General features: G+C 40.8%; 5 protein-coding genes across 10 annotated transcripts; 3 read left to right on the top strand and 2 right to left on the bottom strand.

Annotated features, from left to right (window-relative positions):
• Nucleotides 1-5,068: 5,068 nt before the first annotated feature.
• On the top strand, nucleotides 5,069-17,549 carry C4H16orf87 (chromosome 4 C16orf87 homolog). Its single transcript, XM_074583052.1, has 4 exons — nucleotides 5,069-5,195; nucleotides 9,402-9,498; nucleotides 10,841-11,023; nucleotides 16,993-17,549. The coding sequence occupies exons 1-4, from the start codon at nucleotides 5,130-5,132 to the stop codon at nucleotides 17,109-17,111; spliced, it is 465 nt and encodes a 154-aa protein (XP_074439153.1). The 5' UTR covers nucleotides 5,069-5,129; the 3' UTR covers nucleotides 17,112-17,549.
• Nucleotides 5,070-66,686, top strand: MYLK3 (myosin light chain kinase 3). Of its 5 annotated transcripts, XM_074583043.1 has the most exons (16): nucleotides 5,070-5,195; nucleotides 9,402-9,498; nucleotides 10,841-11,023; nucleotides 29,216-29,339; nucleotides 47,371-47,461; nucleotides 48,756-49,194; nucleotides 52,096-52,667; nucleotides 54,478-54,583; nucleotides 55,720-55,813; nucleotides 56,134-56,243; nucleotides 56,804-56,945; nucleotides 58,016-58,086; nucleotides 59,974-60,102; nucleotides 61,157-61,309; nucleotides 63,145-63,277; nucleotides 64,319-66,686. In XM_074583043.1, exons 4-16 carry the CDS (start codon nucleotides 29,331-29,333, stop codon nucleotides 64,388-64,390), a joined length of 2,121 nt encoding a protein of 706 aa, XP_074439144.1. In that variant the 5' UTR covers nucleotides 5,070-5,195; nucleotides 9,402-9,498; nucleotides 10,841-11,023; nucleotides 29,216-29,330; the 3' UTR covers nucleotides 64,391-66,686. The 5 variants fall into 5 exon arrangements, with proteins under 5 accessions (XP_074439144.1, XP_074439145.1, XP_074439143.1 ...); XM_074583044.1 differs by lacking the exons at nucleotides 5,070-5,195; nucleotides 9,402-9,498; nucleotides 10,841-11,023 and adding an exon at nucleotides 26,567-26,857; XM_074583042.1 differs by lacking the exons at nucleotides 5,070-5,195; nucleotides 9,402-9,498; nucleotides 10,841-11,023 and adding an exon at nucleotides 46,312-46,377 and having other exon boundaries at nucleotides 29,316-29,339.
• Nucleotides 66,687-66,814: 128 nt separating this feature from the next.
• Nucleotides 66,815-73,028, bottom strand: ORC6 (origin recognition complex subunit 6). The gene is made up of 7 exons (XM_074583051.1): nucleotides 72,916-73,028; nucleotides 72,445-72,574; nucleotides 71,381-71,544; nucleotides 70,467-70,556; nucleotides 69,240-69,352; nucleotides 67,888-67,962; nucleotides 66,815-67,485 (listed from the first exon to the last, which is right to left on the bottom strand). Exons 1-7 carry the CDS (start codon nucleotides 72,978-72,980, stop codon nucleotides 67,316-67,318), a joined length of 807 nt encoding a protein of 268 aa, XP_074439152.1. The 5' UTR covers nucleotides 72,981-73,028; the 3' UTR covers nucleotides 66,815-67,315.
• Nucleotides 73,029-73,143: 115 nt separating this feature from the next.
• Nucleotides 73,144-98,181, top strand: VPS35 (VPS35 retromer complex component). The gene is made up of 17 exons (XM_074583037.1): nucleotides 73,144-73,235; nucleotides 79,795-79,893; nucleotides 80,621-80,717; nucleotides 81,050-81,173; nucleotides 82,556-82,738; nucleotides 83,060-83,273; nucleotides 84,041-84,124; nucleotides 84,558-84,667; nucleotides 87,705-87,801; nucleotides 87,905-88,053; nucleotides 88,579-88,786; nucleotides 89,297-89,452; nucleotides 92,145-92,267; nucleotides 93,219-93,398; nucleotides 94,890-95,129; nucleotides 95,836-95,979; nucleotides 97,286-98,181. Exons 1-17 carry the CDS (start codon nucleotides 73,233-73,235, stop codon nucleotides 97,463-97,465), a joined length of 2,391 nt encoding a protein of 796 aa, XP_074439138.1. The 5' UTR covers nucleotides 73,144-73,232; the 3' UTR covers nucleotides 97,466-98,181.
• A 1,032-nt stretch (nucleotides 98,182-99,213) lies between these two features.
• Nucleotides 99,214-104,484, bottom strand: LOC141741891 (histamine H3 receptor-like). Of its 2 annotated transcripts, XM_074583038.1 has the most exons (3): nucleotides 104,154-104,484; nucleotides 103,908-104,074; nucleotides 99,214-101,557 (listed from the first exon to the last, which is right to left on the bottom strand). In XM_074583038.1, exons 1-3 carry the CDS (start codon nucleotides 104,407-104,409, stop codon nucleotides 100,673-100,675), a joined length of 1,308 nt encoding a protein of 435 aa, XP_074439139.1. In that variant the 5' UTR covers nucleotides 104,410-104,484; the 3' UTR covers nucleotides 99,214-100,672. The 2 variants fall into 2 exon arrangements, with proteins under 2 accessions (XP_074439139.1, XP_074439140.1); XM_074583039.1 differs by lacking the exon at nucleotides 103,908-104,074 and having other exon boundaries at nucleotides 104,158-104,484.
• Between the last annotated feature and the right edge of the window lie 14,492 nt (nucleotides 104,485-118,976).

Below are 118,976 nucleotides of genomic sequence, written 5' to 3'. Positions count from 1 at the left end.
ATTAAAATGTTTCTTTCTGATTACAAAAAGAAGCACAGTAAAGGTATTGAAAAGATGCAACTTCTTTAAAAAAATGTAAAATGTTTACTGAAGTGGGCTTGGCTTTGATCAGACTCTGTCACCACACATTGTGGTGGACAAGTGATGCTGACTTTCAGTTGGAGAGATGGGAAAGTGATGCAGGGACTGTAAGCAAGAGTGGGCCTTGACTACCTGGGAAGCTTGGTGATGCAGTGACGCTTTGAGCAGGCTCATGACTATGTCATAGTTGTCTGAAATAGCAGCTACATTGTGTTGGTAGAACCTGGCGCTGGTGGCATGGTCGTCTTTTTTTCAGGCAAGCTCTAATGTGCAAAACCTAAACTTGAGACAGGATGTCAACCTGAACGTGGGCCTCATGAAACCAAAAGACATCAATGTGTTACAAAATGCTTAGTAATTGGGAAATGCTCAATATTTAGCTGTACTTGGAGAACAAAGCCAACATTTATACCACTTAAATGTTGTTCATGCCCAAGTTCAGAGTTATGGGTTCTCAAAGGACTTGTTAGGCACAACTTTGATTTCTTATGAAAGGACTCAGAGGATACTCAGATTACAGCTACCCTGAAATGTGCTGATGAGAAGCATAGTAACAGTATTAAGTATTGCAAACTGTTGTGATTACCAAAATTGCCAAAACTGGAATTATAGAAAGTAGCATTAATGCTTGTCTGTATGATGAATGGGTTTTTATATAGTACATTTCTCTTACCAGTTATATACTGTAACATTATAGCTTCAATTAATCCATGGTAACATTGCAAATATTATCATCTAGCTGTTCTTATTATTTGTAATTTTCCTTTGATACATTCTGTTCTTGGTATGAATGCCAATGTGTTTTAGATATAACTTAATAATTCTCTAGATAGTACTTAATCTGTGGAAAGAATAAAAGCCCCATTGAATATAGCTGACTAATTAGGAGTTCGTTACTTAATCAGGATGCATTTTATAACTTTTCTGACACAAGGTTGCACAGCACTTTAGGAATTTTTCAATTTGCTACGTGTTGTCAGCTCGTAGGCAAGTCTGAGGCTGTCAGCCCTCACAGGAGAGCTCACAGGGAGCTCTGCTGCAGGAGAGTAGAATGCTTCCAAATTGTCCCTGGTGGGGAGCAGAAATGAAACTTATGTAGTGCTTCACTCTCCAAATCTGATGTGGATTAGATATGTGAATTGGACCTACTTTGGGATTCTTTTCTTGTAAAATTATAGTTGCATGCCAAAATAGTGTAGTGTGCAAGAAGCTGGTGTGGCCGGCATAAACACGGCATTCCAGTGAAGCGGGGAAGGGCCCCAAGATCTCAGACCATTCAGATCAGCTGGACTATGTTGTAACAACAGCAAAGAAAAGAAGCCATCAGGACCAGACAATTAAAAATTCATGTGTAGCTTTTCATAGAGAAATGGCATAACTTTCTTATTTTCTATTTTAAATTAGTGTAAAACCTATTTTAAATGAGGCTTGGACTTGACAAGTGCCACTCATTACTGACTCTCAGAGAGGAGGTACCTGTAGCCTTAAAAGGTAATTTGCTTTTTTTTTTTGTCAATGCTGGATTAAACCTCTGAAATAATGCAAAAGAAATAGTCTTGGACTTTCAGAGCTCAAAACTAATGTGTCAATAAATAAGAATAACAAGAAAAATATCTGTCTGGTAAATCTTAACAATCAATTGTTTAGGTACAAATACTCTCTTGTTTGCATTCAATAAGGAAAATATTTGTGTTTGTATTAGAATAATTGAACATCTGTCACTGACTAGTTTATTTGCTCTGTACAGAAAGGCAGGGTATTGTAATAGATCTGTTAGTTCTCTTGTATATTCATTAACTTCTTTACTAGATACTGTTACTATACACAGCAAAGCCCCCTGCTGTTACAAAGCCCCTCTGAAATACTGAAAGAGTCTGTGTTTTGCTGTGTCTGGACCTTCTCATTTAAGACAAATAAAAAGTAATCCAAAAGTAGTCTCAAGGTCCTGGTTGCATGGCTTTGGTCTTGATTCAGGAATGAAATCTGGATGTCCTGCCTACATAGAACACATTTGTGCTTTTGGCAACAGTCATGGTTTATATAAAAAATAAACCTGTTTTGTCTTTGTCTCTGGAGAGAGGCCTCTGCTGGTAATGGATTGCTACAGGCTGAAAACAACATGCAGAGGGAGAAGGGAAACAAAACCCACCCTCTGAGACATAACTTAAATACTAAGAAGAAAAGGAAAAGGACAAATCAGCCAATTCAGTAGCTCTGTGCTCACGCAGAAACCACAACACACACCTGGGGGAGCCCAAGGTGCTCACAAGTACGCTGTTCTCATGCCCTTTCGTGGGAACTGGGCTGAAGACAGAGACTCACGGAGGGGGAAGGATAGAAAAAAATCAGTAGGTTGTACTGTCACAGGAAAGGATATTGCAAACGATAAGATGTTTGATTCTTTATTCATCATATAGTATCGGTAGTAAGGATGGAGAGGGATGGCATGACAAACTGGGAAACTGAGGGATACTTTCTAGGGCATAAGTGTAATTTTCCTCTTAGAAATTCAGGCCCTGCTGAGATAGCAGAGGTCTAGTGCTTTTCCTGTTGCTTTGGTCCTGGCAGCGGTATGGTGGTAGCACACTGCTCTCTGACAACACTGACTGCCATCTTCAGGAAGAGAAATTTGTGTATGAGACTGCAGTAAGGGTGGTTTTATACTTGAGGAATTGGACATAGAATCAGGAAAACCAGATCAAACAAAACGGCGTACCTGTATCTTAAATGTATCTATATGAGATAAAGTTACTACTTACATAGGCTCATTGTAACTTACAGCATCTAGATACCCACAGCATCTAGGACCGCCCCCCCCCCCCCCCCCCCGAGTATATTTGTGTGGAGAGATGATAGCCAGAGTTCAGTGATGTTCCCTCACTATCAGTATTCAGGATTTAAAACACTTACAATTATATTCAGACCATATGTACTTTATGAGTTTACTTTTGTTTGCCTACAATTCCTATATCCATTCTAGCATTGCTTTCATTTTGTGATAGCGTGCATGAAGCAAGCGTTGCACTTAAAGTCTAACTACTATGTGTTCCGGTGGTGGAAGGTTTTAGTTGTAGAATAGTTTAATAAACATCCATACTCTTTTGCTTTATGTGAGTAATTTAGGATCAAAATTTTGAGGTTATTTTATTGTCTTTACTTTTTTACCTTAGTGAAAATATAAAGGTATCTGGAGCACTAATCTCTATCAGCATTTGTTTTATCACCTGAAATCGAAATCCTTTGCATTGCAATAGCATGAAATCTTCCACTGCAGTCAGTTGTGACACGTAGAACTTCCAGTAGAAAATGGGTAGAAAAAACATTTACCAAACAGATCCTTCTGGTCATTTAAATCTCACAACAGTTTTACATTAAATCAGTTCATTTAAGAAGAGTGCAAAACAACAACCAAGAAACAGTACAGCTTGTCTATTACCGGAATAGATTTTCCAGTATCTTTAATTAACTTGTGTATATTAGTGAATACACAAAGATATAAATATTTACATTAAAGACTTGTGAAATCAAGTACAGCGAGATGTACAGTATTTTGTACAAATATGGATCATAATCTTCTTCATGGAGTCTCTGTCCATTACAAGGTATGCCCCTCTTGGCTAGGATGCTTTGAGATGGCTCCTCCCTCTTCAGGGTGACTGCTAAGGGAAGGGTGGGAAGATGTTCTCTTGGGCCAGGTTTAGGCCAGCAGAGCCTAAACAGATTAGAAGTGATTAAACCCCTTTTGCATTTCCTCAGTTTGCATCTGAAAAATAGCACAGTCCAGAGTTCTGTTATTCTGTTTTATTCAGGAGCTCTCATTGGAGATCTGCCCCTGATAGTCACAGAGATAAGTTGTCAACAAGAGAAGATAGTAGATGACTTGGGGTGATCATCCTTGGAGCCAGAACTGCAGCCTCCCACTTCAAATGGTAAGTGTGAGAAATCTGCTCTGAGATGATCACGGTTAGTTCCAGTGCAGTTCTTTAATATTTGTTAGCAGCTGTACTTCAGGCTATTTTAAACGCTACTCTTCAAAAAGAATTTTCTTTTGAGACTTTGCTGCATTTTTCTCCTGTAGACATTTAGTAGTACAAGAAAAAAACAAAATCATCCAAACTCCTATTAATAGCAGTGTTGTCATTATAGCTTTCCTCTTTTTTTAACTCCAGAGGTAAACGATTCTGATATAAACTTTTTGTAGGAATACAAAATATGTAGCAATACAAATGTGCTGATGTGAATTTTCAGCCCAAGAGCTGTATCTTCGAGGAGTTTTGGAGTTGAAATGAATATTTCTAGCTGCTATATTTCTTTAAAAATGTATTTTACAAGAAACATAAAAGCATAGTTAGTTTACATTACATTATTCATATCTTTAGGTGGGAGTGATGGGAAAAAAACCATACTAAAACATCAAATTTGCAAGCATAACAACTTTTAAAGGCATGACAGAACCCCCTGACTGCTGAACCACCAGACTTTCACATATAAAGGGAGAGCAGGCAATAACCCTCCCGCTCAGCTTTAGTCTTTTTCTGAATTGAGACGAAGACCAGAAAAAAACCCCAGCGTTTAACGCTTCCTGAACGCCCCAGCGTCACTTCGTCCTGCCGGTGCGGCTGGGGAGGGAGGCGACAAAGGCGCTGCCCCGTCACTCTTCACCTCGCATTCAGCCGCCGACCGCGGGCCCCGGCCGCCGCTCTCCCCGCTTCCCCTCAGCCCGGGGCCGCGCGAGCGGCCGTTACCCGCCCGCCACAGCCCTCCCCGCGCGCGCAGCCAATCCGGCGGCGGCTTCGGCGGCTCCTCGCGCCGCGCCCCGCCCCGCCCCAGCTCTGCCGTCGCCGAGGTGGGCGGGGCTTCTCCTCCTCCGGCGGCGGCGGGGCCAGGGAGCGGCTCCTTTGTCGGAGGGGCCGCGCCGGCAGCGGGCGGGGTCCGCGGAGGCTGCGCCGGCTCCCCTGCCCCTCTCCCCCGCTCCTCCCGCCCTCCCCGGGGCGGGGCGGGACGGTCCGGTCGGCGCTCCGGCGGCGGTGGTACCAGCAGCAGCGAGCATGTCCTCGAGCAGGGCCAAGAAAGTGAAGATGGCCACCAAGTCCTGCCCGGAGTGCGACCAGCAGGTGAGGTGTCTGCCGGGCCCGCGCCCCCGATCGGATTAGTGGCCACGGGGCTGAAACGTCCCCCCGCCATTGAGTGGGAGGGGCACTGGCCCCGCTGCCTCCGCCCGTCCCGCGGCGGCCCGCTGTCGGGGCTGGTTGCCCTCGCAGGCCGGGGGCGCCCCGCGGCGGTGCGGGGACGTGGTGCTGCCGTCGGGGCTCTGGCCCGAGGGAGGGGTAGGAGCCGTGGGCGGAACAGGGGCAGGTGGGCTTCAGCCCCGCCAGCGGCTGTTGGGGGGGTCCGAGGGCCGGGGCTGCGGGACCCGCTCCCTCAGCGCGGCCCCGGCGCTCGCCGCCCTCAGCAGCAGCCTTTCGGGGACCAGCGGCGCGGCCGGCTCAGCTCCGGCCTGCCCGCCTTACGGTGCGCGCTGTCCCGCACTGACCTTTCGCTGGGCCGGGCGGGGTTGGGAGGCCGCTGGCAGCCGTGGCCCGGCCGGCGAGCGGCTCCCGGCGGCGGCGGGCGCGACCCCGCTTCCTGCGCTCTCTACTCCGCCCCGTCGTACGCAGCGCTGCCGGCTGCGCCTTTGCAACAGCGGTGCAAGAAGCCGTCGCCCGAGCTGTTTGGTTTAGAGGGAGGAGAAAAAATTAAGTGTGTCTCCGTGCCGCTGTGAAGCAATGTTTATGTGAAGTAAATAAGTTGCCTTTGCGGTCTCTTGCTTGGAACGTGCATTAAATATCGTGTTCCTCTTGCAGGGCAATGTAACAGCTATGTTGTGCTGAAGCGACATGCAGAACTGTTTGGTTATGTACTAGTCTTGTTTAGTAACTATGTAATGTATTAAAAATATAATGAACTTGGTAACTTATACAATGTAGTTTGTCCTTTGGATGACTAATATGCTTAAGGCTTGTTGGAAGAGCGTTCAGTTGTGTTGTTTTCTCATGGAGCAGTTTAGAAACAGCAAAATTGAGACCTTTGCTGCAATTTCTGTCGTGTAGTCCAAATGTGTGTCTGAGCTGTTGTTTATGTCTCACTGCAGTTTTGTTATGTGTACAAAATGGAGTTGGTTACACTTAAACGTTAACAACAGCTGATTTGAATTGTTACTATATATATCACAAGCTTGTTTTAATTTATGCTTTTTACTGGTAATGATGTTACTATTAAAAATAGGCCAGTTTTGTTTCAGCAGCACTCCTCTGCTGGAACAATAACACAGCGCTGCAGAAGGCTGCTGTGGGGCTCAGGGTAGGAGGAGAGGCTTTTATATGTAATCATGGGAAACACACTTCTCTTATTTGTTCCTGAAACTTGGCTGGTATAGGCTATTTTAGCTATGCTTAAAAAAATAATCTCATGCCATTTTTCTTTGCTTGTAAAGATTTTTTAAAAAGTCGTCTTATTTGTTCTGACTTGTGTAGTTTTTATAGTGTTCCTGCTCATCCTGGAACAGTTTGGAATGTTAAGCTGTGTGTGAGGCATTTCATGTTTTGAGCAACAGATAAACCATTGCAAATGCTCACATGTTAAGCATGTCACTGAAGTACTATTTCTGAGAAGAAATTTTGTGCCAAGTTCTGGCTATTCAGTTGGTGAAATAAATTAAAATGAGTGAGAAGTTGAATATGAGAGTGGTAGTGGGTTTTTTTCCGTGTTTTTTTTTTTTTTAAATAACTGTAGTGAACATCAAACCACCAATGACAGGAAAAGCAAGTAAGCAAACATTATAGGCTTTTAAAGCTGATACTGAAACTTTCATTTTGTTTTGTGCTTTAAAACTAAAACACATGATGCATATGTCAGTGTACATTTTCTGTTAGCAACTCTTCTGTGGCTAACGTAATTAATGTGCATATGTGTCCTGCCCCGGCACAAACGTTGCTCATAGGACCTTGTTTTCCAGTGCCAAATGTTTGAGAGAGGAGAAGAAACTAAAACCTTCTGTACAAGTCAGCCCTTTACAGAGTGTGGGGAAGCTCTTGTGTGACTCTTGTGTCATGTACTAGTGTTTGTTAAATTCTTCCATAAACAAGGGATTTGTATTTGTTTCTGATTTCTTTACTAGAAGTGGCATGCATGCAAATACTTAGGCAGCCGCAAATGTTGGAGTACAATATTGAGTAACATTCTTAGGTTTTTAAACTTTTTCTGTTGTAATTGCCACTTAGACTTTTTTTTAAATAAAAAAAAGAAGGTTTTTGATGTCATTTTACAACCAAAGCACAGCCCCATTAAAATAGGGAACGTGAAGTACTTGCAGTTAATAATAAGAAATAATTATCACTTCTTAATTTAGCTTCAGGTGAACTTTCTTGTATGGTAAACTCAATTTCTTTTTGGTTAGGAAGAAGTTAAACAGAGTAAAATAGTGTTTGTAGGACTATATTGCCATAATAATTATATTACAGGGTGTTATCAGTGCAGGCCTTCAAAGCATAACTGGTATCTTTCAGTGAATAAACCCCTTCCCACCTAATCCCCCTCTAAATGACACACACACCTTTATGTCAAACCTGTAATATGTGAACAATATTGTTCTGTTAAACACAGTTAAGTTTATTGAAAAATATTGGGTCTGCTCCAGTCCTTGGGTCAGCTCCAATCCCCTTGGGTAGTTTTCCCCACATTTTTTTTCTTTTTTAGACTGTGCCTGGAAATATAATTATTGGAGAGACCGAGGTGTTCAAAAATAGGCTTAAATGGAACTCCTGTATTACCTTACCTATTACCTTAACAATACAAACTATCTGCTAGTTAGTGTTTTTTAGTACTCTCATACTGACTTATGGACAAGAAGATAAGTGTGCACACAGGTCTGCAAAATTCTGAGCTTTAAGATTCAATAAACCTTGATTAGAACTGGTTTTATGTCAGCGTCCCCATAAAGGGAATTAAAGTCTCTAATTATATAAAACCTGTATCAAAAGTCTATCTGTAAGCTGTTTGTAGTGGGAAGTTACAGGAGTTAGGATGTGCTACAGAAGGCAAAATAATTTGTTTATTCTGAGTAGCAGTTAAGTTCCCCTTTACAAATTCATGTACTAATTTCACAGATCCTTTTTTTTTTTTTTTCCTGTCCGGTAGAACATTGGAACTTGGTTCTTCTGCATGTCTGGTAAAATTGAGCAGGCAATTGTGGTTCTGTACTGTTTGTTTCAGTGGACACAGACAAACTTGTAGAGACCTGTTTTAAAGAATTACGTTTGAGAAATTACCTCCTGCTTTTTTTCCCTGCTGTCGTGCTTCAACATGAGTTGACTTTAATGTGTGTTAATCTCTTCCAGATCTCTGTTTAAACTTGCTTTGATTTGTGTTTTCAGTCTTCAACCTAATCAAAGCAATACGGTGCATTCCTTACTACTTTAAAAGATCTCGAAAGATCTTGGCTTTAAGTGAAGGTAATGAGGCTTGTAATTTATCAGCATCAATTTTTTTAATTGTTCGGAGTAAGACTTTTGTCACTTTTCATGCAAGTGTGGCATTTCCAGATTTTCTCATCTTGTAATGTACTGCTCCTGATTGCTTAGTTGATCAGAAGCGCTGTGGTGTCTCAAAGTCTTCAGCCTGCAGTCAGCTTTTGACTAGCTGTGGTAGGTTATTTGCATTTTGAATTAACTAGATCCTTCTGTAACCACCCGGCCTTGTCTACAGTCGTGTTGTAGAGCGTGGTACAAGTGCATCTGTTTTGCTTCAGGCTCTATTATGCCTCCTGTTTAAAGCTGCTCTTGCTCTCTAAAGGAATTGCTTCCAAATACTTCTGAAAGTGAATGTATTCAGAATATACTGACAGTTTTAACTCATACTTTAATACTTTTTTTTAAGCAAGTGAAGGAAGCAAAACTGAGAATGTGTGACTGATTTGACTGTGAGGATATTTGAGAACACTGAAGAGGAATTATATTTCTATTCTAATTCTCCCTTGCTTTAGTTCTCTTCACTTTCCCCCACTCCCTTTTGACAGTTTGAGGAAAAGGGTTTGTAGAACAAAGTGGTCACAACAGCTGTACATTTCAAGCTTGATTTCTAACAACTGCATAAAGAAAAGACTTGGTGGGCAATTTACAGCAGAACCTGGTTTTACTATGTTTAAATACAATTGTATAATAGTACGGACCATAGTTTGCAGTATAGACTGCAAAAAGTGTGAGTTACTAGGTTTTTTTCTTCTTTGGACAGGAATTTTGTCATAATTTGAAATGATCCAAAATATTTGCCTTTTGTTTTTGCAGGTTCCTGTTGCATGTAAATCATGTCCCTGTGGATATATATTTATTAGTCGAAAACTCTTGCATGCTAAACGTGCTGAGAGATCACCACCCATCACAGGTAATACTTACAGAGATGGGAAGAAGGGGGCACTGGTTCTTTCCCTTTGTTTCTTGGAGGCAAAGGATAGAGTATTTTACTTCTCTGTGTAAATTGACTGTTGTTAATTCACTTTCCCTTGAATTTGTGCATGGTAGACTTTTAATATGTTAATTTTGCTTGAATTTTGAGGGGGGGGAAAGTGGGTGTTTTCAGTGTTGCTTCCTTTGTTCTAGTGATGTTGGCATTTATTCTGTGTATATTCTAGCTGTGCATATTGGTTAGCTTGTGCATAAGGTTACGGAAAGCCTTCTGTTAATCCTATTTTGAAGCTAAATGTCCAGAGGTGCCAAAGGGATCAGATTTCACAGTACATACTGATTGAAGCTGGGTTTTCTGAAAGTAAAAATCCTCTTTTTTTGAAGAAGTTATGCTGAGTTGTACTTACTTATGCACACCTGAATTGTACTTTGTGTAAAATTTGTTGTATGTTTAATCTAAACCCAGCTGTGTCTTGCATCTCTCTGCATGCTTAAATTAAAAAATAGTGTATTTTTTGTGCCTAACTTGTGTATCTTTTGTTGTTGATGGGCACAGTAAGAAGTCAGTTGAGTATTGAATATGCATTCTGGCATGATTAACATTCTCCTTGTGTTCCTTTTTATCACTTCCTCCAGTCCCAGTAGGAATTAGTCAGAACAAGCACCTGTCAGGGAAGATGTTTTAAAAAAACCAAAAACAAACCAAACAAAAAAACCCAACAAACCAACTATCTGATTTATAATGTCTACTTTTTAAAATTACCTACCAGGCCTACAAAATGGAGACTAAGTAATTGATATTTTGTATCATTATTTTGAAGGATACTTATAGTTTACTAGCTTGTAGGAATTACATGACATTATGCTAGATAACTGAATTTTCAAGGTGGTGGAGGTTAAGCAATGTCTGTGGTGCTGTTTGGAAGTATTCGTCAATTTTCTTTCCCTCTCCCCGATTGTTTAGTTGAAAGTTGATAAAGTAGTTACCAAATGAAGCTGAAAGCCATAATCTTATTTCCCATCTTATTGTGGGAAGCTGAACTTTTTGTATACTAGCAAATGTCTCATGTTGCAAAATGCATTTGGAGTAATAAAAGGCTTGATCCTTATAATCGAGAAGTGAGGTGTCATTCTGGATCTGACACCTTAATTTCTGCATGGATATGATGCAGATGTAATTGTTCTGTAAAGGTATAGATATCTAACCACTTTTGCTAAGAGATTTAAAGAAAAAAATGTCAATGGGTGGGGCAAGCACTAAGAGTAAATTAAGAACAAAGATGAAAACAATCTTAGATCATACCATCTCTTATTTTGCACAGAAAACAAGAGTGAGGCCAAAAGAAGACGGACAGAGAGAGTTAAGCGAGAGAAGATAAATTCTGCAGTAAATAAAGACTTAGAAAACCGGAAAAGATCCAGGTCTAACAGCCATTCAGATCACAGCAGACGAGGAAGAGGAAGACCTAAGAGTGCCTCAGCCAAAAAACACGAGGAGGAAAGAGGTATGAGAACTGGAGAAATATGTTCATTGTGTTTTCTTTATGCAGGATTTTTTTTGTCAATAAACCTTTATACCATTCAAACCATTTAAGTAACTAGACTAGTTCAGCCAATACCCAATATCTTAATATGGGGAAGGGACATATCTGTAGAGACCTATGGTTTTATGTTCCAGTGTCTAATTGGAACTAAGTCTGTATTTTTAGTCACCAGTTGAAAGCCACTGGACTATAGTGCTTAGTAGGTTGTTTGGTTTGGTTTTGGTTGTTTTTTTTTTCTTTTTTGAGGTACTGCTGCTCTATATCACAATTACAAACAATATACTGATGCCTGTTATCAGAGTGTGATTAGGATGATTGGATTGCTTGAAAAGTTCCTTGAAACCTTTTGGAGGGCTGAAGTAAAAAGGGCATCTTGAGTCATGACTATGACCTGAATTTTTGTCCCATGTTTCTGCAGAATAATACTCTAGAGGAAAGAATACCTCCTTGCTTATTGAAGTTCCTTGGTGACCTGTTATTCTCAATCTTCATACAATAAAGAGACTGTTAGACACAATAGAGTAAAGTTGGAGCCCTTCAAATATGTGACTGTCACTTAGGATTCCTGTTTTTTTAAGAGATTATTAACACTGCATTTGCTGTGTGTGGTTTTGGAGATACTAATTTTAGTCCGGAATAATTAATCCAAAACAGCATAGACTTAAAAAGGCTGGAAGGCAGTTAGGAGGGGAAGAACAAGACTTCATAAAAATACTCAGAAGATCTTGTTCTTAAAACTACTCAAACCATCAAACATACCTTGTGGCGTAACTCAGAAATGCAATTGTTTTTTTCCCCTGCCACTGTATTTGTCAACAAAATGGATGTTAATCAGTGTTGCACTAACAGATTTTGTTGTCTTTGCTGTTCAGTGTAAATCTGTTTTTCTTTTTTTTAAAGCTTCTTTCCTATAAAAACAAAGTATAAATTGGGATTTTGTTGTTTTAGTGCTTTGGCTGTGAAAAGAGGAGATAGAATTTGATTTCTCTATGTTTTCTGGATGGCAATTACTTTACTGTAATAGAGTACACTTATCTAATCTCTTCGCTGTTGCATATGGTTTATTGATGTATGTAGCTTCACAGAATACAGAGCTTCCCTATTTGTTATTGATCCAAGCTAGACTTTGTCTAGCACCTGTAGAATAATTTCTAGGCATTTTATTGCCAGTCTAGTTCACATACAGCTTTGGTTTGAGCTTGTTGTGTTGCCCTAGAAAACTAAATCTTCTTTCCTGTCCCCTGAAAAAGAGGAAAGTTATCCAAGCAATCAAAAGAAAATATCCATTCTTTTAATGCACATCTTATAGCCTCTGAAAAGCAGGAATTTGAAAGCATGAGAGATACTTAGAGAACATGTTTTCCTGTCCAAAACTAGCCTGAATGTTTTTAACCTCTTGCTGCATACTTCGAAGTGTGACAATATGGCAGTGCTCTGAGGTAGAAAACTAGAAATACGGATGGAGTGACATCTTTGTGTAAGAGTGCATGTGTGATGTGTTGTTTTCTTGGTGTTTGGTACTGTGTTTTGTTTTTTTTTTTAGTTGAATCTTACTTGAGAAGATTGCTTTAATCTTCTTGTCCTACCATCCCCTTTACTTGGTACTGTGATGACTACTACTATTTCTTCTTCAGCCTTTTCTGCAGAGCTGGTATGGAGCTTGGGTTCACACCCATTTGTAATTATCTTTGCTCCTCACCAGTACAGCACACCTTATTGGTTAGGAATAAGTGGGTTTAGGATATTTTCTTACTTCTGACTTATTTTTGGTTATGTCAGACTGTAATCTCTGTAGACCACTGTGGTGATTATTGGGCAGTTTTAAAAAAACAGACAAAAAGTTGATACATATGGCTGTCATGGGTATAAAAATAAATTAATCAGAGAACCCATCATTTTGTAAGTAATTGCTGTAAAACAAGCTAACATTGACTTCTCCCTTTTCAAGTGGCCTAACTACTACTTGTGGAGTAATTAGTGTGGAATTTTAGAATTTACCAAACCTGCTGCTTGATAGTGTTGTTTGTGTAAAAGCATATTAAGCAACTTTAGTTTCTCTACTCTGATTAAAGTGATTTTTGTATGACTCATCGCTAGTCCTTCTATCAGTCTGCATAGTGTCAAAAGTCAGCTCTGGAGTGCAAGACATTAGTGTTAGACTTAAATTATATTATTTCCTTGCCTATTGCATATTTCTAGGATATTTTGGGTACACATTACTGGCCACTAGAGATCGTGCTATTCTTTGCCCCAAAAGACTTGAAAGAGAGGCCACTGTTTGCAAGGCTGTTAAATATTTGGTGCCTTTTAGGCTTCTGCAATGCCTAATGCATTTGTAGATGAAAAACAGGAAGACAGAGAATGTCTGAACTATAATAGCATGCAAGAGCAGATAATCTGTCCATTTGAAGACAACCCAGCTGGGAAAATTTTCTTCCCAATGACACCCGTGACATCTGTAGCTTTGCTTCCTTGCTTGTGTCGTGCTCTTTTCATGCATAGCGTGCTTGTTCCCAGTTATGTCTCTGCCTTTGACTAGTTCTTTTGTGTCCTTCATGACTGGCTCACATTAGAGCAAAGAGCTGCAGGATTCAACAGCAATTAAGAAGAATAGGAGAAGCAAAAGGCCTTTTTACAATAAGCTATTTTTTCTGCAGATTTAGTTAAGAAGGAATGGAGGGGGAGGAAAGAGGAAGCTGATATAGATTGAGGGGATATGGCAGAGTGCTGGGAGCTAGAGAATATTCCTGTCACGTGTTTCAGACCCATGTGATGACCCTGGAAAACAGGAACTTCTCACTGCAGGCTTGGCTTGTCAAAATTGTCACTTAATTTGTCAGAAATGCTACAATATATTTTGAAAATTGAAAGTTCATAATAATCTGATTCTGATTTTTGTTGTGGTGGTATGGGGGTTTTTGTTTGTTGTTTGGGCGGTGGTAGTTTTTTTTTTTTTTTTTACTGTGTGGGACTGTGATTCACAGCTGGACAGGTTCCCAGCCTGCCTTGTTATCTAGGTAACAACCTTGATTATATTAAAGCAAACAAAAAACACCCTTGTGTGCTGGAGGAAGTGGTATTGGTTATTCCGCTCCTGAAAGAGGTTACCATCAAGTGGGACTCAGTAAGAGTGGCCTGGAGTCTATTACTAAAGCATACTTGATACTTAACAAAGGGTGAATCTTTTTATAAAGATATGTATATATATGTATTTCAGTATCCTGATAAAACTTAAGCTGAATTAAGTTTCTTCATCCAAGTTTTCCTTTTCTAGTAATCTCCAACTGTATTACTTGTACATTTGCTTGCCCAATGTGCATGTTTGAAGTAGTTTAATATCTTGGATAGTGAATGTCAGAACTTTGAATTTTGAATCCATACAAAGTTTGTGAGGGTGGAGGGTCCATATTTGATTTCCACATAGATCACAATTTTAAGGGCTGTGGATCTAGTGGGTTGCAGGAGATCTGGGGATGAGAGTCATGCTCCAGAAAGACTGAATATTTTCACCTAAATAGCCTATCAGTTGCATATTAAAAGACTTAACATTTTTGGAGGATGTTAAAAATACTATTGTGATTCTGTAAGATAGTCTTTTGCTAATAATAGAGAAGTGAGTCAAAAGTACTTTCAGATAAGACTGTGAAGCGGAAAGTTTTAATAGTGTCTGTAGAAACCATGGTTTCCTATGAGTAGCATATAGTAAAATGTCAGGCAGGTGCAAGCTTTTCACTAGTTACCGATGAGAACTGGAAATGTCTTAATAATGCATAAAGCTTGCAGACCTGTTAGTCCCTCATACCGTTTGATATCAAGATTTCAATTTTTAAAGCTGAAGTTTCTCAGAACAAGCCAGTACTTTAGGAGGACAGGGGAGAAGGGAAACTTGAGAAAGTTGGTGTGTTGGGTTTTTTTGTTGTTTGTTTCTTTGTTTTTCTAAGAAGTCCACAAGCTGTTAACAGTAGCGGGGGGGGAAGTATTTCTGATTCTGCTGGGTGCTGACATATTTGGGTGGTGTCTGGATTTGTTTGGATCAGGAAGTATGAAAAAAGGGGAAGGGATTAGATATGAAAATAGAAGGGGTTAATGTGGAATAACCAGTGTGCATAGTGTCTGTGCTCAGAACAACTCCCAGCATTGTTAATTTGTAAATGGTGTGAAGGAGGAAGTGGAGCAACCCAGACTGAGTGTACATATGGAAACTGATTTGTCTTAAACTACAGGGTAGGACTTGCAGTGAAACTGTTTCCCAGCTTTCATTTCCAACTTGATACACTAGAGAATATTGTCTTGTGTAGCCAGGGAACAAGCAGAAATAATTTACATTCTAAATAGGCTTTGATTTGTTTCACTTTGTTAAGGCAAGTTTCTTGTTTTCAGACTAAAAACTGATGCATCTTTGTGTGTCCGGGCTTCTCACTAAGGAATTTTACTTGCAGGGAAAGGTGAACTTATGTGTGATTTAGGTTGTCTAGAAATCTTTAAGTAGAGGATTTTGTTGCTGTGTGTTTCTCTCAGTATTAAATCAGAACACAGTGGTAAAGGATTTTTCAGTTTCTCTTGCTTAGTTGCTTACCACAAGCACTTGACTTCACAGGGATGGTAGTCTGTTGGAACAGTGTCCATAGCTGTAACACAGACAATCAGATGTGAAGCCAAACCTAAAAAAGTTGTTATGAATACGAACGCATTGAAGGAACAACCATGAGAGTAGATGGAGATATGAGATGCTGGGATCTTTTTTTCACATGGTACTTTCCATTATTTTCCAATGCTGCTCTGTCTTTCACCTGCCCATTGCTGATTTAGGTGTCTTTGTGGAGCAGTCTGCCAGTGTGCTGTGGTCAAAAAGAGCGTGCACATGTGTGTCTGTGCGTTAATGAGACAGAGGGGCCTGTCAGCTGAGCATCGTGTTGTGATTGTAAATTAATCCAGGCCACCATGGAACTTGAATTAGAGATAGGAGTCCCACAGCTAGACACCAGCCTTAAAGCTCTATATGTATTCCTTTTCTCTGTTTCTGCAAGCTTGGTCTTCTGCTGACAAAGCTGCTGCTTGTTGTGGCTTTTGGCTTGTTGTTTTTTGGTTTTTGTTTTTTTTCCTTTTTTCTGAATGAGTTTTGTCAGCTACCCATGGCTAGCCAAACTGAGATATAAATAGCCAAGAACTGAAGTAAGTGGTATTTATGAAAGCACTATGTTACTAGTTTTGTCATATGCTGTAGTGTAACTTAGTGTACTTGAGCACTGCAGTATGGAAACTTCTTGATGGCTTGCTGTTGTGTATCTGTAGCCTTGAAAGAAGCCAACATCAGCAGAGGAAATTCAGAGGCTTTCCCTTGCTTGCTGAGGTGTTACTATTTTTCTATACCTGGGATAAGATTGAAAGTCTGCAGTGTTGAAATTACAAAAGTGATCATGCTGACAAATGGCGAACCTGACTTCTGCCATCTATCTGCTCTTTGGTCTTGAGCACTGTAATGAAACTCCTGGGTTTCTGTCACTTAGATGTAAATTAGAGGGGCAAATGTATTTAATGAGGATATCATGAAATATCTGTCTTTTCTTGGATGGGAGGTGTTTATGTAAAAGCAAGAAAAAAACCAAACCACAATCCAAAACTGGAAGAACACTTGAATACTCTTTTGTGCCAGGAATCAATATAATGTTAGTGACTCATTCTTTCTTTGTCATTAAAGAACAGAAATTCAGTCATGCTTTTGGATGACTAATTCTGTGACTCTTCTAGCACCTTTGTGTGCCTCCATTCCTTCTTCCTCTCTCTCAATCCCTCCCTGCATAGGAGTTGATTGTCTAACTTCTTTTCAATTCCACTACTCCATTCCACATCATTTATTATCTACTGTGTAACTTGCATTAACTTCGGATAATGGAAAAAGCTTCTAATAGTGACTTTTTTTTCTTCTACAGAGAAACAAGAAAAAGAAGTTGACATGTATGCTAACCTTTCAGATGAAAAGGCCTTCGTATTTTCAGTGGCCTTGGCGGAAATAAACAGAAAAATTATCAATCAAAGACTTATTCTGTAACTTGTAAGCACAATCTGATGCATTCATACACAGAATGGCTAGTGTATTTCCAAGGTGTCGTGGACTCTCGGAAAGCGTTGTCTGCACCATCAAGGACCATACTATTGCCTGTTAAAATTCTGCTGCTGTTCTTGGAAGTTGAATTCTGTCTCTACAAGTCAGAAAGAAAATGTTCACAAGATTGTGCTGTGAAAAATCAGAAAGCAGATATGGTTTACACCTTGAAGACAAATGCTAGACAAATGCACAGAGAGACTGCACCCATTCCAGAGCACTTCTTTTAAATTTGCTGCCAGAAATGCAATATTTTAAATATTTTCAGAAATAAATGATTTTCCTTTAAAATTATATATTTCAGATTTTTCAGCTATATTGCAGTTTCCGTATGTACAGTTCACATAACTTTTTAATAAATTGATATTCCAATATTTTATTGAACTGGGAATTAAGTACATTTGTGATCCTTAGGGTGTATTGGTTTTAATCCTCTTAGAAATCTGGTATTCATCCTAGGGATGACTTTAGATTTGCATTTTTTTATATGTGTGATATTCCGATAGGAAGAAAATTAAAGTGGTTTAATTTGGGGGGATTATTCTGCTTGACAACTTCGTATTGTTTATGAATTCTCTCTAGAAAATGATTCCCTGTTACATAGAGTTGTTTTTTAAAAAAATCACATATACTTTTTGTGGTCAGAGTCCTGCAGTTTGAGAGCAAAGTGCTTGTTTTGTCACCACCGTTTACTGTGTGTCTGCCTTGTCCAGATGGTAAGTACTTCTCCCATGCTCTTTCTTGGCCCATCATTTACTGGAGAGAGGGAGAAGCAGGCATCAGAGACGTAGATCTGCAGCTAGAATCTTCTTACCGGTATTTCCAAATGATGAAGTTATGCTAGTTCCTTTTACTCTCATCAGCTTTTTTTGTCTGCCTTTTAGAAGTATAATTCTCTTCAGTATTATCTTGTTGACTGTAAATGCCAAAGCAAAAGTCTACTTAAGTGTGCAAAAATGAGCTGTTCTGGTAGAATTAGGTTTGGGGAAAACATTCCACAAATTTGTCTTTTTAAAAAGTGGTATAGTGTAATTTGAGCCAAAATTCTTACATTAGTAAATATATGGGGTTTTGTCTTACCAAGAAAAAAAAAAGCTCAAGCGCTGCAAAATCCTGAGGGAGGAAGCTTAGGAGGCAATTGCATTCATAAAATCTGACATACTAGCTTTTTGTCATCTTTCATTCACTCTTTTCTAAGAAGGGGAATGCAACTAAATGTCTTAGGTTTGGTTTTTTTTTTTCCAGTATTACTCATGCTTTTCAGTATCACATTACTTTAATAGTGAGAACCCCTAATGGGGTTCTGCTAGAGAACTGATCTCTGGGTGGAAGCAGAGATTTTTATTAATAAAGCTAGACTATCAAATAATGATTGTTTATTAGTTATTGGTTAAAGGAAGGAGCTATGATAGTTTTAAGTTAAGCCACAAGGGACTGATCAGATGCAAACTTTGTAAGCAGAAGCAGGAAACAGGGAAAGTGATTTTTAATTTTTAACTCCTAAGCAGTAACTGGGGTCCCTCTTAACACTGGATGAGAGGGATGGATGTGGAAATGCACTTAAACCGCTAATCTACATTTGTCTTTATTCCAGTAAATGAGGAATTGCGAACACAAGGCCTACTTCCCTACATCACGTAGACTTCTGCTTTCCAGAACTGTAGCCTGTCACACATACCAGTAGTAAGGACAGATGAGTAACTCTTAAGGATAGAGTATATGTTTGCATGGTAAGCTATTGAAGTCAGAATGACAAAAGGGAAGTTCTAATTTTGAGAACTTAAGATGTGATCAGGCTTGTGTTGCTTCTGCTGCTAGAATGAGATCTACTGTGTTAAGAAGGGACAAAGGGTACTACTGATGCAGTCTCTTTGGTGTTCTAACCTGCGTTCCTACAGGTATCTATTTCTTTCTGCTCCTGTACGTGGAACTAAAGTTATTTTCAGGGTACCAAAGTTAATGTTGTTAGATGTGACAAAATTTAACTTATGACTTTTACATTTAGATTGCTGCCTTCACTGATAAGCACTGCAAAATACATTCATATCTTTCAGAAGTGCAAGGCTGTTTTTTCTCCTCCGTTGGTGGAGGCTCTCTTGAAACAGTGGTTTGAGTTCTGTTTCTGTACTTCTTCCCTCTGTCTTCCCCAGGTCTCCGCTGTCAGCTATTTCCCACTTGTGGTCGTGCTATTTTTCTTCCCCTGCTATTCTTCCAGTTTGTTCAAGAAAGCTGTGATGGAAGCAGGTGGCCTTGAAAATATCCCAGGGAGAGTGCTGCTTTGCCAGTGGATCTTGCAAAGCAACAGTCTTGACTTACTTTCCCCACCAACCAGAAACAAACCATTCTTTCCTATGTAGGCAGGACACTTCAGCATCTTCCAAAAGCCCTGGTAACTCTGTGGCTGTGGTATGCTAAGACATAGATTTATTGGAATGTATTCAGTGACTGAACTGGAAAGCATCTGTATTATATGAAATAAGTATCAACACGATGGCGTCTCAGGAGCTCTTTCTTTGTCTGTTAGAGATGATCAATGGATGAACACTGAGCCAAATCATCGTATATCATAGTTGTAAAATGTATTGGATCATGGTCTACAAAACTAAAATAAAGCCACTGACAGCTAAATGATGAGAGATAATGTACTGCAGCTCCAACTTACTTGGGAACTGCATAGTTTCCAAGAAGCAAAAATAAATATGTAACACTTCAGGAAGCTGTTTGTGCAACACATTTTTTTAATTTTGTGACTCTCTAGTTCCAGTATAGGATTTTAGGCCCTGCCTTTGTATGTCTTTGTGGTTCAGGCTAACTTAATTTGTTTCACTGCATTTTGTAGCATGAGACCTCACACGGAAAAATAATCTTCTTTCTGAAAAAGTGAATTAGGCTGCAGGTTTTTTTTAATTAACTCAAAAGAAGACCAAGTATATCACCACCACAAAATCACCACTCCACCTCCATACAACCTCTACATGTTGACTTATCTGACCAGATAACCTTCATGTTATGAACTGAATAGTTTAGGATTGTACTGGAGAACTGCCTGTTTATAAACTACCATCTAGCAAGCTCTGGTTTCTGCCTCTTCTTTTCCCTCTTTTTTTGAAGAAAGGTGCTTCTCGTGTTTATATCTCTGTGTAATAGGATGTCAGACCATCAAGCAGATTCACAGTTCTCATTCTGGTCTGAGATTTCTCTGCATTTGCTCTATTCTGCTACTAGATGGCAGCCTTATTCTAAAGACAGTTACTGTCTCTTCAGGCGTTCTTACTGTTGCTACTAGGAAGTTTCGGTGAAAGTACACTGAAAGAGTATTTTTCTTTAGAACATCACTCACTCATATCTAACTTGGGAGCTTAAAATCCTGCTAATGGGTGGTTTCTTACTGGCCATCTGCACTGAAAGTAGATGGCTTCATTGGTTGTGTGGGATGTTAGCTCTTGAGCTGTGAAAGTTGGTAGAGATGAATAATTTGTCAAGACCAAAGAACTCCGAACTTTCAATTGGTTTAAATGGTTTAAAAATGGTTTAAAGAAAATCTTTTTCCCCTCCCCTGGAAATCCTATGTATCTAAATTTTCTTTGGTCAAACTTTACAAACATCTCTAATTTTCCTGTTATTTTCACTCTAATACTGTTATGATTGATGAAGAAAAGTTGAAAATGGGGCAAGGTACTGGGGAATACTTTGCAGACTGTCATCACCCTGTGTCTGGGCAGCAGGATTTACAGAGAGGGGTACTAGAATTGAGATATTTTCTTCAAATATTGGGTCCTAAAAAAGGTCTTTGGGTTGGTTTTACTTAGTGTTTTTAAATTTTTTGAGGTTTTTCTAGGCTTTTTTTTTTTGAGTGAAACAGTGATTCATGTAGGCTAATAGCAGCACAGTGTCTTCCTTGTATCTTGGACTGTACTGTCATGGCTGCTTGTCATGCTCATTGCCTCACAGGAGATGGTGCTTGACTTTTGTTCTTTAAGATACCGATAACCTTTAAGGTATTGATAACCTGTGATTAAACAGTGTAACCAGAAAGCTGTCTTAAACCACTGTTTAGTTTAAAGCCTTTCTGAGTTGCTGTTCTCCAGAAAAAGATTCCTCTGCATGCATGAACACATGCAGGTATTGCCAGTGTCCTATTTTGTATCTCTAGGCGCATCTATGTTTTTTGTTTGGATTAGGAGTCAGTGTTTGAAGCAAATCTCATGCTAGTCTCTACTTCCAGGGCTTAAGTTTGCATCACAGAATGGTCTTGGGGAGCAGGAAGTAGGTTCCTTTTACAAAAGACTGACCTTGAAGATGTCCTTCAACTGTTAGTGAGTGCTTGGTCTGCAGAACCAGGTCTGCCTGTAGCAGGTGTTGGGCTCTCCGTACCAACTGTTTCACTCTACAGATTTACTGTTGTCTCTCACATCTTGCTTATTATGAAAATAGAGCAGAGCATATGTTAACAAGTTTAACCAACGTTTTCAAGTGAGTTGTTATCCTTCAAAGTATTAGCAATGTCATCAGTGTTTTGTAGCAGGCTTCCTACTTTTTTATTTCACTGTAGATTCTGACAAATATCCTCTAGCAAATCTAACTGTAGCATTTCAAGATGTTGCTTTCACCAGTTGTTTGCCTAACCTTTTTGGAGGTTGTCACTTAGGTAGGATGGTAGGACAGCTATTGTAAGTAGTAGAATAATTTTTCTTCTTTCCTTTAGGCTGTCAGTTTCAAAACTCACTAGTAGTTACAGAAAATCTGACTGCCCTAAAGTTATATCTGATTAAACAGTTTTTCTGTTGAGATGATCAATTTTACTGCCTTGTCATTGATCACACACTACAGAAATACACTGCACGATTCCAGTAGATATTGTGAGTTCATAATGGACTGAAAGCGTCTGTAAATTAATGTACTAGAGTGGGATTTTTTCTGCTCTTACTTTAAAAAGGGCTGCTCATAGCTGCTGGCTATTGAATAGGATGTGCAATCTAAGTAAAAAGCAAGAAATTGATTAGGCAGAAGGCAGTGGAAATGGATAAATCTGTGTATTTCTCTTTTTCTCCAGAAGAAAACTTAAAACTGCTTTCACTGAAGTTTAATTTGAAGCTCAAAACATGATTCTCATGAATCATTTGGTGTCGTCATGCAGCGCATCCCCCAGGAAAAAGTCAGGTACCCCTCCCTCATCTTCCTCCCAGCCCCACAAACTGCTTTTCTTGGTGCTACTTAGCTTTGTACATAGAACCTCCATCTGATAAAAGTTATACTGCCTTTGGACTCTTACTGTGCATCATTTCTCTCAATCATAACTAAGTCTTTAATTTTGTCATAAGGGTTAAGGAATAAATACTATTTTTAATCCTGGACAGCGTTGAAGACCATAAAGTGCTGTTAAGAACAGTGAGTGTTCCAGACATCAGGAGTACAAACATTAATAGCCTGGCAATTTTCCAAGTCTCAGTGGTTTTTGTTTTGTCTTGGAATAAACAACTCTTGAATATTTCATTGAAAATACGTTGCTAATAAAGACAAATCTTCAGATTGGGATCTGAGTTGCTTTATTTGGAGATGTTGTGGAGCAGAGCGTGTGTGTTTGTGTACATGCACATGTGTCATGATGAGATGGGTGTTTGGAGTCTGCTATGCAGGTGGTCTGGGCCCCAGGTCCTGATCCTCAACAACAGCAAAGCAGCATTTCATCTAAGGTGACTGAACTAGCTCGAGCAACAGGTGAACCAGGAGTTCTGGTTTTCAGTAAAATGAATAAACCGTACTGAGTCCTAACGCTGATTTTTACTGGCACTGCACAGTAGTTTGTAATGTATTTGAAAGTAGCTTTTATCAATGGAATTTACTACTTTGGTGATTAAAATAATTCTGATGTATTAAAGGACATTTTTATTTAAAGGGATACAGTTTATTAACAGCATAGTTCATGAGTCTTTGGATCTAGTGTTGTCGTAATGCATAAAAGGTGCACTAGATACTAAATCTGTCTTGTGACAGGTTTTGTCTTGAACACAAGACAGAAGTCAGAGAAAAGGCATAAGTGTAAGAAACTCTTGAAAAGAATAGCTGTTAATTTTGCATGAGACTGTCAGCTGGAGGGCTTTATTAAAATAAACCATAAAATGTTGATGTATAACCTCGAATGAAGTTAGAAATGCAAGGCTCAATTATTTAAAAATTCACTAAGGAAACTATGTTACTGTAGAATAAGGGTTAAGGCATAATTGCTTTTTACTTTAGCTTTCTGAAACAGTGAAGCATAATGATTACTTCCTGTCATCTTGAAAAAGGTTTTCAAGAAGGTACTTTTAAAACAAACTGTTTAATTAACTGAATGTTTAAAATGATGGAATGTCTTTCTAACACATAGAGGAGTGTTTTGAAAACAGTACCTCAAAGCAGTGAATAATGGGCTGAATGGAAACTGAGAAAGAAGCCTAATTTTAGGTAAATACTAATAGCTACATTCTGAAGAATAGCCTAACTGTTCTGATAGGGAGGTGTCCCACAGCATGTAGGATTGCTGATGAGTCTAGTAACTTCTCAATGTATTTTTCTTTCATTGTTGCTCATGCCTGTTTTAAAAAGATCAGAGAGTCTTACCCAAAATATTTAGTTTACATTTCTTGGCGCTGGCCAAATTACAAACTTGGCAACTTGTATGATGTTGCTTACAACATTCACAGTGCTATCTACTGGCACACAGTTACTTAGCAACAGTGAAGCTCACGTTTACGTACAGCTCATGTGTATGCATCTAAATGTAGTTCTGGAAAAAAAAAGGTTAAAGGAGTACAGAGTTTGGAAGAGGAAACAGATACTTTAACAATTTGTACTGTTCAGCAATTTTGATTTTGAGACTGATGGCAACAGTACGTAGGAAAGTATATTGTTTTGTCTTTTAAAATCTTTATTAGCTTGTTAATGTATTACAAGAACTTGAAAACAAAATGAACAGAACCCTACTCCTACCAACTATAGAAAGATCAAAAATAAAAACACAGCAAATGGAAAAGAGCAGGGGACACGTTCTATTTTGAATGCCTGTGTTACTGATGCATTTCTGGGAAACAAGAATGTTAATTATTTGAACATGGGGAATCTGAGAAAGTCTCAAAAATGATATATAGATTTTTTTTTTTGTGAGACTAACAGATGGGTTGAGATTATAGTAGATTAATTATTTCCGAGATTGCTGTTTGCTGCTTGTAAATTAACTACTGTTTCTTTTCTGATGAAGCAAAGGGGGTTTTGATAGCTTGCGCTCTTTATGACTGCAATAATACTCAAAAGCACAATGACTTAAAAGGTCAGTGGCAGACTGTTACTGTATGGTGATTGCATTGATCTCAGTTTCTGGGATTTCAGGCATGCGGTTCTCATTATTAGCAAGTATTATTGTTGCAGTGGAGTTTCCTTATATAGCAAAGGGAGGAGGGTAACTGTGGCTCACTCCAGACCTGGGAAGAGGCAGGGACCAGAGTGACTGAGCTAGGAATGGTGGGGGTAGAAAAAAGGAAAGCTAGACTTAGCTAGCGAATGGAGAAGGGTGGAATGATGAGAATTAAAGATGGGTGTGTTAAGGCTGTTGGGAGAGAGACATGGACACCTTCTGTAGGATATCATGGTGAAGAAAGCAATGCATGTGTTTCAGGTATCTGGAGATGTGAAGAAGAGCAGGGCAATTTGGAGAACGAGGGAGAGGTGCTGCATCTGTAGGAGGAGTAAGAATACTGCTAGTCAAGCTGTTCTCAGACTTGAGCAGTTTCTTTTTACCTAAAAATAAGGCGGTTTGAGAAATGAATTCTCCAGAGGCTATATTTTTTTTTTCTTTTTGTGTTGTTTGGGCTTCCCCATCTGTATTCTTAGTTGTGAGTTTACTGGGCTTTTCTTGTGGGTAACAGATGCAGACATAATGTGTAAGATGAACAAGATCCCCTGCCACCACTGGGAGTGGAATTGAGAGTGTTAATCCTTGTTTTTCAGAGCTGATTCAAAATGAGGAAGCATTTTGTAAAGAAGGTTTTTGAGGATCTTGAACCTTGTTTAGTGGACACTGATTTAAAGAAAGAAAGAAAGAAGTCAGTAATCCAGACTGGCAAAGTTAAAATACACCTTAAATAGTTACCTCTGAATTTCAAACTCAAATGTAAAGGATCCTATAAATCTGATTTCTACACATATGTTCATTGGATGTATAATTTTGGTGCTGCATGTGTACTTTATGGGACTTACTGACAAAAATGATGTCTTTTCTAGTTAATGGACCATTGAAATGAGAGGTTGTAATTACCAACTGTGCTTTGTGGCTGCCTCAGGGTGGGCAAGAGGGTAAGAGAGGGTTGTGTCAATTGAGTTAATTGTTTATCAAAAGTACAGAATAGTGTTTGTGCAAAGTAGGAGCTTGATAAAATCTACTATTCAAGTGACAGCCTACTCATCCCATCTTACTTCTGGGAAACATGCTTGATCTGTGCTTCTCACTATTACAAGGTTGGGATTTTTGAAGGCAAGTGGAGGAATGATGTGAAATTCTTTTGATTTCAGGATTTTACAAAAGGTTGCTTCTCCACATTAAAAACTAGCAGGCTTTTGGACAGTAAATCTGCGTTACAACAAATGCTTTGCAAAGGAGAATAAAGTAAAACTAGAACAATTCATCTTATTTTTTCCTTTTGCTGCTCATTCCTTTGTTAGAGGAGACTAGAAGGGTGCAGGCGCTGTCTGCCTCAGTATCCCAAACTTGTTTCTTGCTGCTGGAAGGGTTGACCTGTGTAACAAGGCTCTGTGCTATATGGAGTAAAAGATAACTACCCAAAAATTGTCCCCCATCCTTACAGAGAAGGCTTCATTCTATTCTCTTTTGGACCCTTTTTATGACCATCAAAGACAGGTTTGCTATGTAAGATGGTGTGCTTTGAATGCAATATCATCCACACATGCTTGCCGGGAGACAAAGTAGGTACTGAGTCACTTTGTCTCTTTTAACTTATTTTTATGGTGATTGTAGTTATTTTTGAACGGTTCGCTAGGTAAGTTGCCTTTCATGAGTTTATTCAGCTGCAGATGTTATACCCACCCCCTTTTGGCAGCTGGAACAAAAGCAGAATAATGAAAGAATGAAAATCTGCTGACAGTTGTACTTGTGTTTGTGCTTTGCAGGCAGGATTCCTTGTAGTGCAAATCTTTGTGGGCTAATGAAGTTAAAGCAGGGCTTTAGATCCTATTCTTTTAAACAAAAGCGGCCTGCCTAAAGCTGTCTCTGCAAGTGTTTTCCTTCTGAAACAATGAACGTGAATACTGCAGGTTTAAAAATGGAATATAATTCATGAGGCTCCTAGCCTTAGGAATGAGTCCTTGTGTGAATGGGTTTTAAAATATAAAATTAATATTAATGAGGTGGGGAGGCTTTCAGACCTGGCCTTTAATACTAATCCATTGTGAGTGGAGCAGCTCTAGAAATGTGCTGATACTGGCACAGAGACAACCAGGAATTGACTGCTCTTAGAAAATGCCTCATCAGTCCAAGTCTTCACAGACTCCTGAATGCTTGTCCTGATCAGATACAGAAGGGGACCTGAACATTTCTGGTGTCAATACTCTGCCTGCTGATTCTGCCTGCATTTCCTTGGGAACACTCCTGGATGCTGGCATTCAGTTCTAGCTTCTTGCATGGATGGAAGCGTAATGAAAGGGTAAGCTATTGGTAGAGTTTGGAAATCCCTTTTGGAAGAGAACTGTGAACCTTCAGTTAGATGTTTGGGGAAAGTCACAATGAGGTAAACTGGGTGGCATCAGTGTTAGTAGCTCCCTGCCCCTGATTATTAATGACAAAAAGGCTCTAAAATACTTCAGTAATTTAGTAACTCTTGAAATGTGTGTGAAAGAAATGTCCAATGGACTAAAGCTTCTCCTTATTTATTTTCAGGAAGGAAGATACTCTGTATTAACTGCCATGTTAACCGTTTCAGCTAAGGAATGTTGTTTAGATTATAAATTCCCTGAAAATGGCATGTGTTTGTGGAGCAGTGCACCTCCTCCTAATTCACGGAGGCTGATGCTGGGAGATGAGAGGTCACCTCAAAAATGCTGAGCCCCTTCATTTAACTCTAGTTAGGGCAGGAATTCGTGTATCTGTCAGCAGCTGGCTGGGGAAGCTAGTAATAATTAATAGTCTCTTAATGTTACCTTTTTCCTTTTCTTGGTCTTCACTCTGGATGCACTGATCTCAGTGTCAAACACCTCTTTTGTTTTGAAATGGAGTTTTGGAGTCTAAGTATAGCAGAGTCAAAGAGTTGCTCTAAAAGCTGAAGTACTAACCTTGATCTTGATTTCATTTGTCAGGTGTTACTTGCATTATTTTTGGAAAAGCTTTGCATCTCTTCTATAAGTAAATGATGTCTCATGACCTCTATGAAGCCTATACTGGAATGCCTATATGCAAAATGACCACTTTCCTTGTCTCTAGCTCTTCGTGCTTTAGGGCAAGACATGAAACTCTGTTTTTCCTTGTATATAAAATCCACTAGACTTTTCCCTAGTACTAAAGAAAATGTAGTCCTGTGTTCCATTGCCTGTTTTCTGTCTGCAGCAATACATTCAATTTTGTGAGAAGTAGACTACTTCCTTGTTGTGGATTGGATGTTATGTAGTTGCTACTGATTTGTTGCTTTTAATACTTTTCTGAAAACAGAGTCCAGAATCGTCATTGTAAGATCCAAAACGAAAATGGGGGAAAGAAAAGCTCCAAACTTATTTTTTTTCAGAAGCTAAAATGGAGAAAAAGCAAAGTCAGTGAAGCTCCTCACCGTAATAATTATATCCTTAATATTAATTAATGAAAATACTGCAGGAAGGTGTTGTTTTACACTACAGTTCTGTATTTAGATCTGCTAATGGAAGGTTGCAGGCTGAGCATTGCTTGTTCTGGACTGCTTGCCAAATTTCCTAAAGGATTCTCTTTGTCATGCAAGCTTTCCCCTGTGGCATGGCGCTTACATGCTGTACATGCCTCTGCTGCCACATTAAGTAATAGCATCTCTTTATTAAATCTGGAGTAACAACATGATTATTTGTGCTATTGGAATAAGTCACAAATGTATTAAAAATTCTTTTTTTCCTCCCCCGTGTCTAAGGATCTCCTGATTCATCTATTAAGCACTATACCTTTTGAATAGCTGTAGTATTTGTTGTTTTCTTAGGATATGGACTAGGGGTCTTTAATTCATACCATCAGTTACATGTTAATAAAAAACCCTTAAGGCTGTGTTTAAGAGCTTGATGCCCATGTGGATAGGCTCCTCTCCCGTTGAGAGTGGCTGGATAGTGTTTCCTCTGCAAATGCCAGGAATACGGCTCGAGGTGCTGCCACAAAGTCTGCAGCAGTCTCACCCTAGCCAGGCAAAAGGGCTCAGCAGCAGGCTCCCTGCCTACTGCGCAGAAGACACCACTTTTCCCTCTACCACCATATGGAGCTAGCGGATGCATCTAAAAAATTCTGGGACAGTTTTGACCTAGGAGTTATGGGTTGGTTTTGCCTTTTACGAAGGGGAATAGTAATAATAGATTCTAAAGCTCTGAAAATATTTTGTGAGTTAGGCAGAGTTTAACAGGTGGAAAAGCCAAAGCACAGAGATCGAGTTAGAACTATGCAGGAGTCTGACAGTTGAGACAGACCTTATGTTTCTGGAGGTCCGAGTTCAGTGTCTCGGGCAGCCTCAGGATGTTTTGCCAGGATGTTAGAACCTTTGCCAGGATGGCAAACCTGTTAGAACCTTTGCCAGGATGTTAGACTACTGACCTCTTGGTAGAACTATCTCACCTCTATGAGCTGTGGTCAAATCCTCCTGTACCCCAGGTAACCCCTGGCCTTTTCACTTGTTCGTTGAATGGCCTGAAAAACATTCCCTGCCAGGCAGTGAAAAATAGTTGCGGCACAGCAAGCATTGCCGTCTCCTCTCTGGCTTTTGCCCTGTGAGAGTTCCTCATTCACCTTAATTCACTGATTTTGTCTGTACTCATGTTGGTTTTCTTTTCTTTTTTTTTTTTAACAGTGTATTGGTTATCTTGCTGTACAAACCCAAGTGGAAACGAGGCACTTGTGTTTCCTGTGAAAGGGGTAGCCAGATCTATACCCACACTTCTGGACCTGACATCTCTTAGATCGTAATGATAAAGGTACGGTATCTTATCTCCATTGCTTGCTTGATTATTTTAGTGGGGAGCGCACGTGCACTCATCCTGTGGTAAAGGACACTTCTATTTTCATTTAAGCAGTGAAGACATGACCCATGGTAAGCCCAGGTGCCGCTGAGATGCTTGTCCATCTGCTCAAAGGCTGCTGGTCCATAGTGGGTGGCTGTCATTTTGTCTACCCATGCTTGATGAGGTTCAGGTTAATGTTAGATCACTTGTAGCTAGTAATCAAACAGAGCTAATTCTACTGTAACTTGTTGGCAGAGTGGGAAAGGAAGGCACAGCACAGATGAAAATTGAAAGTGGATTTGCATCTACTTCTCCAGAACTTACTTTCCTTCTTAGGTCATACAGCATCTTGGTGTCTGTTGTCTATGTGTATTTGTACTCCACTGGCACAATCTTATAGGTAAGAACTTAATTTTAAAAAAGCATGTTTAACACAAGGCAAAATTAAAAGGAATTCATTAGTTGAGAGCCAAATGTGCGAGAAAGAACATTTGTCTGCATTCTGGCTGCTCATTCATCTAACTGTGTAGGCAGAAAAAATGTGAAGAGATTCTGAATCTAGAGGTTCACAAATATGCGTACATGGACTTCAGGGCAATATAGATTTGTGCGAGTACTTTTGTTTGGCTGTAAGGTTTTTTACAGACTGGAGTGAATGGCTGTATGTCATAGCATCAGACTGTAGAAACAGTGCTTGAAGACATAAATAGGTATGGAGAATGAATTCTGATGAAGGGTGAATATTTGTCGTTTTTTGTCCATTCTTTTGTCCCTCTCTTCCTATGTTACTGCTTAAGAAATTGGAATCAAAACCCTATATATAATAATCATATTATTTTAAAGCAAATATCCTGCAGCAGTGATCAGCGTCACTGAAAAAAAGAACAGCAGTCAGATAAATGACAGTCTTGTCACTGCTTGGCAAACATGCCGTCCTTAAGTTACAGCTAAAGCAAAGTTAAATTGGGCAAAAATAAGCCAAGAAACAGAGAAATGCGAAGAAGGGACTCTAGTGACTCAAGAGATTTGGCTGTCGTCTTCTGTTGTTTCCGTGCCTTACAGTAGCTGTTATCAGTAATTCAGGAAGTGAGTTGCTGGGATACGGATAGAACTTAGTACTGCTGATAAGGAAGTGAAATGATTGAAATGCCTGGTGTAGTGTTAGATAAGATGAAATGCCTAGTTTATCTCACGAGCAGAATTCTAGCAAGATCCAGGGAGGCTGTGCAGCTTTATTCAGTAAAAAGCTGCAGGCTACCTGGGTGACCGCCATACAAGCCAAACAGGATGGGAACTTTATATCAAGAATCTTCCCTGCACAGATCCCTTCGTTTGAGCATGGGAGGATTTTGTGTTTCTGATTACATAGAGAGATTTACGGTAAGGGACTTCTTGGTGTTCTATTGCGAGCCGAGTTTGAAAGTACACTTTCTAGATGGCACAGTATTGGTTCCTGTGCCTTTTGTAAAAGGCTGTGTGTGTTTGACATTCTTGGCCAGGATGTGCGGCCTGTTGGCTTGCAAAACACCTGCCGATGTCAAGGAGGTGTTTCTGAAATGATGAGTGCAGGCTTTGCCTTCGTAAATAAATTTATTTTTCGTGAGAGCTTTGCACATTAAAACTCTTATTCCAAGCAGTATGTTTGTAGCATAGGATGCCAGACTGCCATTCCAATTATGTGGAGGTTGGTTGTTACAGCTTTTTGCTTTGGTTGTCATATGTCTGAGTTTTAAGGCAATGAATCTGTCCGCAGGCTCACACTGAGACAATTTAATGAGGAGCCAAATTCTGCATTGACCTATGGTAAAAGCAGTGCAATCAACTTGAATGCCAGGTGCTCAATACCTCAAATCTGTGCTCTTAGAAGTTGTGAGATCAGAACCCCATTGCGAAAGGGTCTGAGGAAACAAAGCGAAAGACAAAAGACGTTCACTCTGTGAAAGCTTAACCCCCGGTTGACAGGCTGCAAACCCGGCAAGAGGAGAGAGATGTAGAGGTGTTACTGGTGGAAGAGAGAATAGGAATCTGCTTTTCTACCATTATAACATATTCATCGAACCATGCCGTGTTTTAGTGCTATCTGTGGAGTTAAGTTTTGGTTGCTACAGTGGTAGGAAGTCTAGGGAAACACTGTTTCTGGGTTTTTTCAGTTTGTTTGCATTTTCCTACTTTTTGAGTTGCTGAAGAGATGATTACCATCCAGACAGAAGCAGAAAATGGATTTAAGCAACCTTGAAAAGGATGCCATGTACATATAATATAGTTCAAGTAATTAAAAAAAAAAAGTTCTGGGAGTTGCATTTTAAATGAGGATGGGTCAGATTGTAGTGGGGGTTTTTTAGGGTTGTCTTCTTTCAAAATTTTGAAGGAAGAATTTCCTCATGTATTTTGCTCAATGATAGCTCTAATGGGCTTTCGTAAAGAGTTTATATTTGTAATCGTTTAGTTCTTTAAAAAGCCAATGGAGTAAATGAACTAAATCAAGTGATAAACCAAATTCTGGCCCAGTTGAAGAAAATAACAAAATTGCTACTAATTTCAACAAGTAGGATCTTGTTCCAAAGCCTCAAATTAATCTAATGTAATATTACATGTAGTGGATTTAATATAGCCAACAGTACAATATGATTTTCTGGATATCATTTATTACATAAGAAACAAAATGACTCAGAAGAGTAGATACGTTTCATGCCCCTCTGGCCACATGCTTTACTGTCCATTTATGGCAACATAGCAGAAAAACAAATTTGGTCTATTAATTTAATTGAATGTACTATTCAAGTGTTCTTCATGATGAAAAGATAATGATGTGTTTAAATTGTCGATGTTCAACTTTTTGTTAGAGAAGGGTATCGAACACCCTGAAATACACGCGGTTTTCTTTAGCTTGTTGCCAGAGGACTGCATGAAAGATATTTCAGGAAGGACTGCAGAAGGTGGCTTTAGAACCGTTAAAGCAAATGATCAGGGTTTTTTGGACTAGTCGTGTCTTGGGGAAAAAAAATCAGTACTGCAGTTCTCTGTCTACATGGCATTCTGTGGCTTGGCTCTGCGCAGAGCAGAGTTAGTATTTCACAATAATATTAAGGCTATAGTGAGATTCAGAATATCTTGTTTCTCTGTAATTGATCTGTTAGGTGACTAATTCTTTCATATTCGTTGCTTCAGTTTCCCTTTCTGTAAAATTAGTGATAATGATACTTCTCCTCTGAAAACACACTAAGGTCCACAGGTAAAAGCTATCTTTAGATTTAGTTTGATTTATTGGTTTTCCTAGTCCTCAGTGAGCTAGGAATCAAAAATAACTATGGTTTGGATGTCTTGCATTGGATTACATCACTCCAGCCAGTTTACCAAACTCGTGTTTATCGCTTGGAAAATCATTCTTTGTTTTATTCACAAAGCTTGCACTCAAATTCATTCTTGGAGTATGTCACCAGCAGAGAAGCATATAGGGATAAATACTGTCTTGGACCGTGCATACAGTTCCTACTAAAGTTGGTGAGAACTGCTCTAATCTGTAAGTTTAATATTAACACTAGTGAGACCTCTATTCTCCCATGTAGAATGGCAGTCTATAAGTTGGGTTCGAGCCTGTTCCAGCAGGGTCTGATGAGTGTATGTACACTTCTGATTTCCATGGTTGCAGTGTGGAACCTGTTTGTTTGCCTGTTTGTTGACTGTAGTCTCTTTTTGGCGTAGTACTTGATGATCTGCCTCTTGTACTGAAGTAAGTGGCTGGCTCAGCTGATCCTGGTGTTATGGAAGAACTCATAACGCTAGGCAGCTCTGTAAACAGTGGCCTGACTTGTGTTTACAGACTGCTTGGAAATTTGTGTTATTGCTCAGCTGTACAGGAGGGCGTGGTTCATGCTCAAGCAGTAAGATGAGGCGTTTTGTGTTTCCAAAATTAATCAGACTCTTCATTAGTAGAGGCGGTGATAGAAGTGTCCTAACATGTGCCTGAAGACCAAGTTGCCTATATTTCCATCAGGCTTTTCCTTCCCATGAGCTGAACAACTTCGATGTTCAGGTGCATCAGTCCTTTAACTGCCCTCTTTCTTCTGCTGATTTGCTGGAGCTGACTCTTATTTTAGGACACGGTCACTTAATGAGATTACCTGAAGTCACCTAGTCCTACACATAAGCTAATCTTGTTGCTCCTCTCCTACTTCTTGTTCGTGATAGAGGGTGTGCACTCCACTATCATTTTTTTGGATAATATCTTGCTTGTTTTGCTGTTCAGACTCTGCTATTTCTTCTGGGAGTCCTGTGTAGGGTTATTTGGAACTTCTCAGGTACTCTTGGTTCACATCTTGACTATTGTGTATTTGTTTTTGAATGTCTTGCACTGCACAACAATTACCTTTGTTTTAGTCTTGCTTTGAAGAGTTGTCTCCCGTTTTGTGTAGTTATTTGATGCTTGGATTACAGAGCTGCCTGATAGGCCTGATGGAGACCAGTCCTTGGCACCTGCAGTTCAGGCTCCTGTTTACCTGTGGAGTCATTCCTTTACTCAGCAGACTACATCTGGGATCCCAGGCTCTGGGGCAGTCTGTGTGCTGCAGAGGTCTCAATTACCACCCTTGGGTCCAGCATCCTGGTAGGCTGTGTGCAGACTGCTATGGAGATCTGGTAGAAAGGTGGGCAGACTGGAAAAAATAATTTTAAAAATCAATGGAAGCAGTAAGCCATTCTGAAGGATTGGGATTTTTAGAAAAATACACGGTTGGAAAATTTCTGAGCATTTTAATCGTTAACACTGTCTTCCCAGGCTTTGTGGGAACGCAAGAGAAAGGTGTCATATGCTCCAATTTAACTTTTGCACCAGTGTATAGTGGTTTGCAGTCTAAATATATGCTATTGAGTATCCTTTCAGACAGTTCATATCCCAGAAACTAGAGTAGTAAACTATATATAGTCTCTGACATTGCAAACCAGGTTTGTTTTCACCTTCTCCCATGGCTGAATTGAGATAGCAGGGGCTAGCAGGTCCTCCTGCTGTTGTCTTCTATATTTGTGTCTCACCTTTTACGCTCTCATTTGTGTCCTCGTTTTGGTGTTCAGGCTTGAGCAGTACATGTGCTTTCTGGCTCATCCAGCTTATTTACGCATGCCTCTGACTTCAGGTATGTGCTGTCCCAAATGCTTCTTTTCAGAGACCTGATTCCTTCCAGCACTGCCACTGCATGCTCACTGGTATTGTATGGGGCTGGGTACAATCAAATAGAAATGCCCTTTTCCCATAAATAGCTCTGTTCTGGATATTTTCTTGGTGGGTTCCTGTCCCTAGTTTCAGCTGAAGTCCCCCAGAAGCCCAGTGTGGGGAGCTTCAGCTTCAGGGTCCTGGTTAATTCTCAGCACCTCTTTAGGAATTGGCACAGCTTGAATTGCATCTTCCTTGACCTCTCTTTCTATAAAGAGAAAATAGTTTGCTACAAATTTGAATAATGACCTTCTTGTTTCTTCTGAGTTTGCTTTATACAGAATTTTCAGTCTTAGGGCCAGAAAACACTGGCACAAGTTATCAAACGGCTGACTGGGTCATCCGGCCCTGTGCAGCAGTTCTCACCATGGCTGTCAGTGATCATTTGTCTTGGTAAGTCAGGTAGAAGGCTGCCAGTCCTTGCTGTGGGGCATTGAGCTTGTTTCAGTGCCCTTTCCACTGGTTATGGTCAATGCGGAATTTCCTAAGATCCATTCTTCATTAGATTGTTTAGAGAAACTGTTGCAGAATTTTCCTGTCCCTTGTTTTGTGGCTGAACAAGAGCCAGGGAGCTCTGTATTCCATCACTTTCATGGACTATGTAGAGACTCTTGCTAGGTGTAACTTGCTGACCTCTCTGCAGAATATTACTGCAGTCTTTTCCAGCATCCAGCCCAGTGTTTTAACTACTCTCCTAATTTCTCACACTAAGATCTTGATGTAGTGTTACTAGATGTGTGGCTGGCACTGCCCTACTGTCCTTTAGTGACAAACACTGCTGATACCAACTAATATGAAATCCAAAGCATTTATATCCTGGATCTTCTATCCACAGTGTTACTTGCTTGCTTTCCCCTGAGTGATTTTGCTTTATGGTGCCAGGACTCAGTGCTGTTTTTTTAGTCTAACACTGATTATCAGTGTATCTGGGTTTACACTACAGCTGTCTCTGTAATGCGTCTGGAGATTAATTTGTCACTGATCTAATAGCAGAATTGCAAAATTGATGGTTTAGTAGTTTTAATTCAGGAGCTTCTTGTGAGTGCAGAGAACGATCTATGTGCTTGCTTAAAATGAATATTCTGGAGTCTGTTGCCTGTCGATTTAAGGTAGCAAGGTGGTTCAGAAGCAAAACTTCCTGAGTTCTGATAGAAGCCTTGCAGAGAAGCACTGGGGGTACTTACTGTTCCGGGGGTGGAAATGGCCGCACCAAACGTGCGCTGGATTTCTGGTTTTACTAGATATTTGTGGTGAGGTACAGATGGAGAAATGGATCACTGTGTTTAGTCGTGTGTTTAGCCCTAACTCAAGGCTTCTAATTCACACCCAACTGTTCTTAAACTATCTGCTTTGGAGAGATAAACTTAAAAAATTGCCTTCACTTTTCTTGCTCTGGAAAGCTTGATGTCTGTTAGCTGCTTTCTGCAGTTCCACTGGCATGCACTGTAATTTTCTTTTAGACGAGCTTTTCTGTAGACAAGATTCTTTTGTTTGTTTCCTGTATCTTTCTTCCAACTTGATGAAAGACATTATAAATTTAGCTGGAGATCTTTTGCACATCTGAAATTGAGGCAGCAGTGTTTTTTGCCAGACGTTTAAGCATTCACCTAAAGGAATGCAAGTGGCTTCTCTGTGAGTATTTGATTACTGAGAACAGTTCGCAAAACCACCAGCTTTTGTGCCCAAAGTCTCTTGCTCCGAATCCTTTTCAAAGCAGAGTTTGTGTTGAGACTAAGCCTGAACTGATGAAGTTATTCCTGTGTTCGTGAATGACGTCAAAGCAAAATGTCAGAGATATCTAGATCAGCAGGTGAATATAGCACATAACAGGCTTCATTGTAGGACAGATGACTGCTTACGTGATTTAGAATTTCCTTAATATGGTGTTCTGGTTATTAGTGGGGAATAGCAATATCAAGGAGAGTTCTTAAAAAAACAAATTTTTCCCCCATTGTTAGGTTCCTGTAAGGACCATTATTAGCAAGGAATGCTGAGCACAGTACTTGGCGTTTGTTGTACCACAGTGGCAACTGTCAGATGGAAATGTGAGAGAGAAAAAAATCAGTAACTGAGACTCCAGCTTGCACAAAGCCTGAAACGATGGCACTAACTGCTTTTGCAAATGCTTCGGAAAAGTTTCCAAAGGCGCGTGTCATTAGCCAAAGCACCCTCAAGTCCAGTCAAATGGTTTGTGAGTGGCTGGAGGCTGCCCCTCCTGTGGCCATCCATGAACACTTCATTCACTTAATTCCAGCGCAGTGCGACGTGATTTGAGATGCCTGTGTGTTTTACCTTTCAAATACTGAAACAATGCAATGCAAAATTGTGCTGGAGGTGATCGTACTTTAGTCAGCAGCTATGAAGGGCAGAAGGGTAGTTGGGGGAACAGTATTACTGCCTTTTAACTTTGGAAATATGTGTGGAGGAGCCAAGGGAATAATTGGATATATTCTTACAGCAGTTGTCAGTCATGGTGCTGAGAAAGGTGAAGTTGGAAATGATGGTTACAAATTGGCAAGTTAGTACAGCTCTATGTGTGCATTTTGTGGTAATTTTTCAAACTTGAAGCTGAGAAGATCTTCTGAAGCAGGAAGGGAACAGAAGACAACACAAAGCACAGTGCAATCTGGTGATTTTCATCTTCTCCAACAAAAGCATGTTGCTGGCAAACCAGAGACTTTTCTGAGGGATTTGATTTGAAGCCAGTCAAACTTCAAGTCAGCGAGAACAATTGTGATGGTTTCAGTGTGTTTTGGAGCAAACTCTGGATTATGTAAGGTTTTTTTTTTTCCCCAAAAAAGAGTGCTGTCTAGAAATAACCCTTTCTTATGCAACAGGTCTTTTCCATGTATATATTTATACTGAGTGGCCTATTGCATCACTTCAGTGACAAGAATTTGCTTTTACTGGTTTTATTCCTGTTGGCATTACTGCACAGCCAAGGCTACTCTCCTACATTATGGTGGATCCCTACTGACTTACAATTACTTGTACCTGAGCGAGCTGCCATAGACACAAGAGCTTTTGGCAGATATAAAAGGTGCCCTAGGGTTCTCTGCTGAGCTCCTAGTAGTGGTGAGAAAGCATCTTGCAAATGAGAGGCTTCTTGAATCCAAGGGTAACTTTTGTGGCTGACCTTTAGAAGCAGCAGGCTTTACGAGGAACTGGCTGCATTACATATAAAATCACTGAAATTCAAGGAAAGCAGAATGAGTAACATGACTTTTCTGTTCAATTTTCAGAGAAGAGCTCTTTGTTGAAGGGTGTGGAGGAGTGGGAGGATGAATCCTTACCACCATACCAGGGAAACATTGCTAATTACCACTCTTCTGGTCCAAGTGCGTAAAGTAGTTTAGTAGTAGCTTGTTGTTTAAAAAAAAAAAAAAGAGGGGGGGAAAAAAAAGGAGAGAAAAACTTTTGAAAGAATGAAAATTAGAAGTACTGAGACAGCTTCTTAAAGTAGTTTCTGAGAGTAACAGACCTGATGGTGAGAATAAGCTCTGGGGTCAAGTGAGTGAATGTGGATGGGCAACAGGTGCTCTCTTGGCCTCCTGAGAGGCAAAGTAACCTGCAGGAAGGACTTAAAGGTTCTTGTTAAGCCATGTGGGCAAATAGTAAACACTGTTATCTAGAAAGCTCATCACTTTGATGTAAATGAAATGTCATAATTGATCTGTTCAGCTCTCTGCTGTCAGCTGCTTGACAGAGATGCATTACAATACTACATGTGATCGCAGATTCATTAACCGATCCTTAGCTGTGCCACCGCCTTGGGAGCATTATACTTAGACTCAGTTATCTGAAAAAGAATAAAATAGAAGGAGGGGAAGAAGTCAGGACTTGCAAGAGAGTGTTTCATTACCGACTGGAAAAAAAAGTTTATATAGTGATTGTTAAGATTTAGTTGATTTGTGCTGCAGTAGCATTGTACTTTTGAGAGCTAGGCAATACTGAAATGTATCATGCCAGGGTCACTTGGGGAGACTGATAGTGCTTTATAGACTCTTCTACTGTGCAGGTGGATTTCAACCAACGGCCGACGTGAGTAATGTGTTAAATGTCAGGTTCTTGGCCTTCTAAAGCAGGCGTGGGCCAGTTCCTAGTACAGCACCAAATATGGCGGATGGACATCTTTTGTCTGATTTCAGCAGGAAACCCAGCTATGGGACTAGATAGGCTTACCCAGACTGCATGGCATATCTTGCCCTCGGAAGTTATTCCTCTAAATGAGAGCCAATGGCCCTTTCAGTGCTTGCCGTTTGTCATGAGAACTGGTCTCTTGCTGCACCATTACTCTGTGGACATGATTCATTACCTTTCATGTGTCTAGGAAACATGCTGTTTGTGTGAGATTACTCACTGGCTTAATTTTTCAAAAGTTTAGATACCCTAAAAAATTTAGTTACCCTTTCATTTGCTGGGGGTGGGGAGGAGGGGAAACTAAGAAGTGTATATTAATGAGCTGCAGCAAGTAGATGTAGATTAAGTAGATTTTCAGTGTAACTTGAAAAAGTTGACAACTGGTTTCTAAATATGTAAAGGATATTTATTAGTATTTTTTTTGCCTCATTAGTGTTAGCAGATGTAGCCAGATTGTTTTGAACTTATCTGCTGTTTGGTTTATTTCTTTTTCTAAGCTCCTGATGTATGTTTTACCACATTGAGTTCTTTATCTCCCTAGAACTCTGTTGCATTGCAACCATTGCAAACCTCTCCCAATGCCCTCAAGTTCTCTATAAAACTTTGACTTTGTTTTGGCCTTTTAAAAGGTTATTTTTTCATTTACCTTCATATTTTCAGCCATCTCCAGTTTACTATGTTGTTGGAAGCAGTGCAATAATCTAATGAGATGATCTGTTTGAGCAGCTGGTTTTAACCTCTGTGACATTTCTTGTTTGGGATATAAGCCTCTGCTGTCACTTTACTACATGCTGTAGATGATTATTTTTTTTACTTTTTTTTCTCTTCACCCCATCTTTGTGTCTTTTCCTTCCCTTGGATCAGAGGAGGGATCATAACTGAACTGCCATATCTATCATTCTTTGTGTTGAATGTGAATTTTTCTCTTTGTTTTCTGACATCTCTCTTTCACAACTTGGGAGGGTGTGTGGGGGATTGAAGCCAAACAGGAATAAACTCTCATTTGCCCCTTGAGAATAGAAGTGTCTTTGGCATCATCAATTCAAGGTCATTTGCAGTTCTGGTTCTCCAGCATTTGTATTCCTTCTCTTTGGCACTCCTGAGAAACTTGATAGCTTGGAGGTATTTTAAAGGTATCCAAGAAGTTCATTTCAGTTCAGCTCTTAATGGAATGGAGGCAGTTGCCTACACACTCCAGATCACAGTGCTCATTTTTTGTTACCTGGTAGAAACAAGCAGAAATCCACAGGAGACCGGTTACCACCAGAAACTTTAATCAAGTTACATCCAGGCTGTGATGGGGTCTTGTGTCTCATCAGTTTGTTTTGCCGGTGACATCATGGGGTGACTGAGCATAGCTCTGCACTCTACAGAGGTCCTGCAAGATTCACTGGTGTTCGTTGCTCATACAACACTTCTTTAGATGTAATTTGGGGAGTACTGAAGATGAAGCAACATGCGTTGCAACATGTAAGTGCAAAATGTCATTATAAGCAATAGCTCCTCACAAAGAAAAAGTGAGTTTAATAGGCTATTACATTTGTTACAATAACTGCACTTTTTTGTGATGTTTAAGGAGGGGTACACTGTGATCTGCAATATGCAATCAGGCAATTTAGGGGTTTTTTTCTTATTTTTTTGGGTAAGTATTGAAAGGCTTGAGACTGTTACTGGAACTGAATGCTCTCTTCAGGCTGCTCAAATAAGATGCAAACATTGGGCACTAAATCAATGTTCTGAACAAAAATTGCCTTCTATTGCAATTCAAAGCAAAAGGAAGACAAGACTTTTTGCCAGAACTTGAGCATATTATCATTCAGAAGACAAAATAATCAGTTAGATTCATTGGAGCCATTTTTATTTTTTGTGTGTTTACCAGAAGTTTAAAAGGCAAGAAAGGGGAGAAGGAAATCAAAATGAAAAAGAAAAGCTGACCTTAATAACTTTGTGGTAGATGTTTAAAACTTCTTATTATGGGCCAAATGATGTTTCCTTCTTCTCTGTCCTTCATTCCACCCATAACTTTGCAGTTGCTTATGGATGCACTGTGTGATATAAGTAGTGTTATAAGCTGAACAGCTGTATCTGAGTTGGAGGCAGCTTTGCCTGTATCTTCCCTGTATGTACCTCAGACAACACTAGCAAGGAATATTTGCTGCATGTAGCAAGAATTCTCCATAGCACGGTATCTTACACATCTCAGTGCACAGTGTGAGTAGGTAGGTGGTGAAATCTGTTCCATATAGCTGGAATATATAGTGTGTGTGGCTGAATCAGGAGAAGGAAGAGATGATTTGTGCCCCTCGAGCTGCAGTCAGGCAAGTCTGCTTGTGTAAAGTAATATAAATTCAGAGATTTCCTTTCTGTTTTTTTTTTAATCTTTTTTGTTTTACACAGCGTTTACCATTAGAGTCCATTGTATGTGAGGCGGATTAAATAATCAGAATTATGTGAATAACACCACTAGTAAATAACAGTGGGGCAGCATTAATGCTTTTGGCTCTCAGTTGCTAAATAATTTAGAAGGTTCAAGATTTCAAAAGACTCCCATTTGCCCACAAGCACACACAGAGGCCAGTGCACTTTTATTGTACTTGCATTGTTTCACGACTGTGCGTGCTGTGCCCGTAATAGCACACTGCTGGTGGGAACTTAAGTTCTAAGCATGCAACTGTAGCTGACTCTATGGCTAGGTTTCCTTATTGAAATATTTGCTGCAAGTAGTCCAACTTTAAATATAACAATTGAATGACTCTACCTTTTTCTTTTTGTCCCTAAGAGGACAACATTCAGCTGGTACTCTTGATTTAGTAAAAATGTTGGCTGTTTTGATTATTTATTATCAAGAATGTTTGTAGGCTTGAAAGAATTAATTACTTAAAGGCATTTGTCTGAAAATTCTGATTCTTTAAATGCAGTAGTGGAGTTTTATTGCCACTGTCCTATACTTTCAAGGTAGTTATATGTTTTACTGCATTGTATGCTTGGTTATCAAAATAAGATTATATAAGGTATCATAAAACTTATGCCATACTATCCCAGACCACTGTGAAAATACCAATGACTTTAAATATTTTTTTTTTTGATCAGGAGAAACGACATTGCATGAAATGCCAACTCCCATCAGCTTTCACAGGCCAAATTTTCTTCTAGAGTCATTGCTTGGTATTCAAACCCTCCCTTGAAGGTGATGAACAGTCCAAGTATTAAACCTTTTGGTATCTTTTGTAAAGCCGGTTATTGGCCTCTAAATGTCACAGAACCATCAGGCTGGCTATAATATCTGGTGGCTTTGGTAGACATAACAGTTTTATTTTTTATAGTAAAAAAGCCTTGTCTTACAGAAGTGGAAAGGACTTACCATCTTGTCAAGAGGGTAATTTTAGTGCCACTACTGCTCTGCAGTGTGTAGGGGAAGGATTTTAATTTCTAGAATGTCCTATCTCGTACAGCAAATTCACTTTTTCCAAAAAAGGAGGAAGGGACTGGAGGCAAAGGAATGCTCGGCATCCCAAAGCCCGTGGCTTTGGTGTGGTTCCGTTGTTCTGTTGCACCAAGACTCCTGTGGCAGCAGCATTTCCCCACTGCTTTCTACCCCTGCTCTACACACATACAGCAGTGAAAAGGGACCTGGGAGAACTAGACGCAGTCGTTTGACACAACATGATGTCTGGCATCTCCTGATGCCGCAGCTCATCCTCTGTGGGAGAGGACTGACTCTGGGTCAGTGCTGCGTTGTAAAGACACATTCATTAATGTTTCTAAAGCATTCAGAACTGTGGCAGTATAAAGTGACTACTGGTCTGTTCTCTAGTGACTGACTGTAACTTTTGTAGTAGACATGCTGTGATTCAGAAGTGAAAGCAAGTCAGTAACAAAGCCTTTAAATAAGATTTATGATTTAATAATTTTGTTGCTAATAGTTGGACTAATTCTGCTGTGCCTTTGTGAAGATTTTTTTTTTTACTTGGTTCACTTTCATAGCCTGGGAGAAAGATTTAATTTTAGAAGTTTCAGTTGACAAAGACATGCTGGTGCTAGATACGTGTTTCAGATCCTTGTCATTATACTCTATTTTTAAATTCAAGTGCCAGCCAACCTAAAGAGCACGCCCTGGGTCTATGCCGGGTGCTCTGCATCCATGCTACAAAGCTGAATTCTTCTGAGCATTAGCACAAGGCCACCAAATTTACTTTTATATTTTTCCTATTTAATGAAGAGAAATGCTCTAGCAAGTTCTTTTCATTATCACAGAACTAAAACTGGTCATAAAAACAATCCTTCTCCCGCCAGAGGTCTGCTCAGGCATTGGCAATTGTTAAGATGCTTGCCTATCAACAGCCACTCAAGAAAGAATTTTAAATGGTTTTGTGACGTCAAGGAGGCCCAAGAAAATATAGTCTGGTGCCAGATTACCTCCATCATTGAAAGCATGCAGTAAGAAATAGATAACACAGAAATAAATCTTTTGTGCAGTAGCTATCTCATGATATGCTCTAGCGACTCCAATAAGTGAGGTTGTCTGGTGTAGGAATAGCTAAAGAAGATGAACTTTCAGACACTCGTTTTCTAATTTATGATTAATGAAAAGCTGACCTAATCTATCTGACATCCTGCTGTCTGGACAGAATGTCTGCGGGTGGCTTGGACCTTGCAGAGGGAAATGCCCTGACCAAGTTACAGCCTACAAAAGTGAACAATTTAAGTATGGTGGACAAAAAACTCTATCTCTTGAATGAAAAGATGGACAAACTGTTGCATTTCCAAGAAGATCTGACAGGCAAACTGCAGCGAGTTAACAAAGGCATTGATGATGTAGAAAAAGGCATTAACAAGCTAACAGTATCCCGAGCAGCTCCTGATGAGACAGATGCAATGAAAAAAGGCCTAAAGGTATCGGACGGTACTCACCAGGCTGATATCCAGAGCATATGCTCAGAAGTGTTGAAATTGATGAAAGCTGCCCAGCTAGATGCCTCAAAGCATAAGGAGAGGCTGGCAAAGATAGAGAAAAGGGTTGATACACTGGATAAAGTTATTACATTTGTGGGAGAAGTATTAAAAAATTCTAAAGTAGTGGATTTCATTCTCAAAGGCATTGTGCCCTGGAAGAAGGGGAGTCTGCTGGAAATCCTTGTTGAGGTTGGTTTTGTTTTACTATTCTTCATATTTTTCTTTATTATGCGGCAGGGCCTTAGGCTCTCCTGCTGATTTCTTGCATAAGGTATAATTCAGGTTTTCCTTTCAGTATTGCTGTTACAGGTTACTGCTGTGGCCTTTGAATTGCAAGCCCCTTAAGGCAGAGACCAAGGCTCAAAACATGCCTTGAGGTCTTATGTCCCAGGTTCCCAAAGCGTGCCAGACAATCCTGTAACAAGCATGAGGAGTAGATTACTACTGTAAAGGAAAATTCAGCTTCTACCAGTGCCTGAGTATCAGTAATGTCATTCACATTAGTGACTGAATTGAGGCCCCAGTGAAAAGTATGAGTAACATATTGGAAGCATTTTTTGTTGGAAGCTTCTGTTTCCTTGATTGATATCAATTCTGAATGCAATGCCAGTTGCTAAAACCTGTCCTGACTTACGGCCATATTACTGAGCTTATTGATATGTCCATAGACATCTAAGTTGTCTTTAGCAACATCTTTATGATGAACCTGTGACTTTATCAACTCCGTCAACGTTGTTTACTCTTCAGATCAAATAGCTCTTGTGTTTGCAAGTTCCTAGATATCAATTCCTATGCATTTCTTAATTATTGAGGACAGTGAGGGAGGAACAGGCAAGACCGGTACAGAGTTGATACGGTGTTTTGGAATAGATTAACCTTGGTTTTAGAAGTTACAGGCATCTGGAATTAGTTTTAGCTGACGGGAGTTTTCTGTTTTCACTATGACTTCTACCCTGCAGCGGGGAAGAAGCGGGGGGAAACTGCAAGAGTTGGAATAGGTTTGTTCATTCCAAGAATCTTCTTGTATGTAGAGGTATGATTACAGTAAGGAGACCTTAGATTCAAATTTAAATGTCCATTTGTATCTTACTCCAAATATTTTTTCACCAAAACTGTAAAATGTTTTGGGGGAGGGTACACCTAAACTTTTACAAGAACAGGGCAATGCTAGATGCTAATGTACCTTTTTGGGCTTTGCGAATGCTCTCCTGGACTCCTGTTTCAAATGCCAGAGGCTGACAAGTGAGCTAGACTGTTAGGAGACAGAAGAATCTATTAAGAGTTTCCATTAGGGTTGAGAACAATAAATCATACGTTGTCAGGTATCAAACATCATAACAGGTATCAATCTTAATTCTGGATAGAGGTGAAGCTTGTACTTGCTTGCAGTTCCAGTTTCGGTTCTACAGATTTTTGGAGAAATGGAAAAGTTTGATACATTTTGGTTAAAGCTGCACTGGTATAAGTTACTGCCTGCGGTCACTGCAAAACGCTTGGAGGCAGAGACAGTCCTTCGGAGGCTTTACACCTTGGGCTGAACCGGCAGCACACAGTGTATCAGTGGCCAGGTGAAGATGAGTATAAAGAGGATAAACTAATTTTGTTTCCAGACTGTCAGTTTCGAAGTGAAAACAGCAGTAAGGAGGGATGTAAATAAAGTGAGGTGATGTGAGGGATACTGGAGGAATGTTTCACATGGACTTCTAGCATACTGTTGGGATTAGTTGTCAACTAGCCACTATGCACTGCCTCCTCATCGGTGTTTGCAAAAGAGGAGACTGAAGGAGGTCAGAACTTCATCCAAATGTTATGGATAGGCGGATAGAGACTGAGAGGTGAAATGACCTGCTGGTGGTGACCTGATGGACTGGGATGGGGCAGAGGTCTCTGTCCCAGGCTCTAACCACTGCCTTGGTCGTAGAACAGGCAATGTGTATTTCGCAAGTGGGGAGTTTTATTACTAACTCCCGTTTTGCAATGTGACCATCATTGTTCTCCTTTTTTGTTTCTGCTCGTGAACAGTTTTGAAATCAGAGCATAAGGTCAGTTATAAGACCTTAAGATGTGTCTATACTTTGATCACCGGCTGTTGAGTGATATTTGAACTAGGCTTGAATTAGTGAGGTAGCGTACGTGCGTGACCTAGCTGGGGCAACGTGGAGCAAAGCACGGGTGAATTCAAAAACAAATTAGCTTATGCTGAGCTGTGTGCTAACTTTGGTCTAGTTTTTGCAGCTTGTTTTGTGATCACGGTATAGACTTGTCCAAAGAACTCCACAGCTGCACGGGGGTTGCTCACAAAAGGAATTTGCTACTTGCTTGTTTCTGTTTTCCAGCCTTTGCTGTTTTGTAACAGTGTGCTGCTTATCAGGGAGCTGGCTCGGTGCAAGGGTACTCAGTGTGGGGAGGGGAGTGGGGAGGTCATGTTTTCATTTCTGTGTGAAGCTGTTTGATGGTACGACAGCATTCCAGGAATGCCATGGGAACTTATGGAAGCCGTTTTGCAGGGTTGGAGTCAAATCAATAAAAGACTGTGAATTGAGCTTCATAGGATCCAAACCTCTAACTTCTTATTTAGAAAACAAACAGACAGAAAAACCCACCAGCATTAAACTGTCACTTATCCAAGGCTTTCTTTGCACATAGGATTTTGCAAGAATAATGTTCCCCCTGGTCATTGTTGCAGGTTTGCTTAGAGCTGTAATAAAAATGGTAATGATTTTTTACTACTTTTACTCTTGGAGTGATTTGTTTTTTGGAAGGGGGGTGGGGAGGGCTTTGTTGTGGCATCTATGTGGTTGGAGCATGAAATCCTTAACCGCTTGTAATACTAACAGATGAAGGGGCTGATTCGCAGCAATCTTGTAATCAGAGTTATCTGCAGAAATATTTCATATTTGCTTGTTTGCTTGTACAAATAAGGATAGGAGGCTGCTCATCACTAGATTTTAACTGTATGTCAACCAAGAAATAAGTTGTGCCTTATTTTTGTGTAATGCTTTTTGCTAAATATTAGTTATTTAGTTTTAATTTGATTTCAAATGTATTGTTTTGTGAAGTGTTAAGTGGTGCTATTACAAAATATCCCTTCTTCTTTCTTAATTGGAGTAAGAAATGTGCTTAAAAATAAAAAAATCTGCTTCTAGAAGAGAGAAGGTCTGTTTTTAACCATGCCAAAGGTGACACATATAATGTCAAGTACATCTACAAGAGTCACCATAAGGCTTTTTTTTTTTTTTTTGTATCGTCTCTACCATAGCTCAAATCATGAATCGTTCAATGCCTTGAGACAAATATATCAACAATATCTTCGGAGACATTGCTTATCTTTCAGTCACCAGCCAAAAAGCAACAGAAATACAGTACCATTTATTTTTCTAATCTCTCTGTTATGTTTCACATGTCATGGTTTTTAATCAATATCAGTAAAGATGAAAGGAGGCAAAGTCTTTCGTGGTCAGAATTTTGGAAGGCAGTGAGCTAATGTATTATTCTGTGCCATCTTGTTTTAGAAGTATGCCTGCCTGCAAAAGCAGGGAGAGATTGGAAGAAGGGAGTAAACACAGCAGTAACTAAAAAGTCAGAAGATCAGAGGTGTCAGCGCCTGTTTACAGAATCTGAATACCCACATAGTTGGAGGAACCTAGTGGGAAATAAACACTCTTGGCCATAACTGTTATTTTTGTGTTCCCCTGTCATTTTTAGGCCAAAGATAAGCCTGAGGAGAGCGGTGCAAAACCTAAGCATGTGCTTAGTAACAGAGGAACCCAAACTGAAAGCAAGAAGCCTCTGGAAGGTATGTATCACTCCAGGCATGCTACAAGCTTCGACTCTAGAATGTGCAGCAGACAAACTGGAAATTAATAGCCTGCTATTTCTCACTACCTGAATTACTCAAATGTAACCGAGTAACTTTGTCCACCGGTACTGGGAAAATAATTGTTCTTACCTCCTCCCCAAGATGATCTGTCCCCCGGATCAAACCCCACAAAACGCTAGAAGATCAAGAAACTAAAAGAAGCACCTTTATTTGGCTGCACAGGTTTTTTGCTTTGGAATTATAGTGAGATGAAGTAAGAGAGCAGTACTTGTTCAGAGACACCATGAAGGTAGTGGCAGTATCGCATAGCGAACCTAATAAATTCTTTCCCCTTAACATATCTGAAGCCCTCCCCCCTCCCCTCTCTGAAAAAGGAACATGTTGACATTGGGAATATCTTTTTTTTCATCAACAAGTTTCATTGCCATGTCAGGGCTAGATTCCTATTTAGGACCCATCTGTCAGGGCATTGCCCTGTTGCATCCATTATTTATGCCCGAGGAGTTGCAACAGGGGTGAACGTGATGTTGAGCGGGCCCTGTCGTGCTGTCGTCTTCACAAATTGTTAGTGAATTGTCTATGGGAGATCCCCTTTTTAGCTTCATCATTTAGGAAGTGACAAAAATAAAGCAGATGGTCACAATTCTGACTCAAAACCTATGCAAGGTTGTGAGCTAACCTTGATTGCCAGCTCCCTGTGTATGCTGAATCCTGAAAGAAATTACCCTAGAAATTTCCACTGTTGATATTCACAATCATTGTCATGAGAAGGTGCTGAAGAACCTTCTTGTGCTTGGTGGAAAATGCAAAAGGCTCTGTCTCAAGCCCCAGCGTCCCTTGGAGTCTTGCTCAGTGCGCCTCTGCCCTTCTGATCGGGTAGAGGGAGTTTTGGGTTCAGGAGGGTCCTGGGTAGGTCTGTGGTTACACTGAACTACCTGTTACACTTGCTCGCAGAGCGATTTCAGATTTTAGATGCACTGAGCTTGAGCCTTGCCGGTCATTTTGTTTGCTTTATGGAAATCCAAGTTCAATCTGTAACACTGCTGTAAAGCCAGCAGAGCTGTTAAACCTCTGATTAACCCATGAGTATTAATAATGGTTGTCTCAAGGCTGCTGGTGTAAGGATTTCAAACCTTTTAGGGGGTTTCTTGCTACCTTTTCAGATGTATGTAACTGCATAGGTTGTTTTGAATGGTGTGTTCCTTTATTCCCTCTATGTTTTGCTGTCACTTTTGTCAAGGATATATTATTAATGGCTTATTTTATTCAGAGACAAAAAGTGGGAAAAAGCTGGATGAAAACAAGGGAGCACGTGAGAAGGTGAACACTTCTAGTGCTGTAGCCCACAAAGCTGACTCCAAGCCCCAAGTTAAAGAGAGGACAGCGCAGCAGCAAGCAGTAGAAGGTGCTGGCAAAACACACAGCTCTAAGAGCTGTCAACAGCCAAAGGACGTTGGTGTCAAAACTCTGAATCAACACAACGGTCTTCCCTTCGTAAATCAAGATCATGTAGGCAACCAAAATGTTCCCGCTAAAGCACACGATATGGACAGAGCCCCGCGCCTGGATGAGTGCCACGGGCAGCTTGCTCACCAGAAACTCAGAGAGAATGAAAACAAACCTCCATTGTCGAGTGCGGCATCCCGGGAAGCTGTACCCTCCACATCCCGGGCTATATCTGACACAGGGTGTGAGGTGACACGTACCAGGTAATGGCCTTGTTGGTAGCTTTCTGTGTGATCTGAAACCATTTCATGTGTTAGAAGTAAAAAAAGGAAAGCCAGGTCATTAAAGGAGGCAGCTCGTGCTGAGGCATGATCCAGGGGAAAAACAGCCATGCTCGGTTTTTTTTATCCATGGTAGGTTAGGAGTGGTGAGACCTTACAAACGGTTAAGGCAAAAACCTCAAAGCAGCAAGGGCCCTGTGTAAATGTGTGTGAAGCCAAGGAGTCAGAGAGCTAGATCTAGGGGAGACTTTTTTTATGTGTTTGGGGCTCCTGTGTATTAGAGTTAAAAGGTGACCACCTTAGCTCAAGTAGGACATTCATAAACCACTCACTCCTTTCCAATTCTTCTCTTTCTATAACTGTGGGGATGAAAGGAATTTGAGATATTTACTAGTATATGACAAAATCAAATAATTTGGTTTGTTTGCTGTTCTCAGTGGGTTTGTCGTTTGGTTTTTTTATGCCTTGGTTACCTAAAGAAAGATATAATCAGATTGTTCCTTTATAAATCTCTATTAGCCTAATCTTTTCCTCATATCAGTGTTTTGTAATATGTCTTTCATAATCCATTTCTTTTTGAATTATTTATTTAGGATTTGATTTTAATTCCATTTATTTAAATTAAAAAAAAAAATGCACACAACAAAAACCTACAACCAAAAAGCCCCAACCAACCAAACCTCAACAGAGGGAAATTCTGTGGCAGATTTTAACTGCTGTGCCTTCTTTGTCTGGGCTAGTGGATATAAAGTTGTTTATGTGTGTATGTATGGGTGATAGACAGCCTCACGTATACATACACACATATATGTGTGTGTGTTACTTGGTGTGTGGAATTCCCCCACTGTTTGTGTGTACAAATTGGTGTCTGAAGCCCAGACAAGAACATGACACTACTGTTGTGTATGTGGACTTTCATTTGAAAACTTGTGTATATTGTGAATGTACGGTGGATGCTTTAATCTTCCTGTGCAATGGGTAAGTGCCTACTGGGATTACAGAACTCTTTAAAAAAAAATAATAAAAAAAAGTGAATGAAGAATAAATTACCAAAATGAATGAAAGTTGTCGTGATGTCAGCACATAGGCTTCACGAGGGAAAGGGCTCATTGTGAAGACTAGCACTCTGGGATATTTTTCTCCTAAGAGGCTGAGTGTAAGGATGTGGCAGGAGAAAGTAGAAGCTTTCACTACTGTGACCTCTTTTCAAATGTTCAGGAACAACTTTGTGTACAGCTTATAGACCTTGCTACCTCCAAACTAGTTGCTGTAACAACACTAAAACCAGAGGGGCCTCCCTGTGTTTTCCCTGTGGGTTTTAGGCTCTGGCTGGTGAGCAGCCATAGGCTCTGTGCTTCAACAGCCAGAGCAGGTCCGGCCCTGCTGCCCACCGGAGCACTGCCTCTGCCTGTGCTGTCCTTTGAGGGTGGCTCAAGGTTTTCGTGAAGCCATGGAGGAACAGTTGCCGTTACCCCTTGGCGGTCAGTGCTGGTTGATTGTGATGTGCCAGGCGGTGAACTCGGAGATAAACATCAGGTTCTGAAGCAGCTGATTGGTTTGGACAGGGGGGTGTCTGAGGCCCAAAGACTTTGGTTTGGGGAGGAGGGAGGCTGACGGATAACTGGAAGGCAGAACCTGGAGTGAACCCTGGGGGGAAGCTGCAGCCTTCCTGCACTGGGTACCCGGTATGCTTTTGTGTGTGAAGTCGCGTGAGGGTGGTAAATGCCTCTCTAAAATGAACACAATTTTTAATGAAGTCTGTAAGCCCATGCAGAAGTGTCAAAAGAACATTGTGTTCCTCTGCTTGGAGAAATGCCCAAGAGTCCTGCCGAGTTCAGGCTTGTCTAGATAGCAGTGGAAGTGTTTGCTCAGAGCTGTGTTCAGCTGCTCTGATAGCTCGCTCCGGTGCAGCTTTGATTCATAGCACAACGCGAGGGTGCTAAAGGTGCTGAAAATGTGAAACTTCAGACTCTTGTTATGCAAAAGCAGAAACATTTCCTTTTGTAATAAGGCCGATCCACTGAAAGAGGCAATAAATTCTGCGAAAACGAGGTACGTTCTCTCCTAGACATCAGAAATTTTCTTTACTTGCTGTTGTATAAAATCTACTTTACAACTTGACAAGTTTGAATTCAGCCTCACTGAAATCAGGCTGTGTGCTCATCACAGTTGGAGCAGTAACAGTAGACTCAAAAATTGTCACACGAATGTCTTTGATGGATTTTAGGAGCATAGAGAATTGGGTTTAACCCGTATTCTTTTTAGGCAACATAAGAGGAAAAAAAAAATTGTTAAACTTTTCCAGTAGCTAGAATGCCAAGAATATAGCATTGATGGAGTGAGAGAGTTTAGGAAAGTTACATTTTTAACAGAAAGGTGTGGGAAGAATGCTGTCCCATCAGAAGACACAAACACAGATGTTTGAGTATGCAAGTCAGCCAGCTGGAAGAGGACTGGGATGGATGGAAACCTTTGGATTTGTAGAGCTGTATGAGCAGTCAGTCATTTAGATAATCGGTCTCTAATTTGTGAAGGCAGTCAGTACCCCCCCTCTGCCCAGGTGATGGTATGTTGTTAGACCAACCGTAATAGTTGCAAAAAGTAAGTTAGTCTTCAAATGTGGGATTAACATTTTGCAGTGAACACTTTGTGTTCAGCAGAAGGCAGGCATATACAGAGATGAGGATACAGAAAAAACATCAGCACGCTTTTTGGTGCTCTTCCGTTAGGGTTGTGAGTATTTCCTGAGGGGATTGATGTGGTTAGATTTCTTCAATACTGTAGAAAGCTGTGATTTCAGAAGCTTATAGATTTTTCTTCCCCCCCAAAGTTACAAAAGCAAGGCTAGTTGTCTGCATAAAATGTCAACTGTTTGCTCTGCAGGATATCCATCAATGTACATATGACTGAAATGAAAGAAAAGATTGAGATGACCAAGGAAGGAAACTTAAATGATCGCAGAGGTAAAAGTTCCAAAGTAAAATCCCCATCCTCCACAGCAGCAGAAGCAGAAGGAGTCGAACAGCCGCCTGACAAATTAAAACTTCAACAGAGTCCTAAAAACATCAGCACTGAGCCAAATCAAGAAGTGAAACGGGACAATAAGCAAAATGAACTTGCACCTCAAACAGGGAAGCAACAGCCATTACTGAGCAAACCCAAGTCAGGCAAAAAAGCTGAAGAGAAATCAGAATTAAAATGCAAGCCCATAACCTCACAGAATACCTCTACAAAGGAGCCTACGAAAGATCTGGGAGTAGAAGTGAAAATCCATCAAGAAACTGCAAAAGCAGAAGAATCCCTGACGGATACCAGTTCTGAGAGGAGAGAATCTGAGTCTGCGTCTTCAGGGGGAAGTGAAAAAGGTGCCCGTCAGTGTACAGGAATGGCACCAGAGGAGAATAAGTCATTGGAAGCTAGCAAAGAGCTTCCCACACAGGATGAAATGATCATTGGTAAGTTGCTCACAGTTACTCTTGGAAACTTCTACATTGAGATTTTTGTGCTACCTGTGTGTGTTATATACAATATACACAATATATGTACAATATATGCAATAGTAATTGGACCAGTGCTCAGTCTTACAGTTCAAGAGCATTTGCCTAAATGCCATGGGTACCTTTGACTATGTAAATAACAAGTCAATTAACATTTGTACAAATTATTTTAATAGTAATTTTCCTTTTAAAGTGTGTTTTGGGGAAAAAAGTTCCTTTAAAATACAATTGGGTGAAGTAAATGTGTGATCAGAAGTATGAGTAATTTTGAAAAAATTAGTTTTTTTTTTTTTAGATTAAGCATTTATTCTTTAAGAGAGTATGCAAACTAGGTATGCTTTAGCAGCTATGGACTGGAGGTTCAGAGAGCAGCAAAATCTTGCAGGAAGAGTATCTTGCTGTGGTCTTTGTGTTATTTGCCATCGATCTCTTCTTGGTTACTGTGTTGAATGGTTGATCACATTGTTTCAGGGAGTCATCTCTCCTGTCAGCACAGGTGTGTGTATGTCCCAGAACATACATACATGGGTAGATGTCCTGACCTGGATCTGGCTTTCTCAGCAGTGGCTGGAGATGGGTTGAATACATGCTAAATTGCAGCCTAAGATATCTGGAGATTCATTGTAAAATTGCTTTGAATGGGGGACACCAAAAGTGGGTTTATGGAAGCTTTATCCCAGAAAAACTTGGATGTTAAGTGTATCATGGTTAACTGATTTAGCTTCCCAGGAACTGATTAAACTTGCTACTTGTAATGTTAATGTTTGCAGCTTTAACTTGGACATTGTCTGCAAAAGTCTCACTGCTAGGAGAAACTTCCTGATCTTACCAATAGCTGTCACCGTTTATCAGTGCTGTGTATTTGAGGTGGTCTTTCCAGCTGCCATATAATGATTAAAAGAGGATCAAGTGTAACCTTTTTAAACTTGCAGATGATTTTTTTTTTTTAAGGTGACCTCTTCTGTTAATGCATAAACTAAGATGTTGATCTTCTAAAGGTGTCCAGTGGGTTTACTGTGTTAAAAAAACGGGGCTGAGATTCAGGAGGTGGGATCCTGTTCTCCATTCTGGGCATTTATTCCTCATCTGTAAAATGGTGTTAGCAGTAAAAGTCCCTCACTTGAAGTAACAGAGATTTTGGATATTTTCAGCACCTCCCTTCTTACGGCTAGCTGCAAATGCAGTGGTTATTTTACTTGCATGCCACTCTAAAAATAGCGAAGGAATTGCATGCTTAATGTTATCCAGATACTTCAGTGCTTGTCTGAATTCCAGTAGAAGGAAAAATGATGGTGTGGTAGAGGAACGCGAAGCAAAGAGAAAAGACGGGAGAGAGGGCAGTGCACTTCATACTACAGTTCTGGTTTGGGTGTTTGCATGAGCAGCTTGTGGGCAGCAGCGGGATGTGGCTTGTGGGGGTGTTTGTGTTGTCCCCAGTGTTTCTCCCCTAGTGCCCCACCACCAGAGGGGCACTGAGGGCTGCGGTGAGGCAGGAGCTGTGTGTGTGCGCGTTTGTGGTCCCCACTGCCTCAGCAATGCCTGTCTGAGGAACTGGTTTCATCCCTTGAGGAACAGCAATGCTGAAGCTGGGGAGAGCTCAAGAGTATGATTTTGTGGATACTGGGAGCATGGAAGGCAGCTGAGACTTCTCGTTACACTTAGCAAACACAACCAGGTGATGTGCATGTCCCATGGACTGAAATCAGTATTGTGAGGGAGGTGAAATGTGTGCAGGAGCATCTCAATGACCGGCTTGTCTCCTGTTTAGATGACAGCCCTTCTCCTCCGGCTCCTTTCGAACACCGCATAGTGAGTGTCAAGCAAACCGAGGTGACAACGTGCTACTCGGTGTGTCATCACGAAGTACTGGGGGGGTAAGTATTCCCTGTCCCTAGTGCCGTACTGCTGGTGGTGGCTAAGGCACGGAGAAATGCAGTTAGCTGGAGAGCTAGAGCTATCTTCTTCAGACAGCCCCAAGGTGTCTGTGGGTGAGGCACATACAAGCCCACTGCAGCCAGAGTCAGCAGGTTCATCTCTGAGGCCTTTTGGGCTATCACTGTTGCCTGGGCTCTTTGTATGAACTTTCTGTTGATTTTTGGGGTGTGTGGCAGGGATGTCCCTTAGGTGACTGGTTTCTGCCACAGTTCCATTTTCAGATGCTGGACTGTGATCTTGGATGACTGTGTTTTGCATTTGTTATAATAATCCTGGCCATAGCTGGTCTTATGAGGAAAACCTGTAACCTTCAGGCAGACAGATCCAGAGCATCTGAAGTCAGCAAAACCCATTAGGTCAGGCAGTTTGCAAAATCTCTTTTCTGTGCTGACCTGCACGTTAAAGAAAACCAAGGGAGAAGTTATAATTATTTTGACCTTACGTTTAGTTTTCACTCATAGGAAGTCTGCAGCTGCTTCAGCCTTTGTATTCTCATATCCTTACTTATCTGACAAGAAGGTTTGATTTACGGGTTGATCCAAGTACAAATATGGCTTAATAAGTATAAGCCTGATGATGCAATAGCAGAGAAGATGGTGTTTAGAAATCATCCCAAGGGGCATTAACGTATCTGGGTGACATGGGGGAGAATTTACAACATCCAAGAAATGCAGTCTGTGGAGTGGCTACAATTACTGGTCTTATAGTCATTTAAAAAGTTATGAGATCAGGACAGAAATATCCTTGTTAATATACCCACTAACGCATCACTGAAGGACAGCAAGCGGGTACAGTTACAGAACCAAAAAAGAATATCATCAGGTCATCATACCGCAGTGAAATGTAGTAATATGACGGGGGCATAATATTTTAATGTAAGCATTGAACAACTGGCTGGAAAGATAAAACTAATCCTTCGTAAGCCGAGAGAAAGAGGAGATTCATGCTGCTGGGCACCTCATTCTGTTCACTTTGTACTGTGCTATTTTTAATCAATGATAAGAATAGTTGTATGAAAAGTTTCTGCAGTGAGCTGTGTTAGGTCGGTTTCCCATCTTTTGTTTGGTATCAACAGGGGACGTTTTGGGCAAGTTCACAAGTGCACGGAAATATCCACTGGTCTCAACCTGGCAGCCAAAATCATAAAAGTGAAAGGAGCAAAAGAGAGGGTAAGTATGTTTCTGTGAACCCAAGTGAGCACACTCTAAACCTGGCCTCATTGCAAGCACCTTAACACGGCTTCCCAGAATCAGGCCCTAAGAGGCAACTTGTCATTGCGTAGTATCAAATACTGTAAAATCTGTCTCAGTAACTAACAGCTTGGACTTGATATGACTGTTTGTCATCTCATGTCTTTGTGATTAAACCTTCTGTCCACATGAGACCTGGGGTGTAGCTGTTATTGGGTTTTGCAAATAATTGTATTTGAATATATTGGAATTTAAGGAGTGTATTTTGCTCATTTTTTGTTAATTTGTTATTTTTTCAGGAGGAAGTAAAAAATGAAATTAACATCATGAACCAATTAAATCATGTGAATCTGATCCAGCTTTATGATGCTTTTGAAGCCAAAAATAATATCACTTTGGTCATGGAATAGTAAGTTTAAATGGTCTCAGGAATTGTCAGATGTTTGGGTTTTCTCAGGTCACTAAATGAAATAGGAAATGAGAATTCTAAGGTGTGAAGAAGACTTGAGTGGTTTCCCAGCCTGAAAGACTTGTGCAGAATTAAATTTAGTTGTCAGCTCATGTAAAATAGCTTTCAGTTTGAGAAGTTTCATTTGGTAGACTTTATAGGTTGAGGACTTACTTTCTCTAGACTAATAAGATGCGCGAATAATAGATACTTTGGTGCTCCCTGCAGGTTCTCCAGGTCCCCGTTGAATCACCAGGGGGTGTGTGTGTTTGTGTGGGTTGGGTTTGGCACATATCCCCCCCAAATGTTAGTGACAACTTTTCCAGTTTTGAATTTAGATTGATACTTAATTTCACACTCAGAAATGTCTCTAGAAGTCATTGAGACTACTGGTATGCTTTTTATTGGATGTGTTGTTAGGATCCTTGCTACGTTAGAGACTGCAAGTTCCCGACCTGGAAATACATTGGGCTGATGAGGAATTTTAGGGTTTTTAACACTTTTCTATATCAAAATTTTAGTCTTGATGGTGGTGAATTATTTGACCGGATCACAGATGAAAACTACAATTTAACTGAGTTGGATGCAATCCTGTTTACCAAACAGATTTGTGAAGGAGTTCACTACTTGCACCAGCATTATATTCTCCATTTAGATCTGAAGGTCAGTAGCTCATACTCTCCGCTCTTTAGCGATCCTGTGGTTTGGACCACCACAGAGTCTCTAATTACAAGAGTCATTTCTCATTTAATGGATTTATGTCATAAAGGAATAGACTTAATTCAATAGCCACAATGAATGGAGCTCTAGAGATTCATTACTTTTTGGTCAATGTCGATTTGGTAGCTTGCTTAGAATTGTGAAATGAACAGGGTTCTGTGCTTTTGCTTCTCTTAAATCAGAAGCTTTTCATTCTGTGTGGAATTTAACAATGCCCTTTTGTCATTAATAAAAAACCACACCCAAACCCCTCTTTGGCTAGAAATGCCTGCAGTCTTTCCTCCACAACCCCCTACCCTCCTCGTAACTGTGTTCAAATACCTATTCAGTCTTCTTATTGTTTGTACTTTTTTCTGCCTGGAACTGAACTGCAGTGAAATGACCATGCTTTCCTAATGGCCCCTTAGTAATGGATCTTTTTCAACAGAAAAAGCAACTGATATTTTTTTCTACTTGTTTATACGATGTCTTACACAAATGATGTTAGACCTGGTTGGCCTGTTCTACAGGCCAACAGTTCTACATTTATAACCAATTTGGACACCATCGTCCCCCCTGTCCCCACCTTGAAAAAACTCTCATTGAAAAACAAATTTTTGCCTTCATGGGCAAACCAAAGGATGCATTTGATATGTTTCTTGTGGCTTTTTCTGGAGTTACTTTTATACTTATGGAGTAAATCCAGTGGGTAGGCCTCAACCATCGGACTGACCCTACTGTTTTATACAGGGGGGCCTTTCGATTGCGAAATCTATTGTCATCTGTGGTGAAATATAGGAATATTGTTATATAGGAACAGAAGTTAAACTTCTTTATGGTAGATCCAAACCCAAACCTTTCACTAATTTAGCATGCCGGTTAAATTCTTCTTTCACATGATAGGAATAGAAGGAAAAGTATTATACAAAAAGCTATGATTAAAATCTCAGAGACTTTGATATTGTTTTGCTAGATCTCTCTCTCTCTCAAACAGTCATACATTTAACTCAAAATACCCTCTTCTTTCTTTGTAGCCTGAAAACATACTATGTGTAAATCACACAGGAAACCAGATTAAAATTATTGACTTTGGATTAGCAAGGAGGTAAGAAAGTTCAGATATGAATTTATTTAAAAAAATAAAACCAAAATAAACCCAAAACCCTCTGACACATTTTTGGTAGTGTGATGAGCGAGGGAAACAAGCAGTCGACTCAATATGAGTGATAAAGCAAGCTTCAGCTTTATTGCAGCTTCATCAGACTTTTATACTCTTATACTTAAATATGCCTATTTGTCTTACAGCTATTGGCTGTGCACTAAAGATTACATTATTCATACTCCTCCTACATGCAGTTTCTTGGGTCCAGGTTTGTTCCTGTTCTCTCACAGTCTACTTTCTCAAAGTTGTTTATCTGACTTAAGGAAGGTCAGCACGGCCTTCAGCATCTTTCTTATCAGCGTGACTCGGAATTCTCCATGCAGGCAGGCATAGCTTACTTCTGACAGTCCTGCATGGTGCTGTGCCCATTCTCATATAGCCATTCCTCAACATGGTAGGTCTTGGGGTTTTTTAATGTATTTTGATAGCTCTAAAGTAACTCTGCAATGTGAATGAGCCGAGCAGTATGCCGCTGCGAGCATGCGTTTTCTGCTGTGTGCATTAATTATCTAATTACATTTTCCAAATAACGTTTCTGTTGGATAAAGCTATACTGCTGCTCTAATTATCTCAAAATTATTCCCCGTGTAGAGCTTTTACTCTAGGGACTCTATGAAGGCTCTCAGAGCCTTCTTGACTGCTGGGTTTTGTTATGCAGGTTCAAATTGTGGAAATTAGCTGCTCAACTCTTTATGGAGATTGAAGGAGGGGAGGGGAAACAAAACATGTTTGAGCCATCCCATGTGAAACAGGAAACCCTCAGAGAAATATGGACTTTTCTCCATTCTTCTGCATTGCTGTCACGAGAGTGTTACAGGAAAGCTGTGGGAGCATGAGTCAATGCCCCTGAAATTAAAAGGAACGACTGCTGTTAGCATAACAGTAAAACACCAACATTTCTCTATTTCTTTTCTAAACCCTTTGAGGCTTTTTTTTTTTTTAAGTCAAAATCTGGTACATTGCTGCATGGATGTACCTATATGTGTGTATGTATCTGTCCAAGGACTTTTTTCTTTTACAAGTATTTTATGAAAATAGAAATGAATACATTGAGGTTTGTTGTTGGTTTGTTGGTGGGTGTTTTTTTTGTGGTTTTGGGTGGTTTTTTTTGAATTGGGAAGGTAAAGAAGCAATCTTCTACTAAAGCAGTTTTGAAAACAAGATATTCCAGAAAATAGCGAAAAAGCAACGCTCTAATGGTTTGCTCTGTCTGTTCGCAGATGTAACTCCAGCTGCCATCAGTGACTATTTCTAGTTCAGTTTCATAACCGTTCCCTTTTAAGCAATAAAACAGCAGAACCATTTTCTCCCTATATGGATCACTGTTTAACTTCTTACAAGCCCAAATAATCCTCTTGAGAGTCCCACCTTGGCAGTTATATTGTGCTCCTATCTGTTACACAGACCTTTGCCCTGAGCTGTAGCTGGGTACATCCCACTAAGCAAATGCTCTCCAAACCTGTTTTGATGGAAGCTGCTTTATTTGTTTGATGTTGGATAACGTCTGCTGGAAAGCATCCTGTGGAGCCTGGCAGGGAGCAGAGCTGCTGTCGCTCTTGGGGGGAGGCCTTTGCAGGTTTTATTGCCCTTGGTCTTCCTTCTGGTTTTGCTCCAGGAAAGGTTTAACTGATGGTGTATTCACCTGAAGTCCCAGCAAAATTCACCAATTCATTTTTTTGAAAACCTTAATACTGTCCTGATTGCCTGGTGAGTCTCCTATGCTTGCTCTGCCGTGCTCGCATGGCAAAAAGCCATGCCTTGATTTTAACAAATGTGAGTTGTGTTCCCCAGCCTGCTCTCAGCAGTGATGTGTCTCTCTTTCCGGTAAAGGTACAAACCTCGTGAGAAACTGAAGGTTAATTTTGGAACTCCAGAGTTCCTGGCTCCTGAAGTGGTGAACTACGACTTTGTTTCCTTCCCAACAGACATGTGGAGTGTAGGCGTCATCACGTATATGTTGTGAGTAACCCTGCGAGGGGTCATGGCAGTGGCACCAAAGGCTCTGCAGGGACACGCCAGTGGAGGGCATCTGCAGAGCAGGAATGCAGCAACCACTGAGCCCATCTGGTGTGACTCCTCCCAGTTCATTCTGTTAAAAAACCCAGCCTTTAATGCAAAGGCACCTCGCTGTGTGTACAGTCTCTAAAAAAACCAAATAATCCTTTTGATAACTATGTAAATGTTCTCTCTTGCCATCTTAATTAGCAAGGTAAAATGGATCAGGTCTTTTTTTTTTTTTACTTGTAAAGTTGCCCAAAGCATGTCAGAATTTTCATTTTGATTGCGTTTGAGGACTTGAATTATTTTTCAAATTTGCAATCTGATCATTTTAGCAGCTTGGACTTGGTGTGCGTCTGCACAGAGGAATTAATGTCTGCACTGAGGCCGTGGGTCTAAAAAATGTCATGTCACAAATGGGGCTCAACCTTTTTTCTGATGTCTGGATGGTGGCCATGGACAGCTTCTCTGTCCAAAGTCTCTGCCTTCTGGTGAGCTGACTTTGCATCCCAGAATCTTTCACAGATGCTTCTGGTTTAAATTTATATGTTAGCTGAAACCCAACTGAATGCAGTAATAAACGACTGAAGCAATAAATCTGGGCTTAGAGACTAATTGAAAAAAGTATGCCATTGTTCAGAATTCAGTTTAACTCAAGCCAAATACGGATGCGGGCCTTGATTTAGGAAAGCTCTTGAGTCCCCCTAGCTTTCCTAGCTGGGAAAGCACTGAAGTATGTACCTACGTCCACAGGGAGTTGGTCTCCTTGGGGATCTATTAGCAGTGCTCCCTGGCGAAGCCGAGTGAACCGCTCGAGAGTAACGCTAACGCTACAACGCTGTATTGCTCACGCTCTTGGCTTAGTTTGGCGGGGGTTAAGAAGTGGAACCCCCCCATAGCTGAGAGTCTTTCTCCATAAGCTAACAACAATTATAAAGCAGAGGATCCGTAGAAAGATAAACGCATCTTGTATATAATAACTACTCCTCTCCCTCCCTTTCTTTCTTTTTTTAAGGCTTAGTGGCCTGTCCCCATTCCTGGGAGAAACGGATGCAGAGACAATGAATTATGTGGTCAATTGCAACTGGGATTTTGATGCAGAAGCATTTGAACAGCTATCAGAGGAAGCTAAAGACTTCATTTCCAGATTACTTGTGAAGGAGAAAAGGTACCTCTTTGTCTGATCGTGAGGACAGTAGCACCTAATAACATTAAGTTCCTCCTAGCCAATGACAAGAATTTACTACGGGACGTTTTTGTAAGCTGTATCTGTGCTTGCTGGGCAGTTCCTCAGTGATTCAGAAGCCCCTATTTAAAAGGCAAATGTCTGTCTACCTTGACTGAAGAAAGTTGGTTTTCTCAGTAGCATCAATACAGGCAGAACAGAGGGTTTGCTGTGTAGGAATCTGTCTTTAGTATTCCTTCTCTGAGCAAAAGCAATTTCTGTTGTTACTTTGGATGCTCACAAGCCCTGGCACAAATTGCAAAAATGTCTCTTGAATGCCATGGAGGATAAATGGAAGCTGCAGCTGTGAAAATGTGCATTGTTCTCCTCTAAAGTGGTCTACATGCATTTGGTAGATATTAGGGAGTATTTGGGACTTAACTCTGCGTGTGGCTTCTCGGTCTTGGCTCCACTGAAATGACAAGTGATTGCACATAGGAAACACAGGAGAGAATGAAGATGATGTAGATGTCAGACCCCGGATATGGGGCTGGGTGAGGGAGTAGAGAAATTTTTCTCTTGCTGAGCAGTGATACAAAACTAACCAAAACAGGAAATGATGCATACAGTAAACCAGATTGTGTGTTCGAGGGGAATTCAAAGGAGTGCTTAGAATATTAACAGCTTCCAGATCATTACCTAAATTAAACAAATCAGTTCTAGTACTAATTACATTTTGAACAATAAGTCATATGAAAAGCTAAGAATAAACTGAACTTTAGCGTATTACCAGCAGGAAACAACAAAGAGGTTTTTTTCTCAGACTGTGGTGATGATATGCTGTGAGACTGCAAACTTTTCTTTGGAGTCTTCCATTTTTCTGTGCAATGGGAATAGATATTCCAGAGGGACACTATGCAAAGTCTGGTTAGAAGCTGTGAATGAAAAGACTGTGCAAGAGTATTGTCAGTGGGATGCGAAGAGCAACAATTAATTGGGCCAGTTGTTGACGAGGTATATGGGACAGCCTCCGCTCTCCTGCAGACGCGGCGCCTTTGCCACGCTGGGACAGCAGGTCTGGCCTTGTGCAAGACCTGTACCTGCCTCCCCTGACTACTGAAACGAGGTGCGAGCAGGCAGAAGTCGTCTTTTCATCATCTTCTTGTTGACAGCTCAGACAAAGCTCAGGAGTTAGACATAGGCTTTTGTTTTGGAAAAAAAAAAAAAGGCAAATAAAACTTTTTTTCTCAACACCTCTCCCCCAAGATTTCCTCTATTACCATATATTTCTCAAAGTTCTTTGGATAGGCCTTCACACTTGGGCCCGTTATTCAATGTCAGAATATAATGCGTGCTTAGCTTGATCCAAGTTTAGGGTAAGTAAACAACCGTGCTTTTTAAATATGAGGCACAGAATAAGTCTGCACTGTCAGGACAGGCATAACACTACAAACGTTGTGTTTCTATACGCACTGATTCTCTTAGCAAAGTTCTGCATTCACATAACAGAGTGATACATAAACTGACGAACCTGTACAGCTGCTGCTTCAAAGAAAAAAAACACACCCCAGCCCAAACCCTAACAAGGCAAAAAAATACATCAACCCACTGCAGGCCCAGCAGCAGCTTTTCACACCTCTCACCCCCTACGCTGGAGAGTGCAGGGTGTCATTAGAGTCCTATCCACTGGGATGAACAGCATCTCAGGAGGCATCTCTGCTCGCTTGTGTTTGTTCATTTAAAGCAGTTTCTTTATCAATAATATTGAGGAGCACAGGGCACTGAGAAAATGGCAACGGGGGTACCTGGATTTACATGAAAGACTTCCTCTCCCGCAGCTGCCGGATGAGTGCAACACAGTGCCTGAAGCACGAGTGGTTGGACAATCTGCCTGCCAAAGCCAAGAAGTCCAAGCTCCGTCTGAAGTCCCAGTTGTTGCTGCAGAGTTACCTGGCTCAAAGAAAATGGAAGGTAAATAGATAAAGCCTGGCCAGTCTACTTCCAGAGGGAAATCAGCTCGACACAGGCAGAGCCATTCCTGCCTTTTTTTGTATGATGGCTCACTTCTGCCCACAGGCTTCTTTCGTGTAAATATGAGTTTGGGAAGTCTATTTTCAGTTGTAAATTAAGATTGGTTTTTTTTTTCCTCCTGCAGAATGATACTGCTTCTATTTTTAGCAAGTTTGGTTTCAATTTTTACTCCTTCTGATTGGTGTTTAGAAGTTTTACATTTTTTTTCTCTCTCTAAGCTCTGAGGCTTCAGATGCTGCTTAGCTGATATTAAATGTTCTTTCACTTCATATTGGAGAGATTTTTTTTCCATTGACAGCAGTTGAATTATTCTGTTGCCGCTATGGAGTAGGGTTACAACATAAGGCAGCTTTGTGCCTCCTGTTGCAGAGAGTAGAAGTGTGGGGGAGAGAAAAAATTAGGCTCCAACCCATCCACAGAGCCCTTCAGGACCTTTCTGATAACCCCATGCTCCTTCAGAACTAAATTTTGGATGCAAAAGTGATAGATAAGACTGTCTGTTGAAGCCTGTATTGGATTATAGATAATTGATCCTGGAAGGTGGACGCAGTGATCTTGTTACAAATAAGCATGTGGAAATCCAAGGAAAACTCAAGTGAGGACCATTTCCTTTCCTTTTGTTACTGGAGTTGTAATTCCTTGCCAAGGAGTGAAACCAGAGGCTTACACTTTTTCCACTCCTGCACTCCAGCTGTTTGGTCAGAATTCTGCACTTACATTTTAAAAAATACATAATCTAAAGATGTGTCACTGTACAATTTGTAATAACGCTGCAGAAGTTGACAGCAGTCAACCGGAGCAGTGGTCTGTTCTGCAGTAATCAGTAGTTCCCCGATGCAAAGCTGTTCTGTGCTGCCATCCACACCAGGTGTGGGTCACTAGAGGTAAGTGGATTTACCAAGAAGAAAACCTCATGCCAGCCACAGAAAAGGTCCTTTACCTCAGTTGGCTCACGCTTGGACTGTTCTGTTTTGTTCACAGAAACATTTTTATGTGGTGGCTGCTGCTAACAGGCTGAAGAGATTTCAGAGTATGTCTGTGAAGCTTGCGTAAGCTTGTATGAAGCATCTGCCCCTCTTGGAGACGGACATGAAGCCATGGAAGAAAGACTGAGTACCTTCAATAATTTCTACCCCCTTATTTTATAACATCTAAGGTTTTGGGTCTGTCCTCCTCAAATATTATGTGAGTTAGTGCTAAGGTTCCAGAATTGCCTCAAGGCAGAGGCACTGAAATAATTTCTGAAAGCAGAAGCTACCTTGTTTGTTTGTTTTACCAGTTTTCAGTTGTTGTACATAGTGATGGAAAAACAAAGCTGTTACTGGAGCTGACTTCTCGCTGAAGGCTTTGATTCTGCAGAGTACTGGTGGTGTGTTTACAACAGAAAACATCTTCTCAGTTTTCTGGTTTCTCACACTGAGCATGGAATCTCTCAAGACTTTCTTCATGACTGATGTATGTCATCAGTTTTAGAGCACTGCCACAACAATGGCACAGTTTTTCCCTCAGGTGTTTGTTACTTAGAACAAAAGATACCGGAGATCCTTTTCGTCTATAATTTTTCCAAAAAGATCAATTTTTTCCCCCGAACATGATGATGATTCAGTGCAACTACTCGCAGTTGAATGGCTTTAGTTTGTTGGGTTTTTTTTATTCTCCTCTCTCCTTTAAAAAAGTCACGGCGTAGTTAGGAAATATGAAGAATCCTGGTTTGAGGCAACTTAAGTCCATTGGTCCATTGCTGCTTTTTCTTATGGTAAGTTGAATTGAGCTGAATTGATTGAACTTTTGGAAGGAGATAGGTGAAACTGCCACAAATAAAAATCGCCTAATGACCATTGAGTCTATGCAAAAAGATCTCGTGTTGTCCAGAAAGAAATTTACAGGCACTGTTTTATATGTATTTGAAGGTTTTAAGTGCTTCTCCTTGGCTGTGACTGCAGCCCTTAATTTTTTAAGTTCTAGTTTGAGGATTTTTTCTCCTCTCTGATCATCTTGATGAAGTCTGAGAAACTGATATGGTGTGATATGCAAAATAGGTTTTATTGCTGTTCAGTGGCAGGGAAATGGTGTATTGCCAGAATCTCCCTATAGCCCAGCCAGAATGTTGAAGTCCTCTTTTCCTCCACTTTGCTCTTGAACATTAAATGTTTTCTTCACGATACTAACTTATTTTGAATTTTAAACTTTTTCCTGATGTATAAAGAATTGGAGCCACTTACAATCTCTCAGCTAAAAGTATAACATCATTTATTAAACCTGTGGTTTCCTTCATTCCTGTTCTAGATTCTGCAAAACTCATTGTGAGCTGGATGGGCTCCTATGAAAAAAAGAAACTAATACTACTAAAACTAGCTTTCAGCAAAGACATCAAACCACTGTAAAGCTCCCTTTAACTTCATGGACTTTCATGTCCCGTGAATTAGCAAAAGTGTTGGTTGCTAATAAAGAGGTTTGTAAGACTGGCTTACCCTTGTCTAGTTATCTTTTCCACTGTAGTGCTTCTCACTTTGCATAGTCCTGAATTCTGGACTTCTACAGCGTTTCCAGAATTGAGACAGTTATTAAAATCAAGTGAAATAATCTTGACAATGTACACCTTCTGTGAAGGCCCACTTCTGTTCATGTTTTCCTTCCACAGAGGTTCTGCATGCTAAATGTGATTGTATGAATTGGTCTGTATATTTGTGAATTAATACTAATAAATTCCATTAAAGTGGAACAAGCCTATTCCTCAATTTTTGTTTAAAACCCCCACCAAACAAACCTGAAAGCATCTCTGAATAGGTCTTAACAACAGAATGCTAATGTACGAGGCAATATATTCTCTCCCGAGCACCTTCTGCTACATACTAGATTAAACTTCAAACTGCAGACATTTTGTTACGGCTCTTACTCAATGTGCATTAATTACCCAGTATTTTATCTGCACATCAGGTATTTGTTTGGTGTCCATTCCCTGATAGTTAATGTTACATTTCAGAACTCGTATTAGCTCTTGCTAATTAAAGTTGGCTTCAAGTGATTTCCTTTTTTCGTGCACTGGGAGGAGGAGAAGTGAAAGGAAAATGGCCAGTAAGTTTTCATTTTCCAGTTACTGCGTGCTGCTTCCTCTATTTTTTGAAGAGGCTAACACAAATGCTGGGCAGAAGACTGGGATTGGTTTGATTAGAGTTACACCAGCCCCGTACTGCTAAAAGTTGTGATTTTCCTTCAAAAAATAGTTAACACAAATTGTAGTTTGAGTAGCTGGGATGGAAGCGTAGCACTGGAGAAGCTGCCACTGAGAAGTAGAGGGCAGGGCACTCTGTCCTCTCTACTAAGTTTATGACTGCAGGATGCAAAAAACATGTATTGCTCAGACAAGATCCTTGTCCCCTCGATCTCTTCCTTCTTAAAGCACAGACATCTCCTCTGTGTCTTTTATTTTATGCTCTAAGGGTTTTATATACGACAAGTACAAAGAACCCAGTGTCATAATACAAAGCTTTTCCTTCCAGTATCTTTATTGTTTCTTGGAATATCTGGGACCCCTTACAGGGTCATAAAACCCCACAGGTCATAAAAATAAGTCAGATCTGGTGACTAAACAATATTTCTTCAACAGTAAAAAATAAAATTAAAAATAAAATACTGGTTTTAATTCCTCTGCTGGTTTTGCAGTTCACTTTTTTCACTGACTACTTCTATCCAGGGGGCCAAGGACATACAACTTATTTACACTTAGCACAGCATTAGACTGTTACCTGCTTCTTGCAGCAGGAGAACGAAGCTATTCTACCGCCTAATGCCACAGCTGCTCAGGTACCAGCCTGGCAAGTAGTCAGGCTTCTTGTAAAATCGCCTCAATTCTGGGGTCATTTACTAAAAATAACTTTCTTAAATATTTAAAAAATAGCTAATAAAATTAGCTTGCTACCAGGCAGCCATCACTCATATGCTGCTGGAACTCTTGTTAAAGCAGAGGGAGAGTTAAAATTATGAGCAAGCAGCAGTGGTATTACTAGGTGGCACTGCAGAGACAGTGCCCCTACTTGTCTCTTGTGCCTTAGCAGCATTTTCCAGGATTTTCTTTTTCCATTCTTCATAGTCTTGCTTCGTTTCAGTCTTAGGCCGTTTACATGGCATCTCCTCATCATCTTCAGAACCTACGAGAAAAGAAGAAAGTCCGTGACAGGCAATCATGGGCAGTATGTTGCTGGGAATAACCATGGCAGTGAGCAAATGTACAGACACAAGCACGGGGTCTGTCACAGCGTTACCCAATCCTGTGGTTTGCTGCTCCCCTCCCCTGCTGCAACAGCCACCTTTTCACCTCTGTGTCTGAATGCAAGAGTTGTCCTTAATTCTACTAGGACTACTCAGTGCAAACACCATTGTCCTTCTCCTAGGTTCTCCTTGTCCTTTCATTAGCGAGTGGTTTGCAGAATGGAGGTGGCTGCTGCCAACTGAATGTTATGGCATATTACGCAACTAAAATATTAAGCAGCCCTAAAGCTCAGAACTGCCCCGGTGAGGTGATTTTAAGTTCACAGCTAAACACAACTTACCATCTTCCCTCTCACAGTACTCCAGGTTGGTCTGCAAGCTTTCAGGTGTCTCCGCAGCCAGTGGAACATCTTCTTCTAAAAAAATAAGTAAGGTGCTTTATTTCTGAATGGTGTTTGGGCCCAAAAGAGTGCTGTTCTACATGCCATTCTTTGACAGCAACGCCACCTTCCAAAAGTCTTGTCTCCCAGTCGGAGCAGTTCCCTGGTCCAGCCTGGTGGCCAAGCTGTACATGCAGAGGTGCCAGCACACTTCAAGGGTTGCACAGACTGGTTGGCCGCTTTAACTAGCGCTGCTGCTGCATTTGTAATCACAATGATCCACCATGTTTGTACCCTCAAAACGTACCTCTACCCTTCTTGATTACTCAGGCAGGATTCTCAGTTATTTCTTCCCCTCCTATCCCATTTCCACACTTTGTATTATGGGGCTGGGGGGGCTGTCCAGACGCACGCTCTTCCCTGAACTGATACAGAAATTCCTAGCTGCCTTTAGCTGCTTTAGTGATGGGGTAAGGTTTTTGGGTTTTTTATAGGGTACTGCACTAGGGGAAGGTCCAAGCCTTGGGAGAGAGCAGCAGCTTTTGGTTTGGATTCAGGTAGCACATTCCAGAAACCTTCAAGATACAGAGTGTGAAGACAGGGTGAAGCAGGGGTACTGTCAGTGGGAGAGTCAGAATGAAAGCCTAGAAAAGGAAATAAGAGATAAGTAGGAAGGAGCAGAGATACAAGGACAGGAAGATGTCTGTTGTATTTCAATCTTCCTTCTCCACAAAAACGAATGGAGAGGGCAGCAGGTACAAGACCAGGCGAGGAAGATTCCTCATGTTTGTCTGCTGCATGTGGAGGGATGGTGTCAGGTAATGGCTGAATTACTACCAGAAGAGCAAGGCTTCAGCTTGTTAATCCTGCAGTGGGGGAAAGGAAAACACAGGAGTGAGTCAGTCAAAGCAACAGAGGTAGCAGATGTTTATGTTAATTTCTGTGTCATGTTGCCATGTTAACGGAATGCAGAAAGCAAGCAAGAAGGAGGAATCCAAGATAGGTCAGGTAGTATGGGAGAAGCAGGGAATAAATTGCAGCAGCAGAGAATGTAAGGAACAGCGAGCATTTGAGAAGAGAGAAAAATACTTATTTTTGGCCTTGCCACATGCTAAGCTGCTTTGACTTCCCCAGAAGCAACTACTGTGACTCGGAACTGGGGTATGGAAAACATGCTGGAATGGATGGGCAGGTTTGGCTGAAAGGGAGCATCTGAAAGTGATCAGAATGAAATCACCAGTGGAAAACGATGGGGCACTGTGAGGCCAGGCGATGGGTACCCTGTTGTACAGAGGTAAAGCCAAAAAATTTACCTCTGAGTTGCTGGCTTATCTTCTCCAGCTGATTGCACAGACGGTCAAATATTGCTTTTTTCACCCCAGATGTAGCCAACATTTTAGTTTTGTCCAGTTTTAGCTTCAAACACCTACAAGAGAAAGTCGTCTCTACACAAAGCGATACTCAAGCAACTATCACTCAGGTGAGGTGACATTTACTATACTCTCACTACCTGTGAGAATGAGGAAGGTAGACCTGAGTTTTCAACCTATCTAATCCTTGTCTCACTCAGAAACCAACTTAAAAATAGACCCCTACACTACTCAGTCAATATGGATCAGAAATTAAGACCCAGGGTTAGCTCAAGTTACATGAGGAAATTCTATTAGGAAAAGGTACTTTACAGATTCTGAAGTAACCAGGATAAAATCCTCCTACTGCAAAAAGCTGAATGGGACCCCCTGTGTCAAGAGAACATTTGTCAGGAGCTATGTGACTACACAGCACCTGAATCACTTAATAAGCTTGGTACAAGGCATAATACTGACAGAGCAGATATCTGCATGTAAGCAAATTCTTACAAAGGGCTGGCTGAGTCAGGTGCTTCTGGCCCCCATCTTCCACGGTGATGCAGGCTTACAGCTACTGGATCCATCTCCCAAAGGTTTTTTCTCCTTCAGAATGGCTGCTGTTTGGTGCTCAGAAGTAAGCCAGCAGCCATTCTTCCACCTTGAGCAGTATCTCACCAAAAGCCACTTTTTGCTTTGTGCCCAGCTCAAATCTATCCTGACAAGGGAAAAAAAATCCCACTAAATCTGAAAACGTTACTCTGGAATTATGTTATGCTGATTAGTCTGAGAGGAAGGAGGGTGAAGTGCAAAACACTAACAGAAGTTCTTCAGCCACTGCCATGGATATGTCCTAATGGAATTACCCGCAGCATCTACTTACACGCCAGGGGAGACAAATTTCATTTATTGTAGGATAAGTAACTCAAGATCCTTTCCTGTGTATTTGATGTAACACTTCTGCTTTCACCTAAAGGTAAATGCAGTATAGGTTGGAGACTTCACTGTAGGAAAGGCCTGGTTTGCTACAGCTGTCTCCATTTCCAGAAGTAGTGCGGCAGGATGCGCTAAGCAAGACCATTCAGACCATTCAGACATGCTGAATGAATCAGCCGCTTACACTCTAAGCACTGTTTCTGTTTGATGTCTCACTAGGCATTTAAGCCCATAAAAGATCCCTCAAGCTATACTCACCTGCACGCAGTGAATAGTGCAGCTGTTATGAACAGTGGTTTTGAGAAATCAAGGTCCATTTGCTGTGCTTCAGAGAGGCTGGATTCATACCTAAAGGACAACAATAAGAGATAATTGTATAGCGCATTTGCCTCAAATGAAGCTGTTGAAATGAATTTGTCACATGGTACTCAGCGGTTGAACAGGTCTCCTCTTGGACCACTTGGTCCTTTGCAACCCAGTCAAGCAGAAACAGCTGCTACTGGCTGAGAAGAGCAGGAGAGACTAGGGGAAGGAAGGGAATTAGGATCATCTCCTCTTTTTGAATTAAAGATATTTTAAATTGGGGATCTGGATCTAGGCACGTCAGTAAAATCTATTTCTTGTGCTTCCCATCCACTTTTCTCTCTATATTACATCTAAAAGTTAAAATGAGGTGCTTTGCATAAATCCATCCTGTAATAGTGGGCAGAATTACAGTTCCTTTGATTCCTCTAATATGTATATTACACAGATGGAGCCTTAAATATACAAAGTGACATGATGGTTGTGCAGCACTAAAGAAATTATTTTTTTCTTGTCCACCCATCCCCAAGTTATTTTTTTTTTAGTTTGTAGCATTGACAAGCTTACAGAGCCTTTGTTCACTGACCTGCAACTCAGCATATTCTAAATCCCTAACAGCATTTAAACATATGCTATCAGAGTGACTGGGACTCGGACAATGACTTACTGAGATGCCCAGACTGTCTTTTTGACACATATTCTAAAAAGTGGCCTACATAAATCGCTGGAGTGTCAGAGCTCAGAACTCACCTCACCACTCCAGTCAGTGGGAGATACCTGGCCCTTCAAACCACCAAGCTCTTTATACATCTAACAAACAACGAATCTTACTAGTGGTTACCAGTGTGTGCTCACAAGAGCCTCCTCACCTCTGTAGTATTTTTGAAGCGGTGCTCACTGCCTCTGTGCAGCAGAATTGCACAGCCAAGTCTCGCATTCCCAGTCTGGGGTTGACCTCTAGCAAACACTCCAAAGACTTCATGGAGCTCTGGTAGGTCGTCTTGTTCAAACCGGAGAGTTTAACAAAATAGCTCTTTCAAGAAGACGAAGACAAACACCAAGAATTAGCAAGATTCCTTCACGACATCTTATTCAGGCAACCAAAACAGACCAGGGAGAAACTACACAACGTCATAAAATAAAGTTCAATTGCTATATTAAACAAATTTGTGCAACGGATGATGAAAATTTTGACTGCACGCAGAAAGATTAACCGCCTAGGAATGCCACATCTTTTAATGCAGTGTTATTTTTAGACCATTTCACTGGAAGTGAGGTTTGTCTTTTCCACCTAATATGACATGGCCCTTTTATCACAAGGTGGTTAAAAAGAAAGGTAACTAAGATCTGGGCAACTTGAAGAGCTGAGCAATAGTTTCACGCTACTCCTCATGGGGTCAGGTCCAATTAAATTCTTCTCTGTCTGTGAATCGACAATCAAGAACATCTTGTCCGTGCCCACGACAGGGGGGTTGGAACTAGATGATCTTTAAGGCCCTTCCAACCCAAACCATTCTACGATTCTATGATTATTTTGGCAGCTCAGTGCCGTTTACCCAGCAGGTCTGCAGATGGAGGTTTACAGGCACCACTACAGAGAGGGATTCCTTGGAGCCACTGCTTCCCATCCTCAGGGGAAGGGACAGATCTTAAATTTAACATCCTAACTGGTAATTTATTTATTACTGGAAGAGCTGAAATTATAACAAAGCAAGCTCCGCTTGTGAAATGCCTTCGACACTGATCTCAATTTGCCCTGTTTCAAACTCTGAGCAGCGAAAGCTCTAACTCTGTGTTCAGCAGCACACCGGGGCTGGGCTAACGGCAGTTATTGCTATCCCTTTCCCGCTCCCAACACGCTCTACACAGAACAAGGATTTTAGTGGACTTATGGAGCCCGCACCGGCCAGACCAGTCATACGCTGCATCTTACTTTGTCAACCGGTTGTTTCATGAAACCAGCCGCCAGGTCCAGGCACATCACGGCGCTGCTTGTCGCTGTCATCTGAGCCATCAGCCCCGTGCATTTCACCTGGGACAGCCGCAGGTACTCTTCAGCTTTTCTGCAAAACACCCCGCACACCAAGCCCTCGTTAACAAAACCGCAGTTAGAAGAGAGTGGGCAGGAACCCGCCCGGCCCACCGGCCCGGCCGCGCCGCCGGCTGAGGGGGAGAGGGAGCCGCCAGGCCCGTCCGTGCCCCAGGGAGGGGCCCGCTCTCCCGGCCGGGAGCGGGAGCTGCCGGGCCGTAACTGGGACGGCCGCACGTCCCGCGGGCCCTTCTGTAAGCGCGGGGACGGCACCCACCCCCTCAGATACACCCCCCCGTCCCCCGATAACGGCCGTCGCCGCTCCCGCGGCTCTCCCGGGGCCGAGCCGCCCGGGGGGGTGCTGCTCTGCGGTACCTGACGACAGCGGGCTCGGCGAGGCCCAGCCGGGCGGCCAGGCGCCGCACCGCGCCGCGCTCCATGTCGCCACCCGCCCGCCCGCCGTGCCCACCGTGCCCGCCGCCCGCTCCGGCCGCCGACTGGCCGGCTCCGCCGCCAATCACCGCCCTCTAACGCCAATCGGCCTGGAGCGGACCACTTCCTCGGAGCGGACCAATGGGAAGGCCACAGGGCGGCGGTGGGGCGGGGCGGCGCGGGCGGCGCAGTCACATGACGGTGCGCGGCGCTGCGGGGCGTTGCTGGTGGGGGCAGCTTGTGGCGGCGGCGGCGCGACCATGGTGAGGGGCGGCGGGGGGCGGCCGGGCCGGGCCGCGGCGGGCGCTGCGGGGTGCGGCCTGGGGGAGCTCGCAGCGGCTTCCTGTGCGCGAGTGGGAGGGGTCCGGCCCGCGCTCGCCGCCGGCCCAGGGGCAGGCCCGGCCGGGCGGGGGGGCTCCTGCTCGCTGCCGCTCGGGAGCGCTGTCGATGGCCGCGCTCGGGCGGCGGGGGGTGCGGGCCTGGCGGGGCGGGGGCGGGGGGGTGGGCCAGGAGCCGCGCCCGGAGGCCGCCGCGCGACCCGGCCCGGCCCCGGCGGGGCTGAGGTGAGGGCTGGGCCCGCTGTGCCTGCGGTAACGGCTCGTGCCGTGGTGAGGGCGGCCCGCGGCCGCCCCGGTGGGTGCGAGTCGCTGGGCTGAGCCGAGTGTGCTGGTAGGGGCGCCGGGGAGGCAGGTGTATTTATGAGGGAACGGCTGCCGCACTTGCGGTCGGAATTTACCGTGTTTTAGCGCGCTGCTCCTGTCATAAACCCGAGGTTGTGGCGCTTCCAGCGCTGTGCGGGCGTGCTGCTGTTGTCCAGCCTGCAGTCGGCTGTTCAGTTGTTCCCCACCCTCCAGCGCGGCTGTTCAGCCTCTCTCTTCCTGCAGACCGGAGGGATGTGCGTTGGTGGGCCTGTCTCGAGAGGACTGTTTTGGAACAAATATTGGTGTTTATTAGAGAGGCAAACCAAAAATTTCAGCATGGAAAGAGCTCTTGCTGATAAATGCTTTTCAGTGTCCCATAAAAATAAGGGGACAATCAGGTTTCCTAGTAAAACTGAAAAGTCTGTTTAGTGTGTCTTCCGTGGTATTTAATATTCAATAAAATTTTAAGCTGCGCTTGCTTTAACCATCACAGCAAGTTGATTAGCCTAAGTATGGAGTATAAACAGTACTAACAGTATCTAGACAGCGAGGCAAAAACTAACTGAATGCGTTATGGTTGTGGATGTTCCATCCCTGGAAGTGTTGCAGGCCAGGCTGGATGAGGCTTTGGGCAGCCTGGTCTACTGGGAGGTGTCCCTGCCCATGGCGGTGGGGTTGGAACTAGATGATCTTTAAGGTCCCTTCTAACCCAAACCATTCTATGGTTCTTTATAAAGCAGGGATTGCACAGTTCCTAGGCCTTTGGGCAGACTTTCTTTTAAAAGTTATGTATATGTTGGTATAAGTTTAATACTATATCCTGTAGAGGTGTGTGTGGGAGAAAAACCTGTGATGTTACTTGACAAATGAACGGAAAATACTTAATTGGGTGATGAGGAATGCTAAATCTATACAGATAGCAGTCTCTGTCGCCCACATAGATACTTTTGTGGTAGTCATTAACTCAAGAATGATACAGTTTTCCTCTGCCTGTCACTTCCATGGGAACTGGCCTGAGACCTGTCTATCTCATGTCCTCTTTGTAAGAATAGCTGATATCAGGTGATTCAGGAGAAATGAACTTATAGGTGTTTGTAGGCGTTAAACACACAAATGTCCCTTCTACCAAATTAGGCTCCACTGTCATGTCTTATGGCCGTGCTTGGCTTAAATGTTGAAGTACCTTTAACAAGACTGACTTTAAGAGGATTCTGGCTGTTCTTGATCATCCCCTGAATAAAAAGTCCATCCGTTTGATTCTTGTTAATGTCTTGTGGCTTTCTGTGACAGTAAATACCAGTTTAAACATGTGAAAAATGTTTTCTCCTCTCTGGTTTGTCTTTGAGGTCCTATGCTGTGAGTTATAATAGAAGTTCTGGAGTTGCCTTCAGTATTGCAGAGTAATACTTCCTATATGATATGAAATGCTTATACGTTTTTTGTTAATTCTGAGCAGCTCAGTGACTCTTACAGCAATGCATTGTGCGCACTCAGGCTTCGTTTGTAGGCTGGCAGTTATCCTGGTCAGCTTCTGTAGCTAACCTATCTTTTGTCTTGGGTAGCATTCATTTTAAATGTCTCAGTGGTGACTGGTTGGTAGGTAGTCCTAACAAAATCCGACTAGGAGGAGGCAGGAAAACCTTCTTGGGTAAACCTCATTCATTGTGGTACTAAACACAAACATGTGAGCATACAGAAGGAAAAGTAATGTACGGAATGGACTGTAAGCACATCAGTTAACTAAAGAAAAGTACTTAATCATTTGGAGTTTAGATGAAAATACACTTCAGAATGGAACAGAAGCGAAACCTTCTACTGTGTATTGTTTGTACTCTGCATCCAGCTTAAGATACCTGTATCACCAGAGTACATGCTATTTTGTAGGCTCCACAAGCTTGCCTTGAATTGTGCTGTGTTTCTATACTATGTAATTCTTTCTCTTTACCAGAACTTTTAAGTGGAATGAGCATCTTAACTAGTCAGCACGTTTCCCCAAAATAATAACTATCTCCAGAGTGCAGCTAAGTCTCAAGTATGAAACTAAGTGTGAATCTTACGAAATCTTCTCATGGAGATGAGTAGTGTAAAATAGGTAAATCGTATACAATAGGTGCAATATTTACTTTATATGTTCAAGAATAGTTGCTATTATGAGGATAGGCAAGGTCCAGAATAATATGTGCAGCTGTGATAATATTTTCTAATTGTTATCTGCAGGATAACTTGTAATACCCAGTCTGATCAGACAGGCAGTAGACTTCTTCCAGGCTAGCTCAAGGTTTAAAGCAAATTCTTATTTTCCAAGGCAACTTATAGTTCACTAGCCTTTATTAAAAGAAAACAAACAAGCAAACAACAACGAACCACAAAACAAACAAAGAAAAAAAAAAACACACCAAAAGCCAGCTCTCCTCACCCCCCCGCCAAATTCAGCTGCTGTGTGTTGGGACTTCCACAACTTGCATGCAGTAATTTATGATAGTCCATTCTTCAAAGGTAGAAAAAGCCTATGGTCTCTTGTACAGAAACTGATAGTGCAGCTGAAAGAGGCAGTTCTGTCCCTTCCCCACTGCTCACTTGCTTCCTTGTGGCTTCAGAGGAAAAAAAGTTAGGGAACAAGTAAAGCAGAAAACTGTGTTCACATCAGCTCTCCTTTTTTCTTCAACATTTGCAGCGTGTCTAATGGGGGTAGGGCTCAGGCATTTCTAAAGTCTAAATGTCTGTGTAATTGCTTACCTTGTGTTCGTGCAGGAGTTTGTATGTTATTGTATGTGCTGTTGACAAGGCAGGACGTTCTGTGCCTTGGTTACAGAGTACTGCTGCTTTTCTCCAGTGTCAAAGTATCTTCCACTTCAAAAGCTTACCTTCAAGGTTATTGTTTGTAGGTTGGCATAAGACTCCACAGCGCAGTTGCATTTTTGATAAAATAACACTTGTATTATTAGGTACCTAATTTGGAGTGGAAGATGCAGCTTTATTCCACATTGTATCTGACAGAAGAGCTGGCTTCTGCTTTGGTGTGTGCCCTCCTAACTGTTATTGATAGGCTTTTGCTGTATGTTCTCTTCACTTCAGTTGCTTTTTGCTACAATTTCCTCAAACGTCAGGGATATGTATCAGGATACACGTATTTTGATGTGATGTTTTGTGTCACTTGGTAATAACCAGGTTGTGTGTGGAAACGCTCGATAGTTCTGAAGCTGAAAGTGGCTTGCTTTCTGAAGTAGAAGGAAAAGGGTAAGCTAATAAATATCCAGACTTTGAATATGGAAAAGTAAGAAAGAGTTGGAAGTTGTTAAGATGTTTTCTCTTCCATGTAGAAGTAAAGCTGCTGCAAACAACACTTCGGGCTGCTTCAGTTGTATGCTTGTGACAGTCAGTGGTAGGTTATCTCACTGCCTGTGCGACTGTAAAATGCTGAGATTGTCTTTTCTTTAGACATGAAGTGCAGTACACTTGTAGTAAAGACATCTTTGTTTAGACCAATTGCCTTCTCAGTCTTCAAATCAGAACAGATATGAGTATAATTTTACTCTTAATCTTGAAGAGATACAGGAGAGAAAAGTGAATTTCTTGTGCTAACATGGAAATGCTTCCATTGATGAATTCAGTCACATAATTATTACAGTCCCAATGTTGAGCACAGTGTGGGACATTGCTTCTCGAATTTAGAGCAGAAATGGAAATATTGTCTGTCTTGTCTTGATGCAGACAGAATTTGATGTACAGCAGATGCTGTTCATTATAAATGGGAAAGCTAGGTCTGACAGAGCGTATGATCTGATGTGATCTGAAGTGTAGTCTCAAACTTGTAGTAGCAATTATGCTTTAACCAGTGTCTTTTACACCAAAAGTAAGGAAACTGATGCATGTGCAGTCTGCCAGCCATGTCTTAGGGCTGTAGCAAATATGTGTTTCAATAAATGCTTTAACTTGACTTTGCTGTTGAAAGACATTCTTTTCACAGCCCGAATTGCAAGGTTTTATGTGGTTGTAGGGTGAACTAGGTGAATGGTAAAGTATTAATCAGCTGGGCTAGTCTTCTAGCATATTTAATGCTTTACAGCCTAAACAGTTCTTCCAGCACTGCATGGCCCTGTGAACAGCTGGGGATGGAAAACCAGGACTGGTAGCTGTATAAGCTTAATGCCAATTGGGAGAAGGGGGCTTAGGAAGTTGTGGTTACTGTTAACATTACTTCACTATGCTTTAATATAGAGGAATCTGATATGGATAGAGCATGTGGTATTTAGCGCAGTAATGATGTGTCTTTGGGTTCAAGGGACTGTAGCGTGTGACAAATGTGCTGGCATAGTTGTAATTCATCAAGCGTGTTACATGATGTTTTGATATTGGTTGTTGCACGCTAGTCCCAGCACTGTCATTTTCTGTTCCTTGAAAGTCTGGTATGTCATGGAATAAATAAAGCTTAGCAATTACCACAAAGTTCTGTTGGCAGAATGTACTTGTCTCACAGTTGGAGGTTTTCTAGAGTTTGTAGCTATTGAATTTTCTGGGAAATAGGGTCATCTAGCCATGGATACCACTATCACGTTATGCTTAAATGGCTTTTTGGAACATCTGCACTTTATGTGATTAATTATAGAGAGAGCTTTGTTAGAGTTCTTCTGTTGACAAAATAGACTTGTTAATTGGTTATCGTGAATGGTTTGAGTATTACTGAGGTACGTTGAGTCACAGAAGTGCTGTTTGGAGGGAAACTTTCATATAACCTCCTGCTTGAAGCGGGATTGTCACCAATGTTAGATCAGATCAGCCTTGGTTTTGTCTAGCTGGGTGATTGAAAACCTTCAAGGGCAGAGATTCACTGCCTATTTGGGCATGATCAAGGCAAGAACAGTATTGCCTGGCACTGTCTGTTTTCTGTATGTGGAAAAGGGTAGTGGGGAGGTACTCTGTGACTCGTATTAGGGAGATTCCAATTGCAGAACAAGAAGGGAGAAAACAGTAGTTAAAAAGAGGAGACCAGGAACCTTCTGAACACAGTGGATGAGGAGAAAAAGTATAAATAGTTGAGAAATTGCTGAAGATGCAGCCTTGGAGAACCTGCTGTGTGAATCACTGTGTACATGGTATTGGTCAAGACTAGAGAAGGTGTAATTGGGACCCAACATCAGTGCTTTTATCTTTGTCAATATTTGAGAGAGGCCATCTGAAAACAAACTAAGATTGGGAGAGGCGGTGAGGGTTTAATGAGATGTTGAAGAATGGGCTTAAACAATAGGTGGATGGTAGTGTTTCCTTGTCCGGTGTTAGGAGGAAGGCTGGTTGCAGACAGGGAGCGCATTAGGGACATCAGTAGACTTGGACATCTTTGAGGATAGCGTAAAGATGCTCATGGAAACTAATCTCATCAGTCTGGTAGAGGGCAGGGAGCAGCTGCAGTAGGAGAAGGTCTATTATAGCTGTGTTGGGGGGAAATCTAAGGCTGTAAGCAATGGATTTAATTAATATTATAAGAAAATGCAGTATGATCCATGGAAAAGCAAAAGATGTTGAAGGCCTGGAACGTGCCTCTTTGAGGAGGGGTAAGAGGAAGAGAATTGCTGGGACAAGTAGGGGACATGAAGAGTTGTTGCTTCTCTTCAGTTTTATGTTGCCTTCTGCAAGTTGCTTCTACCTTCCGGAAAGCACTAACTCTACTTTATCCTTTGCTTGTCTGAAACTTGTCCTTAATGGAGTTGCGTGGCTCAGATAGCAGTTAATTGAGAACTTAACGACTTGTGAGTACAGGAAAGCATCTGTACAGTTGCAGTGTGTGCGCTCTGGACAGTCATTGCTTTGAAGCTCTGTGGAGAGAAGTAACAGTGTTTCCTCTCAGCAGAGTGATGTCTTTGCGTTTTCTTGCTGGTTACTTGCACTGGATTCTGGACCTCTGAATGTTAGACGGGAAGAGTTGACCCTCTTCTGTCCCCATGGCTTTGCGCTACAAGAAGTGATGGTGCTCACAGGCTATCCACAACCTATCTCTTCCCTGCCTTCAGGTTTTTGCGGAGCACTGGAAACTTTCTCCCTTAAATATCACGTGGGTGTGTCTGACAGCTCTTGAGTGGTCACACTGCAGTGTCATTTGCACTGTGTTCTAAATTACAGGAACCCAGTTTGAATAAAGTCAAAAACAGCTTCATAAAAATAATTGCGTTCTTTTTTTTCCTTCCAGCCAACAACACAGCAATCTCCTCAGGATGAACAGGAAAAACTCCTGGATGAAGCCATTCAGGCTGTGAAGGTGCAGTCTTTCCAGATGAAGAGATGCTTGGTAAGAACGTGACTTTTAAAATGCAGTGAAGCTTCTTGTCTGCTAGGAATAAAGCACTAAATCAATATTCATCTCTAGGGCTGTGAGGAAAGTTAACCCTTTATGCATCTTTCTGGCAGAGACTTTGCAAATAAATGAGGCGTCTAATCAATGAGAGTGAGCCCTGAGTATTCTTCAAATGCGTCTTCCTGATTTTGCTCCAATATATGACAAGATAAATTATAAAGGTGCACCTTTATAATTTATATGCTTGCATTTAAGTAAACCTAAACTGAGAATAAGCCCGCCATTTGGCACCAAACGTTATTGCTTAAATTCATTTCATATGGAACTATATGATGAGAAACTGTTCTTGTTTATGTTAAACATACTGCTGTTTTTTTTCCATGTAGTCTTTTCGTGGCATGAGACACAGATTGTGAGGCCAATAATGAATTACCTGCTGCACTGGATAAATTTTGTAGTGATTAATTGTAGACTGATGCATGAATTCTTCTGTGACTGGAAAACAGCATTGACTAGGGTTATGTGGAAATCCTTGAAATTAGGATGGGTGATATAGTACAAGCTAGATACTAAATTACTTGATTTAATTAGAATTATTGCTCTCATCATGTTTACTTAATCTTTGTGTGCTTTTTTATAAAGCTAAAAGTGTAGCTTTCTAAAATACTGCAGTTGCCTAGTGTTATTTCTTACAGATTGTTCTCCCTTTCTTTCTCTGAAGGACAAAAACAAGCTCATGGATGCTCTGAAACATGCTTCCAACATGCTTGGTGAGCTGCGGACGTCCATGTTATCTCCAAAGAGCTATTATGAGCTCTGTATCCTTTGAAGAGGAAATGAATGGTTGAAATGCTGAATTTGGAATGAAATGTTCATCTGCTTTTTTTGGTACAATTGCATCTCATTGGTCTCAGATATTTACTAGCGCTTTTCTCCTCAGTATTTAGTTATCTGGATTTGTTGTAGGAGAATATACAGTTATTTGCTCACTGTGTATTTATCCTGATAGTGATTATTGTTTCAGAAGTATTACCTAGTTAGGCATGGTTGTATTTGGTACAGCATCTTTCCTCTTTGGTGTGAATGAGCAAATTACTATGTAACTCTGTTGTAGACATTCTGACTTAAAATCCTTAACTGAGAGAAAAAGATATGGCAATTTCTGATGAGTTACACTACTTGGAAGTCTACCTGACAGATGAATTTGCCAAAGGAAGGAAAGTGGCAGACCTTTATGAGCTAGTACAGTATGCTGGAAATATTATTCCAAGACTGTAAGTGTGTATATGTTAGTGTTTGATTTTGGTTGGTTGGTTTTTATTAAAAAAAACTCCAGTGAATAGTGGTCAGTCTCTGGGTTCAGGTAATGGTTGTCTCTGCGTCCTTGCTTGACAGCAAGAATTCAATTGTCAATGGTGAATAGTATTTCTGCATATCTTAAGAGTGGATTGCTATGAGACTTATGAGATTTAGTACAAGAGTGCAGCTGCAGAAGGTCAGTTCCTCCTGACAATGTGTTGGTTTTGCACATGACCAAGATGGAACCTCTTTGGTCTTGGAAAGAAGTTGGCTTTTGGGTGAAGACCTGGTCAGTGGAAGATTAACCACGTATCATGTTCTGATCAGTAAGATTTGACTTACACAATCATTAACTTTTTCCATTATCTGTTAATGAACTTGTACCTGAGGATCTAGGTCTTAGATCCTAACACACAGTAGATGCTTTATAAGCGTCTGGCTCTTTGGAGACAAGGAAGTGTGAGAAGGAAGCTGAAAATTTCTGTATCTTAGTTCTTAAAAGCTTTGTGTTTCTGAATATGCTTTTTTTCGCTATGTGTTAGCGTGCTAGAGATGATACTGGAAGGCTTATCTTAAAATATGTGACCATTGAGCTGGAGTAGATCTAGATATTCAGACTTAAGACTCAGATTTTGCTTGGTATTGTAGTTTTTAATTCCTGACCTTATGTTCATGCGAGAAAGAGGCTTTGGAAACACCAGGCTGGATCCTCTTGCAGTTGCTGGGGTTTGGCTAATGACTGCCACAATATCTTTACCCACATCCATGCATGAGGCAGAGGAGTGTGCAGAGAGGGTTTAGGCCTCTATGGTGAAGTTTCTGAGCATTGTATGTTTGTTCTCTTAAGCTGAAGGGGAGTCCAAGTATACTGGAGCACCAGTCCTTTGCATCTTGCATGTTCCTTCTACCTGTTGCTTAATGTAGAGATGCTGAAGGAATGAGTACAGGCCTGGGGATTTCTGAAGAAACCTATCCTGCTAGAGTACAGTGTGGTGAAAGACTTAGCTGTTTCACCATAATAGGTTACTTATCTATATGTGCCAGAGCTGTTTTCCAGCTTAGTGGGGTGCTGGAAGCATAGACAAGCTAGTCTAAGAGCACAGAGAACTTCATGCATGCCAAGCATTTACACATGCAATGCATAAAGCATTGTAATGAGGTCAGGTGGCTATTCAGACTTGCTGTGCTCTGTAGCAGAGGAGAATAGAAGTTGAAAACTGACTAAATATCCAAAATTATGGGACCTAGGTGATTTTTTTATTGCTTTCTGTGCTTTGGTAATACTGCTAGGAAGGGAACTGTTTGCCTTGAAGTGTGTAACTTTACAATTTATTGGTTGATTCTGTGCCTTTTGCAGGTATCTCCTGATAACAGTAGGTGTTGTCTATGTCAAGTCATTTCCACAGTCCAGGAAAGATATTTTGAAAGACCTGGTGGAGATGTGCCGTGGAGTACAGCATCCTCTTAGAGGCCTCTTTCTTAGAAACTATCTCCTGCAGTGTACCAGGAATATCTTACCAGATGAAGGCGAGCAAGCAGAGTAAGAAATATGGGCTATAACTTTAAAAAAAAATTAATGTTTTTAACAGAAGATATTGGAACTTTCTGTATGACTTCAGGCTTGAGATAAGTAGATATGTTAGAACTGTATAGATCTGACAGGTGTTTTGTCCATTAAGAATTCCCTTTCCGAACTAATGTTTCTCACAAGTGAGGATGTGAACCTTTCTTACGAACCCAGATATCCCACCACACACTTCCCCACCCTCCTACCTTCTTAAAAATTGGATGTTCACAAGTGGATGGAAGGTTGAATACTTCTGACAAGCTTTTCCTGTTCTTAATCTGTTTTCAATTGCAGTGAAGAAACCACTGGAGACATCAGTGATTCGATGGATTTTGTGCTGCTGAACTTTGCTGAGATGAACAAACTTTGGGTGCGAATGCAACACCAGGGCCATAGTCGGGACAGAGAGAAAAGGGAACGAGAAAGGCAGGAACTGAGAATCCTAGTAGGAACCAACCTGGTTCGCCTCAGTCAGTTGGAAGGTGTTAATGTGGAGCGATACAAGCAGGTGGGATGTCTGTCCAGCCTTTCTGACTTCTGTTACTTTTTCCAAATGAAACCAGTTTGGAATTTCAAGTGAGCAGCTTGAAGTGTTACAGCTATTCTAAAAGTTCAGTAAACCTGGCTGTTCTAGAACTCTTCACCTGAGAAGTTCTGAATGCTAATGAAGCTGTATAATGTGTTGTGGGACTAAAGAGGTTACTCATGCATTTTTTTCTTTAAGCTTGTCTGTAATGTTGACGAGAAATTTTAAAACTTTCCTTCCTGATTCCCATTTTACTTATATGATAATGAGCTAGTTGAAGGGATGTGTACACATTCAGCATTCTGTGACAGACTTTACAAGTTAAATGAAGCTGTGCTTCCCAAAACATTCAAGAGAACTGTTATTGCATATAGTCAAGCAATTTATATTATTTAGAAGTCTGTCCCTTGTAAGTTCTACCATATAGCTGCTGAAAACGATTCTGAGCGGTACGGCTGAAACCCTGAGTAGTGCTATGTGCCAGCAAAGCTAGTAGCGCTGACTTAATAAATCAAAGCTTACAGGTTGCATAATGTATGAAAGGGACAGATGTCTGAGAGCAGTAGATTTTTTCTTTTTCCTGAAGGATGGAACTGCTGAAAACTGGGACTTTTTATCAGAAAGCCTTTATGTAAAGAATAAGCTGAAGAATGTTAGAAATACTGCTCTGCTTGGATTAAATGCGTATGTCTGAATAGAAACTTAGAAAGTAATTGTAAAATCACTGAAGACTTCTTTTCCTGTTCCAGATTGTTCTGCCTGGAATATTGGAGCAAGTTGTAAACTGTAGAGATGCTTTAGCTCAGGAGTACCTCATGGAGTGCATCATACAGGTGAGCTTGCTTGAATTCAGTTACAGTGATGGGACACAGGGACACTTAACTCCTATACGTTTAGTCAGACTCAGGCTACTTTCACCTCTTCCTCACAAACTGGAAAACTTCATCCCTGTGACTCTTACATAGTGGCTTGTCCCATATTATTTTTTGCTGGACAGGCAGAGTGGAGATGAATCCATTTTGTGTTCCTTCTGTTGCAGAAGCTTGTAAGCATTTGAGCAGTGTTGCCTGCAGCATGAATTGTAATAGATAGCTGGGCCTTCAAGTTACCCATTTGTCTTGTATCTTTTGCTTTGTGCATTTACCCAGCCAAGGTCAGCTTGGGGAACTGTGTGGCTGCTTTAGAATGACTCTGTTGCATTTTACTGCTGTGTAACAATGGGCAAATTCAGTTTATAACTTGATGACTATTGATCTAAAACTTCAGGTTTTCCCAGATGAATTTCACCTCCAAACCCTGAACCCATTTCTCAGAGCCTGTGCTGAGCTGCACCAAAATGTGAATGTGAAAAATATAATTATTGCTTTAATTGACAGGTGAGTGACCAAGGGGGTGGAAATTGGCTCAAAACTAAGTTTGTGTTGTGCACACCCAGATGATAATTATTCTAGCATTTGATATCAAAAATTGAAAGCGTTCTGTTAACTTCATTATTTCTATGTTTTTCTATCACCTGTAACTAAGGCTGTGAAGAATGTTATTTCTATAGCTTCTGTTCTCTGGACTCTGCTTTTACAGCTTCCAATGAAACCTGCTTTAAGGACTGACTAAAACTTGTAAACAGATTAAGCCAGGAAATGACCCATTCAGTATTGACCAGTTTCATGTTTCTGAGCTAACGTGGCAGCAGTTCAGACAACCATGTGCTTTGACAACCATACTGGTTATAGGCGCCTCTTGAAAACTTGAAGATCCTAGTGGCTAGTCATATATCAAGGATACTTTACCTTGCAGTTTTAATCAGAGAGCATAACATCTGCCTCTCCAGAAAAGAGCTAGCAGGAAATAGAACGACCACCTTAATTCTTAGTTTATCACTAGCTTCCTGCCTGTTCGTTCTCCCAAAAGTGTGTTTTTCCTGTGGAGGTACTGCTAAAAGCTGCTTGCACTGAATTCAAACGGGGGAGAAATTGGAACTGAAGTTTTGATTTGTATCCTGAAAAGAAACAACATGAATTATCAGTGAGTACGTGTACTTTCTTAGTGCAGAGAGGAAGTGAACTTATATGGCTTTTGAAGCCTCAAAAAAGCCTTGTCCTTGCATTTACGCGCAAGCATTTGTATATCCGGTCCATGTACCAATATATGGACTTCAGTTACTATAGGGATCTTGAGTCCAGTGGCATTCAGCAATGAGTAGGGTTGTTTGGCTCTATCTCTTTATCTTGTCTAATGCCTGGAGATGGAGCATTTGTATTATGCATGACTGGTGTAGTTTAGTGTCTTGAACTTTTTACTTAACAAATCTGCAGTTTGTTTTCTCCAGGCTACATCAGATCTATTTGTTCAGGACTTCAGTCTTACTGGAGAATCTTTCAGTGTTGTAAGCAGCTCTGCCTTCATCCGGAGATGTTCACAGGAATTCATTGATTTCCTATAACTTCCTGCTTTGGTTGAGATTTTTCATAATTTTGTTAGCTTTTAAAAGAAACAAACAACCCAACCCTAAAACAAAACAAACCCACATAAAAAACCCCAAACCCCAAGAAACATTGCCTATAACAGTCTAATTTCTGAGAAATTCTGTCTTGAGACTGTTTCAGCAGAGGTCACAGGATCTTTTGATAGGTTCTTACATTAGTGTGTAGCAATGTAATTCTTGCAAGAACGCTTTCCCTCATGTGGCTTTTGCTGTCATGTCTACTTAGAGGACTTAAACAGCTTTGGTATTACCTCCACAGTAAGTTTTCTATTCTTACTATTACAAACAACAGTGAGCAACTGACTAGCAGTGAACTTGCTGCCCTCCGAGAATTACTGCTACTGTGTTTTGTTGGGCAACTAATAGTGTCTTCCAGAGCCTTCTCATTTGGCTATAGAACAAGAGTTGAAAGGTGGTGGTATGATGATTGTCATCTTTGTAGTATAGCAATTTGTGCTTTTGACTGTAATGTTACTGCAAATGTTGCAGAATATGAGTGGATCGGTCCTTGGAATACATGCAGGAAGGGAAGATGTTGCTCTTGTGTTTGGATTGGAGTTGTTAGGAGCAATTGCTATGCATTTCAGTATTGTGTAGTTAAGACATGAATCTGCTCCATACAGGTAGTGCCTGTTGCATTTTTCATCTTCGTTTCAGCTTGCATGGGATAATTGAAACTGAACACCAGCAACTGCTGAGGAAGCTTGTGAAGCTTTAGTCCCTATTCCTATGGGGCTTTCTTGTTAAAGGAAGCTTTCTGCAAATAGTCTTGCTGCTTTGGGATCTTTTTTGTCTTGCTAAACCGTTCATAGCTTTTAATTATGCTGCCATCTGTCTGCAACATGATCATACTTTGCAGCATGCTGGCCTTACCCTCTGAGCTGTTGCCAAGAAAAGCTGCTTTGTCCCTTTGAGAAAAGACAGTGAATGTCCCTGGCTTTATTGTTCCTGGTCTGCTTGTTACCACCTAATGAAATATAAGAGTAGTTCAGTGTCTATCTTTCCTGGTAGTGACGTTTTTTGGCACCTTAATCTTTTTTACCTACCTCTGTTTCAGACCCAAAGTTCCTTCAGAATCAAAGTTTAGAAACCCTGTAAGAAATAACTTAAAATAAATAAATAAATAATTTTGTGCCCTTTCCTAAATATTTTTGTAGGTGTCTCTCTAATTCACAATAGAATGATCCCATAACGATTAGAAAGCAAAGATAGCAATGCTGAGCTTTTTAAGCTGCAGCTTTATTAGGTTGCTAGCCTTCCTGTAGCAATTCTTATCTTGTGTCTGACTTCTGCAGAAATGGTGGTTGGCATGACTTTCTCTTGTTACAGATAGAGATAGCTCTATAACATCTGGATAGCAATTTCTTGCTTTGTTGTTTGTTTGTGTTTTTTTTCCCCCAAAAAAGTATTCTTTTCCACTTCAAACTTGCTTTGTATTTTGCTTTTTGCATACAGTGCAAGTCCCAAACTTGTTGGTCCATCTTAATTTGGAGACAAAGCATAGTTAAGTCAGTGTTTCTTTTGTGTTTTTGTCTGGAGACTGTTTAGCAGAGAATGCTACTGAATATCTGACTTAATGATGTCACTGGATAGATGCAGGATATTTGCTCTTCCATCAGCCCACTCTATGCCTTTTTCTCTAATGGAAGATCAGAACATTTGCTGCTAGGTGAAGAACATGGATTATGAAATGCCATTCTTGTTCTCTCTTCATCTTGCCATCTCTGTCAGCTCTCTTTTGCAGGACAGATATTTACCAGGATCAGTTGCTCTTAAGGGTTCTGTTTTCCATTAATTTCCTTTTTGCTTGTAATAGAGCTTGCAAATGCACTTAAAGGACTTGGTTTTTCTGCCAGTATCTCTTTCTGGCCTGTATCTAAGGAGTGTAAAAACTATGCTGACCAAGCTGCTTTTCTGTTATCTGTTACCAGGTTAGCTTTATTTGCACATCGTGAAGATGGACCTGGTATCCCAGCAGATATCAAACTGTTTGACATCTTTTCACAGCAGGTTGCTACTGTTATACAGGTACGCTGGGTATTCCTGCATGCAGTTTTTTTGGGTTTTCTTTGCAAAGTTATGTTCTTTTTTTTTTTTTTTTTAATCAACCCAATACTGCCTTAAATTTCAGTCTCGCCAGGACATGCCCTCAGAGGATGTGGTATCTTTGCAAGTTTCTCTCATTAACTTGGCTATGAAATGCTACCCGGACCGTGTTGACTATGTTGATAAGGTGTTGGAGACAACTGTGGAAATATTCAATAAACTTAATCTGGAACAGTAAGTAAATGTCTCTTGCATTCTCTCTGGAGTGGCAATTAATACTCTGTAATCTTGACTTCTACATTTCATCACATTTGGCAAGATAGCAAAGAGATGTGCTTTGGATGTGTAAGACTACTGCTTTTGGGCCAAGCTACAGAGGATCGTGATAAACTGCTGACTAACCAGGTCTTGCTCACGTCTGCATAAATCCTGCTGTGTAGCCGTACAGCTACACGATGTGTATGCCACACTGTGCATAGTCATTATCTGTTCATTCCTTACAGCACTCTAGAGTTCTTCTCTTGCTGAATTTGCAGCTACAGTCTTTGCTTCTGCTATCAGCAACTTAAAATGTGCTGTTTCCACCGTACACCCTAAAGAGCAAGATATGACTTGTTTTGATACTTTATTTCCTATCTCCCTAGCAGCAAGTCACTTAGATGTTGTGATTACATCAGGATTGTATTGAGGCAGACTTTAAATCTGTCTCTGTGTGTGAACTATTGATTAATTGTGTTTTTCACGTATATTTTCTTTTAGTATTGCAACAAGCAGTGCCGTTTCAAAGGAGCTGACTAGACTTTTGAAAATCCCCGTTGATACTTACAACAATATCCTGACAGTTCTGAAACTAAAACATTTCCACCCACTCTTTGAATACTTTGATTACGAGTCCAGGAAGAGCATGAGTTGTTACGTGCTTAGCAATGTATTGGATTATAACACAGAAATTGTGTCCCAAGAACAGGTATGACATAAGTTAAGTAGAAATTCTAGGTATCTAAACTACTGTTTGAAGACTTTACGTATTAAGTGACTTCATGCAAGGCATGCCTTTTTTCCCACCTGCATGCCCCTACCTCCTCATCCTATTAGCATAGACTTTATCCCATTTAATAATTCTTCCACTTATATTCTTAAGTATCTTGTCTTTGCACGTTTTACCTAACCTTATCTTAGAGACTGCTTCTGTTAGGTTTGAACAAAGACCCTGAATCCCCTTAAAACTAGGCCTATTACCTGGAGAAGGCTGGATAGTACTTTTGGAATCTCAATTTCCTCTAAACTGCTATGTTGTCCTACTTCTGCTAAGAGGGACCCTTCTTCAGGGAGTAAGGCAAATACATCCGAAAGCATTGCCAACAGACTCTGAGTGCTTTGTCAGCGCTACAAATGGCTGTAAAGATGTTTGCAGTTGCTGTCAACTTAAACCATAGTAGTCTATAAGCATAAACAGAGCTTATATTGCCTTTAACAGGTTGATGCTATCATGAATTTGGTATCCACGCTGATCCAGGATCAACCGGATCAGCCTGCTGAAGACCCTGACCCTGAGGACTTTGCTGACGAGCAGAGCCTTGTGGGAAGATTTATTCATCTTTTGCGTTCAGATGACCCTGACCAACAGTATCTGGTATGGTGATTGGTGCTTCTGAATGTTTGTGCTCTCTGAACTGTCGGTTCTTGCATTATTTACTATATGAGGATTTAGCGTAGCTGGGACATCACCACTCTGGCACTACACACTCAGTACAAAACATTATATATGATACCTTTAAAGGCAGTGTGGTGTTTGTTTGGAAAAAGCAGATTAGGACTTAAAAGCATTTGTAGATTTAAACTTTGTCCTGTAAGGTGGCAGTTTGGATGCAATTATATTAGTTTGTGGTAACTCTTAATTAACATTCTGACAGCTTCATATAATGATTATCTAAAAAGAAGCAGGTGAAATTTGGAGCACTGTACCATTTGCATTCTCTTGGTATCAAAATGCACAAAAAAGCTCAGAAAATTCAGCTAATAGGTTTGGAGTGAGGGATTTTAATTAGTCAAATATATGGTCTTGATATAGCATGTAGTATACTGCTGGTTAGTAGTTAAAAATGTTCTTCCTGTCTGCCTGGTCTGTCCTTAATAGCAGATTAGATATAGCCTTGAAACTTATGCATTATGGTACTTGTAACAGTTTGAGTTGATCCATCAAAGCTTTATGTAGCTCTCTGATCTTAATTTGTTCTTTCTGGCTTTAGTTTATCTCAAGTTTAAGTGATCTCCCTATATTGAGAAGCGTGTGGTGGGGCACAGGGACAGATATTCTGTGGAATATCCATTGGAAAAGCTGGCAGAAAGCGTGCTGCAGTTGGATGCTGTTTCAGATTGCAGGAGCTAGAGTTAGCTCTAGTCAGAGCTCAGGCCTGAGTAGGGCCACAGTTAGCGTGCCTGAAATATAATTGGCTGCCTCCATTTTAAATTCTTTAAGTTGCATCAATATCATACCATAGAAACAGAATAGGCCAACATGAACTTAGCTTGGGTTTAAAATATTGTATAAAGATTGCTTGCTTGAAATGTAGAACTTTGCAGCTTCTCTAATGGGGAGAAGCATAGCTTAAAGGCCTGTACAAAGATCAGAGACAGCTGTGTTTCAGGACGTGCTCTTCATTGACTGCATTATTCCTGAGTATTGCTGGAGAAAGGCAAGGTCAGCCAGGTCCCTATTAATTTCAAGAACTACATAGGTTAATTACAGCTAGCAAGTACTATATTCATATGGGAAAAGCCAAGATAAGTACTTTTTTTGTTAATAGAGAACAAAACTTCCCTCAAAGGGATGCTGGCACTAACAGAGTTGACTCAAAGTCTTTTGGGGCAAAAATACATAGCTAGAGATGAAGATATTTTTGCAACGCTTCTGAATATCAGGCTGTCGTCTTTCTCTTCTAGCAATGCTTAGTTTTCGTCAGAGTGAACATCTCTACATGCCATCATAGGACTTGTCAAATTACCTTTGGGACAGAATTCTGTAAGCTACTTCATACCTTTTAGTAAAGATGCTTAATGGTTTCTCGATGAGCATCGAGAATGCTTGTATCAAATTTTCTTAAATTACAGGAACAGTAGGGGAAAATCTGACACTGGAATTTTGACGGCTCTTTTACAGTGTCTCACTTTAAATTATGCATTCTGTATGCAAGAGATCTAAAATGCAAATTCAAACACCTTAGCGCATTACAAGCCAAAGTAGCTGATAGGGTGTATAATGGGCGATGACAAATTGGTACTTATTCATACTATTTACATGAATTCTAGATGTAGTCTAAAAGTGCATGTGGAGTTAGACACTGGGCTTCACTTCTAGTGCTTATTTCAAAGCAGTAATGGGACTTAAACAAAAGCAAGAAACTCTTTAAGTTTCCAAAGTTTTAGTGTAAAATACGGCATGTCTGAGTTGTCCTCTTTGAAAGAGGGTCAGGTTATTACAAACAACATATGTAATGTTTAGCTTGCTTGGAACAGATTAATTTCTTTTCTGATACCTGGAGTTCTCCTTATTCCTGAGAATTCTGATTTTGAGAATACATGACTAACTATATCAATAGATAGAGTAATCCCAAAATAAGGGAAAGAGGAGAAGCTAACAGTATATGCAAGTAGAGCTCCTTATAGTCCCTTTCCACAGATTTAGAACAAGGGTGATAGGCAGGAAAATAGTGCATTTGTGCTGTGTGTGCAGCTTGTGCTCAAAACTGAGAAAGACAATAAAAAAAAAGAAGCAGTCATTAATAAGCATAATGAAAAATCTAAAAACGGGAAAAAAAGGTAAAAGCTGCAGATGTGTCACTGTCTTCTTTCTCTGAGTATGAGAAGCCTTATTGACTTCTGTGTTTAGTTTTGTGAAACTTCGTTTCTTTCTTTTACTTTTTTACAGACTCCTATAAGACAGAATAGTATTTTTTGTAGTTTCGACTGAGTTGAGGACAGAATGTATCTGATACCATTATTAAATGCAAGCTCAGGCAACTTCCATCTTGCTGCCCTATCCAAATTGTATCTACGGTTTATATAGTACAACAAATGTCGTCTAACGCTTATTAAGCAGCTGTAAGAAAAGCTCAGACAGATGTAGCATAAAAAGCTACAGATACTGCACAAATCTAATTCAAGTCAAGCAACTTGTATGTAGTCCCCACAAAATACTGTAATTTATCTGACGCTAGCAGTATGTCTTTTTGATGCTCTTGTTCCACAGAGTACAGACTAAGTTATAGATGCAAATAACATACCTCTTTTGAGAATTGCTAAGCTTACAGTGCTTCTGTTTTTAGATCCTAAACACTGCCCGGAAACACTTCGGTGCGGGTGGGAACCAACGCATTCGTTTTACGCTGCCACCATTGGTTTTTGCTGCATACCAGCTTGCTTTTCGCTACAAAGAGAACTCCAAAGTGGTAAGTTGACCTCTAAGTAACTCTTGTATATTGGCTGCTTCTTGGCTTTCTTAAAAATGCATTTTTTTTCTGGCTATAGTATGCTAAGACTTGATACAGAATGCTAGGCTTTTTTTGCTCAAAGCAGATTTTTTACTTGAGGTGTGAATGCTTTCTAATTTAAGGAGGATTTTTACCAATTCGTATTAAATTATCTCAGCACTTGAGGAATGATGAAGTAGAAATTGGCTAGTTGTGTTTATTCGTGAAGGTGTCTGATTATGTGTATTTTACATGGAGACTGGAGGACGATGACACTAGAAATGATGGCATGAAACTGACTTAAATCTGGATATTGAAATTCATCAACTTCATCTGTAGCTATGCTATTTTAATGTTTCTAAAAGGAAGTGCTTTCTTTGCATGTTAACATAGCTGCGAAAGTGCACACTAACACAATTACTGATCCATTTTGGCCCTCTAATGCTTTCTGGTTGAGAGAGTTAGCTTAAGTATGTGTTTTCCCTTACTGTGGGGAAATGAGTTAAAATACCGTTTGTTAAAACACTCTTAAAAATGAATGTTTTAAAACTCTCTTCCACTTCTGACTGATGCTCCAGGGGATGACAGAATAGAATTTTTCTCCACTTAACTAATCAGGCTTTTGCTCAGTTATGTTCTAAGCATAGCTGTGGTAACTGCAACTCAGTGTAGACTTCTGAGGAAGGCTTCTAGGAACTGGTAGGAAAAATGGGTGTGACCTTTCTGTAAGTGGAAGAAATATTTTTGTGAAGACCCACTGAGGTCAACACAGTACTGCTAGGGCACTCACTATTGCTCAGTAAATAAGTGGCTGGAGTGGCATGCAAAGGAAAACAGACTTAACAGAGCACTTAACAGATCTACAATTTAGATTCTCTCTTCCTTATAGCAATGGTCTTGTTCAAGCTTTGACTTGTTTCACTTCTCTAGGATGACAAATGGGAAAAGAAGTGCCAGAAGATCTTCTCGTTTGCTCATCAGACCATCAGTGCTCTGATCAAAGCAGAACTGGCAGAGCTGCCTCTCCGGCTCTTCCTACAAGGAGCACTGGCTGCAGGAGAGATTGGCTTTGAGAATCATGAAACTGTGGCCTATGAATTCATGTCCCAGGTGAGTGTTCAACTATTATTGTCACTGTCCTCTGCTACCTTAAATTTGGCTTGGGTAGGTTTCTTGAACACTGAACCATCCAGTGTGAGTAAAACTTCTGAAATGATTGACAGCTAATGCTACTAGGTAGAAACTGCTCATCTTCATTCTTGCTTCCCAGGCTGCTGTGGAATTTAGCTCCATTGCTACTGATTTGAATACTCAGTCTGACAACATGTGGTATGTTGCAATGCTGCCTCCTACTTGTATAGTTGGCTCACTCGAGGAGCGTAGCTTTCTCAACATAAAATGCTCTTTCACTGTTACTGTCTCCCAGCTCCTTTCCCTAGCTGGTATTGCCCTGACCACAAGCACTCTTTGGAAGTCTTTAAAATTTGCAGTGTTCACAACTGCCATGCTGGGCTTTGCTAATTAAAATCCTTGTATTGAAACCTATTATAAACTACTCTGAAAATCCACTTAAACCTGTAACTTGGTCTTAAAGCCTTACTTGTTGCAAAAACCTCATCCTCCCATCAGATAAGGAACCAATGTATTTGTCATCTGCATTGCAAGCTTTGTCCTAATCTTGCCCTAATAATCCTACTAATGCACGTTCTTAAACTGAGTCACTGATAACCTCAGCCTTTCCTTGCTGTATTGGTTGTCACTGTAGCACAACTCTGAAGATGAGAGCAGCATGACAATTATTTACTTTCTATTAGAGATACGGTTCAAGATGTTTAGTCTTGTGTGTTCTCTCAAGGCTACTCATCCATGCATCAGGAATGCAAATGCTTTTCTTACCTTCTCTGTGGTCACTGACCTACCACTCAGCTTCTGCTCTGCTGTTTTGTACATTTCAAAGAATCAAATCCTCTTCATGGACAATTTCTGCTAATGAAGTTCCTTATTTGAACAGATGCTCGAAATGAGGAAAAACTCAGTCTTCAGATTGACAAACAAACTTCTTCCTTATATCCAGTTTGAATCTACCCTCTTTTAGTTTAAAGCCATTACCCCTTTTCCTATCGTAATAGGTCCTCCTAAAAAGTTTGTCCTCATCTTTCTTGTAGGCTCCCTTTAAGTACTGAAAGTCTGCAATAAGGTCTCCTTGGAGCCTTCTCTCTCCAGGCTGAACAATCCGAACTCTCTCAGCCTGTTCTCATAGGAGAGGGGTTCCATCCCTCTGACCGTTTTTGTGGCCCTCCTCCAACAGGTCCATGTCTTTCCTGTGCTGAGGGCCCCAGAGCTGGATGCAGCTGGGGTCTCACCAGAGCACAGCAGAGGGGCAGAATCACCTCTCCCGACCTGCTGGCCACGCTTCTTTTGATGCACCCCAGGGTACAGTTGGCCTTGGCCTTGGACATTGTCAGCTCATGTCCAGCGTTTCATCCACGAGTAGCCCCAACTGGGCACTTTCCTGCCATGTCATTAACAGGTGTGATTTGGTTTTTTTTGCTGATGTGTTGTAAAGCAGTGATTGAAAGTCTTGCCTTTTCCCTTGACTAGGCCTTCTCTCTCTATGAAGATGAAATCAGTGATTCAAAAGCACAGCTGGCTGCAATAACCTTGATAATTGGGACATTTGAGAGGATGAAGTGCTTCAGTGAGGAGAACCATGAGCCTTTGAGGACTCAGTGTGCGCTGGCAGCCTCTAAGCTCCTTAAGAAGCCAGACCAATGTCGGGCTGTGAGCACCTGTGCCCATCTGTTTTGGTCTGGCCGAAATACTGACAAGAATGGAGAGGAGGTAAGAGTAAAGCAGCAGCAGTGTAACACATGCTACCTTGGTAACATAGTTCTGCCTTTCTTCTGAAGGAGCTTAACTTCTGAAGTGGATATATCACTTGATGATGTAGATCTGGTTGGAATGTATTCTAATATATGAAGCTTCTACATCTCACTGCAGTGTAATCTGCATAAATACAAAAGTGGAGAAAACTCAAGGTTGGTAGTACCATGCAAGCTTTGGAGTGTCAACTAGTTTAAGACTGGCTCTCAAAATACAGTTGACATTTTGCATGTGTTTACTACTGTAGCTGCGTTCGCACCTGAACTACTGAATTTCAAATTAAAAATATGAGTTGATAAAGGTAAAATTTGTGTATTTTTCAGGGCTTGTCATGTAAGCCGCTGTAATTTAAAAGAGCAATGTTTGAAATCTATTTCTCAAAGTATGCATTACTGTACATGTTACAAAATTGAGTTTATTGATTTCTTAATTGAAGGCTTTCAACAACTGTTTATATTATTGCCTGATTTAACAGGAAACTTAGTAAAACTGGTAGCAGTCAGGAAAGGTAAGCTTTCATTGACAGCTTATTCTGCACAGTTTGTGTAGTTTTGTGTTTCTGTGGTAGACCACCAGGTAACGCTGTATATGTGCCAAGAGAAGAGATACTGGAGCTCCCTAAGCTTCTCTTTTTTTCTTATTGCTTTTGTTTTTTTCCTTCTAGCTTCATGGAGGAAAAAGAGTGATGGAATGCCTAAAGAAGGCTTTGAAGATAGCAAATCAGTGCATGGACCCTTCTCTGCAAGTCCAGCTTTTCATAGAAATTCTGAATAGATATATCTATTTTTATGAAAAGGAAAATGAGGCGGTGAGTGGAAATGCATTCTCTCTATTGCATCTTTTTTAAAGAGCACTTTCTTTAAGCTCTTCACTCACAGTTATACCCCGAATCACGGCTCTCTAACTTGCTCTGTAGCCTCTCATGAGAGGCACAAGTTCTGGTGATAACAACAGAGTAGTCAATTCTTGATACGCTAGTAAAATTGTAGATAAAACTTCATTCTTCTTACATGGGGAAAACATCAAACATTTGAAGTGTAGTTATGAACTTAAATATTGTGAAACTTGGATATCTGAAATATTTATTAGATCAAAACTTACTAGGACTTAAATGAGAAAGTAGTAAGATCTAACTTCAGAGGTACCTAACAATACGCACATAAGGGAAAGAAAATTCTTACAGTTGTTTAATGTCGGTGCTGAGTGCGCCACAAATGGTTGGTGTAAGCTTTAATTTCAAGAAATACATATGACATTTCATGTACCAGCTTAAATTCTGCATCTGAAATCTGACATAGCAGTTACCTAATACACTTTCTCTTAGTAGATAACTAGTAAATTTATCCAGTTTGAAAAAGCTGCTTGGTTAAGTATAGATCCACATCTGATGTCAGCGTTTGATCAAGAGCAGATGTTAATGAATACTCTGTAGTTCCGAGAGAATGTCTAAAGAGATTTTAGAGATTTGCTGACTTTCCAGCAACTGCACTGGCTTCCCACTGTAGTAGTGCTGTAGCATAGGAGATGCTGTATCTAACGGAGATGACAATAAAACATTGAATTTCAAGCAATTGGCAGACCTAAGAATAACCTTAGTACAGTGGTGATCTGCAGTGCATTTTGTGCTGTGGGGTTGTGTGTAGCGCTGGGCTTGGCAGCATGGGCAGCTATACTTTCCTAGGTGATGACTGGGTTACTAAGAATAACTTTAAATCTGATATTGCTCTCCTGAATGACTTCTACAAGAAACAGATTATGTTAGAGTGGGTGGACAATCTGATTATGTGCTTTATTTGTTTAAAGCTTTTTAAATTTGTATTGAATAAACTGGAGAGAGATGCTGTGGTAAAAGTCACAAAGCTATCAGGTTAATGACTTAAGAAGTTCTTTGCATTTGCTGGGATGAGGGGGGACTTCCACAAAACTCTGAAATCAGAATAGTCCTAAGAGGAGCAAGAGAAGGCAGTATCCAACAGTTTGTCTGCATACAGTCTTACCAATATTTCTAAGAACTGTCCAAATACCAACAGTTTAGAGACGAGTCTGTTAAAACTAATGTCTATCCGCTTATACAGAGGTTCTTGTTGATGACTTCTGTTTATGTTCTCCTATAGGTGACAATTCAGGTTTTGAATCAGCTTATACAGAAGATAAGAGAAGATCTCCCAAACCTTGAGTCTACTGAAGAAACAGAACAAATTAATAAACACTTTCACAACACACTGGAACACTTGCGTCTGAGGAGGGAATCACCAGAATCTGAGGGGCCAATTTATGAAGGTCTTGTTCTTTAGGAAGATACACACTGTACTTATTTCTTTTCATTTACATACCATATTTTTTTTTAAATAGATTCATAGGTTATGCCTCTCGGAAATGTCAAATTAACATTCATGTGTTCAGTCTGGCACTTCAAACACTTGTGTTGAATACTCTAACAAATTTGAAAGGTTGGACCAGCAACTCCAGGTTTCATCAGTTAGCATGGCCGAAACTTTCTTTGAAATCCATGTGACATGGTGGGGCTCTTCCGGTTCTGATTTCTCTTCTGTCTGTTCACTGTTGCTTCTGTAGCACTAGAGTTCTAAACTGGCGGTGAGTGTCATCTGAAACTGTGTCTGATCCTTACAGAGCATCAGATTTTTGGGATTATTGTATGTCAGATTCTGCTTGTGCTTTTCTTTTAATGCCAGTTAAGACTAAGTGTAATATTTTTCCCTAAAAACTAGAATATATTAATGCATGTTTGGAGAGTTTTAAAGTACCATGTTCAAAAACAGAAGTTATATTTTGCATATTAAGGCTCTGTGACATTCAGTGAGGGCCAGTACTGTGCACAGGGCGTATTTATCAAGATAATTTTGTTCAAATAGTATAAAAATAGAGAAATTGCAATCTATATAGATATGTATAACCTTCATTACTGTAAATTTAGGGGAAAATGCATTACACAAGTTTATTCAGTATCATGATTTTGCACCAGTGAAACAATAAAGTTGCTATTAACACCTGTTGTTTCATGTCTCTTCAGAGCCCACTGTTGAACCCAATGCTAATGTTGAACCTTCTGATAAAAGCAAAAGAACTTCTGTTTTGCAGGGACAGAAAAATCAAGGCAGAGTTAACCTGGATAGGCTGGGGGGCTGCTAGCATTTCTAATGTAGAAGTTTATAATTCAAAACCAGTATTTTTTCCAGATGTTGCTGAGACAACAATGTGTGTTCATGTTTTAGAATGCTTTTATGAGTTATCTTGAGAGTGCAGTAGAGAATCCTACTGGATCCTAGGTCTCTGCCAAAGAGACGAGTGGCAATTAAATGACAAAGGTGTAAGAAATTGAGCAGTAGAGGAATCGTCAATGGCAACTCCTGTGAAGACTGGTCTGGTCCGTAGGTTAATGCCAGTTGCTGAAAGCTTTGAGATGTCTGTTTTACCTTAACTGAATGTAATGTTCTAAAGCTAACTGATTGAACTTCCTTACTCCTTGAGCTGACCACTGTTGTAAAAATTGTCCTGGCTTGATTGGATAGTGAAGGAGACCTTAGTGGGAGTGTCTAATAATTTAGTGCTACCTGTTTTTTGAAAAGGGCAAATGTGATCTTAGGAAACATAATTATGGAGTGGACAACAATTAAATCATTGATCTACTGATGGAGAAATCTGGCTTGGGGGGGGGGGGGAATGGGGAGAGAATCTAATGGTTTTAACTGTTTAGTGGTATAATTAATGCTATTCAGAAATCTTGATGTTGCTCTGTATATGTTTGATGCTGTTCCTCTTAAGAGAACTGTTAAGCTGATAGTTTTGTTATAAAACATCCATAGCAGAACATGATGATCATGTAGATATGTTCATATAGTAGAGAGATCCCCTTCCAGTTTACAATATTTGCGAACCATGTTTGTTTAATCCTCAAGGTCAGTCCTTGTAACTTAAGAATTGTCTTTGAATAATGTTTTGCAGTTTCAACTGCAGTTACCCAAATGATAAGGATAGTGCTTTTTTTCCATGTACCACTTAAGAGGCTACAAAGTTATGACTCTTCCACAGTTCTTAATTATTTTTATTCAAATATTACAAAGTAAATAATTTCAAAATACTGTCTGTAAACTTTAGATCAACTGTACTAACATGCATTTTGGCTGTGGCAATGGACAACTACAGCTGTTCAATTGCTATCGCTTGTCAGCAAAGGAAGGTGTTAAGCTACATAGAAAATGCTTATGACAGTGGAAACAAATTTTATCACTAGTGATAAAATTGATACCTCCTGTGGGACAAATCTAGTCAAAACTCAGTATCTAGCTGTGTGAGTGTCTCTTGTGTCAGGGGCAGAAGGGCAGAACCAGTATGTAGGTGTTCACATCCTGTTTTTTCACACCCATGGTCAACAGCAAGGTTGTAAATTTTAACATGCTTTTTTGGGTCATGCTATTCATGATGCATGACTTGGAAAAAGTCTCTAAACGCTTCAAGTAACACTACTTTTTTTTTTTTTTTTTGACCATTACTGACTTGATGAATGGATAGATCCAATGGGTGGGGTGTGGGAAAACAACATTTTTTTTTCCTTTGACAACTAGCCAGAACTAGTAAAAGTCTTAACTGGAAATGTTCAAAAAAAAAAAAAAAAATTACTCCAAGGGAAATTTACCTAAAACTGTCTGTAAGGAGTAGAAGTTTGACTTGAGTAGATTCCTGGCCATGCAGGATCTTGGCAGGGGCCAGAAAGTCTTAGCTGAGGGAGGAAGCTCATGGTGAAACTCTTACAGTGTATAAACTCCCAATTCTCATATCTCCTATCACAAAGCTGAAAACCCTTTATATTCTTGACTCTGAACTTAGTTCTACTAAAAATTCTCTCAAAGTTCTCAGTCATCTTCCCCATGCAAATCAGCGCTCCCATACCTGCTATACTTGCTCAGCTTTTCTGGTAACCTGATTGTTCTGGTGCCTCTTGTCCTATGATTTTCCTGGACATGGGTATTTAGGGTTTTTTGCATTGCTCATGATCTTGTCTGGCTTGCCACTAAGGGAGGAAAACAAGGCATACTACACTAACAGCTGAGACCCTTGGTGTCTTAGAGGGAGGTTGGGGGTAAAATATAACAGGTCCAAGATTAACAATTTATGAAATGCCTTACCAGCAATATTTACAGGTATTAAAAGTGAGAGAGCCTGAACTCCTTAATTATTGGCCGTGAATGTAGTATTCCCTTTTCAGCACTTTACTGCTAGTGCACCATTACCAGAAAATATACTGCTGGCATTATTTCACAAGGAGCTTTGAGAAATTACCTTTTTTTTTCATTGCTGTGATTTTTCTAGCTACATGGATGACTGTATTTCTATACATTCATAAATATCTACACTTGTACCTACTTATCAGTACTCCATAAACTAACCAGTGCACATTGTATTAATACTTGCACGTGAATATTAGGCAGTTCATGCTCCCACTGAAAGCAAGATGTGCTAATTGTCAGCCTTCACACCTTTTTTCACATAAAAATATGAGGATGAATTTTGGCTTTTCCAGGACACAAGAGTTTTATAAAGGCTTTCCTAAAGCTCATATGACACAGTGGGTATAGAACAGGGTTAATGGCTGAATTCACCCACAGAAGCCAAAATGAAGTCTCATAGAGTGAATACTGCACACAGTGCCCATGGCAAGCTGCTCTGATGATCATCAAAAGTGTATATGGAGCCCAACACAAACCAAACACACAGACAATAATTGCTAAAGACTTTGCTACTCTTTTATCCCGGGAAAGTCTGAATCTATTTGCCATAGTGTTAGCAATGTCCACTCTGCTGGTGGTGTTGCATACACTTTCTGTAGTTTTGTAGAAACAGTTCCTATGAGGCTTGGTCTCAACTTCTACGTGAAGTGGTGGAAGGTCTTGATTGACGTTCAAATTTAATGACTGGTTGTCAAGCTTATGTAGGCTGAGCCTTGAAGCCTTTTTGGGAGGAGAAAGGCTGCTTGCTCTCTTCCTATGTTTCTGTCTGTTAGCAGGCTTTACAAAAAATATAGCATGTTCCCTTTTTTTCCCCTGGAAACTCATTTCACAGTCCTCTTGACCAGGTGATAGGTTTTCGTTTCTGAGGGATGTGCGTTTCCTGATGTTGAGGTAAATGCTTAAGTTAAAGTATGTAACAGTGATGAAAGGTGTAAAGAATTCAACAGTAGAGGCAATCATTAAGAAATACCAATTGTAGAAGAATTCTGCATGACATTCTCCTTCGGGGAGGATGCTCTTTTGGGCAATGTACTCCCAACTGAGAATGGCTGGACCGTAGAGAAGAAAAGCAGCAATCCATACAGCGATCATCTTCAATATTGCATTTCTGGTCATCCCCTTCTGAGCCCTGTAACTGACCTGAGAGAGAGAAAAGTCACATATATTACTAGTATCTCAAACAGTTATGTAGCTACCTTGGAATGTGGCCCTCTGTCACTTGTGAAGGTTGATAATATATTGGTTTAGGGATGATGGTGATGCCAAGTTTACTGGTACCACAGAAAAGCTATTTCTGAAATATCCATTCCAACAAACATCATCAAGGTGACTGGATACGTTCTGAGAATGTGCATTGGATCCTAAAAGCTAGAAAACCAAGGCTTTTCCAAAGAAAATAACCACTGCTACTCCTCGAATTGGTTGACAGCCGTTGCTTACATATTCAATTGCATTAGCTGTCATACCAGTTTACAGGATGTCTAAAAACATGGCCCTTCAAAACTCACTTATTTAGAATTTTTAAACCATTTAACTTAAAATACATAAAAAGATCTGAATTCATAAAGCTCTTTTTATTTTTGCTTTGTAGAGAGAGAGCCTTTTTTTTCTTAATGTAAAAATCACACCAAAAAAATTTAATGGATAACAGCTTTTACTTCTGTTTGATATCCTTAATGTCATTCTTTTATGAAGTACTTGCAGCACTCTTATATGCAATTAAGATGTGTAGATGGAGTGTTGCGGTCTGCAAAGTGCTTTACAGGAAGAATACCTAATTTCACTTATTTAGAAAACAGAATCTAAGGTGCAAAAAAATAGTATTTATGTTAGTAATACTGAGCCAGTAAATTTTATCAGCAGTAGAATTCAGTAGAATCTTAAGATCTTCTGCTTCTCAATATTCTAATTCCCTGGTGTACTGGACAATATTGATATAGTGAATTGGAATTCAATCTTAATATCTCTACAGTGGCCACACAGTGTTTTGGAATATGAAGTCCTCAAGCTTGAGTTCTGCAGAGGGTTCACATTTACTGCCCCAATCTGTGGATCTTGATCTCCAAAGCTAATGCTGTTCTGGTAGAATACCAAACACAGCTGAGGAATCCTGAATCTGGTCTGATTCTGCAATCCTGGACAAAGCTACTAATGATTTCAGGAGCAGTCTGTAGGAAGATTATCATTTTCACTGAGGAAGAGAATAATTTAGAACTTTATATATTCCTGTTCATATGTTCTTCTACTGCCCTAACCTAACAAGCATCTTCTATACTTTTGCTTGGGGAGGGATTTTTATATGGAGGATTAATGTGAAGTATTTTGAAGTGGCTGATTTTTTCCATTTATTATACCAGTTTCCCTTTCTGAAACCATCCAGTCTATATATTTATACTATGTGTATGGTCATGAGAGTTTGGTTTATGAAAGCAAATTCATGCTAATTCAGAACCTAGAAAATAAAGAAATTGTAAGTGTTGACTGTTTAAGAATTAATCTGTTCATTTCTCCCTCTTGGAAAAATAAGGTAAAACACTAACTTGGTAAAACACTAACTTGCATATAAACAGTTTAAGTGATCTTGCAGCCTCTCTTTGTGCTGTACAATGTACTTTGCCAAAAAGGTATCATTGCCTCTTAGTGTGATTTAGAATGAGCAATGAAGCTAAATTAACATTTTGAGGAAATGTGGGTGGAATAGGGGGCTGAAGAATAACTAAGTGTGTGTAGAAGAGTGAAACCTACTAACCGCTAAAATTTATTATTTTGACACCATCCAAAACACTTAAAGGCCATATGCTGTAGGTGAAAATGAAGTTGGCTTTTGATTTTTGGAAATTCTGGTTTATTCCTCTTTTGATAACCGACATGCTGCATGACTGAGGCATGGATCTAGCCATTTTTGTGGCTGTTAACATGGAAATAGCATTTACATCCTTTGAAAGATGTTAATTTATATTCTGCCACTTTTGAACCATACACAGCTGTATACACTAATTCTCCCTGAAAGCTTGGTACCCATTGCAAGGAGATCTCTCTCTGCCTTGTGCTGCATCTGGGATGCAGCTAGGCTGGCTTGGGCATTTATTTGTTAACAGGTGCACCGCCATGTTCTGAGGGAGATGGTCTGTTTCATCTGTACAATACTTTTTAATCTTACCCAAGGTGTGGCTGGAGAGGAAATAAGTACACCTTGTCTCTTTGCCCTTCTAGCCAGAAGAGCTGCATATACAAACTATGCCCATTTCTAAAGCAGAGTGCCTCTTCCAGTGTAAAAGTGACAAGCAAATGCTATTTCTGCTAAAGCTGATCACTCCCAGAAATATTTCCAGGACCAGGGGGAACTGCCTAGATAACCCCTGTCTCTTGTGGTGTTGGAGTGAGGCGCAGCTGGTCTGGGAGCCAGGTGACCTAAGCAAACCATCCTGCTTGAAAGGGCAGCCTTGGAGACCCTGCAGACCACCCTCAGGACCACTTGCCCAGCCCTTACCGCTTTGGTGACAGAGATGAACCTGTCGAAGCTGATAAGGACGATGTTGAAGACGGAGGCGGTGCACACCAGGTAGTCCACCACCAGCCACAGCTTACACAAGCCCCTGCCGAGTCTCCACTCGCCCGTCAGCACGTAGGGGATGTAGAGGGGGATGCAGAATCCGCCTGCGGACAGAGCTCGGCGGTGACACGTGCAGCGCCGCGGACCCCAACCCTCCGCCCCGCCCGGCGCCCCGCAACTCACCCACCAGGAGGTCGGCGATGGCCAGGTTGAGGAAGAAGAAGTTGCCCTGCGTGCGGAGGCTCCGGTCCACCACGAACGCCAGAATGACCAGGGCATTGCCCAAAACCGTGGCCAGCACCAGCAGCCCCATCAGCGCCGCCAGCAGCGCGGCGGTGGCGGCGGCGAAAGGCCCGCCGCGCTGCCCGTCCGTCGCACAGGCGTTCCCCGCCGCCCGCGGGCTACCGGAGTGGTTGAGCCACGGCAAGTCCTGGCCCATGGCTGCCGGCGGAGAGCCCGCCGCGCTCCGCCGCTCGCCAGCCCGCCTCTGCCGCTCGCCCCGCGCTGCCGTTGGCACCGCCCCTGCCCCGCCACAGCCACCGCCAGGCGGAGGGAGGGGCCGGGCGCGGCGGAGGGGTGGCTCGGCGCTGCCCGCAGCGCGTCCGCCACCCCCCTGGTACTGGGACGGCGCCGGTGAGGCAAAACTGTCCGGAGTCCTGCCGCGGCGCTGACAGGGCTGCGGGAGGGAAGGACCCGTTCCCACTGGCCGCGGGCTGGCTCCCTTCTGTGAAGCGCAGCGAAGTAACGCTTCCAACGGCCGCCCGCCCCTCTAACGGCTCCCCAACGGCCGCCCGCCCTTTGTCTCAACGGCTCTTCCAATTTCCTCCTCGCACGCTGTCGCTGGCGGCGTAGTCTCAGTTGCCTGCCTTCTATCTATGGCTTATGCCCTACGCCACGTCTGAGAGGGCTCTCAGAGGATCTTGGTGTTTTGCCATGCTTGGTAGACTTTCTGCCCCTTGCCACCTACCTGGGCGTTTGGCTGGCCCGGCAGAGCCAGCGGTGTGGCGATGAGCTGGGCGGCCATCTTGTGCCTCAGGGTGAGCTCGATGCTCGCAGCCTCATGAGGTGGACGAGGCTGTGGCCACCTCAGCCTTTCCATCTGTGCTTCTGAGTGCATCTGAGGGAGCACTGTCTCCTTGTTTTCACAAAACGTGTAGGAACGCAGTATTTCCGAGACCTCTCTTTCCAAAACCGACAGTGGATTTAGACAGTATTTTAAAGCGCGTTGGGACAGTGATGTTGGAGAGCCAGTTGTACCACAGAAGGCAGATCCATTGCAGAAACCAAACACATCAGCAGCCAGGAAAGGGCTAAGATTTCTTTCAGCTTCTGGCCAGATGGCTGACCCAGCACGGGGGAGGAGGACTGGGACACCGTGACTGCTGAATGAGCTGTGGAGGCAGCTGAAGCCTGTCAAAACTGAAGGGTAGTTTAAGAGACAAGATGTGGCCTTCCTCTAGTCTCATGATGTGGCCCACTGGATCATCATCTGCTTTAAAATATGTGGCCATTGATGGGCTTTGCCGTCATTTCCATGAGAGCTTCCTAGAGACTGTAAGCAGTTTGGGACTTGCTGCCATCGTTATGGCCCCTTTGTCATTAAAAGAAAACGGAACTTGATCAAAAACAATCACTGGATGTGCATAATTTTCACTTAATTCAGCCAGTGTTTCATATGTGGTAAACTCTTTTATAAAAGATTTGCATAAATCTGTGGTGTGCAATAACAAATTTCAAAGCAGTTACAGCAGCTTTCTAAAGAGAGAGCTATTCAAATGGACATCAGGTAAGACAAGAACTGTTTTTCTATTATTTGTCTGAGGTTGAGCGTGTATTCTCAGGGTAACTGTGTGGTAACTCAGGTGGATTGCCTTTTCCCCAGAGCGAAGCATCAAGCCTTTGTCAATGTTGGAAGTACAAATTCCAGGCCAGGTAATCCCTATAAATCAGTAGCTCCACAGAGGCGATTTTGCAATTTACACTGCTTATGATATGTCCTCTCTATTTATGTCAGTCCAGAGACAGAAATGGCAGCTGCAGTCTAATGTGTATGAGCAAAATACTCTTTTTACATGCCCCCATATCATTATCTCCCTAAAGCAAATAAGTAAAGCCACACAAAGCAAAAGTGACAGGAACACAGAAGCCTTAGCTTATTACCACAGTGATTATTATTATTCCCTAATTTGGGGACTCTTTTTCACTTCCCTTTGAACCCAATTGGCAGTTTTCCATTCACTTCAGTTTGTGCAGGATCAGCTTGTTGATAATTACTGCTATCTGATTCTGCTGTGGAATATAATAGATAAAAGAGGCAGCCAAGAGACACAAAGAAGAAAAAATAAATGTCTCAATCACTAGGAAAACATGGGAGAATTCATTTATTCTTTCACGAATAATTACTATATTCTTTAACTCCTCTAATGTAAGGTAATTTTACAGCAGCTCAGTGAGTTTGCAGCATGTACGCTTGTGTATTGTATTTGAAGTAGCTTTTGTAGTGGATTACCTCCTTGCAGATTTTGAGATCTCAGTAATTCCCATAATAACCACCTTTACTGTTTTCTGATGTTCCTTTATTACTGCTGCTTTGGCAAGGCATGATGACTGCACCTCTTAACAGAATTCTGTTCTAAAAGCATGAACCATCAGTCCGTAACTCTGTACTTTGGGGACTTATCATTGAAGTCTGCGCTAGTGCTGTCCAGAGATTGTTGCAGACAGCAAATCCAAGTATGCACTAGGTGGCCAGCGCTCTCAGAACAGCAGCATTTTACAAATCCACACTTCAAGCATTTTCCTTTTCCCTGAAAAAGGATTTTTTCATGTCCCATGAATTACTGACTTTTTTACTGAGCTATATTGTTTTTCTTTTAAGAACATTAATTCTTGGGAGAACAGCTTCACTTTACTTCCAAATATATGTTATTGTGGTGTAGATATGTGCACACACTGGGAAAAAAATCTTAAAATGAGGACAGGAAAGCGAAGAGAGCTATACCTCATCACCTCCATTTTCCGAGCACTCTGTCTTTGAGGGAGAACACACTGATTGATGGGTCCTGGCAGGATGAAGTAGAAGTAGATGAAGAACTCATTTTATAAAATGCCTGTGTGTAAGACTGAATTATAGACTTCTGAAAACATATTTGGCACCTGATCTTTATCGAATCCTTGGAGCAAGAGACATAATGGCTTAGAATTGGTAAAGAAGAATGACAACAGCCCAAGAAAATAATGAAAAATGCAACATTTTCAAAGGCATATCAATACTGAAATGTTTTGAAATTTTAATTTTTTTCCCCTGTGATTTCTTTAGTGATAATTGTTTTCATTTCCATAAGACTTAAGGGATTTTTGAAATAGAGCGCTATCTGAATCATGCAGTTTCCCATGACTCTAGCACATGTGGGTGAATATATCTACAGAAATGTTAGAAAAACAGAATGTTTTTCCCACACCACAGGCGGATGACACCTTTCCCAGAACAGACCAAATTCATCTTCCAAATAGACTTGGACAACCACGTTGAGAGGGGGTAGACTCCAGCTGGCTGTATAGCCTGCATTCAGAAGATGCAGAAGACCTCAGCTGAAGTCTCTTCTTTGAAATACAATTAATTAAATAAGGTAGTAAGCACACTTACATTGGATCTTTGCCTGAATCTGAACTCAAAGCTAAATCGTTGTGTCTTTTACCAAATAACATACTGTACATAATGTTTCTTCCTCTGCTTGTTCCTTTTAAAGATACTTAGGTTTAGTTGTAGGATTTCACATACAGGGTAACTCTTTCTCGGTATGGCACAAACTGTCTGGTACCAAAGCTTTACTTAAGCTTTACTCCCTCGTGAACTGAAGGGCAATTGTTGCACATTTCAGTGAAGTTTATGAAAGCGTATCATAGCTGGAACCTTCACTTACATAAAGAAACCTATACATTAGTAGTTTTGCAAATTTCTGACAAAACATTTTCTTGCTAATAGCTCCATTTAATATTTATAGGTTGTTGTCAACTGTTCTCTTGCTGTGAGTGATTGGTATTTGACAGAGAAAAGGCTTCCTTGGCCAGGAAAAGAGGAACGACTTTTAGACAGTCTGAGAGAATGTATACACAGCTTTATCAACCGGTAAACCAAATTCTGCTGTCAGACAAAGCTGATCCTAGTTAAGTGAATGGGGGAAATGAAATTCTGCTATGATCATTTCCTATTAACCTTATACTCTTTGCCAGTGAGGGTTTTGCTTGCATACTGATTCCCTTCTTTTTGTTTAATGTTCTGTAGATATCTCCATGCATATGATGCAATTCATATTTTAAAGTTCTTGTTCCTGCACATGTAGAGAAAAAGCACCTATTTGATCTGTGCCAGTGGAAAGGCTTCTGCTTCAGAGTGCACAAGGTTACCTGTGCATAATGAGGCTTGTGGGATAGCAAGGTTTGCTGTAGGTATCAGTACCAACAGCTGGCTATAGTTATCCCAGCCTGGTTTTAAGGCACTTTTAAAGGCATTGCTAAAGCTTAAAGGTGATGTACTACTTCCTTAATAGCACAAAGAAAGCAGACTGCTATCCCCTCAGTTCTTGATGAGCCACATTGTCACCTGTTCAGACATCAATGAACTGGTTTCCATCCATTTCAAGTGCGATTTACTGCTTAATGAAGTCTTGTTGTGCATGTAAACATGAATGCAGTATCAGGGAGGTAACAGGGGCTAGGCCAGGATGATTCGGTTCTGCACATCAGATGATGTCATGATTGCCATGTCACACTCTACATGAATTCATCCAAATATCATGAGCTTGAGATCCTCTCTACATCTGTCTTTATTGTTTTAATAATATTCGTCACGAAGGAAGACTCATGATTTTGATGGATATAGATGAGATATTTGAAATATGATTTAGCTAATGGAATTGGATAATTAGAGTGCAATAAGGTACCAGAAATAGTTATCCCATAGGCAAATGCCTTAAAGTTACACCAAAATTATATTAGCATTGAGAAGCACCATAATGAAATATATTATATCCTCTCTTATGAGGATGTCATAAGAGAGATCCTACGTCTGTTTAGCCTGGAGAAGACTGAGAGGGGATCTCATCAACGCTTATAAATATCTAAAGGGTGGGTGTCAAGACATTGGAGCCAGATTATTTTCGCTGATGTCCAGCGACAGGACAAGGGACAGTGCTCACAAACTGGAACACAGGAGATTCCATCTCAACATAAAGGAAAAACTGCTTTGCTTTGAGTGTGCCAGAGCGCTGGAACAGGCTGCCCAGAGAGGTTGTGGAGTCTGCTTCTCTGGAGAGATTCGAAACCTTCATGGTTGTGATCCTGTCCAGGCTGCCTTAGGTGATCCTGCTTTGGCAGGGGGGTTGGACTAGATGATCTCCAGACGTCCCTTACAACCCCTACCGTTCTGTGATAGGCAACAAATGGTTTTATTTCCTTTTGCTCCTTCTGGATACATTCAGCAGTTTCACCTATTATTACTAGTACCGTCTATTACCAGTTCTGCAGCGCAACGTATTTGGCATTTTTATCCTTCCCATCCTGGCTATTTGACACATCAGTATTTCACTTAGGCAGTTTCACTTATGTTGCCAGTATCAAAGGACATCATCACAATTTTGTCTCTTAGCTGCAAGAACATTACAGAGGACTGAATGTTTTTTGGTTGCACTCAGAGAGAGAGCTGGACAGACTTCCAAAAAATGTCTCCCAACAATGTATTGGTGACAAGAACACTGCAAAAATCAGAGGTAGCTGGATAAGCTGTGGCTTACTTCTTTTGTAGTTCATTCTTCCTTAATCCTTGGAAAAGTTCCTTTTCCTCCTGGCCTGTTACTTCTTTCATTTGCCCTGATAATGTCCAGATACATAATCTTGCCAATCTGCAACAATATTTCCAGCCAGTGACACTGAAGTCCTGGGAAAATGGTGTTTCTGACATTTGGATGCATTTGCTCAATATCTTCTTTTCCACCAGTAGATGTCATTCCCCAGGAATAAGCTGGCAACATACCTGCTTTCTGCATCTCTCTGACCCAAGCCAGGAGTGTATTTCCATGGCAAGCTGATAATCACAGATTCAGAATATTCTCCACAGCATCTCTAAACCTGCATTTTATCTGTATCAATAGTAGTTAAAGCTGTGTCAGCATCTGTTGCAGTTTTTACAGCTTTGAAAAAGAGTTAGGGTTAGTTTTTTTATCAGGACTGTCTATTTTTAATTTTTAGCTGGTGTAGCAGTCCCCAACACTGTGACCTTAATGCCCATGCCTCTTTGGGAAGTTAATGCCTATTTGCTTCAATGGCAGGATGTGAAATTTCAAGCAAATATGAATGCGTTGCAAGCAAAAGATGAATGTAGTGGTGTAGTGGCTCACCATTGTTACTAATCAGTGACCCAGTTATTGTCATGTAGGCTTTGTAATAAAACAGCATCAGATCGTTCTGATACGAGCAGATACCTTTTGATTCCTCATGTTATTGGTGGGGTATAAATTCTTACACAGGAAAAAGGGAGTAACTCAATTTTCCTTTATTTCAAGCTTCACTTTTACGCATTCTCTAATACCTATTTTCTCAGTTTATGCAGAAACTCAACAAATGTCTGCTATACTATATTTAGGCTTATTTTTCTTCTTTCTACCTTTGAATATTACAGAGTTTCTTTATCAGGATATATCCGTTAGGCTCTTACTGCAGTTGTGTCATGGTCAGTGTTATATTGGAAATTTACAGCAGAGTTGATACGCGTGCAAAGTGTAGCCTGAAATTCTGTTATGGATTTAGGTGGTCAAGGGAATAGTTATGTATCATTTTTGGACTTGCATGGGAATTTTATTATTTAGGATTGTGTCTTTGTTACACTATGCTTAATAGCGGTAGGTAGGAACTTGAATGTCTGTTTGGAACGAAATTTTTGTTTTCAGGATTTCTTTTCATTTTGGATTGGAGAATCTGTGGAATCTCAATCATTAGAGATCCAAAAGAATAGTTTCAGCAGAAATCTATTAAGAATGATGTAGAAATGACTGAACATGCCTTGGAGAGGGAATTGGGTTAAATACTCTCCCAGACTCCCTTCCAGCTTTATTTTCTGTAATTCTACAGCTCTGCAGTGATTCTGCCTCTTGTCTGTTAGAGGAACACAGAGATGTTTAGAGGCTGAATGAAAAAAACCCAAGAGCAAATTCTTCTACTGAGGTATGAATGTCAGTTAGACTGTTGGTAGAAAATCTGGTTTGTAATACAGTTTTGCTGTCAGTAGTTTTCTCAGTGTCACCTGTGATGCTGTTACATTTATGCACCCATATACAAAAGTAGTTGGTCACTAGATTTGTAAATGCAGTTTGACTTAAAGCAATATAGCAGCATGACAGTTCTAGTTAATTTTTTAAAATTTTAGCTTGCAGACAGGAGGCAATCAGTTGGTTATTTGGGCTTTAGTTTTCTCAAGTTTTAAAAGAAGATAGTGAAGGGATCCAGAACTTTTCCTGTATTGGTAAAGTTTGTGTGCTTCTTTACAGAACTGACAGTGATGTGTTTAGACCATTGCTGAGGGAAGAAAATCTTGTCACATTGAAAAACTCACAAAATTGAAGACAAATAGTATCATGGAATCGTTTAGGTTGGAAGAGAGACCCCTGGAGGTCATCTGGTCTATGGACCACAAAACAGGGTCAATTTTGGAGTTCTATCAAGTTGCTGTGGGTCCAGTCCAGCTGAGTTTTGAATGGCTCCAAGAATGAAGATTCTGCAGTCTGTCTGGGCTCATTGCAGTGCTGGACCACCTCTGCAGTAAAAAAACGTTCCTTATATCTAATGCAAACTTCCCTTGCTGCAGCTAGTGTGTATAACTGGATTATAAAATACGCTTGCCTCTTGTGGTGCAACCCTGAGAACAGTGTGACTGTCTCTGTAATTAGTCCTTAGGTAGCAGAAAAGTGTAATTAGATAACCCTTAGCTTCTTCCTCTTCATATTGCTGTGCTTTGGTGAACCCTCACCGGAATTAGCTTGTTTGCATTTTGTCTTTGAAACAATGAGTCAGAATTTCAGAGGATCACAAAAGACTTATTTGGGTAAGAAAAAAGAAAGATGCTGCCTGCTATTGACTTCATGAGCTACTAAGAGCAGGAAGCACAGAATGTAGCAGACATCCAACAGCAGAAACAAGGGAACACAAATGAAAACAGCCTTCCACTGCCCACTCTGACAGCAGACCATCCCACACTGATTCCCAAGGATGTTTCATGATGGCAAGGTAGATGTATTTCTCACAAAATGAAGAAGCTGTGTGTCTGTCTGCAAGTATATGAATTCATGAGACCGGCCCACTTTCAACAGCATGGGGCCGAGGACTGTACAGACCTAATCCTGTCAGAATTAACTTGCAACTAGGTTTCCCCATTTAATTTACTCCTCAGGCTTCTCCTTAATAAGAAGAAAAGGTGAAATGAAGATGTGTATCCGTGTAAGAAAAAACAACAGATTTAATGAAACTAAATAATTGTCATGACTTATTACATCATAATTGACAAATTAACTTGGAAAAAAAGAGGAAAAAAACAACTCCCACAACTAGACAGGAGACTTAGACATATCTCAAATATACTAGACCAAAATCAAGAAAAAAGCCAACAGGGGAAAAGGTTAAATAAATAAAAAGAACCAAAATTAGAAAAAAGGAACTGAGATCTTCGAAGAGTCAGAAGTAGCTTTAAGGATCATTGTAAAAATGCTTGTGCTAGAGGTGTGAATTGTGCATATTTTATGTGAGATACAGCATCTTTGTGATAATGCCCCTTTATACACCCATTCTACTGTGAATTGAGTTGGGATAGTGCTTTATCCTCAATATTATGTTTGGCAGGAGATTATTGCTAGTCTGCATAACTTCAGCTAAGGATTTAACCTTTTGTATCACTAGTTTAAGACATGGTCCATATGGTATACTTATTTTCCAGTGAAAAAAAATCATTAACATATTTAAGGCAGAAATAAGTTAAAGCATATGCAATAGTTTGGCAACACAGCAAGAAATAGAAACCTGTGACAGAGATTTCTAGAACTGCACAAGGAATTTGAGCAGATCATATTATCTCTACCATCAGTGGAAAACCTTAAGCAACAGTCCTTAATGCAAAACGGTGGTCAAAGTCTTACAAGAAATGACACTGTAAATCAGGTTACTAGTTGTACAACTTGTACAACACCTGCAGGCAAATGAAGTAGGTTACTGGTCCAAATTATTGATACCAAACCCCAAAATTTCCTGTTGCTACCTTTTGTGAGGTAAGGGAGAGAGAGATAAACGGTCAGCAGGGTTCTTTCTTGATCGCGATAAGAAAGGCCCAACAACAATTGGCTTAAAAAAATAGATGTTTTAATAAGATAGAATAAAAAAGGAATAAAAATAGTAAATCTTACAAGATGCTGGGAACTCCATGTTTGTACAGTGTCAGGCAGACCCTGGATGGATTTTCAAACAGCATGCTGCACAGAACCCATCCACGAAGAGAAGCTCCTCTCTTTGGGTCATCTGAGCTATTATATGACTTTCTTCCAAGAAAACAATTCTATTCATCATTTCTACTGCCAAATAAAAGAGAAGTTCACCTAAGAACTCCTTGCTGCACTTCTAGATAAAGATGAGGCACGCAGGTAGCGTAATTTCCAGTACAAAGTGGAGTTGCCTGCAGGCTCCTGTTACAATGGGGTGATCCTGGGACCAAGGACGTTGTGCAGCCCAACGCAGGCCTGAAGGCGAAGCTGTTCCCACAGCACAGAGCAGCGCAGGTTTGGGCCTGCTCAGGTTTTGTGGATCACTAACTCCTTCATATACAATGGTCTCCTGGTCAGGATCAGTACAAAGAGAAAAAAACTCTGCAGTATGCACACAGTTACATCCCCCGCCTCCCAGCTATACCCTGCAATGACATGTATGTAGGCCGTCTTTGTAGTTATAAATCGACAATTCACAAAAGAGATGTAGCTACATGAAATATATATGAAGTGGTCCAAAGACCACTGAGCTAGATACAATTTCATTGATTTCAGTGTACTTGAGTCAGCACCTAATTGTGCATTTTGCTGAAAAGCATGGAAGGATCCGTTTTAACTCATTGCAGAGGGAACATTGCAGCACAGAAGTAGGAGGCAGAAACCTGTGTTCTGTTCTTGGTTTTGCCATAAACTTATAAACTTGGGGTCATAGAAAATCACCTAGATTTTGTGTGTCTCAGTATTCTTGCATGGGACAGGGTACTTAAAAGTCTTCTTTTGAATATATATTCTAGAAGCAAAAGCTTTAAAAATTCACATTATTAGAGGGATTCGTAAAACAATGTCAGCAGAACAATAGATTTCATATCCTTTTTCTGTTTATAGTTAAACTCAATAGGCAAGGCAGCTTCCACCCGCCACATGTTCAAATATATTCATCTTTGCTTGCAGTGATTAAGCAGGCTGTTCCCATTAGTGTCAGTGGGAGTTAAATAACCAATTATGGAACATTAAGAGGAAATGATAGCCTTTAATCATTCTTAAAAAAAAATCAGTCAAAAAACCAACAAACATTACTTTTTTTTAAATAAGTCATGGGCATTCCTCATATGCTTGAAGTTTTGTGCTCAAATATGTGCCAGTGAAATATCACATTCCTATCTAAAGTTCAATGTAGCAGATGTTAAAACCATTGGTTCTGTGTGTTATAGTTAAAAAGATGAGCAAATCTGAGTCTGTTTTTTTCAGTGGTTCCCCATACCAGGAATTCTCTGTGTTGGGCACAATTGTCTGAATTTATTTTGCTAAATGTAAATTTCATTACAAATTCAGTTGGGATAAGGGCAGAATTTATTTGTTCAGGACGGAGTCTGTCAATATTTGACATAGGGTTTTTACCAATAAAGTAGGGAATTGTTTTCTATGTTGGAATGTTATGTTTAGAGAGCATTATTTTTTAATTAAATGTTTAAGCTTTTCAATTTGAAAGAGAGTTTTCTTTTCAAAATTGTTATAAGTACTTCAACTAAAAGAAAAGAAAAATGGGATAAAATTGTTAATTAAGTCAAACATGGGACTAAGAAAGGAAAGGAAGAAGAGTTTTCTGCAGAAAAATTCTTGTGTGTGAATGCCATCTCTGATCTGAATGCCATCTTTGGAAATTCTCTTCAGAGAGAGGAAAGAGTGGAAGGCGGGATTAATTTTTAAAAGCTACTGTCTGGTGGATATTGCTCCTATAGTCTCCAAAATTCTGCTTTCCTCAGCAAATAGCCTGCAGGACCATTCAACTCTGCACTCTCCAATTAGACTCCTCCTGTCTTGTATAGACCCAGGATTGTCACCTGTGCATCTCATAAGCTGACAAGCAACATATAGAAAGCCAGAGGAACACAGGAAAGTGCAGTGAGCATACAAATATTGTCACAGTCCCCACATTCAAATGGGGAACCAGTTCTTACATTTGAGTGTGACTGTATTTTAATCAGAACAGAGGGGAAGCTACAAGCTAGGCTTCAGATGCCTGGTCTGGTGCTTACAAAACAGTGTATTGATTGCTGCTAATATCTAAGGAAATGTTTGTTCAGGGCCTGCATCTTGCAAGGAATTGATTTGTACTAATGCACTTCCTTTGAGTAAAATAAATGTCATCTTGCCAGTGTGAACTCATTTAATTTTATACGTATTAGAGAAGATAACCTAGTGTTGCTTTGAAATGAAATTTCTAGAGAGTTCATTTGTCTGGATAAAACATACAGCACAGATTCAGACTGTTTTTCTGCTTTTGTTATAGGGGCTACCTGTATTCTTCCCATTATCAAATCCAACAAAAGTGGTTTGCTGCAAAAGACCAGTGGTTACCTGACACTCTGTAGTACCCTGTTGCTTGCACCCTGTTGCTCCCTGTGCACATTCAAAGGGGAGAATCAGTACGTTGCCTTGAGCTGTCAAAGTCCACCTACACTAGCTGCATGGAAATATTAATGGAATCAGGGATCCAGTTCATACTTTCAGCTTTGAAAAAAAAAAATCTCATTCTTAGCCACTGAAAAGAGAAGCAGTTTGCTTATCAGAATGGCTAATAACTCTGTAGAAGAGAGCACAGGGAGCAGGTATTCTGTGACTGCCTGATGCTCGCTGTCAGCAGCACACTCATCAAAATAATCCATGTTACCCCTGTAAGAGGTAGCATAGGACTCGATGATCTTAAAGGTCCCTTCCAACCTCAACAATTCTATGATTCTATGATATAGAGATACGGCCTTTAGGTATTATCTGGTAATGTGCAGTACAGCCAGGTCACTAAAACAAACCTGCCACCAGACTCAGAGAGATCCTAGCTTTTCCTCAGTGGAGGCTTTAACCTCTCCTGAGTCAGCGGCAGGGTGAAGAGGCTGTTGCTGACACAGCTGATTTGTGTTGCAACCTGAGGAATATGCCTGTGTAGGAGCTCTCAGAGATGCTTTCAACTCCCTAAAACAGCTGAGCCTAGGAAGCCAACACCTCTGCAGCACAAGCCCCTTTTGAAGGGTGTGGTGTGTGCTGAGGTGTTTTTTGGTAGCATGAGCCCTGGGCAAAAGCAGTTTTGTATAACTGGTTCTACATAAATGGCTAAAGCCTTCACTTACTGAGGCTTGCATTGAAGTCTACTGTGAACTCTTGTCTTCTGTTCTGACTTTGGTTATCTCCTAAATTTGGTTTATGCTGTAGCAGATGAATCTTGATCCCTGTCTCTTGATATTTCTTCCCTGTCTGCTTCTAACTGTATGAATCTTTAAATTTTAGTGGGTAAGAGACAAAGAATAAACCTGAATAGTAAGTGACCTTTCTGTTCCATTAAACTTAGGTTTTAAAAAAGCCTGCTATTATTTTTTAGAATTGAGAATAGACTTTTTAAACTCTTTTTTTTTCTTCAAAGTGTGACTGTGTTTTGTTCCATCTGCAGGGCAAGCAAGAACAAGAGAGACTGTGCCCTCAGTGAAACCACTCATCCACTGGATGCCCTTACTTGAGGTGTGGAAGCCTCTGATGTAAGCCTTTGTGCAAGTCTTATGGGCCACGTACACCAGTCCATCTTGCTTCCTCCATCAGTGAACCGTAATCCTCGCCAAAAATTGTAGGAGACCAAATCCTGCACTGCTGCCAAAGGTAAACTGATTTTTGTGATGATGTCAGGCTTCATCTCTGCCCTTAGAGTTGTTGTACAAGTATCAGCAATAAGCTGAAGTCCTTGATCCTTTTTTTCACCTTAATTTTTGCCATAGTATAAAGCCTACTCCAAATGAGTGACACCAGTGTCCATATGCAGACTTTGTCCTAAAATTATTTTATCTTGATAAACAATATATGCATTAGAACTAAATGTCAGCAGAAAATAGTAGCATATGCTAGCTCTCATTCTTTCATTTACAGACAGGAAAATTCTAGCAATAAACTATGCCTCGATCTATCAAGATTATCAAGCTAGAAAAAAATTCCTCTCCCTCTCCTTCTCCCTCTCCCTCTCCTCCTAGAACTTGCTCATAACTTCAGTCTCTTCTGTAGCCTAATCCATAGTGAGATGATTTTTCATATTGGCCCCATCCATTTTTTGACCTTAATCTAGCTAGGAGGACCATGCAAGATCCATGAATAAGCCACATTTTCCAACCCTTTATTTAGCAAAACATAGACCTACTCTTACTGATTTAAAAAAAATAGTAAAAATCCTCCACCAAAACCAAACATCAGCCTTGGGCACCCGCTTGCTGATACCTGCGAACCTTAGAATCATAAAATGATTAGAGTAGGAAGGGACCTTGAAGATCATCTAGTTCCAACCCTCCTGACGTAGGCAGGGACACCTCCCACTAGACCAGGTTCTCAAAGCCCCATCCAACCTGGCCTTGAACACTTCCAGGGACGGGGCATTGACAGCTTCCCTGGGCAACCTGTTCCAGTGCCTCACCACCCTCAGAGTAAAGGATTTCTTCCTAATATCTAATCTAAATCTACCCGCTTTCAGTTTAAAACTATTACCCCTCGTCCTATCACTACACTCTCTGATAAAGAGTCCCTCCCCATCCTTCCTGTAGGCCCCCTTTAGGTACTGGAAGGCTGCTGTAAGGTCTCTCTGGAGCCTTCTCTTCTCCAGGCTGAACAACCCCAACTCTCTCAGCCTGTCTTCACAGGAGACGTGCTCTAGCCCTCTGATCATCTTCGTGGCTCTCCTTTGGACTCACTCCAACAGGTCCATGTCCTTCTTATATTGGGGGCCCCAGAGCTGGACACAGTACTCCAGGTGGGGGCTAGGCTTGTGAAACATAATCATAGAAAGTGGGCCAACGATTTTATCAAAGCAAGCATAAACCACTGGTTCGTACTGACACAAGCAAACAGCTTAGCCCTTTGTGCCGTATGTAGTGCAGAAATTAATGAACTCTTCAGTTTGTGGTAAGTCCTGTGATGTTCAGGTTGTTCAGCAGCAGCATGAAGTAAAAGGGTGAAAAGTATGATGGAGTTTACCACTATATTAAGTTAAGGATGTACCACTATATTTGTATATCCTCACATACAAGTTGGCATTTCCTCACACAATATAGAGATTATGGAACTTCTTGTCACTGGGCATAGTGGACGCTGAAAGTTTCCATAAATTCAAAAAGCAACTGGGTATTCCATGCATTAATTTATGCATTCAGGGAAATTAAACACAAAGATGCAACTTCATTCTCTAGAATTCCCTGTGCTGCAAATCCTTGGAGACTGGGAGACTGTTCTGGGGAAGTTTCATTATATGATTGTGTAGCTTTTATGCTTTTTTTCTCAGCAAAGGTTTCTGTGGGAGACAGGATATAAGTCCTTGGGCCTGACCTGGTGTACCATCTGATGTTGTTATGTTAGCCCTTGGTTTTCAAAATCTCATTCTTGATCATCGCCAAAGCCAGATGATGAATACTTGCATCAAAGGGAAACAATTAGGGGATCACAGTTGACAGCAGCCTGCATCTAG

The sequence above is a fragment of the Larus michahellis genome, chromosome 4 (genome assembly GCF_964199755.1).
Source record: "Larus michahellis chromosome 4, bLarMic1.1, whole genome shotgun sequence".
Lineage (NCBI taxonomy): Eukaryota > Metazoa > Chordata > Aves > Charadriiformes > Laridae > Larus > Larus michahellis.
Note: the sequence above shows the minus strand (reverse complement) of the source record. Positions and strands in the feature narration are given on the sequence as shown.

Excerpts from the sequence above, each read along its gene's own strand:
- C4H16orf87 (XM_074583052.1), top strand. The coding sequence starts at position 5,130 with ATGTCCTCGAGCAGGGCCAAGAAAGTGAAGATGGCCACCAAGTCCTGC. Across the intron at positions 5,196-9,401 it reads GCCCGGAGTGCGACCAGCAG|GTTCCTGTTGCATGTAAATC; the intron begins GTGAGGTGTCTG and ends TTGTTTTTGCAG. Across the intron at positions 9,499-10,840 it reads GAGATCACCACCCATCACAG|AAAACAAGAGTGAGGCCAAA; the intron begins GTAATACTTACA and ends TATTTTGCACAG.
- MYLK3 (XM_074583040.1), top strand. The coding sequence starts at position 43,342 with ATGTCTGCGGGTGGCTTGGACCTTGCAGAGGGAAATGCCCTGACCAAG. Across the intron at positions 49,195-52,095 it reads TGTGAGGTGACACGTACCAG|GATATCCATCAATGTACATA; the intron begins GTAATGGCCTTG and ends TTTGCTCTGCAG. Across the intron at positions 61,310-63,144 it reads TTACTTGTGAAGGAGAAAAG|CTGCCGGATGAGTGCAACAC; the intron begins GTACCTCTTTGT and ends CCTCTCCCGCAG.
- ORC6 (XM_074583051.1), bottom strand. The coding sequence starts at position 72,980 with ATGGAGCGCGGCGCGGTGCGGCGCCTGGCCGCCCGGCTGGGCCTCGCC. Across the intron at positions 71,545-72,444 it reads TGAAACAACCGGTTGACAAA|AGCTATTTTGTTAAACTCTC; the intron begins GTAAGATGCAGC and ends TCTTCTTGAAAG. Across the intron at positions 67,486-67,887 it reads GTACTGTGAGAGGGAAGATG|GTTCTGAAGATGATGAGGAG; the intron begins GTAAGTTGTGTT and ends CTTTTCTCGTAG.
- VPS35 (XM_074583037.1), top strand. Across the intron at positions 84,125-84,557 it reads TCATGGAGTGCATCATACAG|GTTTTCCCAGATGAATTTCA; the intron begins GTGAGCTTGCTT and ends CTAAAACTTCAG. Across the intron at positions 88,054-88,578 it reads AATAAACTTAATCTGGAACA|TATTGCAACAAGCAGTGCCG; the intron begins GTAAGTAAATGT and ends ATTTTCTTTTAG.
- LOC141741891 (XM_074583038.1), bottom strand. The coding sequence starts at position 104,409 with ATGGGCCAGGACTTGCCGTGGCTCAACCACTCCGGTAGCCCGCGGGCG. Across the intron at positions 104,075-104,153 it reads CATCGCCGACCTCCTGGTGG|GCGGATTCTGCATCCCCCTC; the intron begins GTGAGTTGCGGG and ends CTCTGTCCGCAG. Across the intron at positions 101,558-103,907 it reads TCATCTCTGTCACCAAAGCG|GTCAGTTACAGGGCTCAGAA; the intron begins GTAAGGGCTGGG and ends TCTCTCTCTCAG.